Here is a 144,179-nt window from a genome sequence, read left to right as displayed (position 1 = left end):
GAGGCCTATATCTCTGTGGATGATTTCTGCTATGCAAATGAAGCGAAGTTTCCATAAGGGATGTCAGATATTTGCTGTTATGGTAAATGATCTTGATGAGGAAGATCCTGTGAGGAAGACTTTGGATCACCAAATTTTTCAGGAGTACGCGAATGTTTTTCCAAGTGAGATTCCAGGCATGCCTCCTAAGAGGGACATTGATTTTAGTATTGATCTGATTCCTGGAGTGGAGCCTATCTCTAAAGCTCCTTATCGCATGACTACACAGGAATTGGGTGAGCTACGTCTTCAGCTAGAGCAACTTCTGGCCAAAGGGACCATTCAACCTAGTGTATCACCATGGGGAGCTCCAGTGCTCTTTGTGAAGAAGAAAGATGGTTCTTTGCACCTTTGTATTGACTATAGATAGTTGAATAAGGTGACTATTAAGAATAGGTATCCTTTACCTAGGATTGATGACCTATTCGATCAGATCAAGGGAGCTACGGTATTCTCCAAGATTGATCTTAAGTAAGGATACCACCAGCTTCGCATTAAGGAAGCAGATATTCACAAGACTGCTTTTTGAACTCGTTATGGACATTATGAGTTCACAGTGGTACCTTTTGGTTTGACTAATGCTTCATTGATTTTCATGAGTTTGATGAATGGTGTTTTCCAATCATATCTTGACAGGTTTGTACTTGTGTTTTTTGATGACATATTGATATATTCTAAGACTCAGAAGCAGCATGAGGAACACTTGCAGTTGGTATTACAGTGTTTAAGGGACAATCAACTTTATGCTAATGCAGCTAAGTGTAAATTCTTCAAATCGAAGATTCAGTATTTAGGGCATGTTATTTCAGGTGATGGTATTTCAGTGGATTCTGCAAAGATTCAGGTAATAATAGATTGGCCTACACTGACTAATGTGTAAGAGATTCGTAGTTTCATGGGTTTAGCCGATTATTATTGCAGATTTGTCCAAAACTTCTCTAGGATAGCACATCCTATCACTTCTCTTCATAGGAAAGGAAAGAAGTTCATATGGATAGAGAAATGTGAGAAAGCTTTCCAGAAGCTCAAGGAGCTTTTGACCAATGCACCAATTCTAGCCGTACCTAATCCAGAAGGTGATTTCATGGTATGTACAGATGCTTCTCTTGAAGGGATTGGGGCAGTGTTGATGCAGAATGGACGAGTGATTGCATATGAGTTACGCAAGCTCAAGGATCATGAGCTAAATTATCCTACACATGATCTTGAGTTAGCAGCCATAGTTCATGCTTTGACAAGGTGGAGACATTTCTTGTTGGGGCACAGATTTGAGCTACATAGCGATCATCGTAGTCTTCAGTACATTTTGAGTCAACCTAATTTCAATGCTCGCTAGAGGCGATGGATGGAGTTTCTATGCGAGTATGATTTTGAGGTTAAGTACATTTAGGGTAAGGAGAATGTGGTGGTGGATGCTTTGCATCGCAGGAGACATGTGGTATCATCGATGACTCTTAGTGTGGATTTGAGGAGTCAAATTCTTCAGGCAATTCCTACAAATTCCTAGTATCAGGAAGTGTGCAGAGAGATTGATTCAGGAAGATCTTTGGAAGGTAAGTTTGCAAGTTATGTTCGAGAATTAGATGGTTTTTTAAAACATCTGGGGAGGATATATGTGCCATTTTTAGATGAGCTTCGCACCTTTATACTGGAAGAAGCCCATCGTACACCTTACTCACCACATCTAGGTGTTAAGAAGATGCATGCTGATTTGAGACATTTGTTCTTTTGGTCTGGGATGAAGCGAGATATTGCTGATTTTGTGGCTAGGTGTCTTGAGTGTCAGAGAGTCAAGGTAGAACACCAGCACCCGGCTAGACTTTTGTAGCCAAATCTCATTCCTTCTTGGAAGTGGGATATCATCTCTATGGATTTTATTGTAGGATTACCTATGACAGTTCGACGTCATGATGCTATCATGGTCACCGTTGATCAGCTGACTAAGGTGGCACATTTTTCACCGATCAGGTCTTCCTACATAGCAACTTCTATAGCTAATGTCTTTATGCGTGATATTGTGAGACTACATGGTATTCCTAGAATGATTATTTCTGACAGGGATCCTGTATTCACATCTGCATTCTTGACATCGCTGTAGCATGAGCTTGGAGCGCAGTTAAACTTCAATTCGGCATTTCATCCAGAGACTGATGGTCAGACAGAGAGGGTGAATCAAGTTTTGGAGGATATGTTATAGATGTATGTGATGGATAGGCAGACACATTGGGAGGATTATCTCTACCTAGTGGAGTTTGCGTACAACAACGGATATCATAGTTCTATTGGTATGGCACCATTTCAAGCATTATATGGTCATCCTTGTCATACACCATTGAGTTGGGATAGTCTTGAGGATTGCATGCTGTTGGGTCCTGAGATGCTTCGTGATATGGAGCAATAGGTAGTGCGTATCCTTGAGCACTTGACTATGGCACAGGATAGGCAAAAGAAGTATGCCGATGCTCATAGGACTGATAAGCAGTTTGCTGTGGGTGATAAGGTTTTCTTGAGAGTGCGACTGTGAAAGAGTCCGATCTGATATGGAAAGGGTTCTAAGCTAGCACCTTGCTTTGTGAGACCATTCAAGATTCTAGAGAGGATTGGCTCGGTTGCTTATCGTCTTGCTCTACCACCCAACCTAGCTCACATTCATGATGTTTTCCATGTTTCAGTGCTTAGGCAGTATATTCCTAATATTGTGCATGTTCTTGATTGGAATGTGTTGCAAGTAGAGGATGGGCAACTGGCTTTGGAGCCGGTTCATATTCTGGGGCAGTGGGGGTTGACCCTCAGGGGTCGAACCATCGAGTAGGTAAGGGTCCAATGGGACCCTACTGATGATTCTTTAGCTACTTGGGAGGATGTAGCCAGATTGAGGGAGTTATATCCCTATTTGTTTGTAGGCTTCTAGGAGTAAGCCTAACCCAAGGGGGGGTGGATGTAGTGCTTACCCTCGTTCACATTTTTTCTGGACATTGATGCTATTATTATCAGACTGTGATAGACTAGTTTTATGTTGATGGTTTAGTTGTATTGTTTTGATACTATCAGATATTATGATATGGATTTAGTGGTTATATGATGAGATCATTTAGATTTTACATTTCATGCATACATGATGATCATTATACTATTTTCAGTTATTATTGATGATTAGATTGGTGGTTATTATCTTATGTGTTTTATTATGGATACTTACCCCATACTTGCATGTGTATGGTGTGCGTGTTTTCTTATTGTATGGCATTTTTTATGTGGTTAAGGAAGGAAGTTGTAGTCACCTCCTTAGTTGGGATCTACATGATGCACCACTTCCTACCATTGTCTGTTTAGCTTACCATTATATATATTGTATGTACATGCATGGTTTTTCTGCAGGTTGCAGGTACCGGGTATCGACTTCCTTGAATTGCCAGGATGAGCGTACCCTATTATACTATCTCAATGATAAGAGAAGGGAGATAAATTCTCAAGTCCAAATTCCAAACCCTTAAACCATTTGTCCTAGTGAGTTAGGACAAGTATCAGAGTTGAGTACCCACCGAATGTGTCGGATGACATATTTCATGATTTTTAACCCTTTAGACTGATTTTGTATGATTTGTTCTATGATGAGTTTTCATATTTTATCTTGGAGGTCTATGGTGAATTTTCTATTAATTAAGTCTTAATAAATTGATTTAATTAATAAATTAATTATTTGAGAAAATTAATATAAAATATCATGTTATTTGATATTTTGAGTATAATTAATTAAATGTGAATTATTGAGGAAAATGAATTAAATAAAAGAAAATTAGAAATTAGAAATTAATAATAATAATAAAATAATAATAAAGTAATAAATAAATAATAAGAATAAAAGTTATAAAAATTAAAAATGAAAGTTTAAAAAATTTAAATAGAAATTATATAAAAAGTGGATTGGAGTTATAAGCTTGCATGGGAGTTAACGCACTTCTCTATTTCTCATGTGTCAACAACACGGGGGTTAGTGCATTAATTAAGCACATGGTGTCTACAACCCTATGGCTCATCTTTAAGGTTGGAAAAGACCCATGCTTAGTTGGTGCCACCTTCCAGCAGTTTCTAGAAACATTCTAGAGGTTTCCTGAGAGCTCTTTATATTCAGGCATCCCTAGAAGCTTAGACATAATGTTTGGAGTGCAATTGGAGCATTGGAGGATTCGAGAATTTTGAAGAAAGGAGCTTGCTCGACGGGTTTTCTGAGGAAGAGTGAATTAGCATCAGAATCTGGGTAGATTCTTATGATTTTAATTATGCTATTTCCGCATCTTGCATTCCCTGTCTTCTTCGTGTCTTCCATATGTCTTCTGAGGAATTTCATATTTTTATTGTATGCATTCTCAATATGGGCAATTGAATTTATGTGGAAATATTTATATGCATAGACCTAAAAGAAAACGGGGCTAGGGTTTAAATTCATAGCAAAACCTATTAGATTATTTATTGGATAAATTTGAAGATCAAAGATTTAAAGGAAAATTTTGAAAATTAGAATTTCTAAGAAAACTGTGTATATTCTTGAATCTACATACACATATATGTATATATCATTATATACATATATATATGTATGTGTTGTGATTGTGATAAACTCTACGTGTATATATATATACACACACATATATATATACATATATATACCTATATATATACATACATATGTGTATATATACATATATAGTAATCGAATGTCAAATCGCGATAGAGTTTCATGTTAATAGTATTTCATATCGCATGGGAATGTTTTTATAAAAAAACTTTATTGAAAATTGCGTTTAAAATATATATATATATATATGATGTTGGGTGAGTATTATATACCCCACCCACCGCAGGCTTGCGAGATCGCAAGGTACCTGCGATCCACAGTGTACCTACAGTGCGGATGTATTGGGCCGTGTGATTTTAAAATCGCATTGCGATTTGAGTTTGGTTTTAAATTATATAAAGTTTTACTTATGAGATTTGGATATGAATCTCGATTTTGTTGCAATATCATTAATTATTAAATGTTATTATATATAAATATATATATATTTATGTATGTATATATATATATATATATGTATATATAAGTATATATGTATAAATGAATATTATAAAGTTCTAAATTAATGGATCACTCTTTTAATGATTTAAAATATTGATATTGAGCTTGTCAATTATGAAGAGATATTAATAATTAATTTAGATAAACTCAGTTTAATTAAAATTAGTTATTAGAATATATAATCGAAGTTTTGATTCATTAAGCGTGTCAATTTTCAAACAATGTTATATAAACAAAATATTATTAGATCAATTAGAATTTTCAAACTATGTAATACCGATGATCTCTTCGGTGATTTGGAATGTTACGCACGGAGGGATGGCTAGGATCCACGATGGTCTAATGATGCTATTAATGGTTGGGAGGAACCGTGCACTTAGTATATTATGTTTGATCTTTATGATAGATGTATATGTCTTCTATGATGATGTATCATGTGTATCATGTGATTATCTCTACTTTGATGTATCATGGATTAGAATAGGATGATGTACATTATTCTATGTATGTATATCTTTGAGCTTATCATACCCTGTGACATGTACAGTGGATGATTGTGCATTCTAGAATTTAATTCAGAAAGGACATTTGTATATTGGACGTATCATTATTATTTCATGTGGATGTTGTACTAGATGGATTCATGTATGTAATTCAACGTTAAGGGATCTTAAAGAATGTAATCTGTTATGTATGTTATGTTTAATTTTAGATAGACAATGTTATTGCTTCCATTATTGTGCATAAGTTATTTGTGATGTTTACTTGGATAAATATATATATATATGCTACTAAACTTAGTGAAATTATGGGTTAATTCTTTGGATCCCTTGGTGGGGCATTACATTTGGTATCAAAGCCAAAGTTTCTACATTGGGAGCTCTGGGTATTTTGAAACAACTAGAACTTTGAACTATCAAGTGTATTTATTCAATTTGAAAACTAGGTGAGCTGAAATAGAACTTGAACTGTTACTTGAATATTTTTCATAATTCAACACTTAGTTTTCAAAACTAAAATTTTTAACTAAACCTAAACATAGAACTGAACATAGTCTATGGCAACATGTGATTTTAATAGTACTTTGTACTATTGTGGGATGGTATCTGGGACTAGGTCTTCTGTCAGAGGCCGTGGTAGAGGCCGTGGTCGAGGTAGAGCTGTCAGTGCCCATGAGTCTGCCCATGAGGGATTGGCTCATGTAGAGACTAGGGAAGAGCACTCGAGTAGGCAGCAGGAAGAGAGCCGTAGAGAGGACCAAGCTGAGTCTAAAGAGGTTGGTTTGAGATAGATGATGCGAACTATTCTACAATGTCTACCTCCTGTTCAAGAACAACCTAAAGTGCATCAGACAGAACAAGAGCATAGACCCAGGTCTAGGAGTCCTCCGAAGGATGTTCTGAGGTCCATTGTGTCCCCTCAGATGAAGGATCTTTCAAGATCCAAGATCAAGCCTTTCAATGGGCAAGGTTCTGGTTATGTGGCCGAGTAGTGGCTTATTTCTCTCAATAGGATTTTTGCCATGCAGGAATTCGATAGCAATGTTAAGGCAAGGTTTGGGATCACTAATTTAGAGAATTTTTGGGCCACTTGGTGGACAATTGAGGAAAAGAAGTTGGGAATTGATATGAGCAGTGTTACATGGGAATTATTTCTGGAGAGTTTTCGTAAATGATTCCTACCAGAGGAATGGAAACAACAAAGGGCTGATGAATTTCATAATCTCAGATAGTACACTTTGTTAATGACCGAGTATAAGCGTAAGTTTTATGAGCTTATGCCTTTTTCAGGGTTTAGTAAAAATTTAGCTTAGTTGACACAACATTTTATTAGGGGTTTGAATAACCCTATTATTTGGGGAGTTAAGGTATTTGAGCCAAAAACCCTCAAGGATGCGGTGCATCGAGCAATCCTTGTTGAGAAAAGTGTCAACCTTGGTCAAGGTGGTTTTGTAGGAGCGCCAACAACATCAGGATCTAAAAGCAACTACAATTCAGGTGGTAACAAGAAGTTTTCTTTCTCTAAGGGGAAACAGTATCAACAACAGTCTCAATAGACACAGCAGCAAAAGGGCTCAAATTCTCAAGCTCAAGGCAGTGGCAAAGATTCTAACACCAAGAACAACTACAATGATCAACGCAATAGACAAAATCAGACCAATCAGCCAGCTCAGAGTAGCCAGTCTTTTGTTAGCAGGAACAATCGTCAGCAATCTAATGTACCACCTATGGGAAGAGGTTCTGGCAGAAATACAAAATGTTTTTCATGTGGTCAGATTGGATATTATGCAGCTCGGTGTCCTTAGTGAGCACCTTAATTTTTAGGACCTAGGCCTACAGTTTCAAAGCCTACAGTTGGTGATGCAAGTAGAGCTCATAGAGTTTTTTCAGCAGTTGATCAGCGTCAGGCAGATTATCAATGAATAGTGGTTGAAACCACAGGTGCTATTAGAGGTATATCTCTCTCAATATTGTTTGATTTAGGAGCTACAGATTCATTTATTTCACAATCTATAGTTTCTTAGTGTAAGCTAGATGTGGCGAAGCAAGATCGTGGTTGGCAAGTGGAACTAGCCTCAGGCATTAAGGTTTCCACAGATTCTGTAGTTCATAAGTGTGGGCTTAGTTTAGGAAGCTCTGATATGGTAGTGGATCTTTGAGTCATACCCCTTGGTTCCTATGATGTGGTTCTAGGCATGGACTGGCTTGGATCTCATAGATCTAGTACAAATTGTAGGAAGAAGATTATTAGGTGCCAAGATGACCAAGGGAATGATGTGAAGATAGTTGGGATACCGACGCCTATATCTCTGGGGATGATTTTTTCTATGCAAATGAAGCAAAATTTCTGTAAGGGATGTCCGATATTTGCTGTTATGGTAAATGATCTTGATGAGGAAGATCCTATGAGGAAGACTTTAGATCACCCAATTTTGCAGGAGTACGTGGATGTTTTTCCAAGTGACATTCCAGGCATGCATCCTAAGAGGGACATTGATTTTAGTATTGATTTGATTCTTGGAGCAGAGGCTATCTCTAAAGATCCTTATCGCATGACTACACAAGAATTGGGTGAGCTACATCTTCAGCTAGAGGAGCTTCTGGCCAAAGGGAGCATTCGACCTAGTGTATCACCATGGGGAGCTCCAGTGCTCTTTATGAAGAAGAAAGACAGTTCTTTACACCTTTTTATTGACTACATATAGTTGAATAAGGTGACTATTAAGAATAGGTATCCTTTACCTAGCATTGATGACTTATTCGATCAGATCAAGGGAGCTATTGTATTCACCAAGATTGATCTTTAGTCAGGATACCACCAGCTTCACATTAAGGAAGCAGATATTCACAAGACTACTTTTTGAACTCGTTATGGGCATTATGAGTTCACAGTGGTACCTTTTGGATTGACTAATGCTCCATCGGTTTTCATGAGTTTGATGAATGGTGTTTTTTGATCATTTTTGGACAGGTTTGTACTTGTTTTTTTTGATGACATATTGATATATTCTAAGACTTAGAAGGAGCATGAGGAACACCTGCGGTTGGTATTGCAGTGTTCAAGGGACAATTAGCTTTATTCTAATGTAGCTAAGTGCAAATTCTTCAAATCAAAGATTCAGTATTTAGGGCATGTTATTTCAGGTGATGGTATTTCAGTGGATCCTGCAAAGATTCAGGCAATAATAGATTGGCCTACACCGACTAATGTGTCAGAGATTCGTAGTTTCATGGGTTTAGCCAATTATTATCACAAATTTGTCTAGAACTTCTCTAGGATAGCACATCCTATCACTTCTCTTCATACGAAAGGAAAGAAGTTTGTATGGATAGAGAAATGTGAGGAAGCTTTCTAGAAGCTCAAGGAGCTTTTTACCAGTGCAACGATTCTAGCCGTACCTGATCCAGAAGGTGATTTCATGGTATGTGCAAATGCTTCTCTTGAAGGGATTGGGGCAGTGTTGATGCACAATGGATGGGTGATTGCATATGAGTCACGCAAGCTCAAGGATCATGAGTTAAATTATCCTATGCATGATCTTGAGTTACCAGCAGTAGTTAATACTTTGACAAGGTGGAGACATTTCTTGTTGGGGCACAGATTTTAGCTACACAGTGATCATCATAGTCTTCAGTACATTTTTAATCAGCCTATTTTTAATCAGCCTAATTTGAATGCTCGCCAGAGGCTATGGATGGGGTTTCTATGCGAGTATGATTTTGAGGTTAAGTACATTCAGGGTAAGGAGAATGTGGTGGCGGATGCTTTGAGTCGTAGGAGACATGTGGTATCATCGATGACTCTTAGTGTGGATTTGAGGAGTCAAATTCTTCAGGCACTTCCTATGGATTCCTGGTATCAGGAAGTGTGCAGAGAGATTGATTCAGGAAGATCTTTGGAAGGTAAGTTTGCAAGTTATGTTCAAGAATTAGATGGTCTTTTAAAACATCTAGGGAGGATATATGTGCCATTTTTAGATGAGCTTCGCACATTGATACTGGAAGAAGCCAATCGTACACCTTACTCAACACATCTAGGTGTTAAGAAGATGCATGCTTATTTGAGACATTTGTTCTTTTGGTCTGGGATGAACCGAGATATTGCTGATTTTGTGGCTAGGTGTCTTGAGTGTCAAAGAGTTAAGGCAGATCACTAGCACTCGGCTGGACTTTTGCAGCCAAATCTCATTCCTTCTTAGAAGTGGGATATCATCTCCATGGATTTTATTGTAGGATTACCTATGACAATTCTACATCATGATGCTATCATGGTCACTGTTGATCGGTTGACTAAGGTGGCACATTTTTCACTGATCAGGTCTTCCTACATAGCAACTTCTATAGCTAATGTCTTTATGCATGATATTTTGAGACTACATGGTATTCCTAGAAAGATTATTTCTGATAGGGATCCTGTATTCACATTTGCATTCTAGACATCATTGCAGCATGAGCTTGGAGAGCAGCTAAACTTTAGTTTGGCATATCATCCAGAGACTGATGGTCAAACAAAGAGGGTGAATTAGGTTTTGGAGGATATGTTATGGATGTATGTGATGGATAGGCAGACACATTGGGAGGATTATCTCTACCTAGTGGAGTTTGCATACAACAACGAAAATCATAGTTCTATTGGTATGGCACCATTTCAGGCATTATATGGTCATCCTTGTCGTACACCATTGAGTTGGGACAGTCTTGAGGATCACATCCTTTTGGGTCCTGAGATTCTTCATGATATGGACCAACAGGTAGTACGTATCCGTGAGCACTTGGCTATGGCACAAGATAGGCAGAAGAAGTATGCCGATGCTCATAGGACTGATAAGCAGTTTGCTATGGGTGATAAGGTTTTCTTGAGAGTGCGATTGTGAAAGAGTCCGATCTGATATGGAAAGGGTTATAAGCTAGCACCTGGCTTTGTGGGACCATTTGAGATTCTACAGATCATTAGCCTGGTTGCTTACCATCTTGCTCTACTGCCCAGCCTAGCTCGCATTCATGATGTTTTCCATGTTTCAGTGCTTAGGTAGTATATTCCTGATATTGTGCATGTTCTTGATTGGAATGTGTTGCAAGTAGAGGACAGGCAGCTAGCGTTGGAGCCTATTCATATTCTGGAGCAGCACGGGTTGACACTTAGCGGTCGAACAATCGAGCAGGTAAGGGTCCAATGGGACCCTACTGATGATTCTTTAGCTACTTGGGAGGATGCAGCCAGATTGAGGGAGTTATATCCCTATTTGTTTGTATGCTTCCAGGAGTAAGCCTAACCCAACAGGGGTGGATGTAGTGCCTACCCTTGTTCACAACTTTTCTTGACATTGATGCTATTATTATCAGACTGTGATAGACTAATTTTATGTTGATAGTTTAGTGGTGTTATTTTAACACTATCAGATATTATGATATGGATTCATTCATTATATGATGAGATCATTTAGATTTTACATTTCATGCATACATGATGATCATTATACTGTTTTAAGTTATTATTGATGATTAGATGGATGGTTATTATCTTATGTGTTTTATTATGGATACTTACCCCATACTTGCATGTGTATGGTGTGCGTGTTTTCTTATTGTATGGTGTTTCTGATGTGGTTAAGGAAGGGAGTTGTAGTCACCTCCTTAGTCGGGATCTACACGATGCACCACTTCCTGCCATTGTCTGTTTAGCTTAGCATTATATATATTGTATATACATGCATAGTTTTTCTGTAGGTTGCAGGTACCGGGTATCGACTTCCCTGAATTGCCAAGATGAGCGTACCCTATTATACTATCTCAATGATAAGAGAAGGGAGATAAATTCTCAAGTCCAAATCCCAAACCCTTAAATCATTTTTCCTAGTGAGTTAGGACAAGTATTAGAGTTGAGTACCCACCGAATGTGTCGGATGACATATTTCATGATTTTTAACCCTTTAGATTAATTTTGTATGATTTGTTCTATGATGGGCTTTCATATTTTATCTTGGAGGTCTATGATGAATTTTCTATTAATTAAGTCTTAATAAATTGGTTTAATTAATAAATTAATTATTTGAGAAAATTAATATAAAATATCATGTTATTTGATATTTTGAGTATAATTAATTAAATGTGAATTATTGAGGAAAACGAATTAAATAAAAGAAAATTAGAAACTAGAAATTAATAATAATAATAAAATAATAATAGATTAATAAATAAATAATAATAATAAAAGTTATAAAAATTAAAAATGAACGTTTAAAAAATTTAAATAGAAATTATATAAAAAGTGGATTGGAGTTATAAGCTTGCATGGGAGTTAACACACTTCTCTATTTCTCATGTGTCAACAACACGAGGGTTAGTGCATTAATTAAGCACATGGTGTCTACAACCCTATGGCTCATCTTGAAGGTTGGAAAAGACCCATGCTTAGTTGGTGACACCTTCTAGCTATTTCTAGAAACATTCTAGAGGTTTCCTGAGAGCTCTTTATATTCAGGCATCCATAGAAGCTAGACATAGCATTTGGAGTGCAATTGGAGCATTGGAGGATTCGAGAATTCTGAAGAAGGGAGAATTCTCTACAGGTTTTTTGAGGAAGAGAAAATTAGCATCAGAATCCAGGTAGATTCTTGTGATTTTACTTATGCTATTTCCGCATCTTGCATTCCCTGTCTTCTTCGTGTCTTCCATATGTCTTCTGAGGAATTTCATATTTTTATTGTATGCATTCTCAATATGGGCAATTGAATTTATGTAGAAATATTTATATGCATAGATCTAAAAGAAAATGGGGCTAGGGTTTAAATTCATAGCAAAACCTATTAGATTATTTATTGGATAAATTTGAAGATCAAAGATTTAAAGGAAAATTCTGAAAATTAGAATTTCTAAGTAAATTGTGTATATTCTTGAATCTGCATACACATATACGTATATATCATTATATACATATATATATGTATGTGCTGTGATGGTAATAAACTCTACGTGTATACACACACACACACACACACACACACACACATATATATATACATATATATATATATATATACATATATATATATATATATACATATATATATATACATATATATATATATATATATATATATATATATATATATATATATATATATATACATACATATGTATATATATACATATATAGTAATTGAATGTCAAATCGCGATAGAGTTTCATGTTAATAGTATTTCATATCGCATGGGAACATTTTTATAAAAAAGCTTTTTTGAAAATTACGTTTTATATATATATATATATATATATATATATGATGCTGGTCGGGTATTATATACCCCACCTACTGCAGGCTTGTGAGATTGTAGGGTACCTGCGATCCGTAGTGTACTTGCAGTGCGGATGTATTGGGCTGTGCAATTTTAAAATTGCATTGCAATTTGAGTTTGGTTTTAAATTATATAAAATTTTACTTATGAGATTTGGATATGAATCTCGATTTTGTTGCAATATCATTAATTATTAAATGTTATTACATATAAATATATATATATATATATATATATATATATATATATATTTATGTATGTATGTATATATATATATATAAATATATATATGTGTATATAAGTATATATGTATATATAATTAATTATAAATGAATATTATAAAGTTCTAAATTAATGGATCACTCTTTTAATGATTTAAAATATTGATATTGAGCTTGTCAATTATGAAGAGATATTAATAATTAATTTAATTAAACTCAGTTTAATTACGATTAGTTATTAGAATATATAATCAATGTTTTGATTCACTGAGAGTGTCAATTTTCAAATAATGTTATATAAACAAAATATTATTAGATCAATTAGAAAATTGAGTCTAATAGTTTTGGGGAGAAACTTTTATCTATCAAACAAATACATGGGTTAGGAAAAACATGAAATTTCTCCACTTAATATAATTTGGAAAAATGTAAACTGAGACTTTTAAATTCAAATTTGAAAACTTAAAAAATCAAAATATGTGTTTACATTGTGTATTCTTTATGCTATTGTTTTGGGTTTTGGGTTGACTAGTGTTGACTAGTATAGGACGTCTACCAGAGGCTTGGGGGTTATGTGATTGTGATGTCATGATGATGTTTTAATCTCGATCTTTATAAACCCAACCATGGTTTGTGATGGAATGCTCTATGTATTGGATGTGATTACTGATTGTTATAGTTGAGATTCTTGTGTATGAGACTCTTGACCTAACCATTATTTTGTTCATCGATCAGTTATCCTTGATTATATTCTAGTCGCCATGATGGGACTGAGATGTGGATTTATTCTTGATGATGTCATGTTGTGACATGTTTGACTCAACTATTTTTGGAGTCTTCGATCAGTATGATTGAGATATATATTTTGGTTATTGAGAACCATTGGATATTTGATTATCGGTGATACTTCAGTTGCCAATAGAGAACTATTGTGTTCATGATTTTCTATGGATATTTTCTCATGGAGATTTGATGATTTTATTATGGATTATCTTTTGTGATTTTGAGATTTATGAGTCCATGAGCATTAGGGTAGGATATCTGCATGTAGTGACGGGAAGTGGCTTGCAATGGGGGCCGGGGCCCTAAGAGGCTGCTAGGGTAACTCATTGTAAGTTGGATTAATAAGTGATAACATTCACACCTAATACTAACTGAATGAACCTAAAAAGATAAGTGTTTGTTTTCGCCCATGCCTTGAGCGCTTGTACAGGCTAGGATGGGAGTAGTGAGACGCATGGTTGCAACCTTGCATTCTGTAGTATGCCTTGTCAGTATGAGAGGATACTAGTGGCCGCATGAAATCAGTATGGACCCGTGGAGTTTACCTAACTACCAGGGTAACTAGTATGTGATAATTGCGATGACACTTTCCCACTTGCATAGTAGGTTCCTACATGTCATTGTGTGCCTCTGAAGATTAGATGTCAGATTTTGTGTTAAGAACCTTTGAGTTAGTATACTTTTAGGATTCTTGGACTTATAGTGATATGTGCTATGTTATTTTGATAGCCTTTTTGGGACTTGAGATTATCTCCTTAGCATGGTGGGAGTGGACCAATTAGGTACCATGCGGTCAGGTGGTAGTGTATTTTCCACTCTTATCATTTTGAGATTCATTGAGATGTCGTGGCTGATGCGTCCTTCATGATGGTGGATGTGTATCCTTTTTCATTGATGATTAGCATATGTTAGATGATGTTATCTTATGTTTTTATTTGCATGTTAGATTACTTCTACATATGATGTTGTATTTATTAGGAGTGACATTCCTACTATGTAATACCTATGATCTCTTCAGTGATTTGTAATGTTATGCATAGAGGGATGGCTAGGATCCACGATGGTCTAATGATGCTATTAACAGTTTGGAGGAACCGTGCACTTAGTATATTATGTTTGATCTTTATTATGGATGTATATGTCTTCTATGATGATGTATCATGTGTATCATGTGATTATCTCTACTTTGATGTATCATGGATTAGAATAGGATGATGTACCTTATTCTATGTATGTATATCTTTGAGCTTATCATAACCTGTGACATGTACAGTGGATGATTGTACATTCTAGAATGTAATTCATAAAGGACATTTGTATATTGGAAGTATCATTATTATTTCATGTAGATGTTGTACTAGATGGATTCATGTATTTAATTCAACGTTAAGGGATCTTAAAGAATGTAATCTATTATGTATGTTATGTTTAATTTTAGATGGACAATTCTATTGCTTCCGTTATTGTGCATAAGTTATTTGTGATGTTTACTTGAATAAAAATATATATATATATATATATGCTACTAAACTTAGTGAAATTCTAGGTTAATTCTTTGGATCCCTTGGCGGGGCATTACATTTGGTATCAGAGCCCGAGTTTCTACATTGGGAGCTCTAGGTATTTTGTAACAACTAGAACTTTGAACTATCAAGTGTATCTGTTCAATTTGAAAACTAGGTGAGCTGGAATAGAACTTGAACTGTTACTTGTATATTTTTCATACTTCAACACTTAGTTTTCAAAATTGGAAATTTTACTTAAACAAACATAGAACTGAATATAGTCTATGGAAACATGTGATTTTAATAGTATTTTTTACTACTGTGGGATGGTATCTAGGACTAGGTCTTCTGTTAGAGGTTGTGGTAGAGGTCGTGGTCGTGGCAGAGCTATCAGTCCCCATGAGTCTTCCCATGAGGGATCGGCTCATGTAGAGAGAAGGGAAGAGCACTCGAGTAGGCAGTAGGAAGAGAGCCGTAGAGAGGACCAAGCTGAGTCTGAAGAGGTTGGTTTGAGACAGATGATGTGAACTATTCTAGAATGTCTACCTCCTCTTCAAGAACAACCTAAAGTGCATCAGACAAAACAAGAGCATAGACCCAGGTCTAGGAGTCCTCGGAAGGATCATCTAAGGTCCATTGTGTCCACTCAGATGAAGGATCTTTCAAGATCCAAGATCAAGCCTTTCACTGGGCAAGGTTCTGGTTATGTGGCCGAGCAGTGGCTTATTTCTCTCGATAGGATTTTTGCCATGCAGGAGTTTGATAGCAATGTTAAGGCAAGGTTTGGGATCACTAATTTAGAGAATTTTGGGGCCACTTGGTGGACAATTGAGGAGAAGAAGTTGGGAATTGATAGGAGCAGTGTTACATGGGAATTATTTCTAGAGAGTTTTCGTGAATGATTCCTACCAGAGGAATGGAAACAACAAAGGGCTGATGAATTTCATAATCTCAGATAGTACACTTTTTCAGTGACCGAGTATAAGCATAAGTTTTATGAGCTTATGCATTTTTCAGGGTTCAGTGAAAATTCAGCTCAGTTGACACAACATTTTATTAGGGGTTTGAATAACCGTATTATTTGGGGAGTTAAGGTATTTGAGCCAAAAACCCTCAAGGATGCGGTGCATCGAGCAATCCTTGTTGAGCAAAGTGTTAACCTTGGTCAAGGTGGTTTTGTAGGAGCACTAGCAGCATCAGGATCTAAAAGCAACTACAATTCAGGTGGTAACAAGAAGTTTTCTTTCTCTAAGGGGAAACAGTATCAGTAGCAGTCTCAATAGACACAGCAGCAAAAGGGCTCAAATTCTCAAGCTCAAGGTAGTGGCAAAGGTTTTAACACCAAGAACAACCACAATTCTCAACACAATAGACAGAATCAAACCAATTAGCCAGCTCAGAGTAGCCAGTCTTTTGTTAGTAGGAACAATCCTCAGCAATCTAATGTACCACCTATGGGAAGAGGTTCTGGCAGAAATACGAAATGTTTTTCATGTGGTCAGATTGGATATTATGCAGCTCACTATCCTCAGTGAGCACCTTAGTTTTTAGGACCTAGGCCTACAGTTTCAAAGCCTACAGTTGGTGATGCAGGTAGAGCTCATAGAGTTTTTGCAGCTATTGATCAATGTCAGGAATATCATCAAGGAATAGTGGTTGAAACCACAGGTGCTATTAGAGGTATATCTCTTTCAGTATTGTTTGATTCAGGAGCTATAGATTCATTTATTTCACCATCTATAATTTCTTAGTGTAATCTAGATGTGGTGAAGCAAGATCGTGGTTGGCAAGTGGAACTAGCCTCAGGCATTAAGGTTTCCACATATTCTGTAGTTCATAAGTGTGGGCTTAGTTTAGGAAGCTTTGATACAACAGTGGATCTTCAAGTCCTATATCTCTACAAAATATTTTTGCTATGCAAATGAAGCAAAGTTTCTATAAGGCATGTTAGATATTTGTTGTTATGGTAAATGATCCTTATGAGAAAGATCCTATGAGGAAGACTTTGGATCACCCAATTTTGTAGAAGTACATGGATGTTTTTCCAAGTGAGATTCTAGGCATGCCTCCTAAGAGGGGCATTGATTTTAGTATTGATTTGATTCCTGGAGCGGAGCCTATCTCTAAAGCTCCTTATCGCATGACTACACAGGAATTGGGTGAGCTACGTCTTTAGCTAGAGGAACTTCTAGCCAAAGGGAGCATTCAACCTAGTGTATCACCATGGGGAGCTCCAGTGCTCTTTGTGAAGAAGAAAGATGGTTCTTTGCACCTTTGTATTGACTACAGATAGTTGAATAAGGTGACTATTAAGAATAGGTATCCTTTACCTAGGATTGATGACTTATTCGATCAGATCAAGGGAGCTACGGTATTCTCCAAGATTGATCTTAAGTCAGGATACCACCAGCTTCGCATTAAGGAAGCAGATATTCAAAAGATTGCTTTTTGAACTCGTTATGGGCATTATGAGTTCACAGTGGTACCTTTTGGATTGACTAATGCTCCATCGGTTTTCATGAGTTTGATAAATGGTGTTTTTTGATCATATCTGGACAGGTTTGTACTTGTATTTTTTGATGACATATTGATATATTTTAAGACTCAGAAGGAGCATGAGGAACACCTGCGGTGGGTATTGCAGTGTTTAAGGGATAATCAGCTTTATTCTAATGCAGCTAAGTGCAAATTCTTCAAATCAGAGATTCAGTATTTAGGGCATGTTATTTTAGGTGATGGTATTTCAATGGATCCTGCAAAGATTCAGGCAATAATAGATTGGCCTAAACCGACTAATGTGTGAAAGATTCGTAGTTTCATGGGTTTAGCCGATTATTATCGCAGATTTGTCTAGAACTTCTCTAGGATAGCACATCCTATCACTTCTCTTCATATGAAAGGAAAGAAGTTTGTATGGACAGAGAAATGTGAGGAAGCTTTCCAAAAGCTCAAGGAGCTTTTGACCAGTGCAACAATTCTAGCCGTACCTAATCTAGAAGGTGATTTCATGGTATGTAGAAATGCTTCTCTTGAAGGGATTGGGGTAGTGTTGATGCAGAATGGACGGGTGATTGCATATGAGTCACGCAAGCTCAAAGATCCCGAGTTAAATTATCCTACACATGATCTTGAGTTACTAGAAGTAGTTCATGCTTTGACAAGGTGGATACATTTCTTGTTGGGGCACAGATTTAAGCTACATAGCGATCATCGTAGTCTTCAGTACATTTTTACTCAGCTTAATTTGAATGCTCGCCAGAGGTGATGGATGAAGTTTCTATGCGAGTATGATTTTGAGGTTAAGTAAATTTAGGGTAATGAGAATGTGGTGGTGGATGCTTTGAGTCGCAGGAGACATGTGGTATCATCGATGACTCTTAGTGTGGATTTGAGGAATCAAATTCTTCAGGCACTTCCTACGGATTCCTGGTATCAGGAAGTGTGCAGAGAGATTGATTCAAGAAGATCTTTGGAAGGTAAGTTTGCAAGTTATGTTCGAGAATCAGATGGTCTTTTAAAACATCTGGGGAGGATATATGTGCCATTTTTAGATGAGCTTCGCACCTTGATACTGGCAGAAGCCCATCGTACGTCTTACTCAGCACATCCAAGTGTTAAGAAGATGCATGCTGATTTGAGATGTTTGTTCTTTTGGTCTTGGATGAAGCGAGATATTGCTGATTTTGTGGCTAGGTGTCTTGAGTGTCAGAGAGTCAAGGCAAAACACTAGCACCTAGCTGGACTTTTGTAGCCAAATCTCATTCCTTCTTGGAAGTGGGATATCATCTCCATGGATTTTATTGTAGGATTACCTATGACAGTTCGATGTCATGATGCTATCATGGTCACTATTGATTGGTTGACTAAGGTGGCACATTTTTCGCCGATCAGGTCTTCCTACATAGAAACTTTTGTAGCTAATGTCTTTATGCGTGATATTTTGAGACTACATGGTATTCCTAGAAAGATTATTTCGGACAAGGATCCTGTATTCACATCTGCATTCTGGACATCGTTGTAGCATGAGCTTGGAGCGCAACTAAACTTCAGTTCATCATATCATCCAGAGACTGATGGTTAGACAGAGAGGGTGAATCAGGTTTTGGAGGATATGTTACAAATGTATGTGATGGATAGGCAGACACATTGGGAGGATTACCTCTACCTAGTGGAGTTTGCATACAACAATGGATATCATAGTTCTATTGGTATGGCACCATTTCAGGCATTATATGGTCATCCTTGTTGTACACCATTGATTTCTGACAGTCTTGAGGATCGCATCATGTTGGGTCCTGAGATGCTTCGTGATATGGAGCAACAGGTAGTACATATCCGTGAGCACTTGATTACGGCATAGGATAGGGAGAAGAAGTATATCGATTCTCATAGGATTGATAAGCAGTTTGCTGTGGGTGATAAGGTTTTCTTGAGAGTTCAACCATGAAAGATTTTGATCTAATATGGAAAGGGTTCTAAGCTAGCACCTTGCTTTGTGGGACCATTTGAGATTCTATACAGGATTGGCCCGGTTGCTTACTGTCTTGCTCTACCACCCAGCCTAGCTCGCATTCATGATATTTTCCATGTTTCAGTGCTTAGGCAGTATATTTCTAATATTGTGCATGTTTTTGATTGGAATGTGTTGCAAGCAGATGACAGGAAGCTAGCTTTGAAGCTGGTTCATATTCTGGAGGAGCGGGGGTTGACCCTCAGGGGTCGAACCATCGAGCAAGTAAGGGTCCAATGGGACCCTACTGATGATTCTTCAACTACTTGGGAGGATGCAGCCAGATTGAGGGAGTTATATCCCTATTTGTTTGTAGGCTTCCAAGAGTAAGCCTAACCAAAGGGGGGGTGGATGTAGTGCCTACCCTCATTCACATCTTTTCTAGACATTGATGCTATTATTATCAGACTGTGATAGAATAGTTTTATGTTGATGGTTTAGTGGTATTGTTTTGACACTATCAGATATTATGATATGGATTCAGTGGTTATATGATGAGATCATTTAGGTTTTACATTTCATGCATACATGATGATCATTATACTATTTTCAGTTATTATTGATGATTAGATGGATGGTTATTATCTTATGTGTTTTATTATGGATACTTACCCAATACTTGCATGTGTATGTCGTGTGTGTTTTCTTATTGTATGGTGTTTCTGATGTGGTTAAGGAAAGGAGTTGTAGTCACCTCCTTAGTCAGTATCTACACGATGCACCACTTCCTACCATTATCTATTTAGCTTAGCATTATATATATTTTATGTACATGCATGGTTTTTTTGCAGGTTGCAAGTATCGGGTATCGACTTCCCTGAATTGCCAGGATGAGCATACCCTATTATACTATCTTAATGAGAAGAGAAGGGAGATAAATTCTCAAGTCCAAATCCCAAACCCTTAAACCATTTGTCCTAGTGAGTTAGGACAAGTATTAGAGTTGAGTACCCATTGAATGTGTCAGATGACATATTTCATGATTTTTAACTCTTTAGATTGATTTTGTATGATTTGTTCTATGATGGGTTTTCATATTTGATCTTGGAGGTCTATGGTGAATTTTCTATTAATTAAGTCTTAATAAATGGATCTAATTAATAAATTAATTATTTGAGAAAATTAATATAACATATCATGTTATTTGATATTTTGAGTATAATTAATTAAATGTGAATTATTGAGGAAAATGAATTAAATAAAAGAAAATTAGAAATTAGAAATTAATAATAATAATAAAATAATAATAAAGTAATAAATAAATAATAATAATTAAAGTTATAAAAATTAAAAATGAAAGTTTAAAAAATTTAAATAGAAATTATATAAAAAGTGGATTGGAGTTATAAGCTTGCATGGGAGTTGACACACTTCTCTATTTCTCATGTGTCAACAACACGGGGGTTAGTGCATTAATTAAGCACATGTTGTCTACAACCCTATGGCTCATCTTGAAGGTTGGAAAAGACCCATGCTTGGTTGGTGACACCTTCTAGCTATTTCTAGAAACATTCTAGAGGTTTCCTGAGAGCTCTTTCTTTTCAAGCATCCCTAGAAGCTTAGACATAGCGTTTGGAGTGCAATTGGAGCATTGGAGGATTTGAGAATTCTGAAGAAGGGAGCTTGCTCTACGAATTTTATGAGGAAGAGAGAATTAGCATCAGAATCTGAGTAGATTCTTGTGATTTTACTTATGCTTTTTCTGCATCTTTCATTCCCTATCTTCTTCGTGTCTTCCATATGTCTTCTGAGGAATTTCATATTTTTATTGTATGCATTCTCAATATGGGCAATTGAATTTATGTGGAAATCTTTATATGCATAGATCTGAAAGAAAACGGGGCTAGGGTTTAAATTCATAGCAAAACCTATTAGATTATTTATTGGATAAATTTGAAGATCAAAGATTTAAAGAAAAATTCTGAAAATTAGAATTTCTAAGTAAACTATGTATATTCTTGAATCTGCATACACATATACATATATATCATTATATACATATATATATGTATGTGTTGTGATGGTGATAAACTCTGCGTGTATATATATATACACACACACACATATATATACACATATATACCTATATATATATATATACACATACATATGTATATATATATACATACATATGTATATATATATACATATATAGTAATCGAATGTCAAATCGCGATATAGTTTCATGTTAATAGTATTTCATATCGCATGGGAACATTTTTATAAAAAAATGTTATTGAAAATTGCATTTAAATATATATATATATAAATATGATGTTGGGCAGGTATTATATACCCCACCCACCGCAGGCTTGCGAGATAACAGGGTACCTGCGATCCACGGTGTACCTACAGTGCGAATTTATTGGGTCGCGCAATTTTAAAATCACATTGCGATTTGAGTTTGGTTTTAAATTTTATAAAGTTTTACTTATGAGATTTGGATATGAATCTCGATTTTGTTGCAATATCATTAATTATTAAATGTTATTATATATATATATATATATATATATATATATATATGTATATAAGTATATATGTATATATAATTAATTATAAATGAATATTATAAAGTTCTAAATTAATGGATCACTCTTTTAATGATTTAGAATATTGATATTGAGCTTGTCAATTATGAAGAGATATTAATAATTAATTTAATTAAACTTAGTTTAATTAAGATTAGTTATTAGAATATATAATTGAAGTTTTGATTCATTGAGAGTGTCAATTTTCAAAGAATGTTATATAAACAAAATATTATTAGATCAATTAGAAAATTGAGTCTAATAGTTTTGGGGAGAAACTTTTATCTATCAAACAAATACATGAGTTAGGAAAAACGTGAAATTTCTCCACTTAATATAATTTGAAAAAATCTAAACTAAGACTTTTAAATTCAAATTTGAAAACTTAGCAAAACCAAAACATGTGTTTACATTGTGTATTCTTTATGCTATTGTTTTTGGTTTTGAGTTGACTAGTGTTGACCCGTATAGGACGTCTACTAGACGCTTGGGGGTTATGTGATTGTGATGTCATGATGATGTTTTAATCTCGATCTTTATAAACCCAACCATGGTTTGTGATGGAATGCTCTATGTATTGGATGTGATTACTGATTGTTATAGTTGAGATTCTTGTGTATGAGACTCTTGACCTAACCATTATTTTGGTCATCGATCAGTTATCCTTGATTATTTTTTAGTTGCCATGATGGGACTAAGATGTGGATTTATTCTTGATGATGTCATGTTGTGACATGTTTGACTCAACCATTTTTGGAGTCTTCGATCAGTATGATTGAGATATATATTTTGGTTATTGAGAACCATTGGATATTTGATTATCAGTGATACTTCAGTTGCCAATAGAGAGCTGTTGTGTTCATGATTTTCTATGGATATTTGCTCATTTAGATTTGATGCTTTTATGCATATTTGATGATTTTATTATGGATTATCTTTTGTGATTTTGAGATTTATGAGTCCATGAGCATTAGGGTAGGATATCTACATGTAGTGATGGGAAGTGGCTTGCAAAGGGGGCCAGGGCCCTAAGAGGCTGCCAAAATAACTCATTGTAAGTTGGATTAATAAGTGATAACATTCACACCTAATACTATCTGAATGAACCTAAAAAGATAAGTGTTTATTCTCGCCCATGCCTTGAGCACTTGTACAGGCTAGGAAGGGAGTAGTGAGGCGCATGGTTGCGACCTTGCATTCCGTAGTATGCCTCATCAGTATGAGAGGATACTAGTGGCCGCATGAAATCAGTATGGACCTGTGGAGTTTAGCTAACTGCCAGGGTAACTTGTACGTGATAATTGTGATGACACTTTTCTGCTTGCATAGTAGGTTCTGACATGTCATTGTGTGCCTCTAGAGATTACATGTCAGATTTTGTATTAGGAACCTTTGAGTTAGTATACTTTTAGGATTCTTGGAGTTATAGTGATATGTGCTATGTGATTTTGATAGCCTGTTTGGGACATGAGATTATCTCCTTAGCATGGTGGGAGTGGACCACTTAGGTACCACGCGGTTGGGTGGTAGTGTATTTTTCACTCTTATCATTTTGAGATTCATTGAGACGTCATGGCTGATGCGTCCTTCATGATGGTGGATGTGTATCCTTTTTCATTGATGATTAGCATATGTTAGATGATGTTATCTTATGCTTTTATTTGCATGTTAGATTACTTCTACATATGATGTTGTATTTATTAGGAGTGACATTCCTACTATGTAATACCAATGATCTTTTTGGTGATTTGGAATGTTACGCATGGAGGGATGGCTAGGATCCACGATGGTCTAATGATGCTATTAATGGTTGGGATGAACCATGCACTTAGTATACTATGTTTGGTCTTTATGATGGTTGTATATGTCTTCTATGATGATGTATCATGTGTATCATGTGATAATCTCTACTTTGATGTATCATGGATCAGAATAGGATGATGTACCTTATTCTATGTATGTATATCTTTCAGCTTATCATACCCTGTGACATGTACAGTGGATGATTGTGCATTCTGGAATGTAATTCAGAATGCACATTTGTATATTGAATGTATCATTATTATTTCATGTGGATGTTGTACTAGATGGATTCATGTATGTAATTCAACGTTAAGGGATCTTAAAGAATGTAATCTGTTATGTATGTTATGTTTAATTTCAAATGGACAATGCTACTTCTTTAGTTATTGTGCATAAGTTATATGTGATGTTTACTTGCATTAAAAAAAAAAATGCTACTAAATTTAGTGAAATTCTAGGTTAATTCTTTGGATCCGTTGGCGGAGCATTACATGACTTAAGTTGACTAGTTTCGAAAAGAATTTTGACATAATTAAACGAAATTATTTAATTAAATTGAGTACTTACTTCTAATTAATTAAACAAAGTTATTTAATTAAATGAGAATCCATTCCTATTTAACTAAATGAAGTTATTTAATTAAATAAGAAAAGTCTCTCTAATTAATTAAAGATTATTTAATTAAATAGAAAAAGTAATTATGAGAGCATATCTCATTTTATTAAATTAAATATCTCAACCAAATCTCTTTTCTGTTCAAAAAGGGAAATTTCCAGTTCACTATTGATAAAAAATGAGTTAAATCAGTTAACTCCTTTTTCTACTCAAATTGAATCAGTTAACTCCTTATTTTACTCAAATTAAATCTATTAACTCCCTTTAATTTGGAAATCTCCCTTTATGACTGAACTTCACCTTTAATCCTGACCATTGATTGAAATCGATCTCAACCATTGATGAATTTCAGGAAAGTCTATTTAAGAGACCCTCATCTCTTCGTTTTGAAAGATTGAATGAGAATTTGCGTCGAATTGTTGCTGGAATTCATACTCATATTTTCTCATATTCACATACATAAAGATCAAGTTTGAACAAAAGTTGACCAAATTTAACCACGGTTGACTTGAGTTGATTAGTTTCAACAAGAATTTTGAAATAATTAAACAAAATTATTTAATTAAATGGAGTACTTACTTCTAATTAATTAAACAATTTTATTTAATTAAATAAGAAAAGTGTCTCTAATTAATTAAAGATTATTTAATTAAATAGAAAAAGTAATTATGCGAGCATATCTCATTTTATTAAATTAAATATCTCAACAAAATCTCTCTTCAGTTCTAAAAGGGAAATTTTCAGTTCACTATTGATAAAAAATGAGTTAAATCAGTTAAATCCTTTTTCTACTCAAATTGAATTAGTTAACTCCTTATTTTACTCAAATTAAATCTGTTAGCTCCCTTTAATTTGGAAATCTCCCTTTATGACTGAACTTCACCTTTAATCCTGACCGTTGATTGAAATCGATCTCAACCGTTGATGAATTCTAGGAAAGTCTATTTAAGAGACCCTCATCTCTACATTTTGAAAGGTTGAATGAAAATTTGCATCGAATTGTTGTTGGAATTCATACTCACATTTTCTCATATTCACATACGCAAAAATCAAGTTTGACCAAATGTTGACCAGATTTAACCACGGTTGACTTGAGTTGACTAGTTTCGAAAAGAATTTTGAAATAATTAAACAAAATTATTTAATTAAATGGAGTACTTACTTCTAATTAATTAAAAAAATTTATTTAATTAAATAAGAAGCCATTCCTAATTAATTAAATGAAGTTATTTAATTAAATAAGAAAAGTGTCTCTAATTAATTAAAGATTATTTAATTAAACAGAAAAAGTAATTATGAGAGCATATCTCATTTTATTAAATTAAATATCTCAAAAAAATCTCTCTTCAGTTCAAAAAGGGAAATTTCCAGTTCACTGTTGATAAAAAATGAGTTCAATCAGTTAACTCATTTTTCTACTCAAATTGAATCAATTTTTCCTTATTTTACTCAAATTAAATCTATTAACTCTATTTAATTCAGGAATCTCAATTTATGACTGAACTTCACCTTTAATCCTGACCGTTGATTGAAATCAATCTCAACCGTTGATGAATTCCAGGAAAGCCTATTTAAGAGACCCTCATCTCTTCGTTTTGAAAGGTTGAATGAGAACTTGCATCGAATTGTTGCTGGAATTCATATTCACATTTACTCATATTCACATACTCAAAGATCAAGTTTGAGCAAAAGTTGACTAGATTTAACCACAGTTGACCTGAGTCGACTAGTTTCGAAAAAAAATTGAAATAATTAAACGAAATTATTTAATTAAATTGAGTACTTACATCTAATTAATTAATCAAAGTTAGTTAATTAAATGAGAAGCCATTCCTAATTAATTAAATGAATTTATTTAATTAAATAAGAAAAGTGTCTCTAATTAATTAAAAATTATTTAATTAAATAGAAAAAGTAATTATGAGAGCATATCTCATTTTATTAAATTAAATATCTCAACAAAATCTCTCTTCAGTTCAAGAAGGGAAATTTCCAGTTGACTATTGATCAAAAATGAGTTAAATCGGTTAACTCCTTTTTCTACTCAAATTGAATCAGTTAACTCTTTATTTTACTCAAATTAAATCTGTTAACTCCCTTTAATTTGGAAATCTCCCTTTATGACTGAACTTCACCTTTAATCTTGACCGTTGATTGAAATCGATCTCAACCGTCAATAAATTCCAGGAAAGTCTATTTAAGAGACCCTCATCTCTTCATTTTGAAAGGTTGAATGAGAATTTGCATCGAATTGTTACTGGAATTCATAGTCACATTTGCTCATATTCATATACGCAAAGATCAAGTTTGACTAAAAGTTGACCAGATCTAACTACGGTTGCCTTGAGTTGACTAGTTTCAAAAAAAAAATTGAAATAATTAAACAAAATTATTTAATTAAATGGAGTACTTAATTCTAATTAATTTAACAAAGTTATTTAATTAAATGAGAAGCCATTCCTAATTAATTAAAGATTATTTAATTAAATAGAAAAAGTAATTATGAGAGCATATCTCATTTTATTAAATTAAATATCTCAACAAAATCTCTCTTCAGTTCATAAACGGAAATTTCCAGTTCACTATTGATCAAAAATGAGTTACGTCAGTAAACTCTTTTTTCTATTCAAATTGAATCAGTTAACTCCTTATTTTACTCAAATTAAATCTGTTAACAACCTTTAATTTGGAAATCTCCCTTTATGATTGAACTTCACTTTTAATCCTGACCGTTGATTTAAATTGATCTCAACCGTTGATGAATTCAAAAAAAGTCTATTTAACAGACCCTCATCTCTTCATTTTGAAAGGTTGAATGAGAATTTGCATCGAATTGTTGCTGGAATTCATGCTCACATTTGCTCATATTCACATACGCAAATATCAAGTTTGACCAAAAGTTGACCAGATTTAACTACGGTTGACTTGAGTTGACTAGTTTTGAAAAGAATTTTGAAATAATTAAACAAAATTATTTATTTAAATGGAGTACTTACTTCCAATTAATTAAACAAAGTTATTTAATTAAATGAGAAGCCATTCCTAATTAATTAAATGAAGTTATTTAATTAAATAAGAAAAGTGTCTCTAATTAATTAAAGATTATTTTATTAAATGGAAAAAGTAATTATGAGAGCATGTCTCATTTTATTAAATTAAATATCTCGAAAAAATCTCTCTTCAGTTCAAAAAGGGAACTTTCCAGTTCACTATTGATCAAAAATGAGTTAAATCAGTTAAGTCCTTTTACTACTCAAATTAAATCAGTTAACTCCTTAGTTTACTTAAATTAAAACTGTTAACTCCCTTTAATTTGGAAATCTCTCTTTATCACTGAACTTCACCTTTAATCCTGACCGTCGGTTGAAATCGATCTCAACCGTTGATGAATTCAAAGAAAGTCTATTTAAGAGACCCTCATCTCTTCATTTTGAAAGGTTGAATGGGAATTTGCATCGAATTGTTGCTGAAATTCATACTCACATTTGCTCATATTCACAGACGCAAAGATCAAGTTTGACCAAAAGTTGACCAGATTTAACCACAATTGATTTGAGTTGACTAGTTTTGAAAAGAATTTTGAAATAATTAAACGAAATTATTTAATTACATGGAGTACTTACTTCTAATTAATTAACAAAATTATTTAATTAAATGAGAAGCCATTCCTAACTAATTAAATGAAGTTATTTAATTAAATAAAAAAAGTGTCTCTAATTTATTAAAGATTATTTAATTAAATAGAAAAAGTAATTATGAGAGCATATCTCATTTTATTAAATTAAATATCTCAACAATATCTCTCTTCAGAGAAATTTCCAGTTCACTATTGATCAAAAATGAGTTAAATCAGTTAACTCCTTTTTCTACTCAAACTGAATCAGTTAACTCCTTATTTTACTCAAATTAAATTTGTTAACTCCCTTTAATTTGGAAATCGCCCTTTATGACTGAACTTCACCTTTAATCCTGACCATTGATTGAAATCGATCTCAACCATTAATGAATTCCAAGAAAGTCTATTTAAGAGACCCTCATCTCCTCATTTTGAAAGGTTGAATGTGAATTTGCATCGAATTGTTGCCAGAATTCATACTCACATTTGCTCATATTCACATACGTAAAGGTCAATTTTGACCAAAAGTTGACCAGATTTGACCATGGTTGACTTGAGTTGACTAGTTTCGAAAAGAATTTTGAAATAATTAAATAAATGGAGTACTTACTTCTAATTAACTAAACAAAGTTATTTAATTAAATGAGAAGCCTTTCCTAATTAATTAAATGAAGTTATTTAATTAAATAAGAAACGTGTCTCTAATTAATTAAAGATTATTTAATTAAATAGAAAAAGTAATTATGAGAGCATATCTACTTTTATAAAATTAAATATCTCAACAAAATCTCTCTTCAGTTCAAAAAGGGAAATTTCCAGTTCACTATTGATAAAAAATGAGTTAAATCAGTTAACCCCTTTTTCTACTCAAATTGAATCAGTTAACTCCTTATTTTACTCAAATTAAATCTGTTAACTCCCTTTAATTTGGAAATCTCCCTTTATGACTGAACTTCACCTTTAATCCTGACAGTTGATTGAAATCGATCTCAACCGTTGATTAATTTCAGGAAAGTCTATTGAAGAGACCCTCATCTCTTCATTTTGAAAGGTTGAATGAGAATTTGCATCGAATTGTTGCTGAAATTCATACTCACATTTGCTTATATTCACATACGCAAAGACAAAGTTTGACCAAAAGTCGACCAGATTTAACCACGGCTGACTTGAGTTGACTAGGCTCGAAAAGAATTTTGAAATAATTAAATGAAGTACTTACTTCTAATTAATTAAACAAAGTTATTTAATTAAATGAGAAGCCATTCCTAATTAATTAAATGAACATATTTAATTAAAGAAGAAAAGCGTCTCTAATTAATTAAAGATTATTTAATTAAATAAAAAAAGTAATTATGAGAGCATATCTCATTTTATTAAATTAAATATCTCAACAAAATCTGTCTTCAGTTCAAAAATGGAAATTTCTAGTTCACTATTGATCAAAAATGAGTTAAATCAGTTAACTCCTTTTTCTACTCAAATTGAATCAGTTAACTCCTTATTTTACTCAAATTAAATTTGTTAACTCCTTTTAATTTGGAAATCTCCCTTTATGACTGAAGTTCACCTTTAATCCTGACTGTTGATTGAAATCGATCTCAACCATTAATGAATTCTAGGAAAGTCTATTTAAGAGATCCTCATCTGTTCATTTTGAAAGGTTGAATGATAATTTGCATCGAATTGTTGTTGGAATTCATACTCACATTTGATCATATTCACATACACAAAGATCAAGTTTGACCAAAAGTTGACCAGATTTAACCACGGTTGAGTTGAGTTGACTAGTTTTGAAAAGAATTTTGAAATAATTAAATAAAATTATTTAATTAAATGGAGTACTTACTTCTAATTAATTAAACAAAGTTATTTAATTAAATGAGAAGCCATTCCTAATTAAGTAAATAAACTTATTTAATTAAATAAGAAAAGTGTCTCTAATTAATTAAAGATTATTTAATTAAATAGAAAAAGTAATTATGAGAGTATATCTCATTTTATTAAATTAAATATGTCAACAAAATCTCTCTTCAGTTCAAAAGGGAAAATTTCCTGTTCACTATTGATAAAAAATGAGTTAAATCAGTAAACTCCTTTTTCTACTCAAATTGAATCAGTTAACTCCTTATTTTACTCAAATTAAATCTGTTAACTCCCTTTAATTTGGAAATCTCCCTTTATGAATGAACTTCACCTTTAATCCTGACCGTTGATTGAAATCGATCTCAACCGTTGATGAATTTCAGGAAAGTCTATTTAAGAGACCCTCATCTCTTCATTTTGAAAGGTTGAATGATAATTTTTATCGAATTATGGTTGGAATTCATACTCACATTTGCTCATATTCTATAGTGGCTACCCTCGTTCACATCTTTTCTCGACATTGTTGTTATTATCAGACTATGATGGACTAGTTTTATGTTGATAGATTAGTGGTATTGTTTTGACATTATCAGACATTATGTTATGGATTCAGAGGTTATGAAATGAGATCATTTAGACTTTACATTTCATGCATACATGATGATCATTATACTGTTTTCAGTTATTATTGATGATTAGTTGATGATTATTATCTCATGTGTTTTATTATGGATACTTACCCCATACTTGCATGTGTATGGTGTGTGTGTTTTCTTATTGTATGGCATTTTTGATGTGGTTAAGGAAGGGAGTCGTAGTCACCTGCTTAGTCAAGATCTACACGATGCACCAGTTCCTGCCATTGTCTGTTTAGCTTAGCATATATATATATATATATATATATATATATATATATATATATATATATATATATATATATATATATATATATATATATATATATATATATATATATATATATATATATATATTGTATGTACATGCATGATTTTTTTGCAAGTTGCAGGTACCGAGTATCGACTTCCCTGAATACCCAAGATCAGTGTACCCTATTATACTATCTCAATGATAAGAGAAGGGAGATAAATTCTCAAGTCAAAATCTCAAACCCTTACACCAATTGTCTTAGTGAGGTACGACAAGTATCTGAATATTTTACCCACCGAATGTGTCGGATGACATAATTCATAATTTTTAACCCTTTAGACTGATTTTGAGTGATTTTCTCTATAATGGGTTTTCATATTTTATCTTGGAAGTCTATGGTGAATTTTGTATTAATTAAATCTTAATAAATAGATTTAATTAATAAATTAATTATTTGAGAAAATTAATATAAAATATCATGTTATTTGATATTTTGATTATAATTAATTGAATGGGAATTAATTGAGGAAAAAGAATTAAATAAAAGAAAATTAGAAATTAATATTAACAATAGTAATAAAATAATAATAAAGTAATAAATAAATAATAATAATAAAAGTTATAAAAATTAAAATAAAAGTTATAAATATTTAAATAGAAATTATATTAAAGTGAATTGGAGCATTGGAGGACTCGAGAATTCTGAAGAAGGGAGGAGCATTGGAGCATTGGAGGAATCGAGAATTCTGAAGAAGGGAGGAGCTTGCTCTACGGATTTTCTGAGGAAGAGCGATTTAGCATCAGAATCTGGGTAGATTTTTGTGATTTTAATTATGCTATTTTCGCATCACACATTCCTTGTCTTCTTCGTGTCTTTCATATGTCTTTTGAGAAGTTTTATATTTATATGCATTCTCAATATGGGTAGATTAATTTATTGGAGAATTTTATATGCATTCTATAATGTAAATATTTTATTCTTAAATTGTAGATATAATCTTTGTGAAAAAAAAAATACATGGTTATATATTCAGATCAACATACATATAGATATACATATATTTATATATATGCATATGTATACATTTATTATGAATCTATTATAAAATTTAAATATATATATATATATATATATGTACATGTACATACATAGATACATACATACATACATACATACATACATACATACATACATACATACATACATATATATATATATATATATATACTGATATATATATATACCTATATATATTTATATATAATACACCGAATGCGCGATTGATAAATCGCAGTGGAGAAATTTAATAAATCGCATCGCGATTCATATCGCATGAATCAATGTATATAATAAAATGCCATGGGCACGAATTGTACTCACGCCTGCAGAAGGAAGAGAGTAAATTAATGTTAATGTGATGCAAAAAAAATGTTTATGTTAAAACGTTTATAAACAATCGATTCTTATTTCTATATAATATGGTGTCAATCGATATTTGTAAAATCAATTTTATGAAAACGTACTAACTATATATATATATATATATATATGATATGTAAACATGTTATTTATAAATTTAAGTTATTATTATTTGATAAATGATTTATATTGAAGGTTTATTTTCATAAAGGTGACTCTTTAATAACTTTCAACTATTTAATAATTTAATTGTTTTAAATTATTAAATAAAGAATTGATAGTTTGGTGGGGAATGTATCAAACAAATATTATTAATTGGAAAATGGATTTTTTTTAGTTCTAATAAGGAAAAGTTTTATCCAAAAACAATATACGTGTTCCTCCATTCAAACTTGGAAACTAAAACTGAGATCTCTACATTTTGTAAAGTTGGTATAACCAAAACATGTGTTTGCATTGTGTATTATTTAAGCTATTGTTTTGGGTTTTGGGTTGAATAGTGTTGACCAGTATAGGACATCTACCAGAGGCTTGGGGTTTATGTGATTGTGGTGACATGATGATGTTTTAACCTTGATCTTTATAAACCGAACCATGGTTATGTGATTGAATGCTCTATGTATTGGTTGTGATTACTGATTGTTATAGTTGAGATTTTTATGTATGAGACACTTGACTTAACCATTATTTTGATCATCGATCAGTTATCCTTGGTTATTTTTTAGTCGCCATGATGGGACTGTAATGTGGGTTTATTTTTTATGATGTCATGTTGTGACATGTTTAACTCAACCATTTTTGGAGTCTTCGATTAGTATGATTGAAATATATATTTTGGTTATTGAGAACCATTGGATATTTGATTATCAGTGATACTTCAGTTGCCAATAGAGAGCTGTTGTGTTCATGATTCTCTATGGATGATAGCTCATGGAGATTTGATGATTTTTATGCATATTTGATGATTTTATTATGGATTATCTTTTGTGATTTTGAGATTTATGATTCCATGAGCATTAGGGTAGGATATCTGTATGTAGTGACGGGAAGTGGCTTGCAATGAGGGTCGGGGCCCTAAGAGGCTGCCAGGGTAACTCATTGTAAGTTGGATTAATAAGTGATAACATTCACACCTAATACTAACTGAATGAACCTAAAAAGATAAGTGTTTTGTTCTCGCCCATACCTTGAGTGCTTGTATAGGCTAGGATGGGAGTAGTGAGACGCATGGTTGTGACCTTGCATTCCATAGTATGCCTCGTCAGTATGAGAGGATACTAGTGGCCATATGAAATCAGTATGGACTCGTGGAGTTTAGCTAACTGCCAGAATAACTTGTACGTGATAATTGTGATGACACTTTCCCGCTTGCATAGTAGGTTCCGACATGTCATTGTGTGCCTTTAGGATTAGATGTCAGATTTTGTATTGGAACCTTTGAGATAGTATACTTTTTGGATTCCTGGACTTATAAAGATATGTGCTATGTTAATTTGATATCCTATTTGAGACTTGAGGTTATCTCCTTAGCATGATGGGAGTGGACCACTTAGGTAGCATGAGGTTAGGTGGTAGTGTATTTTCCACTCTTATCATTTTAAGATTCATTGAGATATCGTGACTGATGCGTCCTTCATGATGGTGGATATGTATCCTTTTTCATTGATGATTAGCATATTTTAGATGATGTTATCTTATTCTTTTATTTGCATGTTAGATTACTTCTACATATGATGTTGTATTTATTAGGAGTGACATTCCTACTATGTAATACCGATGATCTGTTCGGTAATTTGAAATGTTACGCACGGAGGGATGGCTAGGATCCACTATGGTCTAATGATGCTATTAACGGTTGGGAGGAATCATGCACTTAGTTTATTATGTTTGATCTTTATGATGGATGTATATGACTTCTATGATGATGTATCATGTGTATCATGTGATTATCTTTACTTTGATGTATCGTGGATTAGAATAGGATGATGTACCTTATTCTATGTACATATATTCTTTTGAGCTTGTCATACCCTATGACATGTACAATGGATGATTGAGTATTTGAAATTTAATGTATAGACATTGGACTTATCATTATTATTTCATGTGGATGTTCTACTAAATGGATTCATGTATGTAATTCAACGTTAAGGGATCTTAAAGAATGTAATCTGTTATTTATGTTATGTTTATTTTTAGATGGACATTACTATTGCTTTCGTTATTGTGCATTAGTTATACGTGGTATTTTCTTTGGAAAAAAAAAATGCTACTAAACTTAGTGAAATTCTAGGTTAATTCTTTGGATCCCTTGGCGGGGCATTACATTTGGTATCAAAGCCCGAGTTTCTACATTGGGAGCTCTGGGTACTTTGGAATAACTAGAACTTTGAACTATTAAGTGTAACTTTCCAAACTTGATCTAGGTGAATTGTTACTTGAATATTTTTCATACTTCAACACTTAGTTTCAAAACTGGAAATTTTACTTAAACCTAGACATAGAACTGAACTTAGTGCCTTGTACTGTTGTAGGATGGTATCTGGGACTAGGTCTTTTGTTAGAGGCCGTGGTAGAGCCTGTGGTCGTGGAAGAACTATCAGTGTCCATGAGTCTACCCATGAGGGATCGGCTCATGTAGAGAGGAGGGAAGAGAACTCTAGTAGGCAAGAGGAAGAGAGTCATAGAGAGGATCAAGCTGAGTCTTAAGAGGTTAGTTTGAGATAGATGATGCAGACTATTCTAGAATGTCTACCTCCTGTTCAAGAATAGCCTAAAGTGCATCAAACAGAACAATAGCATAGACCTAGATCTAGAAGTCCTCAGAAGGATCGTTAGAGGTCCATCGTGTCCACTCAGATGAAGGATCTTTCAAGATCTAAGGTTAAGCCTTTCAATGGGCAAGGTTCTAGTTATGTGGCCATGCAGTGGCTTATTTCTCTCGATAGGAATTTTGCGATGCAGGAGTTCGACAGTAATGTTAAGGCAAGATTTGCGATCACTAATTTAGAGAATTTTGGGGCCACTTGGTGGATGATAGACGAGAAGAAGTTGGGAATCGATATGAGAAGTGTTACATGGGAGTTATTCCTAGAGAGTTTCTGTGAATGATTCCTACCAGAGGAATGGAAACAGCAAAGGGCTGATGAATTTCATAATCTCAGACAATACACTTTTTCAGTGACAAAGTATGAGCATAAGTTTTATTAGCTTATGTCTTTTTTAGGGTTTAGTGAAAATTTAGCTCAGTTGACACAACATTTTATTAGGGGATTGAATAATCGTATTATTGGAGGAGTTAAGGTATTTGACCCAAAAACCCTCAAGGATGTGGTGCATCGAGCTATCCTTGTTGAGAAAAGTGTCAACCTTGGTCAAGGTGGTTTTGTAGGAGTGCCAGTGGTATCAGGATCTAAAAGCAACTATAATTCAGGTGGTAACAAAAAGTTTTCTTTCTCTAAGGGGAAACAGTAATAGTAGCAGTCTCAGCAGACACAGTAACAGAAGGGCTAAAATTCTCAAGCTCAAGGCGGTGGCAAAGGTTCTAATACCAAGAACAACCGCAATGCTCAACACAATAAATAGAATCAAACCAATTAGCCAGCTCACAGTAGCCAGTCTTTTGTGAGCAGGAATAGTCGTCAACAATCTAATGTACCACCTATGGGAAGAGGTTCCGGCAGAAATATGGAATGTTTTCCATGTGGTCAGATTGGACATTATGCAGCTCAGTGTCCTCAGCGAGCACCTCAGTTCTCAGGACCTAGACCTACATTTTCAGAGCCTATAGTGGGTGATGCAGGTAGAGCTCATAGAGTTTTTGTAGTAGTTGATCAGCGTCAGGCAGATCATCAAGGAATAGTGGCTGAGACCACAGGTGCTATTAGAGGTATATCTCTTTCAGTATTGTTTGATTTAGGAGCTACACATTCATTTATTTCACCATCTATAGTTTCTAAGTGTAAGCTGGATGCGATGAAGCAAGATCATGGTTGGCAAGTGGAACTAGCCTCAAGCATTAAGGTTTCCACAGACTCTGTAGTTCATAACTGCAGGCTTAGCTTAGGAAGCTCTGATATGGTAGTGGATCTTCGAGTCATACCCCTTGGTTCCTATGATGTGGTTCTAGGCATGGACTAGCTTGGATCTCATTGAGCCAATATAGATTGCAGGAAGAAGATTATTATGTGCCAAGATGACCAAGGGAATGATGTGCAGATAGTTGGGATACGAAGGCCTATATCTATGTGGATGATTTTTGCTATGTAATTGAAGCAAAGCTTCCGTAGGGGATGTCAGATATTTTTTGTTATGGTAAATGATCTTGATGAAGAAGATCCCATGAGGGAGACTTTGGATCACCCAATTTTGTAGGAGTACGCAGATGACTTTCCAAGTGAGATTCCAGGCATGTCTCCAAAGATGGACATTGACTTTAGTATTGATCTGATTCCTGGAGTGGAGCCTATCTCTAAAGCTCCTTATCGCATGACTACTTAGGGATTGGGTGAGCTACATCTTCAGCTAGAGGAACTTTTGGCCAAAGGGAGCATTTAACCTAGTGTATCACCATGGGGAGCTCCAGTGCTCTTTGTGAAGAAGAAAGACAGTTCTTTGCGCCTTTGTATTGACTATAGATAGTTGAATAAGGTGACTATTAAGAATAGGTATCCTTTACCTAGGATTGATGACTTGTTCCGTCAGATCAAGGGAGCTACAGTATTCTCCAAGATTGACCTTAAGTTAGGATACCACCAGCGTCACATTAAGGAAGCAGATATTCACAAGACTACTTTTTGAACTCGTTATGGGCATTATGAGTTCATAGTGGTACCTTTTGGATTGACTAATGCTCCATCAGTTTTCATGAGTTTGATGAATGGTGTGTTCTGATCTTATCTGGATAGGTTTGTACTCGTGTTTCTTGATGACATATTGGTATATTCTAGAATTCAGAAGGAGCATGAGGAACACCTGCGGTTGGTATTGCTGTGTTTGAGAGACAATTAGCTTTGTGCTAATGCAGCTAAGTGTGAATTCTTCAAAACAGAGATTCAGTATTAAGGGCATGTTATTTTAGGTGATAGTATTTCAGTGGATCCTGCAAATATTTAGGCAATAATAGATTGGCCTACACCGAATAATGTGTCAAAAATTCATAGCTTCATGGGTTTAGCCATTTATTATCGCAGATTTATCCAGAACTTCACTAGGATAGCACATCCTATCAGTTCTCTTCAAAGGAAAGGAAAGAAGTTCGTATGAACAAAAAAATACGAGGAAGCTTTTCAAAAGCTCAAAGAATTTTTGACCAATGTACCGATTCTAGTTGTACCTAATTCAGAAGGTGATTTCATGGTATGTACAGGTGCTTCTCTTGAAGGGATTGGGGCAGTGTTGATGCAAAATGGATAGGTGATTGCATATGAATCACGCAAGCTCAAGGATCATGAGTTAAATTATCCTACACATGATCTTGAGTTAGCAGCAGTAGTTCATGCTTTGACAAGGTGGAGACATTTCTTGTTGGGGCACAGATTTGAGCTACATAGCGATCATCGTAGTCTTCAGTACATTTTTACTCAGTCTAATTTGAATGCCTGCCAGAGGTGATGGATGGAGTTTCTATGCGAGTATGATTTTGAGGTTAAGTACATTCAGGGTAAGGAGAATGTGGTGGCAGATTCTCTGAGTCATAGGAAACATGTGTTATCATCAATGACTCTTAGTGTGGGTTTGAGGAGTCAGATTCTTCAGGCACTTCCTACGGATTCCTAGTATCAGGAAGTGTGCAGAGAGATTAATTCAGGAAGATCTCTGGAAGGTAAGTTTGCAAGTTACGTTTGAGAGTCAGATGGTCTTTTGAGACATTTGGGGAGGATTTATGTGCCATTTTCGGATGAGCTTCGCACCTTGATACTAGTAGAAGCCCATCATACACCTTACTTAGCACATCCAGGTGTCAAGAAGATGCATGCTGATTTGAAACATTTGTTCTCTTGGTCTGGGATGAAGTGAGATATTGCTGATTTTGTGGCTAGGTGCCTTGAGTGTCAAAGAGTTAAGGCAAAACATCAGCACTTGGTTGGACTTTTGCAGCCTAATCTTATTCCTTCTTGGAAGTGTGATATCATCTCCATGGATTTCATTGTGGGATTACCTATGACAGTCCGACGTCATGATGCTATCATGGTCACTGTTGATTGGTTGACTAAGGTGGCACATTTTTCACCAATTAGGTCTTCCTATATAGTAGCTTCTATAGCTAATGTCTTTATGCATGATATTGTGAGGTTACATGGTATTCCTAAAAAGATCATTTCTGACAGGGATCTTGTATTCACATCTGCATTCTGGACATTGCTACAGCATGAGCTTGGAGCACAGTTAAACTTCAGTTCGACATATCATCCAGAGACTGATGGTCAGACAGAGAGGGTGAATCAGGTTTTGGAGGATATGTTATGGATGTATGTGATGGATAGGCAGACACATTGGGAGGATTATCTCTACCTAGTGGAGTTTTCTTTTAACAACGGGTATCATATTTCTATTGGCATGGAACCATTTCAAGCATTATATGGACGTCCTTGTCATACACCATTGAGTTGGGACAGTCTTGAGGATCGCATCCTATTGGGTCCTGAGATGCTTCGTGATATGGAGCAACAGGTAGTGCATATCCGTGAGCACTTGACTATAGCACAAGTTAGGCAGAGGAAGTATGCTGATGCTCATAGGATTGAAAAGAAGTTTTCTATGGGTGATAGGTTTTTCTTGAGAGTGCGACCGCGAAAGAGTCTGATCCGATATGGAAAGGGTTCTAATCTAGCACCTCACTTTGTGGGACCATTCGAGATTTTGGAAAGGATTGGCCCAGTTGCTTACCACCTTGCTCTACCGCCCATCCTAGCTCGCATTCATGATGTTTTCCATATTTCAGTACTTCGACAGTATATTCTTGATATTGTACATGTTCTTGATTGGAATGCGTTGCAGGTAGAGGACGAGCAGCTGGCTTTGGATCCATTTTGTATTCTGGAGCAGCGAGAGTTGACCCTCAGGGGTCAAACCATCGAGTAGGTAAGGGTCCAATAGGACCCTACTAATGATTCTTCAACTACTTGGGAGGATGCAGCTAGATTGAGGGAGTTATATCCCTACTTATTTGTAGGCTTCTAGGAGTAAGCCTAACCCAAGGGGGGGTGGATGTAGTGCCTACCCTCATTCACATCTTTTCTGGACATTGTTGTTATTATCAAACTATAATAGACTAGTTTTATGTTGATGGACTAGTGGTATAGTTTTGACACTATCAGACATTATGTTATGGATTCAAAGGTTATGAGATGAGATCATTTAGACTTTACATTTCATGCATACATGATGATCATTATACTATTTTCAGTTATTATTGATGATTAGTTGATGATTATTATCTCATGTGTTTTATTATGGATACTTACCCCATACTTGCATGTGTATGGTGTGCGTGTTTTCTTATTGTATGGCATTTCTGATGTGGCTAAGGAAGGGAGTCGTAGTCACCTGCTTAGTCAGGATCTACATGATACACCACTTCCTGCCATTGTCTGTTTATCTTAGAACATATATATATATATATATATATATATATATATATATATATATATATATATATATATATATATATATATATATATATATATATATATATATATATATATATATATATATATATATATATATATATATATATTGTATGTACATGCATGGTTTTTATGCAGGTTGTAGGTACCAGGTATCGACTTTCCTGAATTGCCAGGATGAGTGTACCCTATTATACTATCTCAATGATAAGAGAAGGGAGATAAATTCTCAAGTCCAAATCCCAAACTCTTAAACTAATTGTCCTAGTGAGGTAGGACAAGTATCTGAATATTTTACCCATCGAATGTGTCGGATGACATAATTCTTGATTTTTAAATCTTTAGACTAATTTTGAGTGATTTTCTCTATGATGGGTTTTCATATTTTATCTTGGAAGTCTATGGTGAATTTTCTATTAATTAAGTCTTAATAAATAGATTTAATTAATAAATTAATTATTTGAGAAAATTAATATAAAATATCATGTTATTTTATATTTTGATTATAATTAATTGAATGGGAATTAATTGAGGAAAAAAAATTAAATAAAAGAAAATTAGAAATTAAAATTAATAATAATAATAAAATAATAATAAAGTAATAAATAAATAATAATAATAAAAGTTATAAATATTTAAATAGAAATTATATTAAAGTGAATTGGAGTTATAAGCTTGCATGGGAATTAACGCACTTCTCTATTTCTCATGTGTCAACAACACGGGGGTTAGTGCATTGATTAAGCACATGGTGTCTACAACCCTATGGCTCATCTTGAAGGTTGGAAAAGACCCATGCTTAGTTGGTGACACATTCCAGCTATTTCTAGAAGCATTCTAGATGTTTCTTGAAAGCTCTTTATATTCAGGCATTCATAGAAGCTTAGACATAGCGTTGGGAGAGCAATAGGAGCATTGGAGGACTCAAGAATTCTGAAGAAGGAAGGAGCTTGCTTTGCGGATTTTCTGAGGAAGAGCGATTTAGCATCAGAATCTGGGTAGATTCTTGTGATTTTATTTATGCTATTTTCGCATCACACATTCCCTGTCTTCTTCGTGTCTTCCATATGTCTTCTGAGAAGTTTCATATTTATTTGCATTCTCAATATGGGTAAATTAATTTATTGGAGAATTTTATATGCATTCTATAATGCAAATATTTTATTCTTAAATTGTAGATATAATCTTTGTGAAAAAAAAAACATACATGGTTATATATTCTGATCAGCATACATACACACACACACACACACACACACACACACACATAGATATATATATATATACACACACACACACATATATATATATATGTATATATATACATATATATATATACACACACACATACATACATACATACATACATACATACATACATACATATATATATATATATATGCATATGTATACATATATTATGAATCTATTATAAAATTTTAAAATATATATATACCTATGTATATTTATATATAATATGCCGAATGAGCGATTGATAAATCGCAGTGGAGAAATTTAATAAATCGCATCGCGATTCATATCGCATGAATCAATGTATCTAATGAAATGTCGTGGTCACGAATTGTACCCACGCCTGCAGAAGGTAGAGACCTACTGTTGCAGGTCTGTGGCGAGAGGGGTACTACGTACTCATTGTTGGCGGAGTGCCTGCAATCGCAGGTACCGTATACCACAGCAAATGTTTGGGGGCTAAATTAATGTTAATGTGATGCAAAAAAAATGTTTATTTTAAAATGTTTATAAGCAATTGATTCTCATTGCTATATAATATGGTGTCAATCAAAATTGTTAAATCGATTTTATGAAAACATATTAACTATTTATATATTTACATATGTATGTATGTATATATATATTTAAATATATATATATATATATATATAATATGTAAACATGTTATTTATCAATTTAAGTTATTATTATTTGATAAATGATTTATATTGAAGGTTTATTTTCATAAAGGTGACTCCTTAATAACTTTCGACTATTTAATAATTTAATTATTTTAAATTATTAAATAAATAATTGATAGTTTGCTGGGGAATGTATCAAACAAATATTATTAATTGGAAAATGGATTTTTTTTAGTTCTAATAAGCAAAACTTTTATCCAAAAACAATATATGTGTTCCTCCATTCAAACTTGGAAACTAAAACCGAGATCTCTACATTTTGTAAAGTTGGTATAACCAAAACATGTGTTTGCATTATGTATTCTTTAAGCTATTGTTTTGGGTTTTGGGTTGACTAGTGTTGACCAGTATAGGACGTCTACCAGAAGCTTGGGGGTTATGTGATTGTGGTGACATGATGATGTTTTAATCTTGATCTTTATAAACCCAACCATGGTTATGTGATGGAATGCTCTATGTATTGGTTGTGATTACTAATTGTTATAGTTGAGATTTTTATGTATGAGACACTTGACTTAACCATTATTTTGATCATCGATTAGTTATCCTTGGTTATTTTCTAGTCGCCATGATGGGACTATAATGTGGATTTATTTTTGATGATGTCATGTTGTGACATGTTTGACTCAACCATTTTTGGAGTCTTCGATCAATATGATTGAGATATATATTTTAGTTATTGAGAACCATTGGATATTTGATTATTAGTGATACTTCAGTTGCCAATAGAGAGCTGTTGTGTTCATGATTTTCTATGGATGATAGCTCATGGAGATTTGATGCTTTTTATGCATATTTGATGATTTTATTATGGATTATCTTTTGTGATTTTGAGATTTATGATTCCATGAGCATTAGGGTAGGATATCTGCATGTAGTGATGGGAAGTGGCTTGCAATGGGGGCTGGGGCCCTAAGAGGCTGCCAGGGTAATTCATTGTAAGTTGGATTAATAAGTGATAACATTCACACCTAATACTAACTGAATGAACCTAAAAAGATAAGTGTTTTGTTCTCACCCATGCCTTGAGGGCTTGTAAAGGCTAGGATGGGAGTAGTGAGATGCACGGTTGCGACCTTGCATTCCGTAGTATGCCTGGTTAGTATGAGAGGATACTAGTGGCCGCATGAAATCAGTATGGACCCATGGAGTTTAGCTAACTGCCAGGATAACTTGTACATGATAATTGGGATGACACTTTCTCGCTTGCATAGTAGGTTCCTACATGTCATTGTGTGCCTCTGGGATTAGATGTCAGATTTTGTGTTTGGAACCTTGAGTTAGTATACTTTTACGATTCTTGGACTTATAGAGATATGTGTTATGTGATTTTGATAGCCTATTTGGGACTTGAGATTATCTTTTTAGCATGGTGGGAGTGGACCACTTAGGTACCACGTGGTCCGGTGGTCGTGTATTTTCCCCTCTTATCATTTTGAGATTCATTGAGACATCGTGACTGATGCATCCTTCATGATGGTGGATATGTATCCTTTTTCATTGATGATTAGCATATGTTAGATGATGTTATCTTATGCTTTTATTTGCATGTTAGATTACTTTCTGCATATGATGTTGAATATATTAGGAGTGACATTCCTACTATGTAATACTGATGATCTCTTTGGTGATTTAGAATGTTACGCATGGAGGGATGGCTAGGATCTACAATGGTCTAATGATGCTATTAACGGTTGGGAGGAATTGTGCACTTAGTTTATTATGTTTGATATTTATGATGGATGTATATGTTTTTGTATCACGTGATTATCTCTGCTTTGATGTATCATGGATTTGAATAGGATGATGTACCTTATTCTATGTATGTATATTTTTTGAGGTTGTCATACCCTGTGACATGAACAGTGGATAATTGAGTATTTGAAATGTAATGTATAAACATTGGACTTATCATTATTATTTCATGTGGATGTTGTACTAGATGAATTCATGTACGTAATTAAACGTTAAGGGATCTTAAAGAATGTAATCTGTTATGTATGTTATGATGGACAATGTTATTGCTTCCGTTATTGTGCATGAGTTATATATATGGTATTTATTTTCAAAAAAAGAAAAAAAAGCTGCTAAACTTAGTGAAATTCTAGGTTAATTCTTTGGAACCCTTGGCGGGGCATTACATCTCTTCAGTTCAAAAAGGGAAACTTCCAGTTCACTATTGATCAAAAATGAGTTAAATTAGTTAACTCCTTTTTCTACTCAAATTAAATCAATTAACTCCTTATTTTACTCAAATTAAATCTGTTAACACCCTTTAATTTGGAAATCTCCCTTTATGACTGAACTTCACCTTTAATCCTGACTGTTGATTGAAATTAATCTCAACCGTTGATTAATTCCAAGAAAGTCTATTTAAGAGACCCTCATCTCTTCATTTTGAAAGGTTGAATGAAAGTTTGCATCAAATTGCTGCTGGAATTCATACTCACATTTGCTCATATTCACATACGCAAAGATCAAGTTTGACCAAAAGTTGACCAAATTTAACAACGGTTGACTTCGGATGACTAATTTCGAAAAGAATTTTGAAATAAATAAACAAAATTATTCACTTCTAATTAATTAAACAAAGTTATTTAATTAAATGAGAAGCCATTCCTAATTAATTAAATGAAGTTATTTAATTAAATAAGAAAAGTGTCTCTAATTAATTAAAGATTATTTAATTAAACAGAAAAAGTAATTATGAGAGCATATCTCATTTTATTAAATTAAATATCTCAACAAAATCTCTCTTCAGTTCAAAAAGGGAAATTTCCAGTTCACTATTGATGAAAAATGAGTTAAATCAATTGACTTCTTTTTCTACTCAAATTGAATCAGTTAACTGCTTATTTTACTCAAATTAAATCTGTTAACTCCCTTTAACTTGGAAATCTCCTTTTATGACTGAACTTTACCTTTATTCCTGACCGTTGATTGAAATTGATCTCAACCGTTGATGAATTCCAGGAAAGTCTATTTAAGAGACCCTCATCTCTTCATTTTTAAAGGTTGAATGAGAATTTGCATCGAATTGTTGCTGGAATTCATACTCACATTTGCTCATATTCACATACGCAAAGAACAAGGTTGACCAAAAGTTGACCAGATTTAACCATGGTTGACTTGAGTTGACTAGTTTCGAAAAGAATTTTGAAATAATTAAACAAAATTATTTAATTAAATGGAGTACTTACTTCTAATTAATTAAACAAAGTTATTTAATTAAATGAGATGCCATTCCTAATTAATTAAATGAACTTATTTAATTAAATAAAAAATGTGTCTCTAATTAATTAAAGATTATTTAATTAAATAAAAAAAGTAATTATGAGAGCATATCTCATTTTATTAAATTAAATATCTCAACAAAATCTTTCTTCAGTTCAAAAAGGGAAATTTTCAGTTCACTATTGATAAAAAATGAGTTAAATCAGTTAGCTCCTTTTTTTTACTCAAATTGAATCACTTAACTACTTATTTTACTTAAATTAAATCTGTTAACTCCCTTTAATTTGGAAATCTCCCTTTCTGACTGAACTTCAACTTTAATCCTAATCATTGATTGAAATCGATCTCAACCGTTGATGAATTCTAGGAAAGTCTATTTAAGAGACCCTCATCTCTTCATTTTGAAAGGTTGAATGAGAATTTAGATAGAATTGTTGCTGAAATTCATACTCACATTTGCTCATATTCACATTCGCAAAGATCAAGTTTGAACAAAAGTTGACCAGATTTAACCACAGTTGAATTGAGTTGACTAGTTTCGATTTTTTTTAAAAATAATTAAACAAAATTATTTAATTAAATGGAGTATTTACTTCTAATTAATTAAACAAAGTTATTTAATTAAATGAGAAGCCATTCCTAATTAATTAAATGAAGTTATTTAATTAAATAAGAAAAGTGTCTCTAATTAATTAAAAATTATTTAATTAAATAGAAAAAGTAATTATGAGAGCATATCTCATTTTATTATATTAAATATCTCAACAAAATCTCTCTTAAGTTCAAAAAGGTAAATTTCCTGTTCACTTTTGATCAAAAATGAGTTAAATTAGTTAACTCTTTGTTCTACTCAAATTGAATCAGTTAACTCCTTATTTTACTCAAATTAAATCTATTAACTCGCTTTAATTTGAAAATCTCCCTTTATGACTGAACTTCACCTTTAATCTTGACCGTTGATTGAAATCGATCTCAACCGTTAACGAATTCCAGGAAAGGCTATTTAAGAGACCCTCATCTCTTCATTTTGAAAGGTTGAATGAGAATTTGCATCGAATTGTTGCTGGAATTCATACTCACATTTGCTCATATTCACATACGCAAAGATCAAGTTTGACCAAAAGTTGACCAGATTTAACCATGGTTCACTTGAGTTGACTAGTTTTGAAAAGAATTTTGAAATAATTAAACGAAATTATTTAATTAAATGGAGTAGTTACTTCTAATTAATCAAACAAAATTATTTAATTAAATGAGAAGCCATTCCTAATTAATTAAATGAAGTTATTTAATTAAATAAGAAAAGTGTCTCTAATTAATTAAAGATTATTTAATTAAATAGAAAATGTAATTATGAGAGCATATCTCATTTTATTAAATTAAACATCTCAACAAAATCTCTCTTCAGTTCAAAAAGGAAAATTTTCAGTTCACTATTGATAAAAAATGAGTTAAATCAGTTGACTCCTTTTTCTACCGAAATTGAATCAGTTAACTCCTTCTTTTACTCAAATTAAATCTGTTAACTCCCTTTAATTTGGAAATCTCCCTTTATGATTGAACTTCACCTTTAATCCTATCCGTTGATTGAAATCGATCTCAACCGTTGATGAATTTATGGAAAGTCTATTTAAGAGACCCACATCTCTTCATTTTGAAAGGTTGAATGAAAATTTGCATCGAATTGTTGCTAGAATTCATACTCACATTTGCTCATATTCACATACACAAAGATCAAGTTTGACCAAAAGTTGACCAGATTTAACCACGATTGACTTGAGTTGACTAGTTTCAAAAGAATTTTGAAATAATTAAATGAAATATTTTAATTAAATGGAGTACTTACTTCTAATTAATTAAATAAAGTTATTTAATTAAATAAGATAAGTGTCTCTAATTAATAAAAGATTACTTAATTAAATAGAAAAAGTCTATTGCAGGAAAGTCTATTTAAGAGACCCTCATCTCTTCATTTTGAAAGGTTGAATGAGAATTTGCAACGAATTGTTGCTGGAATTCATACTCACATTTGCTCATATTCACATATGCAAAGATCAAGTTACACCAAAAATTGACCAGATTTAACCACGGTTGACTTGAGTTGACTAATTTCGAAAAAAAATTTGAAATAATTAAAAAAAATTATTTAATTAAATCGAGTACTTACTTCTAATTAATTAAAAAAAGTTATTTAATTAAATGAGAAGCCATTCCTAATTAATTGAATGATGTTATTTAATTAAATAAGAAAAGTGTCTCTAATTAATTAAAGATTATTTAATTAAATAGAAAAAGTAATTATGAGAGAATATCTCATTTTATTAAACAAAATATCTCAACAAAATCTCTCTTGAGTTCAAAAAGGGAAATTTCTAGTTCACTATTGATAAAAAATGAGTTAAATCAGTTACTCCTTTTTCTAATCAAATTGAATCTGTTAACTCCTTATTTTACTCAAATTCAATCTGTTAACTTCCTTTAATTAGAAAATCTTCCTTTATAACTGAACTTCACCTTTAATCCTGACCGTTGATTGAAATCGATCTCAACCATTGATGAATATGAGAAAATGTGGTTAAATCTGGTCAACTTTTGGTCAAACTTGATCTTTGCGTATGTGTATATGAGCAAATGTGAGTAGGAATTCCAGCAACAATTCGATTCAACTTCTCATTCAACCTTTCAAAATGAAGAGATGAGGGTCTCTTAAATAGACTTTCTTGGAATTCATCAACGGTTGAGATCAATTTCAATCAACGGTCAGGATTAAAGGTGAAGTTCAGTCATAAAGGGAGATTTCCAAATTAAAGGGAGTTAACAGATTTAAGTTGAGTAAAATAATGAGTTAACTGATTCAATTTGAGTAGAAAAAGGAGTTAACTGATTTAACTCATTTTTGATCAATAATGAATGAGAAATTTCCCTTTTTGAACTGAAGAGAGATTTTGTTGAGATATTTAATTTAATCAAATCATATATGCTATCATAATTACTTTTTTTATTTAATTAAACAATCTTTAATTAATTAGAGACACTTTTCTTATTTAATTAAATAACTTCATTTAATTAATTAAGAATGGCTTCTTATTTAATTAATTAACTTTGTTTAATTAATTAGAATTAAGTACTCCATTTAATTAAATAATTTCATTTCATTATTTAAAAATTCTTTTCGAAACTAGTCAACTCAAGTCAACTGTGGTTAAATCTGGTCAACTTTTGGTCAAACTTGATCTTTGCGTATGTGAATATGAGAAAATGTGAGTATGAATTCCAGCAACAATTCAATGCAAATTCTCATTCAACCTTTCAAAATGAAGAGATGAGGGTCTCTTAAATAGACTTTCCCAGAATTCATCAACGGTTGAGATCGATTTCAATCAACGATCAGGATTAAAAGTGAAATTCAGTCATAAAGAGAGATTTCCAAATTAAAGAGAGTTAACAAATTTAATTTGAGTAAAATAAGGAGTTAACTGATTCAATTTGAGTAGAAAAAGGAGTTAACTGATTTAACTCATTTTTTATCAACAGTGAACTGGAAATTTCCCTTTTGGAACTGAAGAAAGATTTTGTTGAGATATTTAATTTAAAAAAATGTGATATGCTCTCATAATTACTTTTTTTATTTAATTAAATAATCTTTAATTAATTAGAGACAGTTTTCTTATTTAATTAAATAACTTCATTTAATTAATTAGGAATTGCTTCTCATTTAATTAAATAACTTTGTTTAATTAATTAGAAGTAAGTACTCCATTTAATTAAATAATTTTATTTAATTATTTCAACATTATTTTTGAAACTAGTCAACTCAAGTCAACTGTGGTTAAATCTGGTCAACTTTTGGTCAAACTTGATCTTTGCGTATGTGAATATGAGCAAATGTGAGTATGAATTCCAGCAACAATTTGATGCAAATTCTCATTCAACCTTTCAAAATGAAGAGATGGAGGTCTCTTAAATAGACTTTTCTGAAATTCATTAACGGTTGAGATCGATTTCAATCAACGGTCAGGATTAAAGGTGAAGTTCAGTCATAAAGGGAGATTTCTAAATTAAAGAGAGTTACAAGATTTAATTTGAGTAAAATAAGGAGTTAATTGATTCAATTTGAGTAGAAAAAGGAGTTAACTAATTTAACTCATTTTTTATCAATAGTGAACTGGAAATTTCTCTTTTTGAACTGAAGAGAGATTTTGTTGAGATATTTAATTTAATAAAATCAGATATGCTCTCATAATTACATTTTCTATTTAATTAAACAATCTTTAATTAATTAGAGACAATTTTCTTATTTAATTAAATAACTTCATTTTATTAATTAGGAATGGCTTCTCATTTAATTAAATAACTTTGTTTAATTAATTAGAAGTGCGTACTCGATTTAATTAAATTATTTCATTTAATTATTTAGAAATTCTTGTCGAAACTAGTCAACTCAAGTCTACCATGCTTAAATCTAGTCAACTTTTGGTCAAACTTGATCTTTGCGTATGTGGATATGAGCAAATGTGAGTATAAATTCTAGCAAAAATTCGATGCAAATTCTCATTCAACCTTCCAAAATGAAGACATGAGGGTCTCTTAAATAGACTTTCCTGGAATTCATCAATGGTTGAGATCAATTTCAATCAACGATCAAGATTAAAGGTGAAGTTCAGTCATAAAGGGAGATTTCCAAATTAAAGGGAGTTAACAAATTTAATTTGAGTAAAATAAGGAGTTAACTGATTCAATTTGAGTAGAAAAAGGAGTTAACTGATTTGAAACATTTTTTATCAATAGTGAACTGGAACTTTCCTTTTTTGAACTGAAGAGAGATTTTTTTGAAATATTTAATTTAATAAAATGAGATATGCTCTCATCACTACTTTTTCGATTTAATTAAACAATCTTTAATTAATTAGAGACACTTTTCTTATTTAAATAAATAACTTCATTTAATTAATTAGGAATGGCTTGTCATTTAATTAAATAACTTTGTTTAATTAATTAGAAGTAAGTACTCCATTTAATTAAATAATTTTGTTTAATTATTTAAAAATTCTTGTTGAAACTAGTCAACTCAAGTCAACCGTGGTTAAATTTGGTCAACTTTTGGTCAAACTTGATCTTTGCGTATGTGACTATGGGCAAATGTGAGTATGAATTCCAGCAACAATTCGATGCAAATTCTGATTCAACCTTACAAAATGAAGAGATGAGGGTCTCTTAAATAGACTTTCCTGAAATTCATCAATGGTTGAGATCAATTTCAATCAATGATCAAGATTAAAGGTGAAGTTCAGTCATAAAGGGAGATTTCCAAATTAAAGGGAGTTTACAAATTTAATTTGAGTAAAATAAGCAGTTAACTGATTCAATTTGAGTAGAAAAAGGAGTTAACTGATTTAACTCAATTTTTATTAATAGTGAATAGGAAATTTTCCTTTTTGAACTGAAGAGAGATTTTGTTGAGATATTTAATTTAATAAAATGAGATATGCTCTCATAATTACTTTTTCTATTTAATTAAACAATCTTTAATTAATTCGAGACACTTTTCTTATTTAATTAGATAACTTCATTTAATTAATTAGGAATGGCTTCTCATTTAATTAAATAAGTTTTTTTAATTAATTAGAAGTAAGTACTCCATTTAATTAAATAATTTCATTTAAATATTTCAAAATTTTTGTCGAAACTAGTCAACTCAAGTAAACTGCGGTTAAATCTGGTCAACTTTTAGTCAAACTTGATCTTTGCGTATGTTCATATGAGAAAATGTGAGTATGAATTCCAGCAACAATTCAATGCAAATTCTCATTCAACTTTCCAAAATGAAGAGATGAGGGTCTCTTAAATAGACTTTCCTGAAATTCATCAACTGTTGAGATCAATTTCAACCAACGATCAGGATTAAAGGTGAAGTTCAGTCATAAAGGGAGATTTTCAAATTAAAAGGAGTTAAAAGATTTAATTTGAGTAAAATTAGGAGTTAACTGATTCAATTTGAATAGAAAAAGGAGTTAAATGACTAACTCATTTTCGATCAATAGTGAACAGGAAATTTTCCTTTTTGAACTGAAGAGAGATTTTGTTGAGATATTTAATTTAATAAAATGAGATATGCTCTCATAATTACTTTTTCTATTTAATTAAACAACCTTTAATTAATCAGAGACACTTTTCTTATTTAATTAAATAACTTCATTTAATTAATTAGGAATGGCTTCTCATTTAATTAAATAACTTTGTTTAATTAATTAGAATTAAGTACACCATTTAATTAAATAATTACATTTAATTATTTTAAAATTCATTTCGAAACTAGTCAACTCAAGTCAACCGTGGTCAAATTTGGTCAACTTTTTGTCAAACTTGATCTTTGCGTATGTGAATATGAGCAAATGTGAGTATGAATTTCAGCAACAATTCGATGCAAATTCTCATTGAACGTTTCAAAATGAAGAGATGAGGGTCTCTTAAATAGACTTTCCTAGAATTCATCAACAGTTGAGATCGATTTCATTCAACGATCAAGATTAAAGGTGAAGTTAAGTCATAAAGGGAGATTTTCAAATTAAAGAGAGTTAACAAATTTAATTTGAGTAAAATAAGGAGTTAACTGGTTCAATTTGAGTAGAAAAAAGAGTTAACTCATTTAACTCATTTTCTATCAATAGTGAACTGGAAATTTTTCTTTTTGAATTGAAGAGAGATTATGTTGAGATATTTAATTTTATAAAATGAGATATGCTCTCATAATTACTTTTTCTATTTAATTAAACAATCTTTAATTAATTAGAGACACTTTTCTTATTTAATTAAATAACTTCATTTAATTAATTAGGAATGGCTTCTCATTTAATTAAATAACTTTGTTTAATTAATTATAAGTAAGTACTCCATTTAATTAAATAATTTTGTTTAATTATGTAAAAATTCTTTTCGAAACTAGTGAACTCAAGTCAACCGTGGTTAAATCTGGTCAACTTTTGGTCAAACCTGATCTTTGTGTATGTGGATATGAGCAAATGTGAGTATGAATTCTAGCAACAATTCGATGCAAATTCTCATTCAACCTTCCAAAATGAAGAGGTTAGGGTCTCTTAAATAGACTTTCCTAAAATTCATCAATGGTTGAGATCAATTTCAATCAACGATCAAGATTAAACGTGAAGTTTAATCATAAAGGGAGATTTCCAAATTAAAGGAAGTTAAGAAATTTAAGTTGAGTAAAATAAGTAGTTAACTGATTCAATTTAAGTAGAAAAAGGAGTTAACTGATTTGATTCATTTTTTATCAATAGTGAACTAAAAATTTTCCTTTTTCAATTGAAGAGAGATTTTGTTGAGATATTTAATTTAATAAAATGAGATATGCTCTCATAATTACTTTTTCTATTTAATTAAATAATCTTTAATTAATTAGATACACTTTTCTTATTTAATTAAATAACTTCATCTAATTAATTAGAAATGGCTTCTCATTTAATTAATTAACTTTGTTTAATTAATTATAAGTAAGTACTCTATTTAAGTAAATAATTTCATTTAATTATTTCAAAATTCTTTTCAAAACTAGTCAACTCAAGTCAACCATGGTTAAATCTGGTCAACTTTTGGTCAAACTTGATCTTTGCGTATGTGAATATGAGAAAATGTCAGTATGAATTCCAGCAACAATTCGATGCAAATTCTCATTCAACCTTTCAAAATGAAGAGATGAGGGTCTTTTTAATAGACTTTCCTAGAATTCATCAACGGTTGAGATCTATTTCAATCAATAGTCAGGATTAAAGGTGAAGTTTAATCATAAAGGGAGATTTCCAAATTAAAAGGAGTTAACATATTTAATTTGAGTAAAATAAGGAGTTAACTGATTCAATATGAGTAGAAAAAGGAGTTAACTGATTTAACTCATTTTTTATCAATAGTGAACTGCAAATATCCCTTTTTGAACTAAAGAGAGATTTTTTTGAGATATTTAATTTAATAAAATGAGATATGCTCTCATAATTACTTTTTCTATTTAATTAAATAATCTTTAATTAATTAGAGATACTTTTCTTATTTAATTAAATAACTTCATTTAATTAATTAGGAATGGCTTCTCATTTAATTAAATATCTTTGTTTAATTAATTAGAAGTAAGTACTACATTTAATTAAATAATTTCGTTTAATTATTTAAAAATTATTTTCGAAATTAGTCAACTCAAGTCAATCGTGGTTAAATCTGTTCAACTTTTGGTCAAATTTGATGTTTGCGTATGTGAATATGAGAAAATGTGAGTATAAATTCTAGCAACAATTCGATGCAAATTCTCTTTCAACCTTTCAAAATGAAGAGATGAGTGTCTCTTAAATTGACTTTCCTAGAATTCATCAATGGTTGAGATCAATTTCAATCAACGGTCAGGATTAAAGGTGAAGTTCAGTCATAAAGGGAGATATCCAAATTAAAGGGAGTTAACTGATTTAACTCATTTTTTATCAATAGTGAACTGAAAATTTCCCTTTTTCAACTGAACAAATATTTTGTTGAGATATTTAATTTAATAAAATGAGCTATGCTCTCATAATTACTCTTTCTATTTAATTAAACAATCTTTAATTAATTAGAGACACTTTTCTTATTTAATTAAATAGCTTCATTTAATTAATTAGGAATGGCTTCTCATTTAATTAAATAACTTTGTTTAGTTAATTAGAAGTAAGTACTCCATTTAATTAAATAATTTCATTTAATTATTTCAAAATTCTTTTCGAAACTAGTCAACTCAAGTCAACCGTGGTTACATTTGGTCAACTTTTGGTCAAACTTGATCTTTGCGTATGTGAATATGAGCAAATGTGAGTATGAATTCTAGCAACAATTCAATGCAAATTCTCATTCAACCTTTCAAAATGAAGAGATGAGGGTCTCTTAAATAGACTTTCCTGGAATTCATCAATAGTTGAGATCAATTTCAATCAACTGTCAAGATTAAAGGTGAAGTTCAGTAATAAAGGAAAATTTTCAAATGAAAGGGTGTTAATATATTTAATTTGAGTAAAATAAGGAGTTAAATGATTCAATTTGAGTAAAAAAAGGAGTTAACTGATTTAATACATTTTTGGTCAATAGTGAACTAAAAATTTCCCTTTTTAACTCAAGAGAGATTTTTTTGAGTTATTTAATTTAATCAAATGAGATATGCTCTCATAATTACTTTTTCTATTTAATTAAATAATCTTTAATTAATTAAAGACACTTTACTTATTTAATTAAATAACTTCATTTAATTAATTAGGAATGGCTTCTCATTTAATTAAATAACTTTGTTTAATTAATTAGAAGTAAGTACTCCATTTAATTAAATAATTTTGTTTAATTATTTCAAAAAAAAATTCGAAACTATTCAACTCAAGTCAACCGTGGTTAAATTTGGTCAACTTTTGGTCAAACTTGATCTTTGCGTATGTGAATATGAGCAAATGTGAGTATGAATTCTAGCAACAATTCAATGCAAATTATTATTCAACCTTTCAAAATGAAGAGATGAGGGTCTCTTAAATAAACTTTCCTAAAGTTCATCAACGGTTGAGATCGATTTCAATCAACGGTCAGGATTAAAGGTGAAGTTCAGTCATACAGGGAGACTTCCAAATTAAAGGGAGTTAACATATTTAATTTGAGTAAAATAAGGAGTTAACTGATTCAATTTGAGTAGGAAAAGGAGTTAACTAATTTAACTCATTTTTGATCCATAGTGAATTGGAAATTTCTTTTTTTGAACTGAAGAGAGATTTTGTTGAGATGTTTACTTTAATAAAATGAGATATGCTCTCATAATTACTTTTTCTATTTAATTAAATAATCTTTAATTAATTAGAGACACTTTTCTTATTTAGTTAAATAACTTCATTTAATTAATCACGAATGGCTTCTCATTTAATTAAATAACTTTGTTTAATTAATTAGAAGTATGTACTCTATTTAGTTAAATAATTTTGTTCAATTATTTCAAAATTCTTTTCAAAACTAGTCAACTGAAGTCAATCGTGGTTAGATTTGGTCAACTTTTGGTCAAACTTGATTTTTGCGTATGTGAATATGAGCATATGTGAGTATGAATTCTAGCAACAATTCGATGCAAATTCTCATTCAACCTTTCAAAATGAAGAGATGAGGGTCTCTTAAATAGACTTTCCTGGAATTCATCAATAGTTGAGATCGATTTCAATCAACTATCAAGATTAAAGGTGAAGTTCAGTGATAAAGGGAGATTTCCAAATGAAAGGGTGTTAATAGATTTAATTTGAGTAAAATAAGGAGTTAACTGATTCAATTTGAGTAGAAAAATGAGTTAACTGATTTAACTCATTTTTTTATCAATAGTGAACTGAAAATTTCCCTTTTTGAACTGAAGAGTGATTTTGTTGAGATATTTAATTTAATAAAATGAGATAGGGTCTTATAATTACTTTTTCTATTTAGTTAAGCAATCTTTAATTAATTAGAGACACTTTTCTTATTTAATTAAATAACTTCATTTAATTAGTTAGGAATGGCTTCTGATTTAATTAAATAACTTTGTCTAATTAATCAGAAGTAAGTACTCCATTTAATTAAATAATTTTGTTGAATTATTTCAAAATTCTATTTGAAACTAGTCAACTCAAGTCAACCATGGTTAAATCTGGTCAACTTTTGGTCAAACTTGATCTTTGCGTATGTGAATATGAGCAAATGTGAGTATAAATTCCAGCAACAATTCGATGCAAATTCTCATTCAACATTTCAAAATGAAGAGATGAAGGTCTCTTCAATAGACTTTCCTAGAATTCTTCAATGGTTGAGATCGATTTCAATCAGCGGTCAGGATTAAAGGTGAAGTTTAGTATTAAAGGGAGATTTCCAAATTAAAGGGAGTTAACAGATTTACTTTGAGTAAAATAAGGAGTTAACTGATTCAATTTGAGTAGAAAAAGGAGTTAACTGATTTAACTCATTTTTGATCAATAGTGAACTGGAAATTTCCCTTTTTCAACTGAAGAGAGATATTGTTGAGATATTTAATTTAATAAAATGAGATATGCTCTCATAATTAATTTTTCTATTTAATTAATCAATCTTTAATTAATTAGAGACACTTTCCTTATTTAATTAAATAACTTCATTTAGTTAATTAGGAATGGCTTCTCATTTAATTAAATAACTTTTTTTAATTAATTAGAAGTAAGTACTCCATTTAATTAAATAATTTCGTTTAATTATTTCACAATTCTTTTCGAAACTAGTCAACTCAAGTCAACCTTGGTTAAATATGGTCAACTTTTGGTCAAACTTGATCTTTGTGTATGTGAATATGAGTAAATGTGAGTATGAATTCCAGCAACAATTCGATGCAAATTCTCATTCAACCTTTCAAAATGAAGAGATGAGGGTCTCTTCAATAGACTTTCGTGGAATTCATCAACGGTTGAGATCGATTTCAATCAGCATTCAGGATTAAACGTGAAATTCAGTCATAAAGGGAGATTTCCAAATTAAAGGGAGTTAACAGGTTTACTTTGAGTAAAATAAGGAGTTAACTGATTCAATTTGAGAGAAAAAGGAGTTAATTGATTTAACTCATTTTTTATCAGTAGTGAACTGGAAATTTCCCCTTTTCAATTGAAGAGAGATTTTGTTGAAATATTTCATTTAATAAAATGAGATATGCTCTCATAATTACTTTTTCTATTTAATTAAACAATCTTTAATTAATTAGAGACACTTTCCTTATTTAATTAAATAACTTCATTTAATTAATTAGGAATGGCTTCTCATTTAATTAAATAACTTTGTTTAATTAATTAGAAGTAAGTACTCCATTTAATTAAATAATTTTATTTAATTATTTCAAAATTCTTTTCGAAACTAGTCAGCTCAAGTCAATTGTGGTTAAATCTGGTCAACTTTTGGTCAAACTTGATCTTTGCGTATGTGAATATGAGCAAATGTAAGTATGAATTCCAGCAACAATTGAATGCATATTCTCATTCAACCTTTTAAAATGAAAAGATGAGGGTCTCTTAAATAGACTTTTCTTGAATTCATCAATGGTTGAGATCGATTTCAATGAACTGTCAGGATTAAAGGTGAAGTTCAGTCATAAAAGGAGATTTCCAATGTAACGCCCCGCCAAGGGATCCAAAGAATTAATTTAGAGTTTCACTAAGTTTGGTAACATTTTTTTTTTTTACATGAAACTAAATACCATACATAACTTATTCACAATAACAGAAGCAATAGCAATGTCCATCTAAAAAGTAAACATAACATACATAACAGATTACATTCTTTAAGATTGCTTAACGTTGAATTACGTACATGAATCCATCTAGTAAAACATCCACATGAAATAATAGTGATAATTTCAATGTTTAAAAATTACATTTCTAAATGCTCAATCATCCTCTATACATGTCATAGGGTATGACAAGCTAAAAGAATATACATATGTAGAATAAGGGACATCATCCCATTCCAATCCATGATACATCAAAGTAGACATAATCACATGATACATCATCATAGAAGACATATACATCCATCATAAAGATCAAACAAATTAAACTAAGTGCATAGTTCCTCCCAACTATTAATAGCATCATTAGATCATCGTGGGCCCTAGCCATCCCTCTGTGCGTAACATCCCAAATCACCAAAGAGATCATCGGTATTAACATAGTAGGAATGCCACTGCTAACTTATACAACATCACATGTAGAAAATAATCTAACATTCAAATATAAGCATAAGATAACATCATCTAATATATGCTAATCATCAATGAAAGGATACATATCCACCATCACGAAGGATGCATCAGCCACGATGTCTCAATGAATCTCAAATGATAAGAGTGGAAAATACACTACCACCCGACACCATACAATAAGAAAACACGCACACCATACACATGCAAGTATGGGGTAAGTATCCATAATAAAACACATAAGATAATAAACCATCTAACTAATCATCAGTAATAACTAAAAATGATGTAATGATCATCATACATACATGAAATGTAGAGTCTAAATGATCTCATCATATACCAAGTTAATCCCTATGATAATCTTTGATAGTGTCAAAACAACCACTAATCCATCAACATAATACTAGTCCATCAAAGTTTGATAATAATAGCAACGATAAGTCTAGAAAAGATGTGAATGAGGGTAGGCACTACATCCACCCCCCCTTGAATTAGGCTTACTCCTGGAAGCCTACAAACAAATAGGGATATAACTCCGTCATTCTAGCTACATCCTCCCAAGTAGCTGAAGAATCATCAGTAGGGTCCCATTGGACCCTTACCTGCTCGATGGTTTGACCCCTGAGGGTCAACTCTCGCTGCTCAAGAATACGAACCGGCTCCAAAGCCAGCTGCCCGTCCTCTACCTGCAATGCATTCCAATCAAGAACATGCACAATATCAAGAATATACTACCTAAGAACTGAAACATGGAAAACATCATGAATGCGAGCTAGGCTTGACGGTAGAGCAAGACGGTAAGCAACCGGGCCAATCCTCTCCAAATTCAAGAATGGTCCCACAAAGCAAGGTGCTAGCTTAGAACCCTTTTCGTACCGAATCAGACTCTTTTGCGGTTGCACTCTCAAGAAAACCTTATCACCCACAGCAAACTTCTTATCAATCCTATGAGCATCGGCATACTTCTTCTACCTATCCTGTGCCATAGTCAAATGCTTACGGATACGCACTACCTGTTGCTCCATATCACGAAGCATCTCAGGACCCAATAGAATGCGATCTTTGAGACTGTCCCAACTCAATGGTGTACGACAAGGACATCCATATAAGGCCTGAAAAGGTGCCATCCCAATAGAACTATGATACCCATTGTTGTAAGAAAACTCCACTAGGTAGAGATAGTCCTCCCAATGTGTCTGCCTATCCATCACATACATCTGTAACATATCCTCCAAAACCTAGTTCACCCTCTCTGTCTGACCATCAGTCTCTGGATGATATGCCAAACTGAAGTTTAGCTACGCTCCAAGCTCATGCTGCAATAATGTCCAAAATGCAGATGTGAATACAGGATCCATGTCAGAAATGATCTTTCTAGGAATACCATGTAATCTCACAATGTCATGCATGAAGACATTCGCTACAGAAGCTGCTGTGTAGGAAGACCTGATCGGTGAAAAATGTGCCACCTTAGTCAACCGATCAACGGTAACCATGAAAGCATCATGACTTTGAACTGTCAGAGGTAATCCTAGTATAAAATCCATGTAGATGATATCCCATTTCCAAGAAGGAATGAGATTAGGCTGCAATAGTCCTGTCGGGTGTTGGTGTTCTGCCTTGACTCCTTGACACTCAAGACACCTAGCCACAAAATTAGCAATATCTCGCTTCATCCCGGACCAAAAGAACAAACGTCTCAAATCAGCATGCATCTTCTTGACACCTGGATGTGCTGAGTAAGGTGTACAATGGGCTTCTGCCAGAATCAAGGTGTGAAGCTCATCCAGTAATGGCACATAAATACTCCCCAAATATCTCAAAAGACCATCTGATTCTCGAACGTAACCTGCAAACTTACCTTCAAAAGATCTTCCTGAATCTATCTCTCTGCACACTTCCTGAAACTAGGAATCCGTAGGAAGTGCCTAAAGAATCTAACTCCTCAAATCCACACTAAGAGTCATCGATGTTACCACATGTCTCCTATGACTCAAAGCATCTACCACCACATTCTCTTTACCCTGAATGTACTTAACCTCAAAATCATACTCGCATAAAAATTCCATCCATTGTCTCTAGCGAGCATTCAAATTAAGCTGAGTAAAAATGTATTGAAGACTACGATCTGATCGCTATGTAGCTCAAACCTGTGCCCCAACAAGAAATGTCTCCACCTTGTCAAAGCATGAACTACTACTACTAACTCAAGATCATGTGTAGGGTAATTTAACTCATGATCCTTGAGCTTGCGTGATTCATATGCAATCATTTGTCCATTCTGCATCAACATTGCTCCAATTCCTTCAAGAGAAGCATCTGTACACACCATGAAATCACCTTCTGGATTAGGTACAGCTAAAATCGGTGCACTAGTCAAAAGCTCCTTGAGCCTCTGAAATGCTTCCTCACATTTCTCTGTCCACGAAAACTTCTTACCTTTCCTCTAAAGAGAAGTGATAGGATGTGCTATCCTAGAGAAGTTCTGGACAAATCTGCAATAATAACTAGCTAAACCAATAAAAACTATGAATCTATGACACATTAGTCAGGGTAGGCCAATCTATTATCGCCTGAATCTTTGTAGGATCCACTAAAAAACCATCACCTGAGATAACATGCCCTAAATACTAAATCTCTAATTTGAAGAAGTCACACTTAGCGGCATTGGCATAAAGCTGATTTCCTCTCAAACACTGCAATACCAACCGCAGGTGTTCCTCATGCTCCTTTCGAGTCTTGGAAAATATCAATATGTCATCAAGAAACACGAGAACAAACCTGTCAAGATATGATCGAAAAACACCATTCATCAAACTCATGAACACTGATGGAGCATTAGTCAACCCAAAAGGTACCACTGTGAACTCATAATGCCCATAGCGTGTTCGAAAAGTGGTCTTGTGAATATCTGCTTGCTTAATACGAAGCTGGTGGTATCCTAACTTAAGGTCCATCTTAGAGAATACTGTAGCTCCCTTGATCTGATTAAATAAGTCATCAATCCTAGGCAAAGGATACCTAATATTAATAGTCACCTTGTTCAACTATCTATAGTCAATACAAAGGCGAAAAGAACCATCTTTCTTCTTCATAAAGAGTACTGGAGCTCCCCATGGTGATACACTAGGTCGAATGCTCCCTTTGGCCAGAAGTTCCTCTAGTTGAAGACGTAGCTCACCCAGTTCCTGAGTAGTCATACAATAAGGAGCTTTAGAGATAGGCTCCACTCCAAGAATTAGATCAATGCTAAAATCAATGTCCCTCTTTGGAGGCATGCCTGGAATCTCACTTGGAAAGACATCTGCGTACTCCTGTAAAATTGGGTGATCTAAAGTCTTCCTCATAGGATCTTCCTCATCAAGATCATTTACCATAACAGCAAATATTTGACATCCCTTACGGAAACTTCACTTCAATTGCATAGCAGAAATCATCCGCAGAGATATAGGCCTCAGTATCCCAACTATCTTCACATCATTCCCTTGGTCATCTTGGCACAAAATAATCTTCTTCTTACAATCTATACTGGCTCTATGAGATCCAACCCAGTCCATGCCTAGAACCCATCATAGGAACCAAGGGGTATGACTCGAAGATCCAATGCCATATCAAAGCTCCCTAAGCTAAGCCCACACTTATGAACTACAGAATCCATGGAGACCTTAATCCCTGAGGCTAGTTCCACTTGTCAACCATGATCTTGCTTCACCGCATCTAGCTTACACTTAGAAACTATACATGGTGAAATAAATGAATCTGTAGCTCCTGAGTCAAACAATACTGAAAGAGATATACCTCAAATAGAACTTGTGGTCTCAACCATTGTTCCCTGATGATCTGCCTGACACTGATCAAGTGCTGCAAAAACTCTATGAGCTCTCCCTGCATCACCAACTGTGGGTTCTAAAGCTGTAGACCTAGGTGTTGAAAAATGAGGTGCTCGCTGTGGACACTGATCTGCATAATGTCCAATCTGACCACATGAAAAGCATTATGTATTCCTGCCAGATGCTCTTCCCATAGGTGGTACATTAGATTGCTGGCGATTGTTCCTACTTACAAAAGACTAGCTAATCTGAGCTGGTTGATTGGACTGATTCTGTTTATTGCGTTGAGCATTGCGGTTGTTCTTAAAGTTAGAACCTTTGCCACCACCTTGAGCCTGAGAATTTGATCCCTTCTGCTGTTGCGTCTACTGAGACTGCTGCTGATACTGTTTTCCCTTAGAAAAGAAAGGCTTCTTGTTACCACCTAAATTGAAGTTGCCTTTAGATCCTGATGCTGAGGGGCTCCTATAAAACCACCTTGACCAAGGTTGACACTTTTCTCAACAAGGATTGCTCAATGTACCACATCCTTGAGAGTTTTTGGCTCAAATACCTTGACACCCCCAATTATACGGTTATTCAAACCCCTAATAAAGTGTTGTGTCAATTGAGCTGAATTTTCACTGAACCCTGAAAAAGGCATAAGCTCATAAAACTTACGCTCATACTTGATCACTGACATAGTGTACTGCTTGAGATTATAAAACTCATTTGCTCTTTGTAGTTTCCATTCCTCTGGTAGGAATCGTTCACTAAAACTCTCTAAGAATATTTCCCACATGACACTGCTTATATCGATTCCCAGCTTCTTCTCCTCAATCGTCCACCAAGTGGCCCCAAAATTCTCTAAATTAGTGATTGAAAACCTTGCCTTAACATTGCTATCAAACTCCTGCATAGCAAAAATCTTGTCAAGGGAAATAAGCCACTGTTCGGCCACATAACCAGAACCTTGCCCATTGAAAGGCTTGACCTTGGATCTTGAAAGATCCTTCATCTGAGTGGACACAATGGACCTCTGATGATCCTTTCAAGGACTTTTAGATCTAGGTCTATGCTCTTGTTCTGTCTGATGCACTTTAGGCTATTCTTGAATAGGAGGTAGACGTTCTAAAATAGTTTGCATCATCTGTCTCAAACCAACCTCTTCAGACTCAGCTTGGTCCTCTCTATGGCTCTCTCCTACTGCCTATTAGAGTGCTCTTCCCTGCTCTCTACATGAGCTGATCCCTCATAGGCAGACTCATGGGCCCTGACAACTCTACCACGACCATGGCTTCTTCATCGGCCTCTACCATGACCTCTAATAGAAGACCTAGTCCCAGACCCCATCCTAGTTCAAGTTGAAGAGATACACTTAATAGCTCACAGTTCTAGTTGTTCCAAAATACCCAGAGCTCCAAATGTAGAAACTCGAGCTCTGATACCAAATGTAACACCCCGCCAAGGGATCCAAAGAATTAACCTAGAGTTTCACTGAGTTTGGTAACATTTTTTTTTTACATGAAAGTAAATACCATACATAACTTATTCACAATAACGGAAGCAATAGCAATGTCCATCTGAAAAGTAAACATAACATACATAACAGATTACATTCTTTAAGATCCCTTAACATTGAATTACATACATGAATCCATCTAGTACAACATCCATATGAAATAATAATGATAAGTCCAATGTTTAAACATTACATTTCCAAATGCTCAATCATCCTCTGTCCATGTCATAGGGTATGACAAGCTCAAAGAATATACATATGTAGAATAAGGTACATCATCCCATTCCAATCCATGATACATCAAAGTAGAGATAATCACATGATACATCATCATAGAAGACATATACATCCATCATAAAGATCAAACAAAATAAACTAAGTGCACGGTTCCTCCCAACCGTTAATAGAATCATTAGACCATCGTGGGTCCTAGCCATCGCTCCGTGCATAACATCCCAAATCACCGAAGGGATCATTGGTATTAACATAGTAGGAATGTCACTCCTAACATAGACAACATCATATGTAGAAAGTAATCTAACATGCAAATATAAGAATAAGATAACATCATCTAACATATGCTAATCATCAATGAAAGGATACATATCCACCGTCACGAAGCACAAATCAGCCACGATGTCTCAATGAATCTCAAATGATAAGAGTGGAAAATACACTACCACCTGACCGCATGGTACCTAAGTGGTCCACTCTCACCGTGCTGAGGAGATAGTCTCAAGTCCCAAACAGGTTGTCCATAACACATAGCACAAATCTCTATAGTCCAAGAATCCTAAAAGTATACTAACTCAAAGGTTCCAATCATGAAACTAACATCTACTTCCTAGAGGCGCACAATGACATGTAGGAACCTACTATGCAAGCGAGAAAGTGTCATCGCATTTATCATGTACAAGTTACCCTGGTAGTTAGCTAAACTCAACGGGTCCATGCTGATCTCATGTAGCCACTAGTATCGTCTCATACTGACAAAGCATACTATGGAATGCAAGGTCGAAACCATGCGTTCTCACTACTCCCATCCTAGCCTATACAAGCACTCAAGGCATAGGCAAGAACCAAAAATCTTATCTTTAGTATTAGGTGTGAATGTTATCACTTATTAATCCAACTTACAATGAGTTACCCTGGCAGCCTCTTAGGGCCCCAGCCCCCATTGCAAGCCACTTCCCGTCACTACATGCAGATATCCTACCCTAATGCTCATGGAATCATAAATCTTAAAATCACAAAATAATCCATAATAAAATAATCAAATATGCATAAAAGCATCAAATCTCCATGAGCAAACATCCATAGAAAATCATGACCACAATAGCTCTCTATTGGCAACTGAAGCATCACTGATAATCAAAAGTATCCAATGGTTCTCAATAACCAAAATATATCTCGATCATACTAATCAAAGACTCCAAAAATGGTTGAGTCAAACATGTCACAACATGACATCATCAAGAATAAATCCACATTTCAGTCCCATCATGGCGACTAGAAAATAAACAAGGATAACTGATCGATGACCAAAATAACGGTTAGGTCAAGTGTCTCATACACAAGAATCTCAACTATAACAATCAGTAATCACATCCAATACATAGAGCATTCCATCACATAACCATGGTTGGGTTTATAAAGATCGAGATTAAAACATCATCATGACATCGCAATCACAAAACCGCCAAGCCTCTGGTAGATGTCTTATAACTGGTCAATACTAGTGAACCCAAAACCCAAAACAATAGAATAAAGAATACACAATGTAAACACATGTTTTGGTTTTGCTAAGTTTTCAAATTAAAAGTCTCAGTTTATGTATTCCCAAATTAACATCAAGTGGAGAAATTTCACGTTTTATTTAACCCATGTATTCGTTTGATAGATAAAAGTTTCTCCATCAGACTCAATGTTCTAATTGATTTATATGACATTGTTTCAAAATTGACATTCTTAATGAATCAAAAACTTCGATTATATATTCTAATAATTAATCTTAATTAAAAACTAAGTTTAATTAAATTAATTATTAATATCTCTTCATAATTGACAAGCTTAATAGAAATATTTTACTCATTAAAAAAGTGATCCATTAATTGAGAACTTTATAATAATAATTTATAATTAATAATATATACATATATATATATATATATATATATATATATATATATATATATATAATAACATTTAATAATTAATAACATTGCAACTTATAAAAAAATGAAATTGAAATTCATATCCAAATCATATATGAAATAATCATTGCAAATATAATTTAAAACCAACACATATCACAATGCGATTTGAAATCGTGCGATGATTAAAGTGTCGTACCGCAGGTACACTGCGGATCACATGTACACTACAGATCGCATGTATACTATGGTCGTAGGTACCCTGCAATCACGCAGGCCTGCGATGGGTGGGGTATGAAGTACCCGCCCACCCAACGTTATATATATATATTTTAACAATCGCTTACATGATTTCCATACAAAGTTTGCGCTTTAGTTTTAATTTTCAATAATTAACCTAATGGGTTTGGCTATTAATCTCAACCCTAGCCTCGTTTTCTCTTTTTTTAAAATCCATGCATATAAAATTTTCAAATTTAATTGTCCAAATTGAAAATGCATACTATAAAAATATGAAATTCTTCAGAAGACATATGGAAGACACGAAGAAGACAGGAATGCATGATGTAGAAATAGCATAAGAAAAATCATAAGAATCTACCCGGATTCTGATGCTAATTTCCTCTTTCTCAAAAAAATCCGTAGAGCAAGCTCCCTTCTTTAGAGTTCTTGAGTCCTCCAATGCTCCAATTGCTCTCCACCCTCTCCCTAAACTTCTATGAATGCCTGAATACAAAAAGCTCTCAATAAACCTTTGGAATGCTTCTTGAAACCACTGAAAGGTGTCACCTACTAAGCATGAGTCTTTTCCAACATTTTTTTTGATGAGTCATAGAGTTGTAGACACCATGTGCTTAATTGATGCACTAACCCCCGTGTTGTTGACACATGTTAATTCCCATACAAGCTTATAACTCTCATTTACTTTTAAAATAATTTCTATTTAAATTTTATAAATTTCATTTTAATTTTTATAACTTTTATTATTATTATTTTAATTTTTTACTTTATTATTATTTTACAATTATTATTAATTTTAATTTCTAGTTTTTTTTTATTTAATTCCTTTTCCCCAATAATTCACATTTAATTAATTACAATCAAAATATCAAAGATCATGATATTTTATTAATTTTCTCAAATAAATAAGTTATTAATTAAATCTATTTGTTAAGATTTAATTAATAGAAAATTCACCATAGACCTCCAAGATAAAATATGAAAACCCATCATAGAACAAATCATACAAAATAAATCTAAAGGGTTAAAAATCACGAAATATGTCATCCAACACATTCAGTGGGTATTCAACTTTAATACTTGTCCTAACTCACTAGGACAAATGGTTTTTAAGTTTGGGATTTGGACTTGAGAATTTATCTCCCTTCTCTTATCATTGAGATAGTATAATAGGGTATGTTCATCCTGGCAATTCAGGGAAGTCGATATCTGGTACCTGCAACCTACAGAAAAACTCATGCATGTACATACAATATATAATGCTAAGCTAAATAGATAATGGCAGGAAGTGGTGCATCATGTAGATCCCGACTAAGCAGGTGACTATGACTCCCTTCCTTAACTACATCAGAAACGCCATACAATAAGAAAAAACGCACACCATACACATGCAAGTATGGGGTAAGTATTCTAAATGATCTCATCATATATCAACTGAATCCCTATCATAATATCTGATAATGTCAAAACAACCACTAATCCGTCAACAAAATACTAGTCCATTAAAGTCTGATAACAATAGCAACAATAAGTCTAGAAAAGATGTGAACGAGGGTAGGCACTACATCAGTCATAAAGGGAGATTTTCAAATTAAAGAGAGTTAACAGATTTAATTTAAGTAAAATAAGGAGTTAACTGATTCAATTTGAGTAGAAAAAGGAGTTAACTGATTTAACTCATTTTTGATCAATAGTGAACTAGAAATTTCCCTTTTTGAACTGAAGAGAGATTTTGTTAAGATATTTAATTTAATAAAATGAGATATGCTCTCATAATTACTTTTTCTATTTAATTAAATAATCTTTAATTAATTAGAGACACTTTTCTTATTTAATTAAATAACTTCATTTAATTAATTAGGAATGGCTTCTCATTTAATTAAATAACATTGTTTAATTAGTTAGAAGTAAGTACTGTATTTAATTAAATAATTTCGTTTAATTATTTCAAAATTCTTTTTGAAACTAGTCAACTCAAGTAAACCGTGGTTAAATCTAGTCAACTTTTGGTCAAACTTGATCTTAGCGTATGTGAATATGAGCAAATGTGAGTACGAATTTTAGTAACAATTCGATGCAAATTCTCATTCAACATTTCAAAATGAAGAGATTAGGGTCTCTTAAATAGACTTTCTTGGAATTCATCAATAGTTGAGATCGATTTCAATCAACGGTCAGGATTAAAGGTGAAGTTCAGTCATAAAGGGAGATTTCCAAATTAAAAGGAGTTAACAGATTTAATTTGAGTAAAATAAGGAGTTAACTAATTCAATTTGAGTAGAAAAAGGAGTTGACTGATTTAACGCATTTTTTATCAATAGTGAACTGGAATTTCTCTTTTTGAACTGAAGAGAGATTTTGTTGAGATATTTAATTTAATAAAATGAAATATGCTCTCATAATTACTTTTTCTATTTAATTAATTAATCTTTAATTAATTAAAGACACTTTTCTTATTTAATTAAATAACTTCATTTAATTAATTAGGAATGGCTTCTAATCTAATTAAATAACTTTGTTTAATTAATTAGAAATAAGTACTCCATTTAATTAAATAATTTCATTTAATTATTTCAAAAAAAAATTTGAAACTAGTCAACTCAAGTCAACCGTGGTTAAATATGGTGAACTTTTGGTCAAACCTGATCTTTGCCTATGTGAATATGAGCAAATGTGAGTATGAATTCCACTAAAAATTTGATGCAAATTCTCATTCAACCTTTCAAAATGAAGAGATGAGGCTCTCTTAAATAGACTTTCCTGGAATTCATCAACAGTTGAGATCGATTTCAATCAACGGTTAGGATTAAAGGTGAAGTTCAGTCATAAAGGGAGATTTCCAAATTAAAGTGAGTTAACAGATTTCATTTGAGTAAAATAAAGAGTTAACTGATTCAATTTGAGTAGAAAAAGGAGTTAACTGATTTAACTCATTTTTTATCAATAGTGAACTGGAAATTTCTCTTTTTGAACTGAAGAGAGATTTTGTTGAGATATTTAATTTAATAAAATGAGATATCCTCTGATAATTACTTTTTCTATTTAATTAAATAATCTTTAATTAATTAGAGACACTTTTCTTAGTTAATTAAATAACTTCATTTCATTAATTAAGAATGACTTCTCATTTAATTAAATAACTTTGCTTAATTAATTAGAAGTAAGTACTCCATTTAATTAAATAATTTCGTTTAGTTATTTCAAAATTATTTTTGAAACTAGTCAACTCAAGTCAATCGTGGTTAAATCTGGTCAACTTTTGGTCAAACTTGATTTTTGCGTATGTGAATATGAACAAATGTGAGTATGAATTCCAACAACAATTCGATGCAAATTCCCATTCAACCTTTCAAAACGAAGAGGTAAGGGTCTCTTAAATAGACTTTCCTGGAATTCATCAACGGTTGAGATCGATTTCAATCAACGTTCAGAATTAAAGGTGAAGTTCAGTCATAAAAGGAGATTTCAAAATTAAAGGGAGTTAACGGATTTAATTTGAGTAAAATAAGGAGTTAACTGATTCAATTTGAGTAGGAAAAGGAGTTAGTTAACCGGTTTAACCCATTTTTGATCAATAGTGAACTGAAAAATTTCCCTTTTTAAACTGAAGAGAGATTTTGTTGAGATATTTAATTTAATAAAATGAGATATGCTCTCATAATTACTTTTTCTATTTAATTAAATAATCTTTAATTAATTAGAGACACTTTTCTTATTTAATTAAATAAACTCATTTAATTAATTAAGAATGGCTTCTCATTTAATTAAATAACATTGTTTGATTAATTAGAAGTAAGTACTCGATTTAATTAAATAATTTCGTTTAATTATTTTAAAATTCTTTTCGAAACTAGTCAATTCAAGTCAACCGTGGCTAAATATGGTCAACTTTTCATCAAACTTGATCTTTGCGTATGTGAATATGACCAAATGTGAGTATGAATTCTACCAACAATTTGATGCAAATTCTCATTCAACCTTTCAAAATGAAGAGATGAGGGTCTCTTAAATAGACTTTCATGGAATTCATCAACGGTTGAGATCGATTTCAATCAACGATCAGTATTAAAATTGAAGTTCAGTCATAAAGGGGGATTTCCAAATTAAAGAGAGTTAACAGATTTATTTTGAGTAAAATAAGAAGTTAACTGATTCAATTTGAGTAGAAAAAGGACTTAACCGATTTAACTCATTTTTCATCAATAGTGAACTGGAAATTTCCCTTTTTAAACTGAAGAGAGATTTTGTTGAGATATTTAATTTAATAAAATGAGATATGCTCTCATAATTACTTTTTCTATTTAATTAAATAATCTTTAATTAATTAGAGACACTTTTCTTAATTAATTAAATAACTTCATTTAATTAATTAGGAATCGCTTCTCATTTAGTTAAATAACTTTGTTTAATTAATTAGAAGTAAGTACTCTATTTAATTAAAAAAAAATATTTAATTATTTGAAAATTCTTTTCAAAACTAGTCAACTCAAGTCAACTATGGTTAAATTTTGTCAACCTTTGGTCAAACTTGATCTTTGCGTGTGTGAATATGACCAAATGTGAGTATGAATTCCAACAACAATTCGATGCAAATTGTCATTCGACCTTTCAAAATGAAGAGATGAGGGTCTCTTAAATAGACTTTCTTGGAATTCATCAACGGTTGAGATCGATTTTAATCAACGGTCAGGATTAAAGGTGAAGTTCACTCATAAAGGGAGATTTTTAAATTAAAAGGAGTTAACAGATTTAATTTGAGTAAAATAATGAGTTAACAGATTCAATTTGAGTAGAAAAAGGAGTTAAATGATTTAACTCATTTTTGATCAATAGTGAACTTGAAATTTCCCTTTTTGAACTGAAGAGAGATTTTGTTGAGATATTTAATTTAATAAAATGAGATATGATCTCGTAATTACTTTTGTTATTTAATTAAATAATCTTTAATTAATTAGAGACACTTTTTTTATTTAATTAAATAACTTCATTTAATAATTAAGAATGGCTTCTCGTTTAATTAAATAACTTTTATTAATTAATTAGAAGTAAGTAATCCATTTAATTTAATAATTTTGTTTAATTATTTCAAAAAAAATTTGAATTTAGTTAATTCAAGTCAACTGTGGTTAAATCTGGTCAACTTTTGGACAAACTTCATCTTTGCATATGTGAATATGAGAAAATGTGAGTATAAATTTCATCAACAATTAGATGCAAATTCTCATTCAACCTTTAGAAATTTAGAGATGAGGGTCTCTTAAATAGACTTTTTTGGAATTCTTCAACGGTTGAGATTGATTTCAATCAACGGTCAAGATTAAAGGTGAAGTTCAGTCATAAAGGGAGATTTACAAATCAAAGGGAGGTAACAGATTTAATTTGAGTAAAATAAGGAGTTAACTGATTCAATTTGAGTAGAAAAAGGAGTTAACTCATTTAACTCATTTTTTATCAATAGGGAACTGGAAATTTCCATTTTTTAACTGAAGAGAGATTTTGTTGAGATATTTAATTTAATAAAATGAGATATGCTCTCATAATTACTTTTTTAATTTAATTAAATAATCTTTAATTAATTAGAGACACTTTTCTTATTTAGTTAAATAACTTCATTTAATTAATTAGGAATGGCTTCTCATTTAATTAAATATCTTTGTTTAATTAATTAGAAGTAAGTACTCTATTTAGTTAAATAATTTTGTTTAATTATTTCAAAAATAATTTCAAAACTAGTCAACTCAAGTCACCCGTGGTTATATCTGGTCAACTTTTGGTCAAACTTGATCTTTGCGTACGTGAATATGAGCAAATATGAGTATGAATTCCATCAACAATTCGATGCAAATTCTCATTCGACCTTTCAAAATGAAGAGATGAGTGTCTCTTAAATAGACTTTCCTGGAATTCATCAATGGTTGAGATCGATTTCAATCAACGGTCAAATTTAAATGTGAAGTTTAGTCATAAAGGGAGATTTCCAAATTAAAGGGAGCTAATAGATTTAATTTGAGTAAAATAAGCAGTTAACTAATTCAATTTGAGTAGAAAAAGGAGTTAACCGATCAACTCATTTTTTATCAATAGTGAACTCAAAATTTCCCTTTTTGAATTGAAGAGAGATTTTGATGATATATTTAATTTAATAAAATTAGATACGCTCTCATAACTATATTTTCTATTTAATTAAATAATCTTTAATTAATTAGAGACACTTTTCATATTTAATTGAATAACTTCACTTAATTAATTAAGAATGGCTTCTCATTTAATTAAATAAATTTTATTAATTAATTAGAAGTAAGTACTCCATTTTAGTAAATAATTTCATTTAATTATTTCAAAATTCTTTTCGAATTTAGTCAACTCAAGTCAACTATGGTTAAATCTGGTACACTTTTGGACAAACTTCATCTTTTTGTATGTGAATATCAGAAAATGTGAGTATAAATTTCATCAACAATTAGATGTAAATTCTCATTCAACCTTTCAAAATTTAGAGATGAGGGTCTCTTACATAGACTTTCTTGGAATTCATCAACGATTGAGATCAATTTCAATCAACGGTCAAGATTAAAGGTGAAGTTCAGTCATAAAGGGAGATTTCAAAATTAAAAGAAGTTAACGAATTTAATTTGAGTAAAATAAAGAGTTAACTGATTAAATTTCATTAGAAAAAGGAGTTAACTGATTTAACTCATTTTTTATCAATAGTGAACTGGAAATTTCCCTTTTCGAATTGAAGAGAGATTTTGTTGAGATATTTAATTTAATAAAATGAGATATGCTCTCATAATTACTTTTTCTATTTAATTAAATAATCTTTAATTAATTAGAGACACTTTTCTTATTTTATTAAATAACATCATTTAATTAATTAGGAATGACTTCTCATTTAATTAAATAACTTTGTTTAATTAATTAGAAGTAAGTACTCTATTTAATTAAATAATTTTTTAAAATTATTTTAAAATTCTTTTTAAACCTAGTCAACTCAAATCAACCATGGTTAAATTTGGTCAACTTTTGGTCAAACTTTATTTTTGCATATGTGAATATGAGCAAATGTGAGTATGAATTCCAGCAACAATTCGATGCAAATTCTCATTCAACCTTTCAAAATGAAGAGATGAGGGTCTCTTAAATAGACTTTCATGAAATTCATCAATGGTTGAGATCGATTTCAATCAACGGTCAAGATTAAAGGTGAAGTTTAGTCATCAAGGGAGATTTTCAAATTAAAGGGAGTTAACGCATTTGATTTGAGTAAAATTAGGAGTTAAATGATTTAACTCATTTTTGATCATTAGTGAATTGAAATTTTCCCTTTTTGAACTGAAGAGAGATTTTCTTGAGATATGTAATTTAATAAAATGAGATATGCTCTCATAATTACTTTTTCTATTTAATTAAAAATTTTTAATTAATTAGAGACATTTTTCTTATTTAGTTAAATAACTTCATTTAATTAATTAGGAATTGCTTCTCATTTAATTAAATAACTTTGTTTAATTAATTAGAAGTAAGTACTACATTTAATTAAATAATTTCATTTAATTATTTCAAAAAAAAAATTAGAATTAGTCAACTCAAGTCAACCGTGGTTAAATCTAGTCAACTTTTGGTCAAACTAGATCTTTGCATATGTGAATATGAGCAAATGTGAGTATGAATTCCAGCAACAATTCGATGCAAATTCTCATTCAATCTTTCAAAATGAAGAGATGAGGGTCTCTTAAATAGACTTTTCTGAAATTCATTAACGGTTGAGATCGATTTCAATCAACTGTCAGGATTAAAGATGAAGTTCAGTCATAAAAGGAGAGTTCCAAATTAAAGGACGTTAACTGATTTAATTTGAGTAAAATAGGGAGTTAACTGATTCAATTTGAGAAGAAAAAGGAGTTAACTCATTTAACTCATTTTTGAACAATAGTGACCTGGAAATTTCTCTTTTTGAACTAAAGAGAGATTTTGTTGAGATATTTAATTTAATAAACTGAGATATGCTCTCATAATTACTTTTTCTGTTTAATTAAATAATCTTTAATTAATTAGAGACACTTTTCTTATTTAGTTAAATAACTTCATTTAATTAATCAGGAATGGCTTCTCATTTAATTAAATAACTTTGTTTAATTAATTAGAAGTATGTACTCTATTTAGTTAAATAATTTCATTCAATTATTTCAAAATTCTTTTCAAAACTAGTCAACTCAAGTCAGCCGTGGTTATATCTGGTCAACTTTTTGTCAAACTTGATCTTTGCGTATGTGAATATGTGCAAATATGAGTATGAATTCCATCAACAATTTGATGCAAATTCTCATTTGACCTTTCAAAATGAAGAGATGAGAGTCTCTTAAATAGACTTTCCTGGAATTCATCAATGGTTGAGATCGATTTCAATCAACGGTCAGATTTAAAGGTGAAGTTTAGTCATAAAGGGAGATTTTCGAACTGAAAATTTCCCTTTTTGAACTGAAGAGAGATTTTGTTGAGATATTTAATTTAATAAAATGAGATATGCTCTCATAATTACTTTTTCTATTTAATTAAAAATCTTTAATTAATTAGAGACATTTTTCTTATTTAGTTAAATAACTTAATTTAATTAAATAGGAATGACTTCTCATTTAATTAAATAACTTTGTTTAATTAATTAGAAATAAGTACTCCATTTAATTAAATAATTTCATTTAATTATTTCAAAATTCTTTTCGAAACTAGTCAACTCAAGTCTACCGTGGTTAAATTTTGTCAACTTTTGGTCAAACTTGATCTTTCCGTATGTGAATATGAGCAAATGTGAGTATGAATTCCAGCAACAATTCGATGCAAATTCTCATTCAGCCTTCCAAAATGAAGAGATGAGGGTCTCTTAAATAGACTTTTCTTGAATTCATCAACAGTTGAGATCAATTTCAATCAACAGTTAGGATTAAAGGTGAAGTTCAGTCATAGAGGGAGATTTCCAAATTAAAGGAAGTTAACTGATTTAATTTGAGTAAAATAAGGAGTTAAATGATTCAATTTGAGTAGAAAAAAGAGTTAACCGATTTAACTCATTTTTGATTAATAGTGAACTGAAAAATTTCCATTTTTGAACTGAAGAGAGATTTGGTTGAGATATTTAATTTAATAAAATGAGATATGCTCTCATAACTACTTTTTCTATTTAATTAAATAATCTTTAATTAATTAGAGACACTTTTCTTATTTAATTAAATAACTTTATTTAATTAATTAGGAATGGCTTCTCATTTAATTAAATAACTTTGTTTAATTAATTAAAAGTAAGTACTCCATTTAATTAAATAATTTCATTTAATTATTTCAAAATTATTTTCAAACCTAGTCAACTCAAATCAACTGTGGTTAACTTTGGTCAACTTTTGGTCAAACTTAATTTTTGCATATGTGAATATGAGCAAATGTGAGTATGAATTCCAGCAACAATTCGACGCAAATTCTCATTCAACCTTTCAAAATGAAGAGATGAGGGTCTCTTAAATAGACTTTCATGGAATTCATCAATGGTTGGGATCGATTTCAATCAACGGTCAGGATTAAAGGTGAAGTTCAGTCATAAAGGGAGATTTCAAAATTAATTAGAGTTAACGAATTTAATTTGAGTAAAATAAAAAGTTAACTGATTCAATTTGAGTAGAAAAAGGAGTTAACCGGTTTAACTCATTTTCGTTCAATAGTTAACGGAAAATTTCTCTTTTTGAACTGAAGAGGGATTTTGTTGAGATATTTAATTTAATAAAATGAGATATGCTCTCATAATTACTTTTTTTATTTAAATAAATAATCTTTAATTAATTAGAGACACTTTTCTTTTTTAATTAAATAACTTCATTTAATTAATTAGGAATAGCTTCTCGTTTAATTAAATAACTTTGTTTAATTAATTAGAAGTAAGTACTCCATTTAATTAAATAATTTCATTTAATTATTTTAAATTTTTTTTCGAAACTAGTCAACTCAAGTCAACAATGGTTCAATCTGGTCAACTTTTGGTCAAACTTGATCTTTGCTTATGTGAATATGAGCAAATGTGAGTATAAATTCCAGCAACAATTCAATGCAAATTCTCATTCAACGTTTCAAAATGAAGAGATGAGGGTCTCTTAAATAGACTTTCCTGGAATTCATCAATGGTTGATATCAATTTCAATCAACGGTCAGGATTAAAGGTGAAGTTCAGTCATAAAGAGAGATTTACAAATTAAAGGGAGTTAATGGATTTAATTTGAGTAAAATAAGGAGTTAACTAATTCAATTTGAGTAGAAAAATGAGTTAACCGATTTCACTCATTCTTGATCAATAGTGAACTGAAAATTTCTCTTTTTGAACTAAAGAGAGATTTTGTTGAGATATTTAATTTAATAAAATGACATATGCCCTCATCATTACTTTTTCTATTTAATTAAATAATCTTTAATTAATTAGAGACACTTTTCTTATTTAGTTAAATAACTTAATTTAATTAATTAGGAATGGCTTCTCATTTAATTAAATAACTTTGTTTAATTAATTAGAAGTAAGTACTCCATTTAATTAAATAATTTCATTTAATTATTTCAAAATTCTTTTAAAAATTAGTCAACTCAAGTCAACCATTATTAAATCTAGTCAACTTTTGGTCAAACTTGATCTTTGCGTATCTGAATATGAGCAAATGTGAGTATGAATTTTAGCAACAATTCAATGCAAATTCTTATACAACCTTTCAAAATGAAAAGATGAAATTGTCTTAAATAGACTTTCTTGGAATTCATCAACGGTTGAGATCGATTTTAATCAAGGGTCTGGATTAAAAGTGAAGTTCAGTCATAGAGTGAGATTTCCAAATTAAATAGATTTAACAGATTTAATTTGAGCAAAATAAGGAGTTAACTAATTCAATTTGAGTAGAAAAAGGAGTTAACCGAGATAACCCATTTTTGATCAATAGTGAACTGGAAATTTCCCTTTTTGAACTAAAGAGAGATTTTGTTGAGATATTTAATTTAAGAAAATGAGATATGCTCTCATAATTACTTTTTCTATTTAATTAAATAATCTTTAATTTATTAGAGACACTTTTCTTATTTAATTAAATAACTTCATTTAATTAATTAGGAATGGCTTCTCATTTAATTAAATAACTTTGTTTAATTAATTAGAAGTAAGTACTCTATTTAGTTAAATAATTTCGTTTAATTATTTCAAAATTTTTTTGGAATTAGTCAACTCAACTCAACCGTGGTTAAATCTGGTCAATTTTTGGTCAAACTTGATTTTTGTGAATATGAATATGAGCAAATGTGAGTATGAATTCCAGCAACAATTCGATGCAAATTCTCATTCGACCTTTCAAAATGAAGAGATGAGGCTCTCTTGAATAGACTTTCCTAGAATTCATCAACGGTTGAGATCGATTTCAATTAACGGTCAGGATTAAAGGTGAAGTTCAGTCATAAAGTGAGATTTCCAAATTAAAAGAAGTTAACTAATTTAATTTGAGTAAAATAAGGAGTTAACTGATTCAATTTGAGTAGAAAAAGGAGTTAACCGATTTAACTGATTTTTTATCAATAATAAACTGGAAATTTCTCTTTTTGAGCTGAAGAGAGATTTTGTTGAGATATTTAATTTAATAAAATGAGATATGCTCTCATAATTACTTTTTCTATTTAATTAAATAATCTTTAATTAATTAGAGAGAAATTTCTTATTTAATTAAATAACTTCATTTAATTAATTAGGAATTGCTTCTCATTTAATTAAATAACTTTGTTTAATTAATTAGAAGTAAGTACTTCATTTAATTAAATAATTTCGTTTAATTATTTTAAAATTCTTTTCAAAACTAATCAGCTAAAGTCAACCGTGGTTAAATGTGGTTAACTTTTTGTCAAACTTGAGCTTTGCGTATGTGAATATGAGCAAATGTGAGTATGAATTCCAGCAACAATTTCCCTTTCTGAACTGAAGAGAGATTTTCTTGAGATATTTAATTTAATAAAATGAGATATGCTCTCATAATTACTTTTTTTATTTAATTAAATAATCTTTAATTAATTAGAGACACTTTTCTCATTTAACTAAATAACTTCATTTAATTAATTAGGAATGGCTTCTCATTTAATTAAATAACTTTGTTTAATTAATTAGAAGTAAGTACTCAATTTAATTAAATAGTTTTGTTTAATTATTTCAAAATAATTTTCAAAACTAGTCAACCGTGGTTAAATCTGGTCAACTTTTAGTCAAACTTGATCTTTGCGTATGTGAATATGAGCAAATGTGAGTATGAATTCCAACAACAATTCGATGCAAATTCTCATTCAACCTTTCAAAATGAAGAGATGAAGGTCTCTTAAATAGACTTTCCTAGAATTCATCAACGGTTGAGATTGATTTCAATCAACGGTCAAGATTAAAAGTGAAGTTCTATCATAAAGGAAGATTTCCAAATTAAAGGGAGTTAATGGATTTAATTTGAATAAAATAAGGAGTTAACTGATTCAATCTGAGTAGAAAAAGGAGTTAACTGATTTAACTCATTTTTGATCAATAGTGAACTGGAAATTTCTATTTTTGAACTGAAGAGAGATTTTGTTGAGATATTTAATTTAATAAAATGAGATATGCTCTCATAATTACTTTTTCTATTTAATTAAATAATCTTTAATTAATTAGAGACACTTTTCTTATTTACTTAAATAACTTCATTTAATTAATTAGGAATGGCTTCTCACTTAATTATATAACTTTGTTTAATTAATTAGAAGTAAGTACTCCATTTAACTAAATAATTTCGTTTAATTATTTTAAAATTCTTTTTGAAACTAGTCAACTTAAGTCAACAATGGTTAAATTTGGTCAAGTTCTAGTCAAACTTGATCTTTGTGTATGTGAATATGAGCAAATGTGAGTATGAATTCCAACAACAATTCGATGCAAATTCTCATTCAACGTTTCAAAATGATGAGATGAGAGTCTCTTAAATAGACTTTCCTAGAATTCATCAACGGTTGAGATCGATTTCAATCAACGGTTAGGATTAAAGGTGAATTTCAGTCATAAAGGGAGATTTCCAAATTGAAGGGAGTTAATAGATTTAATTTGAGTAAAATAAGGAGTTAAGTGATTTAATTTGAATAGAAAAAAGAGTTAACTTATTTAACTCATTTTTGATCAATAGTGAACTAGAAATTTACCTTTTTGAACTGAAGAGAGATGTAATGCCCCGTAGAGGATCAAAAGAATTTCACTAAGTTTGCCAAACAAATTTTTTTTAAAACATGAAAGATAAACCATTCACAACACTTGCAGAAGCAATAGAAATAATTTGAATAAAAGTAGACATAACATTACAGATTACATTCTATAAAAATCTCTTAATGTTGAATCACATCTAATCGTAACTAAACATCTAACATCATATCCTTATGAAATAACAATGATACATCCAATGTTCTTAAAAATATACAAGTTTATTTTTAGTAATTACATTTTAGTTTAGCTCAATCATCCACTGTACATGTTACAAGGTATCAAAAACTTAAAAGAATAAACATCCATGTAAATAAAGTACAACAACATCCAATATTAATCAATGATGGAGTAACATAATGAAACCAAATATCATACATGTTACATCATCATAAAAGATATAAACATCTATCATACAAGATAACCATATATCACAAATATAAATAACTAAGTGCACGATTCCTCCCAACCGTAAATAGCATCATTAGACTATCGTGGATCCTAGCCATCCCTCAGTGCGTAACATTCCAAAGCAATGAAGAGATCATCGGTATTATCATAGTAGGAATGTCACTCCTAAAACATGCTACTAACATGTAAAGTAAAGCATAGGATACCATCATCTAACATATGCAAATCATCAATATAAGAAACATACCAGTAAATACATCCATCATAAGGTATAGCATCTATCATAATGCTCTGAAAACATAATGAAGATAAATTCCAACCAAAAATACTCCATTCACGTTGTCTCGAAAGGATCTCAAATGATAAGAGTGATAAAACACTACCACCCGACTGCGTGGAACCTAAGTGGTCCACTCCCACCGTGCTAAGGAGATAATCTCAAGTCTCAAACAGGCTATCCAAATCACAAAGCATAAATTTCTATAGTCCAAGAATCCTAAAAGTATACTACTCAAAAGTTTCATCACACAAAATCGACATTTAATTCTCAAAGGCAGACAATGACATGTAGAAAACCTACTCTGCAAGCCAGAAAGTGTCATCGCAATTATCACGTACAAGTTACCCTGGTAGTTAGCTAAACTCCACGAGTCCATACTGATCTCATGCGGCCACTAGTATCCTCTCATATTGACGAGGCATACTACGAAATGCATGGTTGCAACCATGCATTCTCACTACTCCCATCCTAGCCTATACAAGCACTCAAGGCATGGGCGAGAACATTAAAACAATTATCTTTTTAGGTTTATTTAATCCCCATTTAGTGTATAAATGTTATCACTTATTAACAAAACTTATAATGAGTTACCCTGGCAGCCACTTAGGGCTTCGGCCCCCATTACAAGCCACTTTCTGACACTACAAGTAGATTACCTACCCTAAGCTCATGGAATCATAAATCTCAAAATCACAAAAGATAATCCATAATAAAATCATCAAATATGCATAAAAGCATCAAATATCCATAATAAGAATCATCAAATCTCCAAGATAAGAATCATCAAATCTCTATAACATTTAAAAAGCATCCATAAAAATCATGACCACAACAGTTCTCTATTGGCAACTGAAGGCATCACTGATAATCATAAGTATCCATTGGTTCTCAATAACCAAAATATATCTCAAAATAAATCACAATATCCATTGGTTCTCAACAAGCAACCAAGAATATCTCAAAATCATACTGATCGAAGACTTCAAAATGGTTGAGTCAAACATGTCACAACATGACATCATCAAAAAATAAATCAACATTTTAGTCCCATTATGGCGACTAGAAAGTAAACCAAGGATAACTGATCGATGACTCAAAAATGATTAGCTCAAGTGTCTCATACACATACACCTCAGCTTCACACATGAAGACTGATGAACAATAACAATCAGTAAATACAAACATATCATAGAGCATACGATCACATTACCACGGTTGGGCTTATAAAGATCGAGACCAAATAAAATCAACATGCCATCATATCTCATAACCTCCGAGCCTCTGGTAACAACCTAAGACTGATCAACACTAGTTAACCGAAAACCCAAAACAAGAAGCATAGAGAATACACGATGCAAACACATGTTTTGGTTTTGCTAAAATCTCATAGTTGAATAATGTATGGAGTTTTAGTTTCTATTTTCAAGTGTAGGGGTTTTAGTTTCCTATTTGCAAGTATACTTCAAGTGTCTTAAGTTTCTTCATTTGACCTACAAGTCAACCCATTTGTTCCCCGATAGCATTATCCTTCCATTATTAAGAATTTCATTCTAGGAATAACTTAAGGATAAATATTTACTTATTAAACTAATCATCATTGACCTTTAATTAAATTGTTCTTTTTATTTAACTAAGATCCATATTCTAATTAATTAACTTTCGTTTAATGTTACTACAAATTTTCAAAATAATCAAAGGATCAGTATTCATTTATAAGAGAACCAATTATCAATCTTCGAATAAAAAGATTGTAACGTTATTAAAAAACTCAATTAACATAGGTACACAGTCCATGACCTTCCAACATTCTATTAGTTCTCAATTAAATATTACTAAAGTTTGAGCCTTTTAATTAATTCGTTATCATCGTCGGCAACCATATAATATCTAAACTTATTATTCAAGTCATGAGAGTACGACTTGTCAACTTTGATATACATACTTCACAACTTTTCTAGAGGAATCGATATTAGCATATCAATTAAAACTTTATTACATAACTTAATTATTAATTAAATCTAATTAACTCTAATAATTACATATCTATGGCAACGTTCCAATTAATATCAGTTGACTAATAACTAACTATAATTTTGTAAGTTAAAAGCCAACTATAATCTAGTACACAAATATTCACATTCATAGTTCAATAATAACTTGTTAATATTTAATAACAAGCTATATTAGGAATCTATAATGACCACATTCATCACTCTGCAACAGTGTTCATATTTATATTTTAATAATAACAAATTATAATAAATCTCCAATATTAAGTATTATTATCTCAAATAAGTTTCTCCTATGTACGTTGATTTAGTTAATTGATACTCCTCCAAATTATTAACTAATTCAATTTGATTAATATCTTTTACAGTACTTCAATCATTAACTAATCTCTTTTAGATTAACTCTGATCATATTAATTGATAACTATTTAAACTATTAATACTATTATTTACTAATATTTTGTTAGACCCAATAAATATTAATAAATAATAAACTCATCAAAATTATTATTAATCGATCTAGAGAACTTTACATAAGTTTCATTAGCTAACTCTTAATACCATTAAGGTATATCAATAATTTAATTAATAATATATAACGTATTCATAATACCATAGTAATTCAAATTATAACAATATTATAACAGTGACTCCATGTCAATTAAATCTTAATCCATTATCATTAAAGTCTTCTCATTTAAAAATGTAATATAAAATTACCATCTCTAAATTATTTAATATATATTAAATAGTATTTAATATACATTATAAAAAGTCCACTATATAAACTATATTAAAATCTCTTTTCTTTTAATTTCTCTCACATAAAAACCCATTTACTTAGATTGACTAATAATTAATTACACTTCTTCTACTATTAACTAATCTTAATTAAATTTGATTTAATTAGATTAGATAATAAACCATATAAAACTAATGCATATTAATAAGATTCTAATAAGGAAAGATTACAATAATATTTTTAATTCATTCCATACTTTGATATATTATTTTTGTGAAGTTTAACAACTCTTGGTTATGAAAAATGGAGAAATATATGTCTTTGAATAAAATAGTCTTAGTACGATAGCCATATCTCCCTAATGAATCGTTGGATCGGGCTGAAATTGAAATATGTTGGATAGCGCCAAGTTGCGCCTATTCTGACTGGAGCGATCGAATAAATTTGATCTCGATAAAAAGTTATGAATGACTAAGTTTGGGTCTATCCAAGAGGCAATGACAGGGCAGTATGTGATGAATTAAAATTTTTTTCTTAAAAGGTAATTGTTCTCTAAATTTATCCAATAATTTCACTAATGGATTTGGCCATAAATCTTGAAACCATTTTCAAATCTATTTTAATTTAATTCTAATTTGAATCCAAACCCGTTTAGATCTAATTTCTTCCTTAATTGGATCTAGGGTTTTTTTTTTTTTTTTCTTTGTAACCATACATATCTAGATTCCAATTTAATTGTAGATTCAATCACAAAGAGTATTCAGACACATATAACAAACATGATGAAAACAAGAAGAGAGCAAAGAGATTATGCGAATATCATGAGTGCACCTGGACACTGATGCTAATTTTTGCCATGCCTCAGAAGTCCATAGGAAATCCCTTCCTTCTCCACCATTCGCAATTCCTCCAAAATCCAAGCCAACCAAATCCTCCAAGTGACTAGAAGAGCTAGAAGGAACATAGAAGCATGTAGAAAATATATGAGCATATGAATCTTCTCCAATACATGTAAGGTTTGAAGCTTCCATTTTAGCTTTTAGCTTGTAGCTTCCATTTAAGCTTTCATTTAAGCTTGTCCAAACACATTAGGAGAGCCTCTATTTAAAGGTCTCTAAGATGCATCTAGAGTGTCTCTAAAAACAACTAGAAGATAAGCATGACAACCAAGCATGAGTCTTCTCCAACTTTCTAGATGAGTCTTATGGTTGTAGACACCATGTGATCAAATAAAAATACTAACTCCTAAGTGTAGACAACTAGTGCATTCTTAGAGTGCAAACTCCAATGTTGTCTACATGACAACTCTCAAAAATTTTCCAACTCCTATGTGAGCAAATATTAAAATAATGCACAATAATTAATATAATATTTGTTTTACTCTTTCCAATTTAATTAATTTATTTATTAAATCTCATGCACTAACTTTTATAATTCCACTTTTCAATTTAATATATTTATATTTTAATCACATGAGATTTAGAATCTTTTAATAATTTAAAATATATTTTCCACTTTTAAATTTCATTTTCTAAAACTTTATTGCTAAAATATTTATTAGCTTTAATAATAATATTATTTAGTAATTTATTTAAAAATGAACTCCAAATATATTATTATTAAAATAAATATTATCACATTCCAAATTTAAACTTTTAACTTTTTATTTTCAAATTTAATTATTTTATTTAATTAATTTTTCAATGAATTAAATAAAATAAATATTAAAATACCATATTAATTTTCCATTTAATTAAACCATTAATTAAGTCTTTTAATTAGGCTTAATTAATAGAAAATACACTAAAGACTCACAAGAATAAAATATAAAAATTCATCATAGCCAAAATACATAAAAAATTAAACCAAGGGTTAATATGACGAATTACGTTATCCAACGCATTCGGAGGGTACTCAATTCAGATACTTGTTCTAATTTTTCAATTAGGACAAATGGCTTAAAAGGGTTGAGATTTGGACTTAAGAATTTATCTCCCCTCTCTTATCATTAAGATAATATTATAGGGTACGCTCATCCTGGCAATTCAGGAAAGTCGATATCCGATACCTGCAACCTGCATAAAAACCATGTATGTACAAACACAATATATACTAAACTAAATAAGCAATGACAAGAAGTGGTGCATCATGTAGATCTCAACTAACAGGTGACTACGACTCCCTTCTTTAACCACATCAGACATGCCATACAAAAGAAAACACGCACACCATACACATGCAAGTATGGCTTAAGTATCCATAAGAAAACACATATGACGATAAATCATCTTACTAATCATAATTAATAATTGCAAACATTGAAAATAATCATCATGCATACATGAAATGCAAAATCTAAGTAATCTCATCACATAATAAACTGAAACCATAGTACAATATCTGATAATCTCAAAAGAATGCTGCTAACCAACAACATAAAACTAGTTCTAAAAGAGTTCAGCAATGTTAGCAAAATGCGAACTATGGGGAGGCACTACATCTACCTCCCTTGGGATTAGGCTTACTCCTGGAAGCCTACAAGAATGAGAAACTAAGATACTCACTATGTGGGTCCCATTGAACCCTTTTTCTCTGTAGGGAGACATGATTCCATTGAAGATATTACAACACCCTTAGAGCAATATGATTCTGGTTTAATGGTAAACCGAAAATAATATCGATCCAACATTCACTCTTTTAACAACTACTAAAATAGATCTTTTAATACATTCTAAACAAGAGCAACTTAATGCGCACAAAAATAATTAAAGGCATACTACCTTAAAACATAGATAGAATGATACATGTTTTTGCAATTAGAATGAGTTTCAATTTTCAGTTTTGCCTTTGTTTAAGTTTTCAGTAGAATTTTCAATTAAGAAAGCTAAGTATTGAAGTATGGATAATATGCAAGTAACAGTTTTAAGTTCTATTTCAGTTCACCTAGTTTTCAGTTTGAAATAGATACACATGATAGTTAAAAGTTTTTATTTTGTTCAACTAGTTAACAACTAGTGGCATTCCAATATACCCAGAGCTCCCAATGTTGAAACTCGGGCTCTGATACCAAATGTAATGCCTCGCCAAGGGATCCAAAAAATTTTACTAAGTTTGCCAAACAATTTTTTTTTAAACATGAAAGATAAACCATTCACAACACTTGCGGAAGCAATAGAAAAAATTTGAATAAAAGTACAATTACCATAACAAATTACATTCTTTAAAAATCCCTTAATGTTGAATCACATCTAATCGTAACTAAACATCTAACATCATATCCTTATGAAATAACAATGATACATCCAATGTTCTTAACAATATACAAGTGTCCTTTTAGTAATTACATTTTAGTTTAGCTCAATCATCCACTATACATGTTACAAGGTATGAAAAGCTTAAAAGAATAAACATCCATGTAAATAAAGTACATCAACATCTAATATTAATCCATGATGTAGTAACATAATGAAACCACATATCATACATGTTATATCATCACAAAAGATATAAACATCTATCATAAAAGATAACAATATATCACAAACATAAATAACTAAGTGCACGGTTCCTCCCAACCGTAAATAGCATCATTAGACCATCGTGGATCCTAGCCATCCCTCTATGCATAACATTTCAAAGCATTGAAGAGATCATCGGTATTATCATAGTAGGAATGTCACTCCTAAAACATCTTGTTAACATGCAAAGTAAAGCATAGGATACCATTATCTAACATATGCAAATCATCAATATAAGAAACATACCAGTAAATACATTCATCATAAGGTATAGCATCTATCATAATGCTCCAAAAACATAATGAAGATAAATACCAACCAAAAATACTCCAGCCACGGTGTCTCCGAAGGATCTCAAATGATAAGAGTGATAAAACACTACCACCTGACCGCGTGGAACCTAAGTGGTCTACTCCCACCGTGCTGAGGAGATAATCTCAAGTCCCAAATAGGCTATCCAAATCACAAAGCATAAATCTCTATTGTCCAGGAATCCTAAAAGTATACTACTCAAAGGTTCCATCACACAAAACCGACATCTAATTTTCAGAGGCACACAATGACATGTAGGAAACCTACTCTGCAGGCAAGAAAGTATCATCGCAATTATCATGTACAAGTTACCCTGACAGTTAGCTAAACTCCACAGGTCCATACTGATCTCATGCGACCACTAGTATCCTCTTATACTGATGAGGCATATTACGGAATGCACGGTCGCAACCATGCATTTTCACTACTCCCATCCTAGCCTGTAGAAGCACTCAAGGCATGGGCAAGAACATCAAAACAATTATCTTTTTACGTTCATTTAATCTCCATTTAGTAAATAAATATTATCACTTATTAACAAAACTTACAATAAGTTACCCTGGAAACCACTTAGGGCCTCTGCTCCCATTGCAACCCACTTCCCGACACTACAAGTAGATTATCTACCCTAAGCTCATGGAATCATAAATCTCAAAATCACAAAAGATAATCCATAATAAAATCATCAAATATGCAAAAAAGCATCAAATATCCATAATAAGAATCATCAAATCTCCATGAGCATTTGAAAAGCATCCATAAAAATCATGACCACAACAGTTTTCTATTGGCAACTGAAGGCATCAATGATAATCATAAATATCCATTGGTTATCAATAACCAAAATATATCTCAAAATAAATCACAATATCCATTGGTTCTCAACAAGCAATCAAGAATATCTCAAAATCATACTGATCGAAGACTCCAAAATGGTTGAGTCAAACATGTCAAAACATGACATCATCAAGAAATAAATCAACATTTCAGTCCCATCATGGCGATTAGAAAGTAAACAGAGGATAACTGATCGATGACTTAAAAATGATTAGCTCAAGTGTCTCATACACAGACACCTCAGCTTCACACATGAAGACTGATGAACAATAACAATCAGTAAATACAAACATATCATAGAGCATATGATCACATTACCATGGTTGAGCTTATAAAGATTGAGACCAAATAAAATCAACATGCCATCACATCTCATAACCCCCGAGCCTCTGGTAACAATCTAGGACTGGTCAACACTAATTAACCCAAAACTCAAAACAAGAAGCATAGAGAATACATGATGCAAACACATGTTTTGGTTTTGCTAAAATCTCATAGTTGAATAATGTATGGAGTTTTAGTTTCTATTTTCAAGTGTAGGGGTTTCAGTTTCCTATTTGCAAGTATACTTCAAGTGTCTTAAGTTTCTTCATTTGACCTACAAGTCTACCCATCTGTTCCCTGATAGCATTATCCTTCTATTATTAAGAATAACTTAAGGATAAATATTTACTTATTAAACTAATCACCATTGACTTTTAATTAAATTGTTCTCTTTATTTAACTAAGATTTATATTCTAATTAATTAACTCTCATTTAATGTTACTACAACTTTTCAAAATAATTAAAGGATTATTATTCATTTATAAGAGAACCAATTATCAATCTTCAAATAAGAAGATTGTAATGTTATTAAAAAACTCAATTAACATAGGTACATAGTCCATGACCTTCCAACATTCTATTAGTTCTCAATTAAATATTACTAAAGTTTGAGCCTTTTAATTAATTCGTTATCATCATTGACAACCATATAATATCTAAACTCATTATTCAATTCATGAGAGTACGACTTGTCAACTTTGATATACATACTTCACAACTTTTCTAGAGAAATCAATATTAGCATATCAATTAAAACTTTATTACATAACTTAATTATTAATTAAATCTAATTAACTCTAATAATTACATATCCATGGCAACATTCCAATTAATATCAGTTGACTAATAACTAACTATAATTTTGTAAGTTAAAAGCCAACTATAATCTAGTACACAAATATTCACATTCATAGTTCAATAATAACTTGTTAATATTTAATAACAAGCTATATTAGGAATCTATAATGACCACATTCGTCACTCTGCAACACTGTTCCCGTTTATATTTTAATAATAACAAGTTATAATAAATCTCCAATACCAAGTATTATTATTTCAAATAAATTTTCCTTATGTACATCGATTCAGTTAATTGATACTCCTCCAAATTATTAACCAATTCAATTTGATTAATATCTTTTACAGTCCTTCAATCATTAACTAATCTCTTCTAGATTAACTCTGATCGTATTAATTGATAACTATTTAAACTATTCATACTATTATTTATTAATAGTTTGTTAGACCCAACAAATATTAATAAATAATAAACTCATCAAAACTATTATTAATCGATCTAGAGAACTTTACATAAGCTTCATTAGGTAACTCTTAATACCAATAAGCTATATCAATAATTTAATTAATAATATATAATGTATTCATAATACCATAGTAATTCAAATTATAACAGTGTTATAACAGTGACTCCATGTCAATTAAATCTTAATCCATTATCATTAAAGTCTCCTCATTTAAAAATGTAATATAAAATTACCATCTCTAAATTATTTAGTATATATGAAATAGTATTTAATATACATTATAAAAAGTCCATTATATAAACTATATTAAAATCTCTTTTCTTTTAATTTCTCTCACTTAAAAATCCATTTACTTAGATTGACTAATAATTAATTACACTTCTTCTACTATTAACTAATCTTAATTAAATTTGATTTAATTAGATTAGATAATAAACCATATAAAATTAATTCATATTAATAAGATTCTAATAAGGAAAGATTACAATAATATCTTTAATTCATTCCATGCTTTGATATATTATTTTTGTGAAGTTTAAGAACTCTTGGTTATGGGAAATGGAGAAATATCTGTCTTTGAATAAAATAGTCTTAGTACGATGGTCATATCTCTCTAATGAAACGTTGGATATGGCTGAAATTCAAATATGTTGGAGAGGGCCAAGTTGCGCCCATTCTGACTGGAGTGATCGAATAAATTCAATCTTGATAAAAAGTTACGAATGACTGAGTTTGGGTCTATCCAAGGGGCAGCGATAGGGTAGTTTGTGATGAATTAAGAATTTCCTCTTAAAAGGTAATTGTTCTATAAATTTATCCAATAATTTCACTAATGGATTTGGTCATAAATCTTGAAACCATTTTCAAATCTATTTTAATTTGATTCTAATTCGAACCCAAACCCGTTTAGATCTAATTTCTTCCTTAATTGGATCTAGGGTTTTTCTATTGCTTTCTTTGTAACCATACATATATAGATTCTAATTTAATTGTAGATTCAATCACAAAGAGTATTCAGACACATATAACAAACATGATGAAAACAAGAAGAGAAATAGTGTAAAGAGATTATACGAATATCACGAGTGCACCTGGACACTGATGCTAATTTTTGCCATGCCTCAAAAGTCCATAGGAAATCCCTTCCTTCTCCATCATTCACAATTTTTTCAAAATCCAAGCCAACCAAATCCTCCAAGTGACTAGAAGAGCTAGAAGGAACATAGAAGCATGTAAAAAATATATGAGCATATGAATCTTCTCAAATACATGTAAGGTTTGAAGCTTCCATTTTAGCTTTTAGCTTGTAGCTTCCATTTAAGCTTTCATTTAAACTTGTCCAAACACACTATGAGAGCCTCTATTTAAAAGCCTCTAAGATGCATCTAGAATGTCTCTAGAAACAACTAGAAGATAAGCATGACAACTAAGTATGAGTCTTCTCTAACCTTCTAGATGAGTCTTAAGGTTGTAGACACCATGTGCTCAAATAAAAATGCTAACTCCTAAGTGTAGACAACTAGTGCATTCTTAGAGTACAAACTCCAGTGTTGTCTACATAACAACTCTCGAGAATTTGCCAACTCCTATGTGAGCAAATATTAAAATAATGCACAATAATTAATATAATATTTGTTTTACTCTTTCCAATTTAATTCATTTTTTTATTAAATCTCATGCACTAACTTTTATAATTCCACTTTTCAATTTAATATATTTATATTTTAATCACATGAGATTTAGAATCTTTTAAAAATTTAAAATATTTTCCACTTTTAAATTTCATTTTCCAAAACTTTATTGCTAAAATATTTATTAGCTTTAATAACAATATTATTTAGTCATTTATTTAAAAATGAACTCCAAATATATTATTATTAAAATAAATATTGTCACATTCCAAATTTAAATTTTTAACTTTTTATTTTCAAATTTAATTATTTTATTTAATTAATTCTCCAATCAATTAAATAAAATAAATATTAAAATACCATATTAATTTTTTATTTAATTAAACCATTAATTAAATCTTTTAATTAAGTTTAATTAATAAAAAATACACTAAAGACTCACAAGAATAAAATATAAAAATTCATCATAGCCAAAATACATATAAAATTAAACCAAGGGTTAATATCACGAATTACGTTATCTAACGTATTCGGAGGGTACTCAAATCAGATACTTATCCTAATTTTTCAATTATGACAAATGGCTTAAAAAGGTTGGGATTTGGACTTGAAAATTTATCTCACCTCTCTTATCATTGAGATAATGTGATAGGGTACGCTCATCCTGGCAACTCAGGAAAGTCGATACCTAGTACTTACAACTTGCATAAAAATCATGCATGTACAAACACAATATATACTAAACTAAATAGACAATGGCAGGAAGTGGTGCATCGTGTAGATTCCGACTAGCAAGTGACTACGACTCCCTCAACCACATCAGACACGCCATACAAAAGCAAACACGCAAAACAAACACGCACACCATACACATGCAAGTATGGGGTAAGTATCCATAAAAAAACACATATTATAATAAATCATCTTACTAATCATCATTAACAACTGCAAACACTGAAAATAATCATTGTGCATACATGAAATGCAAAATCTAACTAATCTCATCACATAATAAACTGAATCCATAGCACAATATCTGATAATCTCAAAATAATGCTGTTAACCAACAACATAAAACAAGCTCTAAAAGAGTTCAGCAATGTTAGCAAAATGCGAACTATGGGCAGGCACTACAATAGATTTTGTTGAAATATTTAATTTAATAAAATGAGATATGCTCTCATAATTACTTTTTCTATTTAATTAAATAATTTTTAATTAGTTAGAGACACTTTTCTTATTTAATTAAATAACTTCATTTAATTAATTAGGAATGACTACTCATTTAATTAAATAACTTTGTTTAATTAATTAGAAGAAAGTACTCCATTTAATTAAATAATTTCGTTTAATTATTTCAAAATTATTTTCAAAATTAGTCAACTCAAGTCAACCGTGGTTAAATTTGGTCAACTTTTGGTCAAACTTGATCTTTGCGTATGTGAATATGCGCAAATGTGAGTATGAATTTTAGCAACAATTTGATGCAAATTCTCATTCAACCTTTCAAAATTAAGAGATGAGGGTCTCTTAAATATATTTTCCTCGAATTCATCAACGATTGAGATCGATTTCAAACAACGGTCAGGATTAAAGGTGAAGTTTAGTCATAATGGGAGATTTCCAAATTAAAGCGAGTTAATAGATTTAATTTGAGTAAAATAATGAGTTAATTGATTCAATTTGACTAGAAAAAGGAGTTAACTAATTTAACTCATTTTTTATCAATAGTGAACTGAAAATTTCCCTTTTTGAACTGAAGAGAGATTTTGTTGAGATATTTAATTTAATAAAATGAGATATGCTCTCATAATTATTTTTCTATTTAATTAAATAATCTTTAATTAATTAGAGACACTTTTCTTATTTAATTAAATAACTTCATTTAATTAATTAGGAATGGCTTCTCATTTAATTAAATAACTTTGTTTAATTAATTAGAAGTAAGTACTCCATTTAATTAAATAATTTCATTTAATTATTTCAAAATTCTTTACGAAACTAGTCAACTCATATCAACCATGGTTAAATTTGATCAACTTTTGGTCAAACTTGATCTTTGCGTATGTGAATATGAGCAAATGTGAGTATGAATTCTAGCAACAATTCAATGCAAATTCTCATTCAACCTTTCAAAATGAAAAGATGAGGGTCTCTTAAATAGACTTTCCTCGAATTCATCAATGGTTGAGATCGATTTCAATCAATAGTCGGGATTAAAGGTGAAGTTCAGTCATAAAGGGAGATTTCAAAATTAAAAGAGTTAACAAATTTAATTTGAGTAAAATAAGGAGTTAACTGATTCAATTTGAGTAGAAAAAGGATTTAACTGATTTAACTCATTTTTTATCAATAGTCAACTAAAAATTTCCCTTTCTGAACTGAAGAGAGATTTGTTTGACATATTTAATTTAATAAAATGAGATATGCTCTCATAATTACTTTTTCTATTTAATTAAATAATCTTTAATTAATTATAAACGCTTTTCTTATTTAATTAAATAATTTCATTTAATTAATTAGGAATGGCTTCTCATTTAATTAAATAACTTTGTTTAATTAATTAGAAGTAAGCACTCCATTTAATTATTTCAAAATTTTTTACGAAACTAGTCAACTCGAATCAACCATGGTTAAATTTGGTCAACTTTTGGTCAATCTTGATCTTTGCGTATGTGAATATGAATTCGAGCAACAATTCGATGCAAATTCTCATTCAACCTTTCAAAATAAAGAGATGAGGGTCTCTTAAATAGACTTTTCTGAAATTCATCAATGATTGAGATTGATTTCAATCAACGGTCAGGATTAAAGGTGAAGTCCAGTCATAAAGGGAGATTTTCAAATTAAATGGAGTTAACAGATTTAATTTGAGTAAAATAAAGAGTTAACTGATTCAATTTGAGTAGAAAAAGGAGTTAACTGATTTAACTCATTTTTGATCAATAGTGAACTGAAAATTTCCCTTTTCCAACTCAAGAGAGGTTTTATTAAGATATTTAATTTAATAAAATAAGATATGCTCTCATAATTACTTTTTCTATTTAATTAAATAATCTTTAATTAATTAGAGACACTTTTCTTATTTAATTAAATAACTTAATTTAATTAACTTAAATTAAAGAGAGTTAACAGATTTAATTTGAGTAAAATAATTTCGTTTAATTATTTCAAAATTCTTTTCGAAACTAGTCAACTCAAGTCAACCGTGGTTAAATCTGGTCACCTTTTGGTCAAACTTGATCTTTGCATATGTGAATATGAACAAATGTGAGTATGAATTTCAATGTCAATTCGATGCAAATTCTCATTGAACCTTTCAAAATGAATAGATGAGGGTCTCTTAAATAGACTTTCCTGGAATTCATTAACGGTTGAGATCGATTTCAATCAACGGTCAAGATTAAAGGTGAAATTCAGTCATAAAGGGAGATTTCCAAATTAAAGGGAGTTAAAAGATTTAATTTGTGTAATATAAGCAGTTAACTGATTCAATTTGAGTAGAAAAAAAGAGTTAACTGAATGAACCCATTTTTTATCAATAGTGAACAGGAAATTTTCCTTTTTGAACTGAAGAGAGATTTTGTTGAGATATTTAATTTAATAAAATGAGATATGCTCTCATAATTACTTTTTCTATTTAATTAACAAATATTTAATTAATTAGAGACACTTTTCTTATTTAATTAAATAACTTCATTTAATTAATTGGGAATGGCTTCTCATTTAATTAAATAAGTTTGTTTAATTCATTAGAAGTAAGTACTCCATTTAATTAAATAATTTCATTTAATTATTTCAAAATTCTTGTCGAAACTATTCAACTCAAGTCAACCAAGGTTAAATCTGCTCAACTTTTGGTCAAACTTGATCTTTGCGTATGTGAATATGAGCAAATGTGAGTATGAATTCCAACAACAATTCGATGCAAATTCTCATTCAACCTTTCAAAATGAAGAGATGAGGGTCTCTTAAATAGACATTCCTGGAATTCATCAACGATTGATATCGATTTCAATCAACGGTCAGGATTAAAGGTGAAGTTCAGTCATAAAGGGAGATTTGCAAATTAACGAGAGTTAACAGATTTAATTTGAGTAAAATAAGGAGTTACCTGATTCAAATTGAGTAGAAAAAATGAGTTAACTAATTTAACTCATTTTTTATCAATAGTGAACTGAAAATTTTCCTTTTTGAACTGAAGAGAGATTTTGGTGAGATATTTAATTTAATAAAATGAGATATGCTCTCATAATTACTTTTTCTATTTAATTAAACAATCTTTAATCAATTAGAGACACTTTTCTTATTTAATTAAATTACTTCATTTAATTAATTAGGAATGGCTTCTCATTTAATTAAATAATTTTGTGAGTATGTGCATATGAGCAAATGTGAGTATGAATTTCAGCAACAATTCGATGCAAATTCTCATTCAACCTTTCAAAATGAAGTGATGAGGGTCTCTTAAATAGACTTTCTTGGAATTCATCAACGGCTGAGATCGATGTCAATCAACGGTGAGGATTAAAGTTGAAGTTCAGTTATAAAGGGAGATTTTCAAATTAAAGGGAGTTAACAGATTTAATTTGAGTAAAATAAGGAGTTAACTGATTCAATTTGAGTAGATAAAGGAGTTAACTGATTTAACTCATTTTTGATCAATAGTGAACTGAAAATTTCTCTTTTTGAACTGAAGAGAGATTTTGTTGAGATATTTAATTTAATAAAATGAGATATGCTATCATAATTACTTTTTTTATTTAATTAAATAATCTTTCATTAATTAGAGACACTTTTCTTTTTTAATTAAATAACTTCATTTAATTAATTAAGAATGACTTCTCATTTAATTAAATAACTTTTTTTATTTAATTAGAAGTAAGTAATCCATTTAATTAAATAATTTTGTTCAATTATTTCAAAATTCTTTTCAAAACTAGTCAACTCAAGTCAACCATGCTTAAATCCAGTCAACTTTTGTTCAAACTTGATCTTTGCGTATGTGAATATGAGCATATGTGAGTATGAATTCTCGCAACAATTCGATGCAAGTTCTCATTCAACCTTTCAAAATGAAGAGATGAGCGTATCTTAAATAGACTTTTCTGAAATTCGTCAACGGTTGAGATCTATTTCAATCAACAGTCAGGATAACATGTGAAGTTCAGTCATAAAAGGAGATTTCCAAATTAAAGGGAGTTAACAGATTTAATTTGAGTAAAATAAGGAGTTAACTGATTCAATTTGAGTAGAAAAAGGAGTTAACTGATTTAAGTCATTTTTGATCAATAGTTAACTCAAAATTTCCCTTTTTCAACTGAAGAGAGATTTTGTTGAGATATTTAATTTAATAAAATGAGATACACTATCAGAATTACTTTTTCTATTTAATTAATCAATCTTTATTTAATTAGAGTCACTATCCTTATTTAATTAAATAACTTCATTTAATTAATTAGGAATGGCTTCTCATTTAATTAAATAGATTTGTTTAATTAATTAGAAGAAAGTACTCCATTTAATTAAATAATTTCGTTTAATTATTTCAAAATTCTTTTCGAAACTAGTCAACTCAAGCCAACTGTGGTTAAATCTGGTCAAATTTTGGTCAAACTTGATCTTTAAGTATGTGAATATGAGCAAATGTGAGTATGAATTCCAGCAACAATTCGATGCAAATTCTCATTCAACCTTTCAAAATGAAGAGATGAGGGTCTCTTAAAGAGACTTTCTTGGAAATCATCAACGGTCAGGATTAAAGGTGAAGTTCAGTCATAAAGGGAGATTTTCAAATTAAATGGAGTTAACAAATTTAATTTGGGTAAAATAAGGAGTTAACTGATTCAATTTGAGTAGAAAAAGGAGTTAATTGATTTAACTCTTTGTTTATCAATAGTGAATGGGAAATTTCCCTTTTTGAACTGATGAGAGATTTTGTTGAGATACTTAATTTAATAAAATGAGATATGCTCTCATAATTACATTTTCTATTTAATTAAACAATCTTTAATTAATTAGAGACACTTTTCTTTTTTAATTAAATAACTTCATTTAATTAACTATGAATGGCTTCTCATTTAATTAAATAACTTTTTTTATTTAATTAGAAGTAAGTAATCCATTTAATTAAATAATTTTGTTTAATTATTTCAAAATTCTTTTCGAAACTAGTCAACTCAAGTCAACCGTGCTTAAATCCAGTCAACTTTTGTTCAAACTTGATCTTTGCGTATGTGAATATGAGCAAACGTGAGTATGAATTCCCGCAACAATTCGATGCAAGTTCTCATTCAACCTTTCAAAATGAAGAGATGAGCGTATCTTAAATAGACTTTCTTGGAATTCATCAACGGTTGAGATCAATTTCAATCAACAGTTAGGATTAAATGTAAAGTTCAGTCATAAAGGGAGATTTCCAAATTAAAGGGAGTTAACAGATTTAATTTGAGTAAAATAAGGAGTTAACTGATTCAATTTAATTAGAAAAAGGAGTTAACTGATTTAACTCATTTTTTATCAATAGTGAACTCAAAATTTCCCTTTTTCAACTGAAGAGAGATTTTGTTGAGATATTTAATTTAATAAAATGAGATATGCTCTTATAATTACTTTTTCTATTTAATTAAACAATCATTAATTAATTAGAGTCACTTTCCTTATTTAATTAAATAACTTCATTTAATTAATTAGGAATGGCTTCTCATTTAATTAAATAAATTTGTTTAATTAATTAGAAGTAAGTACTCTATTTAATGAAATAATTTCTTTTAAATATTTTAAAATTCTTTATGAAACCAGTGAACTCAAGTCAACCGTGGTTAAATCTGGCCAACTTTTTAACAAACTCTATCTTTACGTATGTGAATATGAGCAAATGTGAGTATGAATTCCAGCAACGATTCGATGAAAATTCTCATTCAACCTTTCAAAATGAAAAAATGAGGGTCTTTTAGATAGACTTTACTGAAATTCATCAACGGTTGAGATCAATTTCAATCAACGGTCAGGATTAAAGGTGAAGTTCAGTCATAAAGGGAGATTTTCAAATTAAATGGAGTTAACAGATTTAATTTTAGTAAAATAAGAAGTTAATAGATTCAATTTGAGTAGAAAAAAGAGTTAACTGATTTAACTCATTTTTGATCAATAGTGAACTCAAAATTTCCCTTTTTCAACTGAAGAGAGATTTTGTTGAGATATTTTATTTAATAAAATGAGATATGCTCTCATAATTACTTTTTCTATTTCATTAAACAATCTTTAATTAATTAGAGTCACTTTCCTTATTTAATTAAATAACTTCATTTAATTAATAAGGAATGGCTTCTCATTTAATTAAATAACTTTGTTTAATTAATTAGAAGTAAGTAATCCATTTAATTAAATAATTTCGTTTAATTATTTTAAAATTCTTTTCGAAACTAGTCAACTCAAGTCAATCGTGGTTAAATCTGGTCAACTTTTGGTCAAAGTTAATCTTTGTGTATGTGAATATGAGCAAATTTGAGTGTGAATTTCAGCAACAATTCGATGCAAATTCTCATTTAACCTTTCAAAATGAAGAGATGAGGGTCTCTTAAATAGACTTTCCCAGAATTCATCAATGGTTGAGATCGATTTCAATCAACGGTCAAGATTAAAGGTGAAGTTCAGTCATAAGGGGAGATTTCCAAATTAAAGGGAGTTAACAGATTTAATTTGAGTAAAATAAGGAGTTAACTGATTCAATTTGACTAGAGAAAGGAGTTAACTAATTTAACTCATTTTTTATCAATAGTGAACTGGAAATTTCCTTTTTTGAACTAAAGAGAGATTTTGTTGAGATATTTAATTTAATAAAATAAGATATGCTCTCATAATTACTTTTTCTATTTAATTAAATAATATTTAATTAATTAGAGACACTTTTCTTATTTCATTAAATAACTTCATTTAATTAATTGGGAATGGCTTCTCATTTAATTAAATACCTTTGTTTAATTAATTAGAAGTACTAGATTTAATTAAATAATTTTATTTAATTATTTCAAAATTCTTTTCGAAACTAGTCTACTCAAGTCAACTGTGGTTAAATCTGGTCAACTTTTGGTCAAACTTGATCTTTGTGTATGTGAATATAAGCAAATGTGAGTATGAATTCCAGCAACAATTCGATGCAAATTGTCATTCAACCTTTCAAAATGAAGAGATGAGGGTCTCTTAAATAGACTTTCTTGGAATTCATCAACAGTTGAGATCGATTTCAATCAACAGTCAGGATTAAAGGTGAAGTTCAGTCATAAAGGGAGATTTCCAAATTAAAGGGAGTTAACAGATTTAATTTGAGTAAAATAAGAAGTTAACTGATTCAATATGAGTAGAAAATGGAGTTAACTGATTTAACTCATTTTTGATCAATAGTGAACTGAAAATTTCCCTTTTTCAATTGAAGAGAGATTTTGTTGAGATATTTAATTTAATAAAATGAGATATGCTCTCATAATTACTTTTTCTATTTAATTAAATAATCTTTAATTAATTAGAGACACTTTTCTTATTTAATTAAATAACTTCATTTAATTAATTAGGAATGGCTTCTCATTTAATTAAATAACATTGTTTAATTAATTAGAAGTGAGTACTCCATTTAATTAAATAATTTCGTTTAACTATTTCAAAATTCTTTTCGAAACTAGTCAACTCAAGTCAACCGTGGTTAAATCTGGTCAACTTCTAGTCAAACTTTATCTCTGCGTATGTGAATATGAGAAAATATGAGTATGAATTCCAACAACAATTCGATGCAAATTCTCATTCAACCTTTCAAAATGAAGAGATGAGGGTCTCTTAAATAGACTTTCTTGGAATTCATCAACGGTTGAGATCGATTTCAATCAACGGTCAAGATTAAAGGTGAAGTTCAGTCATAAAGGGAGATTTCAAAATTAAAGGGAGTTAACAGATTTCATTTGAGTAAAATAAGGAGTTAACTGATTCAATTTGAGTAGAAAAAGGAGTTAACTAATTTAACTCATTTTTTATCAATATTGAACTAGAAATTTCTCTTTTTGAACTGAAGAGTGATTTTGTTGAGATATTTAATTTAATAAAATCAGATATGCTCTCATAATTAATTTTTCTATTTAATTAAATAATCTTTAATTAATTAGAGACACTTTTCTTATTTAATTAAATAACTTCATTTAATTAGTTAGGAATGGCTTGATTTATTCCATGATTGGTTGGTGTGAAGGGAATTAGATACCTGGAGAGAATGTGGAGAAGCGTTGGCTGCCGGATGGGCTAGGGTTTTTCCCCTAGCCTGTTCTTGGTGTTTGATCTATACTATTTTTCTGTTTTGTTTGGATTGCTAGCTACTGGACATAATTTGCGTCGGTATTTTTGAAAATCTTCTGTAGTCAATTTTGGATTGGGGTTTTTTTGTTTGCATGACTGGGCTTGGGATTTCTTCTCCGTTGGTGAGAACAGATGGTTCTTCTCCAACTATGCGTGCAATGCGATATGAATCATTTCATTCAGGGGAGAGCTCCAAGCTGAAAAAAGTTCATGGTTGTTTTATGCGTAGCCATGATCCCCCTATTCTGGTTATTCCTCCAATGGCTGTAATGGAGGACATTGATTATTTGACCAAGCATGCTTTGATATGCAAATTTATTGGAATCTGGATTTCCCTATCCGCTCTTGAGGCATGGATCTGCCGCTCATGGGAGGTGGAAGGCGATATGGAGATTATGTTGGCAGGGAATAGTTATTTTTTTGTTGTATTCTCTTGCATGTCTGATCATGATCGTGTTTTTGAAGGAGGCCCATATTTCTAAAACCATTTGGGGTTATTTGTTAAACCTTGGCATTCAGGTTTTAATTCTGCTAAGGATCTCCTTCAACAGTGTCAGTTTGGGTTCGCTTGCCTCGTCTTCCCTTGGAATTTTGGCATGAAGACATCCTTCGACAAATTGTTGCTTTGTTGGGGAAGCCGGTTGCGATCACACATAAATCCCTCGATAAAAAGGTTATTTCTTATGCTAGAATTTGTTTTGAAATTAAGTTGAATAACCCATTACTAGATTATTTGGAAATTTGTTTGGGGGATTCTTCCTGGGTACAGCAGTTAGATTATGAATCCCTCCCTTTCTGTTGCCGGATTTGTCATGAGTATGGTCATTTACAGCGTCAGTGCCTCCGCAACTCGAGTTTCAAAGGAGTGGATGGTTCTACAGTTGGCAATGCTAGTGGTTTGGCTGATACTACAGGGAAAGGACAATCTCGAATGGCTAATACTACCAAGGGGATGAATCCGCAAGATGCTACAAGTAAGGGTAAGGCTCAAATGTAGGATAAGGATGGATTTACCCCTGTTCGCCCTCGAGCTAAGGGACGTGGTCAAAAAAGGCCTTTGAAAGAAAGATTATTTGATTCAGGTTTTAACCGCTTTGAGGTGCTGGATAGTATGGTTCTAGAGGAGGGTATTCCTCCTCCTATCTCTTCTGATCCAATTTTCCTAGATGAGAGATCTGCTCCTAATGATGCTTGTGGGGCATCCCAAGTTGTAGTATATCAAAACTGTGAGGTCCCTGTAGCTCCTATGATAGAGGCTCTGGTGACTCCTGCAGTGTTGGAGGATAATGATTTTGTTTTGGCTGACTTGGTTAAGGATGTGCTACCATCAAGTAAGGGCAAGGGATCTCCTCTCCCCTTGGGGTTGATGCCTCGACCCTTTAAGCGAGCTTCTTCTACTCCCCCTCTAAGGAGTGGGCACAAAACAGACCAAGAGAAGATTAAACTCACAGGAGATATATTGATTGAGTCTGGTTCAGTGAAACCTTTGGATTCTCATTTTCCCAATTCTACCCAATGATGATTATTCTCTCATGGAATGTAAGGGGGTTGAATAGCATCCCTAGACAAAAGGCTATTCATAACTTGGTGGTTAATCATAGTCCTGATGTTTTTTGTATCCAAGAGACTAAGCTCTCTGTGGAGTCTATGGTCCAACATACCTCTAGTATTTGGTCTCATGGCCAATGCCAGTATGTTGGGGCAACAGGTAGTGCTGGTGGTTTAGCTATATTTTGGGATCCTCAAAAAATTTCTCCTCTTGGTTGGATGTCTTCTCGCTTCTGCTCTAGACTCAGGAGAGGTAATCATGGTTACTAATGTGTATGCACATGTTGATCTTTTGGGAAAGGAGGAACTTTGGGAACATATTCAATATGTTAGAAATTGTCATCCTTATCATCCTTGGGTGTTAGCAGGGGACTTCAATTCAGTTTTAAGTCTGGAGGAGAAGCATGGTGGTTTGGCTAGATTGGGGCCTTCTTCTGCTCTTCTTTGGCAACACATATCTCTTTTGCATCTCTCTGATGTTAAGCCTTCTAATGGTCTCTATACTTGGAATAATCGCAAGACTGGTGTTGCTGCTATCTCAGAACGTCTGGATAGATTTCTTGTTTCTTGCTTCTAGGTTAGTGGCACCCTTACTATCTCTTCAGAAATCCTTGATTGGAGGGGTTCAGATCATTGGCCAATCAAATTTTCCACTATAGGGGCTTATGTTTCGAAGCATCCTCCTTTTAAGTTCTAGTTGATGTGGCTTCGTGACTCCTCTCTTCATGATTTATTTTTTTTGTTGGTGGAAAGATGGTGCTCCTGCATATGGTACTACAATGTTCTCATTTTTTAAAAGTCTTCAATATGTTAAAAGGCAGCTGAAGATATGGAATAGGGAATGCTTTGGGAACCTTCACTTTATGAAGAGGCTTGCTCAAGAAGATCTTAATGTCATCACAAGGGAGATTAGAGATCGAGGTTTCTTAGAGGATCTTGGCAAGGCTGAATCCCTTGCTTCTAGAGCTCTAGAAGAATGGAAACTTCGAGAGAAAATTTTTTGGAAGCAAAAGGCTAGAGTTGATTGGCTCCAAGAAGGTGATCGAAACACTACCTTTTTCCATAAAATAGTGCAATCTCGTCGGAATCAGAGCACTATCTCTTCTTTGGTTAATTCTCAAGGTATCCAACTAAATTCCTTGCCAGCTTTGTTCCAGGAGGCTATTTGGTACTTCTCTACCCTCTTCTCTGAGGACTCTCCTCCTGCTGATAATGAAGAAAATATTATTTTGTCATGTATTCCTTCCCTTATCACTCAGGAAATGAATGATTATCTCATGCGTCCTATCTCTTTGGAAGAGCTGGAGGAGGTGGTATTTGGCATGCCTAAGTGGAAGGCTCCTGGTCCTAATGGATTTCCATTTGAATTCTTTTAGGAATTTTGGGACATCATTAATCATGATTTGTTGGAGGTGGTTAAAGAATCTTATGCTAGCAAGCAGATGCTTCGAGCTTTGAACTCTACATTCTTGACTCTTATTCGTAAGAGAGAGGGTGCTAATCAATTTGAATTTTTTAGAGCAATTGCCTTATGTAATGTGGTTTACAAAGTTATTACTAAGTTGAAATCTGAGAGACTGAAAAGGTGGCTTCCCATTATTATCTCAGAAGAACAAGGTGGTTTTTTTGCTGGTAGACAAATTTTGGATGGGGTGGTTATTGCTACTAAGGCTATTCACTCTATGGCTACTTCAAGGGAGAGAGCCATGTTTGTTAAGCTGGATATGGCTAAGGCCTACAATAGAGTTAAATGGAGCTTCCTAAGGAGTATTCTTCTTTCTTTTGGATTTAGCTCTGACTGGGTGAGTTGGACTATGAGTTGTGTTACTTCTACCTCTTTTTCTGTTCTTATTAATAGTCAACCTTCTCAACTATTTGGTGCTTCTAGAGGCCTCCGCCAGGGTGACCCTCTCTCCCCATATCTATTCATCATCATGGCTGAAGGCTTGGGAAGATTCATTAAGCATCAGGTGTCCTAGAATTCTATTCAAGGCTGGTGGTGGGGTAATGGCTTACCTTCTCTTTCCCATCTTCAATTTGTTGATGATTTTACTCTTGCCGGTCTTGCTAGGATCAAGGAAACTGAAGCTTTTCGACATGCTTTGGATGTTTATTTGGCATCTTAAGGCTAGAAAGTTAATGAGCACAAATCATCCATTTACTTTTTTAACACTCCTGATTCTATTCAGCACAAGATTGTTGGTATCCTACAGTTTCAGATAGGATCACTTCCTTTGACTTATCTTGGCATTCCTATAGTTGTTTCCAGGTAGCCATGTCTCTTTTAGGAAAATTTGATTACCAAGCTTCAGGATAAGGTAAATCATTGGACTCATAGATGGATTTCTACTGTTGGCTGGGTTACTCTTCTTCAAGCTATTATCCAAGCTCTTCCTACTTATAGAAGCATGGTTCATGCTGCACCTATTTACTTTCTCAAGGAGTTTGATGCTCTTTCTCAACAATTCCTTTGGAGTGGTAATTTGCGTAGCACTAAATGGAGCTTGGTTAATTGGGCAACTGTTTGTAGGCCTAAACAGGAGGGTGGTCTTGGTTTTCAATCTGCTCTATTGAGTAGTCAATCTTTGGCTGCTAAACTTTATTGGCGATGGTGCTCTGGACAACATCAACTTTAGGCTCGTATTATCACTCATAAATATTTTCATGGTGTTGATCCTTGCTCTATTTCTGCACTTCCTCTTGAAGGTTGTGGCTCAATGGTTTGGCATACTTTGAAGATAGGTGCGATGTTGGTGAAGAGGGGTCTGTTCTGGATATGTAAAGGAGGTTCTCAGGCTTTGTTTTGGTCTGATGCTTGGGATGGATTCCCTTCCATTTTATCCATATGCCCTCATCTTCAGCCTCTTTGTCACTCTTTTCTTGCTACTGGATGAGATAAAGTGGCTCATTACAAGACTCCTTATCAATTGGGACCTATTGTTGGTTACAGATGGAAGCATTCTTCTGATTGGCCTCCTGGAGGTACAGACATCGATCGTCAGGAGCTTTCCCAAATTCTGGCCTCTAGAGAGTGTTTTTCTTTGCTTGGTCCAGATGTTTTGGCTTGGGAAGGTACCTTGTTTGGTAAATATCATGTCTCTGTTGGGTATCAGGAGATAACTAGACAATTACTTGGGGATGTTGAGGTCCCTTGGTGGAAGCAAGTTTGGAATAAAATTTCTTGGTCCAAGTGCAATTTTTTCATGTGGCTAGTGGCTCACAACCATTGTCTTACCTGGGATAATCTTTGTAAATGTGGATTTTAGGGGCCCTCTTATTGTGTTTTGTGTGGTAATGGAGAGGATTCTGTCTCCCATTTGTTCTTCCATTGCTCCTATTCTACTCAGATATGGAACCTTTGGTGGAGCGCTTGGGGTTGCTCTTGTTGACATGCTTCTTCTTTGCCTGAGTTTTGGGCCCACTTGGGTAGTGCTCCCTCCAAGTCTTCTTCTCTCCATTCTGCTTAGATTGCTAGCTCATCTTTCATGCTTTGGCATATCTAGTTGGAGAGGAATCGTCGCATATTCCAAGATGTGCAGCTTGATGTTTTGCATCTTTGGTGGAAAATATCACATTCTCTTCAGGAAACTATTCTTGTGAAGTGTGAGTTTGATGAGGGTATGGATCTAGTTGATCTTGCTATCTGTAATCGCCTCAATTTTCATCTGCAGGATGGGGCTGTAGCTCATAGGTTTCCTTCTATGTCCAGGCAGCTTCACCATCAGAGGAAGGGTCGGGTTAACCGGGATGGGCACTGGACTCCTCCTCCCTGTGGAGTTTTGAAAATTAACATTGATGGTTCTTCTCTTGGGAATCCTGGTCTGGCTGGTATTGGTGGAGTGGCTCGTTGTAGTTCTGGGGATGTTAAATTTTTCTTCTCAGTTCATAAGGGTGATTATCCTAACCATCTCATGGAAGCTCAGGCTATTTTATATGTTGTGGAACAGTGTCTCTTGTGGGGATGGAGTAAGATTATCTGTGAGTTTGATTCCCAAGTGGTGGTGAAAATTCTTTCTTTGCAAGAGCTTGAGCATGTTAGTTGGCAGCTGGCCACTATTGTTAAGCAGATTCTTTTCTTCTCTTCTTCTTTTCAGTTCATTAGGTTCACGTATATTCCTCGTGAATGGAATAGAACTACTGATTGTTTAGCCAAATGGGGTTCTAGTCATGATCCGAGTTGGATTATTAGGGATAGAAGGCAACTGTCCTTTGAGATGGTGCAAGAATTTGATGATCTCGTTGCTCAGGATCGAGCTCCTTGTTTAGCTCTCCTTGTTGTATTCCTTTCTGTCTTAATAAATTTTTACCCCTCTTTTCACTAACAAGTTAGGAATGGCTTCTCATTTAATTAAATAACTTTGTTTAATTAATTAGAAGTAAGTACTCCATTTAATTAAATAATTTCATTTAATTACTTCAAAATTATTTTCGAAACTATACAACTCAAGTCAACCGTGGTTAAATCTGGTCAACTTTTGGTCAAACTTGATCTTTGTGTATGTGAATATGAGCAAATGTGAGTGTGAATTTCAGCAACAATTCGATGCAAATTCTCATTCAACCTTTCAAAATGAAGAGATAAGGGTTTCTTAAATAGACTTTTCTAGAATTTATCAACGGTTGAGATCGATTTCAATCAACGGTCAGCATTAAAGGTGAAGTTCAGTCATAAAATGAGATTTTCAAATTAAACGGAGTTAACAGATTTAATTTGAGTAAAATAAGGAGTTAACTGATTCAATTTGAGTAGAAAAAAGGAGTTAATTGATTTAACTCATTTTTTATCAATAGTGAACTGGAAATTTCCCTTTTTGAACTGAAGAGGGATTTTGTTGAGATATTTAATTTAATAAAATTAGATATGCTCTCATAATTACTTTTTCTATTTAATTAAATAATCTTTAATTAATTAGAGACACTTTTTTTTATTTAATTAAATAACTTTATTTAATTAGTTAGGAATCGCTTCTCAATTAATTAAATAACTTTGTTTAATTAATTAGAAGTAAGTACTCCATTTAATTAAATAATTTTGTTTAATTATTTCAAAATTCTTTTCAAAACTAGTCAACTCAAGTCAACCGTGGTTAAATCTGCTCAACTTTTGGTCAAACTTGATCTTTGCATATGTGAATATGAGAAAATGTGAGTATGAATTCTACCAACAATTCGATGCAAACTCTCATTCAACCTTTCAAAATGAAGAGATGAGGGTCTCTTAAATAGACTTTTCTAGAATTCATCAACGGTTTAGATCGATTTCAATCAATGGTCAGGATTAAAGGTGAAGTTCAGTCATAAAAGGAGATTTCCAAGTTAAAGGGAGTTAACAGATTTAATTTGAATAAAATAAGGAGTTAATTGATTCAATTTGAGTAGAAAAAGGAGTTAACTGATTTAACTCATTTTTGATCAATAGTGAACTGGAAATTTCCCTTTTTGAACTGAAGAGAGATTTTGTTGAGATATTTAATTTAATAAAATGAGATATGCTCTCATAATTACTTTATATATTTAATTAAATAATCTTTAATTAATTAGAGACACTTTTCTTATTTAATTAAATAACTTCATTTAATTAGTTAGGATTGGATTCTCATTTAATTAAATAACTTTGTTTAATTAATTAGAAGTAAGTACTCATTTTAATTAAATAATTTTGTTTAATTATTTCAAAATTATTTTCGAAACTAGGCAACTAGAGTCAACCGTGGTTAAATTTGGTCAACTTTTGGTCAAACTTGATCTTTGCGTATGTGAATATGAGCAAATGTGAGTATGAATTCCAGCAATAATTCAATGCAAATTCTCATTCAACCTTTCAAAATAAAGAGATGAGGGTCTCTTAAATAAATTTTTTGGAATTCATCAACGGTTGAGATTGATTTCAATCAACGGTCAAGATTAAAGGTGAAGTTCAGTCATAAAGGGAGATATCCTTATTAAAGGGAGTTAACAGATTTAATTTGAGTAAAATAAGGAGTTAACCGATTCAATTTGAGTAGAAAAAGGAGTTAACTGATTTAACTCATTTTTTATCAATAGTGAACTGAAAATTTCCCTTTTTGAACTGAAGAGAGATTTTGTTAAGATATTTAATTTAATAAAATGAGATATGCTCTCATAATTACTTTTTCTATTTAATTAAATAATCTTTAATTAATTAGAGACACTTTTCTTATTTAATTAAACAACTTCATTTAGTTAGTTAGGAATGGCTTCTCATTTAATTAAATAACTTTGTTTAATTAATTAGAAGTATGTACTCCATTTAATTAAATAATTTTGTTTAATTATTTCAAAATTCTTTTCGAAACTAGTCAACTAAAGTCAACCATGGTTAAATCTGGTCAACTTTTGGACAAACTTGATATTTGCGTATGTGAATATGACCAAATATGAGTATGAATTCAAACAACAATTCAATGCAAATTCTCATTTAACCTTCCAAAATGAAGAGATGAGTGTCTCTTAAATAGACTTTCCTAGAATTCATCAACGGTTGAGATCGATTTCAATCAACGGTCAGGATTAAAGTTGAAGTTCAGTCATAAAGGGAGATTTACAAATTAAAGAGAGTTAACAGATTTAATTTGAGTAAAATAAGGAGTTAACTGATTCAATTTGAGTAGAAAAAAGAGTGAACTGAGTTAACTCATTTTTTATCAATAGTGAACTTGAAATTTCCCTTTTTCAACTAAACAGAGATTTTGTTTAGATATTTAATTTAATAAAACGAGATATGCTTTCATAATTACTTTTTCTATTTAAGTAAATAATCTTTAATTAATTAGAGACACTTTTCTTATTTAATTAAATAACTTCATTTAATTAGTTAGGAATGGCTTCTCATTTAATTAAATAACTTTTTTAAATTAATTAGAAGTAAGTACTCCATTTAATTAAATAATTTCGTTTAATTATTTCAAAATTCTTTTCAAAACTAGTCAACTCAAGTCAACTGTGGTTAAATTTGGTCAACTTTTGGTCAAACTTGATCTTTACGTATGTGAATATGAGAAAATGTGAGTATGAATTCCAGCAACAATTTGATACAAATTCTCATTCAACCTTTCAAAATAAAGAGATGAGGGTATCTTAAATAGACTTTCCTAGAATTTATGAATGGTTGAGATCGATTTCAATCAACGGTCACGATTAAAGGTGAAGTTCAGTCATAAAGGGAGATTTCAAAATTAAAGGAAGTTAACAGATTTAATTTGAGTAAAATAAGTTGTTAATTGATTCTATTTGAGTAGAAAAAGGAGTTAACTGACTTAACTCATTTTTTATCAATACTGAACTGAAAATTTCCCTTTTTGAACTGAAGAGAGATTTTGTTGAGATATTTAATTTAATAAAATGAGATATGCTCTCATAATTACTTTTTCTATTTAATTAAATAATCTTTAATTAATTAGAGACACTTCTCATATTTAATTAAATAACTTCGTTTAATTAGTTAGGAATGGCTTCTCATTTAATTAAATAACTTTGCTTAATTAATTAGAAGTAAGTACTCCATTTGATTAAATAATTTCATTTAATTATTTAAAAATTCTTTTCGAAACTAGTCAACTCAAGTCAACAGTGGTTAAATCTAGTCAACTTTTGGTCAAACTTGATCTTTGCGTATGTGAATATGAGCAAATGTGAGTATGAATTCCAACAACAATTCGATGCAAATTCTCATTCAATATTTCAAAATGAAGAGATCATGGTCTCTTAAATAGACTTTCTTGGAATTCATCAATGGTTGAGATCGATTTTAATTAACGGTCAGGATTAAAGTTGCAGTTCAGTTATAAAGGGAGATTTCCAAATTAAAGGGAATTAAAAGATTTAATTTGAGTAAAATAAGGAGTTAACTGATTCAATTTGAGTAGAAAGAGGAGTTAACTGATTTAACTCATTTTTGATCAATAGTGAACTGGAAATTTTCTTTTTTGAACTGAAAAGAGATTTTGTCAAGATATTTAATTTAATAAAATGAGATATGCTCTAATAATTACTTTTTCAATTTAATTAAATAATTATTAATTAATTAGAGACGTCAAATTTTCACAATCCATTGGAAAAATAAACTGACATATTTCTAGATTTGATGGTAAAAAATCTTTACACAATCGAATCAAAAAATATATCAGTTTATTTTTAATTAGAGACACTTTTCTTATTTAATTAAATAACTTCATTTAATTAGTTAGGAATGGCTTCTCATTTAATTAAATAACTTTGTATAATTAATACGAAGTAAGTACTCCATTTAATTAAATAATTTCGTTTAACTATTTCAAAATTCTTTTCAAAACTAGTCAACTCAAGTGAACTGTAGTCAAATCTGGTCCACTTTTGGTCAAACTTGATCTTTGCATATGTGAATATGGGAAAATGTGAGTATGAATTCAAGCAACATTTCGATGAAAATTCTCATTCAACCTTTCAAAATGAAGAGATGAGGGTCTCTTAAATAGACTTTCCTGAAATTTATAACCGGTTGAGATCGATTTCAATCAACGGTCAGGATTAAAGGTGAAGTTCAGTCATAAAGGGAGATTTCCAAATTAAAGGAAATTAACAGATTTAATTTGAGTAAAATAAGGAGCTAACTGATTCAATTTGAGTAGAAAAAGGAGTTAACTGATTTAACTCATTTTTTATCAATAGTGAAATGAAAATTTCTAATTTTGAACTGAAGAGAGATTTTGTTGAGATATTTAATTTAATAAAATGAGATATCCTCTCATAATTACTTTTTCTTCTTAATTAAATAATCTTTAATTAATTAGAGACACTTTTCTTATTTAATTAAATAACTTCATTTAAATAGTTAGGAATGGCTTCTCATTTAATTAAATAACTTTGTTTAATTAATTAGGAGTAAGTACTCCATTTAATTAAATAATTTTGTTTAATTATTTCAAAATTCTTTTCAAAACTAGTCAACTCATGTCAACCGTGGTTAAATTTGATCAACTTTTGGTCAAACTTGATCTTTGCATATGTGAATATGAGCAAATGTGAGTATGAATTCCAACAACAATTTGATGCAAATTCTCACTCAACTTTTCAAAATGAAGAGATGAGGGTCTCTTAAATAGACTTTCCTAAAATTCATCAACGGTTGAGATCGATTTCAATCAACGGTCAGGATTAAACCTGAAGTTCAGTCATAAAGGAAGATTTCCAAATTAAAGGGAGTTAATAGATTTAATTTGAGTAACATAAAGAGTTAACTGATTCAATTTGAGTAGAAAAAGGAGTTAACTGATTTAAATCATTTTGTATTAATAGTGAACTGGAAATTTCCCTTTTTGAACTGAAGAGAGATTTTTTCAAGATATTTAATTTAATAAAATGAGATATGCTCTCATAATTAAATTTTCTATTTAATTAAATAATCTTTAATTTATTAGAGACACTTTTCTTATTTAATTAAATAACTTCATTTAATTAGTTAGGAATGGCTTCTCATTTAATTAAATAACTTTTTTAAATTAATTAGAAGTAAGTACTCTATTTAATTAAATAATTTTATTTAATTATTTCAAAATTCTTTTCGAAACTAGTCAACTAAAGTCAACTGTAGTTAAATCTGGTGAAATTTTGGTCAAACTTGATCTTTGCATATGTGAATATAAGAAAATGTGAATATGAATTTTAGCAACAATTCGATGCAAATTCTCATTCAGCCTTTATAAACGAGGAGATGAGGGTCTCTTAAATAGACTTTCCTGGAATTCATCAACAGTTGAGATCGATTTCAATCAACGGTCAGGATTTGAACTAAAGTTCAATCATAAAGGGAGATTTCTAAATTAAAGGGAGTTAACAGATTTAATTTGATTAAAATAAGGAGTTAACTGATTCAATTTGAGTAGAAAAAGGAGTTAACTGATTTAACTCATTTTTAATCAATAGTGAACTAAAAATTTTACTTTTTGTATTGAAGAGAGATTTTGTTGAGATATTTAATTTAATAAAATGAGATATGCTCTCATAATTAATTTTCTATTTAATTAAATAATCTTTAATTAATCAGAGACATTTTTCTTATTTAATTAAATAACTTCATTTAATTAGTTAGGAATGGGTTCTCATTTAATTAAATAACTTTGTTTAATTAATTAGAAGTACGTACTCCATTTAATTAAATAATTTCATTTAATTATTTCAAAATTCTTTTCGAACCTAGTCAACTCAAGTCAACTGTGGTTAAATCTGGTCAACTTTTGGTCAAACTTGATCTTTGTGTATGTGAATATGAGCAAATGTGAGTATGAATTCCAGCAACAATTCGATGCAAATTCTCATTTAACCTTTCAAAATGAAGAGATGAGGGTCTCTTAAATAGACTTTCTTAGAATTCATCAATGGTTGAGATCGATTTTAATCAACGATCAAGATTAAAGGTGAAGTTCAGTCTTAAAGGCAAATTTCCAAATTAAAGGGAGTTAACAGATTTAATTTGAGTAAAATAAAGATTTAACTGATTCAATTTGAGTAGAAAAAGGAGTTAACTGATTTAAGTCATTTTTGATCAATAGTGAACTAGAAATTTTTCTTTTTAAACTGAAGAGAGATTTTTTTAAGATATTTAATTTAATAAAATGAGATATGCTCTCATAATTACTTTTTCTATTTAATTAAATAATCTTTAATTAATTAGAGACACTTTTCTTATTTAATTAAGTAACTTCATTTAATTAATTAGGAATGGCTTCTGATTTAATTAGATAACTTTGTTGAATTAATTAGAAGTAAATACTCCATTTAATTAAATAATTTCATTTAATTATTTTAAATTTTTTTTTGAAACTAGTCAACTCAAGTCAACCGTAGTTAAATCTAGTCAACTTTTGGTCAAAGTTGATATTTGTGTAGTGCTAGTTCGCATTTTGTTATCATTGTTGAACTCTTTTAGAGCTAGTTTTATGTTGTTGGTTAGCAGCATTCTTTTGAGATTATCAGATATTGTGCTAAGGATTCAGATTCTTTTCAGTATTTGCAGTTATTAATGATAATTAGTAAGATGATTTATTATCATATGTATTTTCTTATGGATACTTACCCCATACTTGCATGTGTATGGTGTGCGTGTTTCCTTTGCGTGTTTTCTTTTGTATGTCGTGTCTGATGTGGTTAAGGAAGAGAGTCGTAGTCACCTGTTAGTCGGGATCTACACGGTGCACCACTTCTTGCCATTGCCTATTTTGTTTAGTATATATTGTGCTTGTACATGCATGGTTTTTATGCAAGTTGCAGGTACTGGATATTGACTTCCCTGAATTGCCAGGATGAGTGTACCCTATTACATTATCTCAATGATAAGAGAGGGGAAATAAATTCTCAAATCCAAATCCTAACCCTTTAAGCCATTTGTCCTAACTGGTAAATTAGGACAAGTATCCGAGTTGAGTACCTTTCGAATGTGTCAGATGACGTAATTCGTGATTTAAACTTTTGATTTGATTTTGTATGTATTTTGGCTATAATGGATTTTTCATATTTTTTCTTTTGTGAATCTTTGGAGTATTTTCTATTAATTAAGCCTAATTAAAAGATTTAATTAATGGTTTAATTAAAAAGAAAATTAATATGGTATTTTAATATTTATTTTATTTAATTAATTGAAAAATTAATTAAATAAAATAATTAAATTTGAAAATAAAAAGTTAAAAGTTAAAAGTTGGAATGTGACAATATTTATTTTAATAATAATATATTTGAAGTTCATTTTTAAATAAATGACTAAATAATAATATTATTAAAGCTAATAAATATTTTAGCAATTTAAGTTTTGGAAAATAAAATTTAAAAGTAGAAAATATATTTAGATTATTAAAAGATTCTAGATTTCATGTGATTAAAATATAAATATATTAAGATTAAAAAATGAAATTATTAAAGCAAGTGCATGAGATTTAATAAATAAATAAATTAAATTGGAAAGAGTAAAAGTAAATATTATATTAATTAATGTGCATTATTTTAATATTTGCTCAAAGAGGAGTTGACAAATTCTCGAGAGTTGTCATATAGACAGCACTAGAGTTTGCACTCTAAGAATGCACTAGTTGTCTACACTTAGAAGTTAGCATTTTATTTGAGCATATGGTGTCTACAATCTTAAGACTCATCTAGAAGGTTGGAGAAGACTCATGCTTGGTTGTCATGCTTATCTTGTAGTTGTTTCTAACGACACTCTAGATGCATCTTAGAGGCTTTTAAATAGAGGCTCTCCTAGTGTGTTTGGACAAGCTTAATGGAAGCTACAAGCTACAAGCTGAATGGAAGCTATAAGCTACAAGCTTAAAATGGAAGCTTCAAAGCTTACATGCATTGGAGAAGTTCATATGCTCATATATTTTCTACATACTTCTATGTTCTTTCTAGCTCTTCTAGTCACTTGGAGGATTTGGTTGGTTTGGATCTTGGAGGAATTGCAAATGATAGAGAAGGAAGGGATTTTCTATGGACTTCTGAGGCATGGCAAATTAGCATCAGTGTCCAGGTGCACTCATGATATTCGCATATTCTCTTTGCACTATTTCTCTTCCTGTCTTCATCATGTTTGTTATATGTGTCTGAATACTCTTTGTGATTGAATCTACAATTAAATTGAAATCTAGATATGTATGGTTGCAAAGAAAACAATAGAAAAACCTTAAATCCAATTAAGAAAGAAATTAGATCTAAACGGATTTGAGTTCGAATTAGAATCAAATTGAAATAGATTTGAAAATAATTTCTAATTTATGACCAAATCCATTAGTGAAATTATTGGATAAATTTAGAGAACAGTTACCTTTTAAGAGGAAATTCTTAATTCATCACAAATTATCCTATCGCTGCCCTTAGATAGACTCAAACTTAGTCATTCATAACTTTTTATCGAAATCGAATTTATTCGATCGCTCCAGTTAGAATTGGCACAACCTGGCCCTCTCTAACATATTTCAATTTCAGCCCAATCCAACGGTTCATTAGGGAGATATGGCCGTCGTACTAAGACTGTTTTATTCAAGAAAAGATATTTCTCCATTTTCCATAACCAAAAATTCTTTATGCTTAAACTTCACAAAAATAATATATCAAAGCAATATAATTATAATTTAATAATTATTTAATTAGTCTAAAGACTAATAAGAATGTTCTAAATGAATTAATAGAAATTTTTAATGAAAAATTTGTAAATAGAGCTGATGGATAGAGATATCAATTTTAATAGAGAATGGATGACTTTTAATATTAATTATTTAATGTATATTAAATATTATTTAATATATATTAAATAATTTAAGAAATGACAATTTTAAATGAAGAGAATGTAATGGTAATGGATTAATTGACATGGAGATATTATTATAATAAGTAGAATTGTATAACTTGTCGATTTACCTTAATGGTGTTAAGAGTTAGTCAAATATTAACTAATGAGTATATGGAAGGATTCTATAGATCGAGTATTTATAGTTTGATGAGTTCATTATTTATTAATGTTTGTAAGGACTAACAAACTATTAATAAATAACAGTTTGATTAGTTATCAATAAATACGATTGGAGTTAATCTAATGGAGATTATTTAATGATTAAAGTTTTATAAAAGATATTAGTTTTTGGTTTGAAGTATGATTGATTAATATTCAATGAGTTGTCAATATAATTATATTATGCAATTGAGATTTATCTTGAAATGATTATTATTAATATGAATTAATTAAGAAAACATTAGTATTCATAAAGAATGATGAATGTGATCTATTATTAAGATTTTCAATATAGCTTATTATTAATATTAACAAGTTATTATTATTGAACTATGAATATGAATATTTGTGTACTGGATTATAGTTGACTTTTAACTTACAGAATTCTAGTTAGTTATTAGTCAACTGATATTAATTAGAACGTTGCTACGATTATGCAATTATTAATTAAATCAATTAATAAGAGTTAATTAGATTTAATTAATAATTAAGTTATGTAATAGAAATTTAATTGATATAATTCTTTTAACGAGATTGTAGATTATCTATATTGAAGTTGATAAGCCTTATGACTTGAATTATGACCTTAAATATTATATGGTTGTCAATGATGATAACGATTAAATTAAAAGAATCAAACTTTAGTAATACTTAATTAAGTTTCTAATTGAAAACTATTAGAATGTAATAGGTCATGGATGGTGTACCTATGTTACTTGATCATTTTAATGAAGTTATAATCTTCTTATTCGAAGATTGATAATTGGTTCTTTTATGAATGAATAATGATCCTTTGATTATGTTATCCAATTAGTACTAAGGATCTTAGCAAATAAAGAAAATGATTTAATGAGTAAATATTTATCCTTAAGTTATTCTTAGAATGTAATTCTTAATAATGGAAGGATAATGCTATTGGGGGACAAATGGGTTGACATATAGGTCAAATGATGAAACTTAAGACACTTGAAGTATACTTAAAAATGAAAACTGAAACCCCTACACTTGAAAATGGAAAATGAAACTCCACACATTATTCAACTATGTAATATAACAAAACCAAAACATGTGTCTACATTGTGTATTCTCTATGCTTCTTGTTTTGGGTTTTGGGTTGACTAGTGTTGACCAGTCCTAGGTTGTTACCAGAGGCTCGGAGGTTATGAGATATGATGGCATGTTGATTTTATTTGGTCTCGATCTTTATAAGCCCAACCATGGTTATGTGATCGTATGCTCTATGAAATGTTTGTATTTGTTCATCAGTCTTCATGTGTGAAGCTGAGATGTATGTGTATGAGACACTTGAGCTAATCATTTTTGAGTCATCGATCAGTTATCTTTGGATTATTTTCTAGTCGCCATGATGAGACTAAAATGTTGATTTATTTCTTGATGATGTCAAGTTGTGACATGTTTTGACTCAACCATTTTGTAATCTTCGATCAGTATGATTTTGAGATATTCTTGGTTTCTTGTTGAGAACCAATGGATATTGTGATTTATTTTGAGATATATTTTGTTTATTGAGAACCAATGGATACTTATGATTATCAGTGATGCCTTTAGTTGCCTATAGAGAATTGTTGTGGTCATGATTTTCTATGGATGCTTTTTCAGATGCTCATGGAGATTTGATGATTGTTATCTTGGTGATTTGATGATTCTTATTATGGATATTTGATGCTTGTATTGTGGATATTTGATGATTCTTTTTACGGATTATCTTTTAGATTTTCTTTATAGTCACTTGTACAGGACTGTGGTGATTTTATAATTCTATGAGCTTAGGGTAGGTAATCTACTTGTACTGTCGGGAAGTGGCTTGCAATGGGGGCCGAGGCCCTAAGTGGCTGCCAGGGTAACTCATTGTAAGTTTTGTTAATAAGTGATAACATTTACACACTAAATGAGGATTAAATGAACCTAAAAAGATAATTATTTTGGTTCTCTCCCATGCCTTGAGTGCTTGTAAAGGCTAGGATGGGAGTAGTGAGAACGCATGGTTGCAACCGTGGATTTCGTAGTATGCCATGTTAGTATGAGAGGATACTAGTGGCCACATGAGATCAGTATGGACCCGTGGAGTTTAGCTAACTGCCAGGGTAACTTGTACATAATAATTGCGATGACACTTTCCCACTTGCATAGTAGGTTTCTTATATGTCATTGTTGTGCCTCTGGGAATTAGATGTTGGTTTTGTGTGATGGAACCTTTGAGTTAGTATACTTTTAGGATTCTTGGACTATAGAGATTTATGCTTTGTGGTTTTGATAGCCTGTTTGAGACTTGAGATTATCTCCTCAGCACGGTGGGAGTGGACCACTTAGGTTTCATGCGATCAGGTGGTAGTGTATTTTCCACTCTGATCATTTGAGATCCATCTGAGACACCGTGGCTGATGCTTTCCTGGTTGGTATTTTTCTTCATTATGTTCTTGGATCATTATGATAGATGATATACCTTATGATGGATGTATTTATTGATATGTTTCTTATACTGATGATTTGCATATGTTAGATCATAGTATCGTATGCTTTACTTTGTTAGTAGGATGTTTTAGGAGTGACATTTCTACTTCGATAATACCGATGATCTCTTCGGTGCTTTGGAATGTTACGCACGAAAGGATGGCTAGTATCCACAATGATCTAATGACGCTATTTACAGTTTGGAGGAACCGTACACTTAGTTATTTATGTTTGTGATATATGATTATCTTGTATGATGGATGTTTATATCTTTATGATGATGATGTATCATGTATGGTTATGGTTTCATTATGTTATTACATCATGGATTAATATTGGATGATGATGTACTTTATTTACATGGATGTTTATTCTTTTAAGCTTTTCATACCCTGTGATATGTATGGTGGATGATTGAGCAATCTGAAAATGTAATTTATGAATATTGAATGTATAATTGTTATTTCATAAGGATGTGATGTTAGATGAATAGTTAATTTAGATGTGATTCAACGTTAAGGGATCTTTAAATAATGTAACCTGATATCTTATGTTATATTTCTATTGATTCCATTACTATGTGTAAGTTGTAAATGGTTCTACTTTCATATTTTTAAAAACAAATTGTTTGACAAACTTAGTGAAATTCTTCGGATGCCTTGGCGGAGCATTACACTTTGCGTATGTGAATATGAGCAAATGTGAGTATGAATTCAAGCAAAAATTTGATGCAAATTTTTATTCAACCTTTCAAAATGAAGACATGAGGGTCTCTTAAATAGACTTTTCTGGAATTCATCAATGGTTGAGATCGATTTCAATCAACGGTCAAGATTAAAGGTGAAGTTCAGTCATAAAGGAAGATTTTCAAATTAAAGGGAGTTAATAGATTTAATTTGAGTAAAATAAAGAGTTACCTGATTCAATTTGTGTAGAAAAAGGAGTTAACTGATTTAACTTATTTTTGATCAATAATGAATTGGAAATTTTCCTTTTTGAACTGAAGAGAGATTTTGTTGAGATATTTAATTTAATAAAATGAGATATGCTCTCATAATTACTTTTTCTATCTAATTAAATAATCTTTAATTAATTAGAGACACTTTTCTTATTTAATTAAATAACTTCATTTAATTAGTTAGGAATGGCTTCTCATTTAATTAAATAACTTTTTTTAGTTAATTAGAAGTAAGTACTCCATTTAATTAAATAATTTTATTTAATTATTTTAAAACTTATTTCGAAACTAGTCAGCTCAAGTGAACCGTGGTTAAATCTGGTCAACTTTTGGTCAAACTTGATCTTTGCGTATGTGAATATGAGCAAATGTGAGTATGAATTCTAGCAATAATTCGATGCAAATTCTCATTCAACCTTTCAAAATGAAGAGATGAGGGTCTCTTAAATAGACTTTCCTTGAATTCATCAACAGTTGAGATCGATTTAAATCAACGATCAGGATAAAAGCTGAAGTTCAATCATAAAGGAAGATTTCCAAATTAAAGAGTGTTAACAGATTTAATTTAAGTAAAATAAGGAGTTAACTAATTCAATTCGAATAGAAAAAAGAGTTAACTGATTTAACTCATTTTTGATCAATAGTGAACAAGAAATTTCCTTTTTTGAACCGAAGAGAGATTTTGTTGAGATATTTAATTTAATAAAATGAGATATGCTCTCATAATTACTTTTTCTATTTAATTAAATAATCTTTAATTAATTAGCGACAATTTTCTTATTTAATTAAATAACTTCATTTAATTAATTAGGAATGGCTTCTAATTTAATTAAATAACTTTTTTTAATTAATTAAAAGTAAGTACTCTATTTAATTAAATAATTTTGTTTAATTATTTCAAAATTCTTTCTGAAACTAGTCAACTAAAGTCAACCGTGGTTAAATATGGTCGACTTTTGGTCAAATTTGATCTTTGCGTATATGAATATGAGCAAATGTGAGTATGAATTCCAACAACAATTCGATGCAAATTCTCATTCAACCTTTCAAAATGAAGAGATGAGGGTCTCTTCAATAGACTTTCTTAGAATTCATCAATGGTTGAGATCAATTTCAATCAACGAAAAGGATTAAAGGTGAAGTTCAGTCATAAAAGGAGATTTCCAAATTAAAGGGAGTTAACAGATTTAATTTGAGTAAAATAAGAAGTTAACTAATTCAATTTGAGTAGAAAAAAGAGTTAACTGATTTAACTCATTTTTTTTCAATAGTGAAATAGAAATTTCCCTTTTTTCAACTTAAGAAAGATTTTGTTGAGATATTTAATTTAATAAAATGAGATATCCTCTCATAATTACTTTTTCTATTTAATTAAATAATCTTTAATTAATTAGAGACACTTTTCCTTTTTAATTAAATAACTTCACTTAATTAGTTAGGAATGGCTTCTCATTTAATTAAATAACTTTGTTTACTTAATTAGAAATAAGTACTCCATTTAATTAAATAATTTTGTTTAATTATTTCAAAATTTTATCTGAAATTAGTCAACTCAAGTCAACCATGGTTAAATTTGGTCAACTTTTGGTCAAACTTAATCTTTGCGTATGTGAATATGAGAAAATCTGAAAATGAATTCTAGCAACAATTCGATGCAAATTATCATTCAATCTTTCAAAATGAAGAGATGAGGGTCTCTTCAATAGACTTTCTTGGAATTCATCAATGGTTGAGATCAATTTCAATCAACAGAAATGATTAAAGGTGAGGTTCAGTCATAAAAGGAGATTTCCAAATTAAAGGGAGTTAACAGATTTAATTTGAGTAAAATAAGAAGTTAACTAATTCAATTTGAGTAGAAAAAAGAGTTAACTGATTTAACTCATTTTTTATCAATAGTGAAATAGAAATTTCCCTTTTTTTAACTTAAGAAAGATTTTGTTGAGATATTTAATTTAATAAAATGAGATATGCTCTCATAATTACTTTTTCTATTTAATTAAATAATCTTTAATTAATTAGAGACACTTTTCTTATTTAAATAAATAACCTCATTTAATTAATTAGGAATGGCTTCTCATTTAATTAAATAACTTTGTTTAATTAAATAGAAGTAAGTACTCCATTTAATTAAATAATTTCGTTTAATTATTTCAAAATTCTTTTCGAAATTAGTCAACTCAAGTCAACTGTGGTTAAATCTGGTCAACTTTTGGTCAAACTTGATCTCTGCATATGTGAATATGAGCAAATGTGAGTATGAATTCAAGCAACAATTTGATGCAAATTTTCATTCAACCTTTCAAAATGAAGAGATGAGGGTCTCTTAAATAGACTTTCTTGAAATTCATCAACGGTTGAGATCGATTTCAATCAATGGTCAGGATTAAAGGTGAAGTTCAGTAATAAAGGGAGATTTCCAAATTAAAAGGAGTTAACAGATTTAATTTGAGTAAAATAAGGAGTTAACTGATTCAATTTGAGTAGAAAGAGGAGTTAACAGATTTAACTCATTTTTGATCAACAGTGAACTGGAAATTTCCCTTTTTGAACTGAAAAGAGATTTTGTTGAGATATTTAATTTAATAAAATGAGATATGCTCTCATAATTACTTTTTCTATTTAATTAAATAACTTCATTTAATTAATTAGGAATGGCTTCTCATTTAATTAAATAATGTCATTTAATTATTTTAAAATTCTTTTCGAAACTAGTCAACTCAAGTCAACCGTAGTCAAATCTTATGAATTCCAGCAACAATTCGATGCAATTCTCATTCAACCTTTCAAAATGAAGAGATCAGGGTCTCTTATATAGACTTTCCTAGAATTTATGAACAATTGAGATCGATCTCAATCAACGGTTAGGATTAAAGGTCATGTCCAGTCATAAAGGGAGATTTCCAAATTAAAAAGAGTTAACAGATTTAATTTGAGTAAAATAAGGAGTTAACTGATTCAATTTGAGTAGAAAAAGGAGTTAACTGATTTAACTCATTTTTGATAAATAGTGAACTGAAAGTTTTCCTTTTTGAACTGAAGAGAGATTTTGTTGACATATTTAATTTAATAAAATCAGATATGCTCTCATAATTACTTTTTCTATTTAATTAAATAATCTTTAATTAATTAGAGACACTTTTCTTATTTAATTAAATAACTTCATTTAATTAATTAGGAATGGCTTCTCATTTAATTAAATAACTTTGTTTAATTAATTAGAAGTAAGTACTCCATTTAATTAAATTATTTCGCTTACTTATTTTAAATTTTTTTTTGAAACTAGTCAACTCAAGTCAACTGTGGTTAAATCTGGTCAACTTTTGGTCAAACTTGATCTCTGCATATGTGAATATTAGCAAATGTGAGTATGAATTCCAGCAACAATTTGATGCAAATTCTCATTCCACCTATCAAAATTAAGAGATGAGGGTCTCTTAAATAGACTTTCTCAGAATTCATCAACGGTCAGGATTAAAGGTAAAGTTCAGTCACAAAGAGAGATTTTCAAATTAAAGAGTGTTAACAAATTTAATTTGAGTAAAATAAGGAGTTAACTGATTCAACTAGAGTAGAAAAAGGAGTTAACTGATTTAACTCATTTTTGATCAATAGTGAACTGAAAATTTTCCTTTTTGAACTGAAGAGAGATTTTGTTGAGATATTTAATTTAATAAAATGTGATATGCTCTTATAATTACTTTTTCTATTTAATTAAATCGTCTTTAATTAATTAGTTACACTTTTCTTATTTAATTAAATAACTTCATTTAATTAATTAGGAATGACTTCTCATTCAATTAAATAACTTTGTTTAATTAATTAGAAGTAAGTACTCCATTTAATTAAATAATTTCGTTTAATTATTTCAAAAAAAAATTCAAAACTAGTCAACTCAAGTCAACCGTGGTTAAATCTGATCAACTTTTGGTCAAACTTGATCTCTGCATATGTGAATATGAGCAAATGTGAGTATGAAATCTAGCAACAATTTGATGCAAATTCTCATTCAACCTTTCAAAATGAAGAGATGAGGATCTGTTAAATAGAGTTTCTTAGAATTCATCAACGGTTGAGATCAATTTCAATCAATGGTCAGGATTAAAGGTGATGTTCAGTCATAAAGGGAGATTTCCAAATTAAAGAGAGTTAACAGATTTAATTTGAGTAAAATAAGGAGTTAACTGATTCAATTTGACTAGAAAAAGGAGTTAACTGATTTAACTCATTTTTGATCAATAGTGAACTGAAAGTTTCTCTTTTTGAACTGAAGAGAGATTTTGTTGACATATTTAATCTAATAAAATCAAATATGCTCTCATAATTACTTTTTCTATTTAATTAAATAATTTTTAATTAATTAGAGACACTTTTCTTATTTAATTAAAAAATTTCATTTAATTAATTAAGAATGGCTTCTCATTTAATTAAATAACTTTGTTTAATTAATTAGAAGTAAGTACTATATTTAATTAAATAATTTCGTTTAATTATTTCAAAATTCTTTTCGAAACTAGTCAACTCAAGTCAACTGTGGTTAAATCTGGTCACCTTTTGGTCAAACTTGATCTCTGCGTATGTGAATATAAGCAAATGTGAGTATGAATTCAAACAACAATTCGATGCAAATTCTCATTCAACCTTTCAAAATGAACAGATGAGGGTCCGTTAAATAGACTTTTCTGGAATTCATCAATGCTCGAGATCGATTTCAATAAACTTTCAGGATTAAAGGTGAATTTTAGTCATAAAGGAAAATTTCCAAATTAAAGGGAGTTAACATATTTAATTTGAGTAAAATAAAGAGTTAATTGATTCAATTTGAGTAGAAAAAGGAGTTAACTGATTTAACTCATTTTTTATCAATAGTGAATTGAAAATTACCCTTTTTGAACTGAAGAGAGATTTTGTTGAGATATTTAATTTAATAAAATGAGATATGGTCTCATAATTACTATTTCTATTTAATTAAATAATCTTTAATTAATTAGAGACACTTTTCTTAATTAATTAAATAACTTCATTTAATTAATTAGGAATGGCTTCTCAATTAATTAAATAACTTTGTTTAATTAATTAGAACTAAGTACTCCATTTAATTATATAATTTTGTTTAATTATTTAAAAAAAATTTTGAAACTAGTCAACTCAAGTCAACCGTGGTTAAAATTGGTCAACTTTTCGTCAAACATGATCTCTGCGTATGTGAATATGAGCAAATGTGAGTATGAATTTCAGCAACAATTCGATGCATATTCTCATTCAACCTTTCAAAATGAAGAGATGATGGTCTCTTAAATAGACTTTCCTGCAATTCATCAACGGTTGAGATAGATTTCAATCAATGGTCAGGATTAAAGGTGAAGTTCAGTCATAAAGGGAGATTTTCAAATTAAAGGGAGTTAACAGATTTAATTTGAGTAAAATAAGGAGTTAACTGATTCAACTTGAGTAGAAAAAGGAGTTAACTGATTTAACTCATTTTTTATCAATAGTGAACTGAAAATTTCTCTTTATAAACTGAAGAGAGATTTTGTTGAGATATTTAATTTAATAAAATGAGATATGCTCTCATAATTAGTTTTTCTATTTGATTACATAATGTTTAATTAATTAGAGACACTTTTCTTATTTAATTAAATAACTTCATTTAATTAATTAGGAATGGCTTCTCATCTAATTAAATAACTTTGTTTAATTAATTAGAAGTAAGTACTCCATTTAATAAAATAATTTTATTTAATTATTTCAAAATTCTTTTCGAAACTAGTCAACTCAAGTCAACCGTGGTTAAATCTGGTCAACTTTTGGTAAAACTTGATCTCTGCGTATGTGAATATGAGCAAATGTGAGTATGATTTTCGGCAACAATTCGAAGAAAATTCTCATTCAACCTTTCAAAATGAAGAGATGAGGGTCTCTTAAATAGACTTTCCTGGAATTCATCAACGTTTGAGATCGATTTCAATCATCAGTCAGAATTAAAGGTGAAGTTCAGTCACAAAGAGAGATTTCAAAATTAAAGGGAATTAACAGATTTAAGTTGAGTAAAATAAGGAGTTAACTAATTCAATTTGAATAGAAAAAGGAGTTAACTCATTTAAATCATTTTTGATCAATAATGAACTAGAAATTTACCTCTTTGAACTGAAGAGAGATTTTATTAAGATATTTAATTTAATAAAATCAGATATGCTCTCATAATTACTTTTTCTATTTAATTAAATAATCTTTAATTAATTAGAGACACTTTTCTTATTTAATTAAATATCTTCATTTAATTAATTAGGAATGGCTTCTCATTTAATTAAATAATTTTGTTTAATTAATTAGAAATAAGTACTCCATTTAATGCAACAATTCGATGCAAATTCTCATACAAACTTTCAAAATGAAGAGATGAGGGTCTCTTAAATACACTTTTATGAGATTCATCAATTGTTGAGATTTGTTTCAATCAACGGTCAAGATTAAAGGTGAAGTTCAGTCATAAAAGGAGATTTCCAAATTAAAAGGAGTTAACAGATTTAATTTGAGTAAAATAAGGAGTTAACTGATTCAATTTGACTAGAAAAAGGAGTTAATTGATTTAACTCATTTTTCATCAATAGTGAACTTGGCATTTCCCTTTTTGAACTGAAGAGAGATGTTGTTGAGATATTTAATTTAATAAAATGATATATGCTCTCATAATTACTTTTTCTATTTAATTAAATAATCTTTAATTAATTAGAGACACTTTTCTTATTTAATTAAATAACTTCATTTAATTAATTAGGAATGGCTTGTCATTTAATTAAATAACTTTGTTTAATTAATTAGAAGTAAGTACTCCATTTAATTAAACAATTTCATTTAATTATTTCAAAATTCTTTTCGAAACTAGTCAACTCAAGTCAACTGTGGTTAAATTTGGTCAACTTTTGGTCAAACTTGATCTCTGTGTATGTGAATATGACCAAATGTGAGTATGAATTCCAACAACAATTCGATCCAAATTCTCATTCAACCTTTCAAAATGAAGAGATGAGGGTCTCTTAAATAGACATTTTTAGAATTCATCAACGGTTGAGATCGATTTCAATCAACGGTCAGGATTAAAGGTGAAGTTAAGTCATAAAGGGAGATTTTCAAATTGAAGAGAGTTTACAGATTTAATTTTAGTAAAATAAGGAGTTAACTGATTCAATTTGAGTAGAAAATGGAGTTAACTGATTTAACTCATTATTTATCAATAGTGAACTGAAAATTTCCCTTTTTGAACTGAACAGAGATTTTGTTGAGATATTTAATTTAATAAAATGAGATATGCTCTCATAATTACTTTTTCTATTTAATTAAATAGTCTTTAATTGATTAGAGACACTTTTCTTATTTAATTAAATAACTTCATTTAATTAATTAGGAATGGCTTCACATTTAATTAAATAACTTTGTTTAATTAATAAGATGTAAGTACTCCATTTAATTAAATAATTTCGTATAATTATATCAAAATTCTTTTCGAAACTAGTCAACTCATGTCAACCGTAGTTAAATCTGGTCAACTTTTGTTCAAACTTGATCTCTGCGTACGTGAATATGAGAAAATGTGAGTATGAATTCTAGCAAAAATTTGATGTAAATTCTCATTCAACCTTTCAAAATGAAGAGATGACGGTCTCTTAAATAGACTTTCCTGAAATTCATCAACGGTTGAGATCGATTTCAATCAACGGCCAGGATTAAAGGTGAAGTTTAGTCATAAAGGGAGATTTCCAAATTAAAGGGAGTTAACATATTTAATTTGAGTAAAATAAGGAGTTAACTGATTCAATTTGAGTAGAAAAATGAGTTAACTCATTTAACTCATTTTTTATCAATAGTGAACTGGAAATTTCCATTTTTCAACTGAAGAGAGATTTTGTTGAGATATTTAATTTAATAAAATGAGATATGCTCTCATAATTAGTTTTTCTATTTAATTAAATAATGTTTAATTAATCAGAGTCATTTTTCTTATTTAATTAAATAACTTCATTTAATTAATTAGGAATGGCTTCTCATTTAATTAAATAACTTTGTTTAACTAATGAGAAGTAAGTGCTCCATTTAATTAAATAATTTCATTTAATTATTTCAAAATTCTTTTCGAAAGTAGTCAACTCAAGTCAACTGTGGTTAAATCTGGTCAACTTTTGGTCAAACTTGATCTCTACGTATGTGAATATGAGCAAATGTGAGTATGAATTCTAGCAACAATTCGATGAAAATTCTCATTCAACCTTTCGAAATGAAAAGATGAGGGTCTCTTAAATAAACTTTCCTGAAATTCATCAACGGTTGAGATCGATTTCAATCAACGATCAGGATTAAAGGTGAAGTTCAGTCATAAAGGGAGATTTGCAAAGTAAAGGGAGTTAACAGATTTAATTTGAGTAAAATAAGGAGTTAACTGATTCAATTTGAGTAGAAAAAGGAGTTAACTGATTTAACTCATTTTTGGTCTATAGTGAACCTGAAATTTCCCTTTTTGAACTGAAAAGAGATTTTGTTGAGATATTTAATTTAATAAAATGAGATATGCTCTCATAATTAGTTTTTCTATTTAATTAAATAATGTTGTATTAATTAGAGACACTTTTCTTATTTAATTAAATAACTTCATTTAATTAATTAAGAATGGCTTCTCATTTAATTAAATAATTTTGTTTAATTAATTAATAGTAAGTACTCTATTTAATTAAATAATTTTGTTTAATTATTTCAAAATTCTTTTTGAAACTAGTCAACTCATGTCAACCGTCGTTAAATCTGGTCAACTTTTGGTCAACCTTGATCTCTGCATATGTGAATATGAGAAAATGTGAGTATGAATTCCAGCAACAATTCGATGCAAATTCTCATTCAACCTTTCAAAATGAAGAGATCAGGGTCTCTTAAATAGACTTTCCTGGATTTCATCAACGGTTGAGATCGATTTCAATCAATGGTAAGGATTAAAGGTGAAGTTCAGTCATAAAGGGAGATTTCCAAATTAAAAGGAGTTAATAGATTTAATTTGAGTAAAATAAGGAGTTAACTGATTCAATTTGAGTAGAAAAAAGAGTTAACTCATTTAATTCATTTTTTATCAATAGTGAACTAAAAAAATTTCTTTTTGAACTGAATAGAGATTTTTTTGAGATATTTAATTTACTAAAATGAGATATGCTCTCATAATTACTTTTTCTATTTAATTAAATAATCTTTAATTAATTAGAGACACTTTTCTTATTTAATTAAATAACTTTATTTAATTAATTAGGAATGGCTTCTCATTTAATTAAATAACTTTTTTTAATTAATGAGAAGTAAGTACTCCATTTAATTAAATAATTTTGTTTAATTATTTCAAAAGTCTTTTCAAAATTAGTCAACTCAAGTCAGCCATTGTTAAATCTGGTCAACTTTTGGTCAAACTTGATCTTTGCGTATGTGAATATGAGCAAATGTGAGTATGAAATTCTAGCAACAATTCGATGCAAATTCTCATTCAACCTTTTAAAATGAAGAGATGAGGGTCTCTTAAATAGACTTTCCTGGAATTCATCAACGTTTGAGTTCGATTTCAATCAATAGTTAGGATTAAAGGTAAAGTTTAGCTATAAAGGGAGATTTACAAATTAAAGGGAGTTAACAGATTTAATTTGAGTAAAATAAGGAGTTAATTGATTCAATTTGAGTAGAAAAAGGAGTTAACTGATTTCACTCATTTTTTATCAATACTGAACTGGAAATTTCCCTTTTTGACTTGAAGAGAGATTTTGTTGAGATATTTAATTTAATAAAATAAGATATGCTCTCATAATTACTTTTTCTATTTAATTAAATAATCTTTAATTAATTAGAGACCCTTCTCTTATTTAATTAAATAACTTCATTTAATTAATTAGGAATGGCTTCTCAATTAATTAAATAACTTTGTTTAATTAATTAGAACTAAGTACTCCATTTAATTATATAATTTTGTTTAATTATTTAAAAAAAAATTTGAAACTAGTCAACTCAAGTCAACCGTGGTTAAATTTGGTCAACTTTTGGTCAAACATGATCTCTGCGTATGTGAATATGAGCAAATGTGAGTATGAATTCCAGCAACAATTCGATGCATATTCTCATTCAACCTTTCAAAATGAAGAGATGATGGTCTCTTAAATAGACTTTCCTGCAATTCATCAACGGTTGAGATAGATTTCAATCAATGGTCAGGATTAAAGGTGAAGTTCAGTCATAAAGGGAGATTTTCAAATTAAAGGGAGTTAACAGATTTAATTTGAGTAAAATAAGGAGTTAACTGATTCAACTTGAGTAGAAAAATGAGTTAACTCATTTAACTCATTTTTTATCAATAGTGAACTGAAAATTTCTCTTTATAAATTGAAGAGAGATTTTGTTGAGATATTTAATTTAATAAAATGAGATATGCTCTCATAATTAGTTTTTCTATTTGATTAAATAATGTTTAATTAATTAGAGACACTTTTCTTATTTAATTAAATAACTTCATTTAATTAATTAGGAATGGCTTCTCATCTAATTAAATAACTTTGTTTAATTAATTAGAAGTAAGTAATCCATTTAATAAAATAATTTTATTTAATTATTTCAAAATTCTTTTCGAAACTAGTCAACTCAAGTCAACCGTGGTTAAATCTGGTCAACTTTTGGTAAAACTTGATCTCTGCGTATGTAAATATGAGCAAATGTGAGTATGATTTTCGGCAACAATTCGATGCAAATTCTCTTTCAACCTTTCAAAATGAAGAGATGAGGGTCTCTTAAATAGACTTTCCTGAAATTCATCAACGGTTGAGATCGATTTCAATCATCAGTCAGGATTAAAGGTGAAGTTCAGTCGCAAAGAGAGATTTCAAAATTAAAGGGAATTAACAGATTTAAGTTGAGTAAAATAAGGAGTTAACTAATTCAATTTGAATAGAAAAAGGAGTTAACTCATTTAAATCATTTTTGATCAATAATGAATTAGAAATTTACCTTTTTGAACTGAAGAGAGATTTTGTTAAGATATTTAATTTAATAAAATCAGATATGCTCTCATAATTACTTTTTCTATTTAATTAAATAATCTTTAATTAATTAGAGACACTTTTCTTATTTAATTAAATATCTTCATTTAATTAATTAGGAATGGCTTCTCATTTAATTAAATAATTTTGTTTAATTAATTAGAAATAAGTACTCCATTTAATGCAACAATTCGATGCAAATTCTCATTCAAACTTTCGAAATGAAGAGATGAGGGTCTCTTAAATACACTTTTATGATATTTATCAATTGTTGAGATTGGTTTCAATCAACGGTCAAGATTAAAGGTGAAGTTCAGTCATAAAAGGAGATTTCCAAATTAAAAGGAGTTAACAGATTTAATTTGAGTAAAATAAGGAGTTAACTTATTCAATTTGACTAGAAAAAGGAGTTAACTGATTTAACTCATTTTTCATCAATAGTGAACTGGACATTTCCCTTTTTGAACTGAAGAGAGATTTTGTTGAGATATTTAATTTAATAAAATGATATATGCTCTCATAATTACTTTTTCTATTTAATTAAATAATCTTTAATTAATTAGAGAAACTTTTCTTATTTAATTAAATAACTTCATTTAATTAATTAGGAATGGCTTGTCATTTAATTAAATAATTTTGTTTAATTAATTAGAAGTAAGTACTCCATTTAATTAAATAATTTCATTTAATTATTTCAAAATTCTTTTCGAAACTAGTCAACTCAAGTCAACTGTGGTTAAATCTGGTCAACTTTTGGTCAAACTTGATCTCTGCGTATGTGAATATGACCAAATGTGAGTATGAATTCCAACAACAATTCGATCCAAATTCTCATTCAACCTTTCAAAATGAAGAGATGAGGGTCTCTTAAATAGACATTCTTAAAATTCATCACCGGTTGAGATCGATTTCAATCAACGGTCAGGATTAAAGGTGAAGTTAAGTCATAAAGGGAGATTTTCAAATTGAAGAGAGTTTACAGATTTAATTTTAGTAAAATAAGGAGTTAACTGATTCAATTTGAGTAGAAAATGGAGTTAACTGATTTAACTCATTATTTATCAATAGTGAACTGAAAATTTCCCTTTTTGAACTGAACAGAGATTTTGTTGAGATATTTAATTTAATAAAATGAGATATGCTCTCATAATTACTTTTTCTATTTAATTAAATAGTCTTTAATTGATTAGAGACACTTTTCTTATTTAATTAAATAACTTCATTTAATTAATTAGGAATGGCTTCACATTTAATTAAATAACTTTGTTTAATTAATAAGATGTAAGTACTCCATTTAATTAAATAATTTCGTATAATTATATCTAAATTCTTTTCGAAACTAGTCAACTCAAGTCAACCGTAGTTAAATCTGGCCAACTTTTGTTCAAACTTGATCTCTGCGTACGTGAATATGAGAAAATGTGAGTATGAATTCTGGCAAAAATTCGATGTAAATTCTCATTCAACCTTTCAAAATGAAGAGATGACGGTCTCTTAAATAGACTTTCCTGAAATTCATCAACGGTTGAGATCGATTTCAATCAACGGTCAGGATTAAAGGTGAAGTTCAGTCATAAAGGGAGATTTCCAAATTAAAGGGAGTTAACAGATTTAATTTGAGTAAACTAAGGAGTTAACTGATTCAATTTGAGTAGAAAAAAGAGTTAACTCATTTAACTCATTTTTTATCAATAGTGAACTGGAAATTTCCCTTTTTGAACTGAAGAGAGATTTTGTTGAGATATTTAATTTAATAAAATGAGATATGCTATCATAATTACTTTTTCTCTTTAATTAAATAATCTTTAGTTAATTAGGGACACTTTTCTTATTTAATTAAATAACTTCATTTAATTAATTAGGAATGGCTTCTCATTGAATTAAATAACTTTGTTTAATTAATTAGTAGTAAGTACTCCATTTAATTAAATAATTTTCTTTAATTATTTCAAAATTCTTTTCGAAACTAGTCAACTCAAGTCAAACGTGGTTAAATCTGGTCAAGTTTTAGTCAAACATGATCTCTACATATGTGAATATGAGCAAATGTGAGTATGAATTCTAGCAAGAATTCAATAAAAATTCTTATTCAATCTTTCAAAATGAAGAGATGAGGGTCTGTTAAATAGACTTTCTCAGAATTCATGAATGGTTGAGATCGATTTCAATCAACGGTCAAGATTAAAGTTGAAGTTCAGTCATAAAGGGAGATGTCCAAATTAAAGGGAGTTAACGGATTTAATTTGAGTAAAATAAGGAGTTAACTGATTCAATTTGAGTAGAAAAAGGAGTTAACTGATTTAACTCAATTTTTATAAATAGTGAGCTAAAAATTTTCCTTTTTGAATTAAACAGAGATTTTGTTCAGATATTTAATTTAATAAAATGAGATATGCTCTCATAATTACTTTTTCTATTTAATTAAATAATCTTTAATTAATTAAGAAAACTTTTCTTATTTAATTAAATAACTTCATTTAATTAATTAGGAATGGCTTCTCATTTAATTAAATAACTTTGTTTAATTAATTAGAAGTAAGTTCTGCATTTAATTAAATAATTTCGTTTAATTATTTCAAAAAAAAATCGAAACTAGTCAACTCAAGTCAACAGTGGTTAAATCTGGTAAACTTTTGGTCAAACTTGATTTTTGCATATGTGAATATGAGCAAATGTGAGTATGAATTTCAGCAACAATTCAATGCAAATTCTCATTTAGCCTTTCAAAATGAAGAGATGCGGGTCTCTTAAATAGACTTTCCTAGAATTCATCAACGGTTGAGATCGATTTCAATCAACGATCAGGATTGAAGGTGAAGTTAAGTCATAAAGGGAGATTTTCAAATTAAATGGAGTTAACAGATTTAATTTGAGTAAAATAAGGTGTTAACTGATTCAATTTGAGTAGAAAAAAGAGTTAACTAATTTAACTCATTTTTGATCAATAGTGAATTTAAAATTTCCCTTTTTGAACTGAAGAGAGATTTTGTTGAGATATTTAATTTAATAAAATGAGATATGCTCTCATAATTACTTTATCTATTTAAATAAATAATCTTTAATTAATTAGAGACACTTTTCTTCTTTAATTAAATAACTTCATTTAACTAATTAGGAATGGCTTCTCATTTAATTAAATAACTTTGTTTAATTAATTAGAAGTAAGTACTCCATTTAATTAAATAATTTCATTTAATTATTTAAAAAAAAAATTCAAAACTAGTCAACTCAAGTCAACAGTGGTTAAATATGGTCAACTTGATGCAGGAGCATCCAAAGGTATAAGGGCAATCTCGTGTCACCCAAAAAAATGTACCTAAACTTAGTTTCTGTTTCATGTCTTTACATTTTTGGATACCCAGTTGGCTCAAATAAAGGTTCCAACTCTCATAGTTCAACTATCAGTGCATTTGAAAATTCTGAAAAAATAAGAGCATGCAATTTGACCATCATTTTGGTGACCTAGAAGGTGCGACTTGGCCAGATGAATGTATTTGAGATTTAGAGCATTTCAGAAAAAGAATCAGGTCAAAAGGCCCCACGATTTGAAAGTTATTGCAGTTTTTAGGGTTTTGGAGACCTCCTAAGAATGCACCGACTTCTAACGCGACTTCTGGAACCTTCTATTTTGTCGGTGGATGCCTACTACTTCTTTCTAGAATGTACTCCTAGTCCTTAACCCTCCGGGGTCTATTTAAGGAGATTTTTGGCATTGTAAAAGGCAGTTCGGATTGGAGCTTGAGAGGAGGTGCTAAAAGGAAAAATATTCTCCAGATTTATGCTATTGTAAGCCCGTAGGGCATGTTTTGAAGTTTATTTTCTCTGCACTGTTTGTACTAGCTTATTTTCTCATTTAATATAATTCCCCCTTTCTATTGTGTCTATTCTATTGTTGGGTTGCGTCCCCATCACAACTTTTGGTCAAACTTGATCTTTGCATATGTGAATATGAGCAAATATGATTATGAATTCGAGCAACAATTCGGTGCAAATTCTCATTCAACCTTTCAAAATGAAGAGATGAGGGTCTTTTAAATAGACTTTCCTGGAATTTATCAACGGTTGAGATCAATTTCAACCAATGGTCAAGATTAAAAGTGAACTTAAGTCACAAAGGGAGATTTCCAAATTAAAGGGAGTTAACAGATTTAATTTGAGTAAAATTAGGAGTTAACTGATTCAATTTGAGTAGAAAAAAGAGTTAATTAATTTAACTCATTTTTTATCAATAGCAAACCGAAAATTTCGCTTTTTCAACTGAAGAGAGATTTTTTTGAGATATTTAATTTAATAAAATGAGATATGCTCTCATAATTACTTTTTCTATTTAATTAAATAATCTTTAATTAATTAGAAAAAATTTTCTTATTTAATTAAGTAACATCATTTAATTAATTAGGAATGGCTTCTCATTTAATTAAATAAATTTGTTTAATTAATGAGAAGTAAGTACTCCATTTAATTAAATAATTTCGTTTAATTATTTCAAAAAAATATTTGAATCTAGTCAACTTAAGTCAATCATGGTTAAATCTGGTCAACTTTTGGTCATACTTGATCTTTGCGTATGTGAATATGAGCAAATGTGAGTCTATTTATAGCAATAATTCGATGCAAATTCTCATTCAACCTTTCAAAATGAAGAGATGAGGGTCTCTTAAATAGACTTTCCTGAAATTCATCAACGGTTGAGATCGATTTCAATCAACGGAAAGGATTAAAGGTGAAGTTCAGTCATAAAGGGAGATTTCCAAATTAAAGGGAGTTAACCGATTTAATTTGAGTAAAATAAGGAGTTAACTGATACAATTTGAGTAGAAAAATGAGTTAACTGATTTAACGCATTTTTTATCAATAGTCAAATGAAAATTTCCCTTTTTGAACTGAAGATACATTTTGTTGAGATATTTAATTTAATAAAATGAGATATGCTCTCATAATTACTTTTTCTATTTGATTAAATAATCTTTAATTAATTAGAGACAATTTTCTTTTTTATTTAAATAACTTTATTTAATTAATTAGGAATGCCTTCTCATTTCATTAAATAACTTTGTTTAATTAATTAGAAGTAAGTATTCAATTTAATTAAATAATTACGTTTAATTATTTCAAAATTCTTTTCGAACCTAGTCAACTCAAGTCATCCGTGGTTAAATCTTGTCAAGTTTTGGTCAAACTTGATCTCTGCTTATATGAATATGAGCAAATGTAACTATGAATTCCAGCAATAATTCGATTTCAATCAACGGTCAGGATTAAAGGTGAAGTTCAATCATAAAGGGAGATTTCCAAATTAAAGGGAGTTAACAGATTTAATTTGAGAAAAATAAGGAGTTAACTGATTCAATTTGAGTAGAAGAAAGAGTGAACTAATATAACTCATTTTTGATCAATAGTGAACTGAAAATTTTCCTTTTTGAACTAAAGAGAGATTTTGTTGAGATATTTAATTTTATAAAATGATATATGCTCTCATAATTACTTTTTCTATTTAATTAAATAATCTTTAATTAATTAGAGACACTTTTCTTATTTAATTAAATAACTTCATTTAATTAATTAGGAATGGCTTCTCATTTAATTAAATAACTTTGTTTAATTAATTAGAAGTAAGTACTCCATTTAATTAAATAATTTCGTTTAACTATTTCAAAATTCTTTTCGAAACTAGTCAACTCAAGTCAACCGTGGTTAAATCTGGTGAAGTTTTGGTCAAACTTGATCTCTGCGTAGGTGAATATGAGCAAATGTGAGTATGAATTCCAGTAATAATTTGATACAAATTCTCATTCAACATTTCAAAATGAAGAGATGAGGGTCTCTTAAATAGACTTTCTTGGAATTCATCAACGGTTGAGATCGATTTCAATCAACGGTCAGGATTAAAGGTGAAGTTCAGTCATAAAGGGAGATTTGCAAATTAAAGGGAGTTAACAGATTTAATTTAAGTAAAATAAGGAGTTAATTGATTCAATTTGAGTAGAAAAAGGAGTTAACTAATTTAACTCATTTTTGATCAATAGTGAACCTAAAATTTCCCTTTTTGAACTGAAGAGAGATTTTGTTGAGATATTTAATTTAATAAAATGAGATATGCTCTCATAATTAGTTTTTCTATTTAATTAAATAATGTTTGATTAATTAGAGACACTTTTCTTATTTAATTAAATAACTTCATTTAATTAATTAGGATGGGTTCTCATTTAATTAAATAATTTTTTAAAATTAATTAGAACTAAGTACTCTATTTAATTAAATAATTTTGTTTAATTTTTCAAAATTCTTTTCGAAGCTAGTCAACTCAAGTCAACCGTGGTTAAATCTGGTCAACTTTTGGTCAAACTTGATCTTTGCGTATATGAATATGAACAAATGTGAGTATGAATTCCAGCAACAATTCGATGCAAATTCTCATTCAACCTTTCAAAATGAAGAGATGATGGTCTCTTAAAAAGACTTTCCTAGAATCCATCAAGAATTGAGATTGATTTCAATCAATGGTCAAGATTAAAGGTGAAGTTCAGTCATAAAGGGAGATTTTCAAATTAAAGGGAGTTAACATATTTAATTTGAGTAAAATAAGGAGTTAACTGATTCAATTTGAGTAGAAAAATGAGTTAACTCATTTAACTCATTTTTTATCAATAGTGAACTGAAAATTTCCATTTTTCAACTGAAGAGAGATTTTATTGAGATATTTAATTTAATAAAATGATATATGCTCTCATAATTAGTTTTTCTATTTAATTAAATAATGTTTAATTAATTAGAGTCACTTTTCTTATTTAATTAAATAACTTCATTCAATTAATTAGGAATGACTTCTCATTTAATTAAATAACTTTGTTTAACTAATGAGAAGTAAGTGCTCCATTTAATTAAATAATTTCATTTAATTATTTCAAAATTCTTTTCGAAAGTAGTCAACTCAAGTCAACCATGGTTAAATCTGGTCAACTTTTGGTCAAACTTGATCTCTACGTATGTGAATATGAGCAAATGTGAGTATGAATTCTAGCAACAATTCGATGAAAATTCTCATTCAACCTTTCGAAATGAAAAGATGAGGGTCTCTTAAATAGACTTTTCTGAAATTCATCAATGGTTGAGATCGATTTCAATCAACGATCAGGATTAAAGGTGAAGTTCAGTCATAAAGGGAGATTTGCAAAGTAAAGGGAGTTAACAGATTTAATTTGAGTAAAATAAGGAGTTAACTGATTCAATTTGAGTAGAAAAAGGAGTTAACTGATTTAACTCATTTTTGATGTATAGTGAACCTGAAATTTCCCTTTTTGAACTAAAAAGAGATTTTGTTGAGATATTTAATTTAATAAAATGAGATATGCTCTCATAATTACTTTTTCTATTTAATTAAATAATCTTTAATTAATTAGAGACACTTTTCTTATTTAATTAAATAACTTTATTTAATTAATTAGGAATGGCTTCTCATTTAATTAAATAACTTTTTTTAATTAATGAGAAGTAAGTACTCCATTTAATTAAATAATTTTGTTTAATTATTTCAAAATTCTTTTTGAAATTAGTCAACTCAAGTCAACCGTTGTTAAATCTGGTCAACTTTTGGTCAAACTTGATCTTTGCGTATGTGAATATGAGCAAATGTGAGTATGAAATTCTAGCAACAATTCGATGCAAATTCTCATTCAACCTTTTAAAATGGAGAGATGAGGGTCTCTTAAATAGACTTTCCTGGAATTCATCAACGGTTGAGTTCGATTTCAATCAACAGTTAGGATTAAAGGTAAAGTTCAGCTATAAAGGGAGATTTACAAATTAAAGGGAGTTAACAGATTTAATTTGAGTAAAATAAGGAGTTAATTGATTCAATTTGAGTAGAAAAAGGAGTTAACTGATTTCACTCATTTTTTATCAATAGTGAACTGGAAATTTCCCTTTTTGAATTGAAGAGAGATTTTGTTGAGATATTTAATTTAATAAAGTAAGATATGCTCTCATAATTAGTTTTTCTATTTAATTAAATAATCTTTAATTAATTAGAGACACTTTTCTTATTTAATTAAATAACTTCATTTAATTAATTAGGAATGGCTTCTCAATTAATTAAATAACTTTGTTTAATTAATTAGAACTAAGTACTCCATTTAATTATATAATTTTGTTTAATTATTTAAAAAAAAATTTGAAACTAGTCAACTCAAGTCAACCGTGGTTAAATTTGGTCAACTTTTGGTCAAACATGATCTCTGCGTATGTGAATATGAGCAAATGTGAGTATGAATTCCAGCAACAATTCGATGCATATTCTCATTCAACCTTTCAAAATGAAGAGATGATGGTCTCTTAAATAGACTTTCCTTCAATTCATCAACGGTAGAGATAGATTTCAATCAATGGTCAGGATTGAAGGTGAAGTTCAGTCATAAAGGGAGATTTTCAAATTAAAGGGAGTTAACAGATTTAATTTGAGTAAAATAAGGAGTTAACTGATTCAACTTGAGTAGAAAAAGGAGTTAACTGATTTAACTCATTTTTTATCAATAGTGAACTGAAAATTTCTCTTTATAAATTGAAGAGAGATTTTGTTGAGATATTTAATTTAATAAAATGAGATATGCTCTCATAATTAGTTTTTTTATTTGATTAAGTAATGTTTAATTAATTAGAGACACTTTTCTTATTTAATTAAATAACTTCATTTAATTAATTAGGAATGGCTTCTCATGTAATTAAATAACTTTGTTTAATTAATTAGAAGTAAGTACTCCATTTAATAAAATAATTTCATTTAATTATTTCAAAATTCTTTTCGAAACTAGTCAACTCAAGTCAACCGTGGTTAAATCTGGTCAACTTTTGGTAAAACTTGATCTCTGCGTATGTGAATATGAGCAAATGTGAGTATGATTTTCGGCAACAATTCGATGCAAATTCTCATTCAACCTTTCAAAATGAAGAGATGAGGGTCTCTTAAATAGACTTTCCTGGAATTCATCAACGGTTGAGATCGATTTCAATCATCAGTCAGGATTAAAGGTGAAGTTCAGTCACAAGGAGAGATTTCAAAATTAAAGGGAATTAACATATTTAAGTTGAGTAAAATAAGGAGTTAACTAATTCAATTTGAATAGAAAAAGGAGTTAACTCATTTAAATCATTTTTGATCAATAATGAACTAGAAATTTACCTTTTTGAACTGAAGAGAGATTTTGTTAAGATATTTAATTTAATAAAATCAGATATGCTCTCATAATTACTTTTTCTATTTAATTAAATAATCTTTAATTAATTAAAGACACTTTTCTTATTTAATTAAATATCTTCATTTAATTAATTAGGAATGGCTTCTCATTTAATTAAATAATTTTGTTTAATTAATTAGAAATAAGTACTCCATTTAATGCAACAATTTGATGCAAATTCTCATTCAAACTTTCGAAATGAAGAGATGAGGGTCTCTTAAATACACTTTTATGAGATTCATCAATTGTTGAGATTGGTTTCAATCAACGGTCAAGATTAAAGGTGAAGTTCAGTCATAAAAGGAGATTTCCAAATTAAAAGGAGTTAACAGATTTAATTTGAGTAAAATAAGGAGTTAACTGATTCAATTTGACTAGAAAAAGGAGTTAACTGATTTAACTCATTTTTCATCAATAGTGAACTGGACATTTCCCTTTTTGAACTGAAGAGAGATTTTGTTGAGATATTTAATTTAATAAAATGATATATGCTCTCATAATTACTTTTTCTATTTAATTAAATAATCTTTAATTAATTAGAGACACTTTTCTTATTTAATTAAATAACTTCATTTAATTAATTAGGAATAGCTTGTCATTTAATTAAATAACTTTGTTTAATTAATTAGAAGTAAGTACTCCATTTAATTAAATAATTTCATTTAATTATTTCAAAATTCTTTTCGAAACTAGTCAACTCAAGTCAACTGTGGTTAAATCTGGTCAACTTTTGGTCAAACTTGATCTCTGCGTATGTGAATATGACCAAATGTGAGTATGAATTCCAACAACAATTCGATCCAAATTCTCATTCAACCTTTCAAAATGAATAGATGAGGGTCTCTTAAATAGACATTCTTAGAATTTATCAACGGTTGAGATCGATTTCAATCAACGGTCAGGATTAAAGGTGAAGTTAAGTCATAAAGGGAGATTTTCAAATTGAAGAGAGTTTACAGATTTAATTTTAGTAAAATAAGGAGTTAACTGATTCAATTTGAGTAGAAAATGGAGTTAACTGATTTAACTCATTATTTATCAATAGTAAACTGAAAATTTCCCTTTTTGAACTGAACAGAGATTTTGTTGAGATATTTAATTTAATAAAATGAAATATGCTCTCATAATTACTTTTTCTATTTAATTAAATAGTCTTTAATTGATTAGAGACACTTTTCTTATTTAATTAAATAACTTCATTTAATTAATTAGGAATGGCTTCACATTTAATTAAATAACTTTGTTTAATTAATAAGATGTAAGTACTCCATTTAATTAAATAATTTCGTATAATTATATCAAAATTCTTTTCAAAACTAGTCAACTCAAGTCAACCGTGGTTAAATCTGGTCAACTTTTGTTCAAACTTGATCTCTGCGTACGTGAATATGAGAAAATGTGAGTATGAATTCTAGCAAAAATTTGATGTAAATTCTCATTCAACCTTTCAAAATGAAGAGATGACGGTCTCTTAAATAGACTTTCCTGAAATTCATCAACGATTGAGATTAATTTCAATCAACGGTCAGGATTAAAGGTGAAGTTCAGTCATAAAGGGAGATTTCCAAATTAAAGGGAGTTAACAAATTTAATTTGAGTAAACTAAGGAGTTAATTGATTCAATTTGAGTAGAAAAAAGAGGTAACTGATTTAACTCATTTTTTATCAATAGTGAACTGGAAATTTCCCTTTTTGAACTGAAGAGAGATTTTGTTGAGATATTTAATTTAATAAAATGAGATATGCTGTCATAATTACTTTTTCTCTTTAATTAAATAATCTTTAGTTAATTAGGGACACTTTTCTTATTTAATTAAATAACTTCATTTAATTAATTAGGAATGGCTTCTCATTGAATTAAAGAACTTTGTTTAATTAATTAGTAGTACGTGCTCCATTTAATTAGATAATTTTCTTTAATTATTTCAAAATTCTTTTCGAAACTAGTCAACTCAAGTCAAACGTGGTTAAATCTGGTCAAGTTTTAGTCAAACATGATCTCTACATATGTGAATATGAGCAAATGTGAGTGTGAATTCTAGCAAGAATTCAATAAAAATTCTCATTCAACCTTTCAAAATGAAGAGATGAGGGTTTGTTAAATAGACTTTCTCGGAATTCATGAATGGTTGAGATCGATTTCAATCAACGGTCAGGATTAAAGTTGAAGTTCAGTCATAAAGGGAGATGTCCAAATTAAAGGGAGTTAACGGATTTAATTTGAGTAAAATAAGGAGTTAACTGATTCAATTTGAGTAGAAAAAGGAGTTAACTGACTTAACTCAATTTTTATCAATAGTGAGCTAAAAATTTTCCTTTTTGAATTAAAGAGAGATTTTGTGCAGATATTTAATTTAATAAAATGAGATATGCTCTCATAATTACTTTTTCTATTTAATTAAATAATCTTTAATTAATTAAGAAAACTTTTCTTATTTAATTAAATAACCTCATTTAATTAATTAGGAATGGCTTCGCATTTAATTAAATAACTTTGTTTAATTAATTAGAAGCAAGTACTGCATTTAATTAAATAATTTCGTTTAATTATTTCAAAAAAAATTTTGAAACTAGTCAACTCAAGTCAACAGTGGTTAAATCTGGTAAACTTTTGGTCAAACTTGATTTTTGCATATGTGAATATGAGCAAATGTGAGTATGAATTCCAGCAACAATTCGATGCAAATTCTCATTCAGCCTTTCAAAATGAAGAGATGCGGGTCTCTTAAATAGACTTTCCTGGAATTCATCAACGGTTGAGATCGATTTCAATCAACGATCAGGATTGAAGGTGAAGTTAAGTCATAAAGGGAGATTTTCAAATTAAATGGAGTTAACAGATTTAATTTGAGTAAAATAAGGTGTTAACTGATTCAATTTGAGTAGAAAAAAGAGTTAACTAATTTAACTCATTTTTGATCAATAGTGAATTTAAAATTTCCCTTTTTGAACTGAAGAGAGATTTTGTTGAGATATTTAATTTAATAAAATGAGATATGCTCTTATAATTACTTTATCTATTTAAATAAATAATCTTTAATTAATTAGAGACACTTTTCTTCTTTAATTAAATAACTTCATTTAACTAATTAGGAATGGCTTCTCATTTAATTAAATAACTTTGTTTAATTAATTAGAAGTAAGTACTCCATTTAATTAAATAATTTCATTTAATTATTTTAAAAAAAAATTCAAAACTAGTCAACTCAAGTCAACAGTGGTTAAATATGGTCGACTTGATGCAGGAGCATCCAGAGGTATAAGGGCAATCCTGTGTCACCAAAAAAAATGTACCTAGACTTAGTTTCTGTTTCATGTCTTTATATTTTTGGATACCCATTTGGCTCAAATAAAGGTTCCAACTCTCATAGTTCAACTATCAGTGCATTTGAAAATCCTGAAAAAATAAGAGCATGCAATTTGACCATCATTTTGGTGACCTAGAAGGTGCGACTTGGCCAGATGAATGTAATTGAGATTTAGAGCATTCCAGAAAAAGAATCAGGTCAAAAGGCCCCACGGTTCGAAAGTTATTGCAGTTTTTCGAGTTTTGGAGACCTCCTAAGAATGCACCGACTTCTAACGCGACTTCTGGAACCTTCTATTTTGTCGGTGGATGCCTACTAGCTCTTTCTAGAATGTACTTCTAGTCCTTAACCCTCCGGGGTCTATTTAAGGAGATTTTTGGCATTGTAAAAGGCAGTTCGGATTGGAGCTTGAGAGGAGGTGCTAAAAGGAGAAATATTCTTCAGATTTATGCTATTGTAAGCCCGTAGGGCATGTTTTGAAGTTTATTTTCATTGCACTGTTTGTACTAGCTTATTTTCTCATTTAATATAATTCCCCCTTTCTATTGTGTCTATTTTGTTGTTGGGTTGCGTCCCCATCACAACTTTTGGTCAAACTTGATCTTTGCATATGTGAATATGAGCAAATATGATTATGAATTCGAGCAACAATTCGGTGCAAATTCTCATTCAACCTTTCAAAATGAAGAGATGAGGGTCTTTTAAATAGACTTTCCTGGAATTTATCAACGGTTGAGATCAATTTCAACCAACGGTCAAGATTAAAAGTGAAGTTAAGTCACAAAGGGAGATTTCCAAATTAAAGGGAGTTAACAGATTTAATTTGAGTAAAATTAGGAGTTAACTGATTCAATTTGAGTAGAAAAAAGAGTTAATTAATTTAACTCATTTTTTATCAATAGCAAACCGAAAATTTCTCTTTTTCAACTGAAGAGAGATTTTTTTGAGATATTTAATTTAATAAAATGAGATATGCTCTCATAATTACTTTTTCTATTTAATTAAATAATCTTTAATTAATTAGAGACAATTTTCTTATTTAATTAAGTAACATCATTTAATTAATTAGGAATGGCTTCTCATTTAATTAAATAAATTTGTTTAATTAATGAGAAGTAAGTACTCCATTTAATTAAATAATTTCGTTTAATTATTTCAAAAATATATTTGAATCTAGTCAACTTAAGTCAATCATGGTTAAATTTGGTCAACTTTTGGTCATACTTGATCTTTGCGTATGTGAATATGAGTAAATGTGAGTCTATTTCTAGCAATAATTTGATGCAAATTCTCATTCAACCTTTCAAAATGAAGAGATGAGGGTCTCTTAAATAGACTTTCCTGAAATTCATCAACGGTTGAGATCGATTTCAATCAACGGAAAGGATTAAAGGTGAAGTTCAGTTATAAAGGGAGATTTCCAAATTAAAGGGAGTTAACCGATTTAATTTGAGTAAAATAAGGAGTTAACTGATACAATTTGAGTAGAAAAATGAGTTAATTGATTTAACGCATTTTTTATCAATAGTGAAATGGAAATTTCCCTCTTTGAACTGAAGATACATTTTGTTGAGATATTTAATTTAATAAAATGAGATATGCTCTCATAATTACTTTTTCTATTTGATTAAATAATCTTTAATTAATTAGAGACAATTTTCTTTTTTATTTAAATAACTTTATTTAATTAATTAGGAATGCCTTCTCATTTCATTAAATAACTTTGTTTAATTAATTAGAAGTAAGTATTCAATTTAATTAAATAATTACGTTTAATTATTTCAAAATTCTTTTCGAACCTAGTCAACTCAAGTCATCCGTGGTTAAATCTTGTCAAGTTTTGGTCAAACTTGATCTCTGCTTATATGAATATGAGCAAATGTAACTATGAATTCCAGCAATAATTCGATGCAAATTCTCATTCAACCTTTCAAAATGAAGAGCTGAGGATCTTTTAAATAGACTTTCCTGGAATTCATCAACGGTTGAGATCGATTTCAATCAACAGTCAGGATTAAAGGTGAAGTTCAATCATAAAGGGAGATTTCCAAATTAAAGGGAGTTAACAGATTTAATTTGAGAAAAATAAGGAGTTAACTGATTCAATTTGAGTAGAAGAAGGAGTGAACTAATTTAACTCATTTTTGATCAATAGTGAACTGAAAATTTCCCTTTTTGAACTAAAGAGAGATTTTGTTGAGATATTTAATTTAATAAAATGATATATGCTCTCATAATTACTTTTTCTATTTAATTAAATAATCT

This window comes from Cupressus sempervirens, chromosome 5 (genome assembly GCF_028749045.1).
Source record: "Cupressus sempervirens isolate cs-2001-9-10 chromosome 5, ASM2874904v1, whole genome shotgun sequence".
Lineage (NCBI taxonomy): Eukaryota > Viridiplantae > Streptophyta > Pinopsida > Cupressales > Cupressaceae > Cupressus > Cupressus sempervirens.
Note: the sequence above shows the minus strand (reverse complement) of the source record.